Raw genomic sequence first — 144,179 nt, forward strand, 5'->3', positions numbered from 1 at the left:
TGCATTTTTTTTTCGTAATGATTGATTTCGACAGCGGTTGATTGTCAAAGGTGTATTAAATCATTTCTCTATCTTCTCCAGAAGGTATTCGGTGTTCTTTCTAAAGAAGAAGTAGAAGGCATTCTTTCTAAATTTTCGTAGGTAACTATTCGTAACTTTTCCACTATTTTTTATTTAGACCCAAAATGTACATACGTAACTAAATAAAAAGCTTGGTTTATGTCCATTCTTTATCATAGCTAATGTGACAAATGGCAGTAGACTGAAGAACTACATTTGTAGGTAGTTAAATAAAGTTGGTGGGTACATAGGCTTTGTTACTTTACACTTGGCTTAACTCATTTTCCACCTGTACAATAGATCTTGGTTCGCGTAAAGTTTAATGAATGTACTCCATACTTACTGTAGTTGTAAGAAAGTTAGTTTGTCTATCAGTTACGCTTTTTATTACGCCTGAATCAGTGAGCTTAAGCAATTTTAATGAATTTAACAGAACAGAAAGTAAAACTATAGGTACTTAGGTAGAGCTTGGCTATTGTGTACCTACCTATTTATCTACTTGCATTAAGGGGTGTAAATTTTGTTTAGCGATCATCATTTCTTATGTCACAGGTAATAAAGTGTTTGTTTTCGGAAAATGTGCCCGATGAAGACATTCTGTAACAGGCTGAATGGTGGTAAACGCGAGTGAAGTCGGGGACTGAAGCTAGTTCGCTTAACATAAAACAAACAATAAAACGGCCGTAGGAATAATTATTGCGTTTTGCAAGTAATCTCGACATTCTGTTAGTACGCAATAAATTGTGCTAGGAATCCAACCGATGGCTTTGTATTATGGTCGTGGGAAAGAAAGCCGTAAAATCGTGAGATCGGACAATAAAATAGAATCAAATCAAGAAAAACACATAAACGTTTCATTTTACTTGTGTTTTACTACTGGCGTGTCAAATTTATGTACAAACAGCGTGTGCTATAAAATAACGATGAGTAGTTAACCGTAACCATGTGTGTCATATTGTCACAAACCGAAGGAACTAACTCTGTAACCGTTACAGTGTAACGGGAATTAAACGAATTATTAAGTAAATCCACTGCAATCAATATGTGTTGAGATCAGTTGAGATGCGCAGACAATAAATTTATACGTCCTATGTACATTATTTTTGTTTACCGGCAGCCACCCATTACTTTTTTATATTAATTTATTAATATTGAATCCATTTGTTGTCGGTAACGACTAAATTATCCGATAATTTTACTTATTGAAATAAGTTTCAGCCAAATGACGTCCACTGCTAGACAAAGGCCTCCTCCAAGGTTTTCCACAATGCACGGTCCTGCGCTGCCAAGATCCAGCAGTGGACGTCATTTGGCTGAAACGAACGAACGAACGAACGAAATAAGTTTAATCTTGACTGTATTTGTTGACTGTACAATAGTCATAGTCATAGTCATTTATTCCATAAACAATAACGATGATGAGCAATGATCGGAGGACTTGGAGGTTGCGCTTGAGTATGATCTGAGTATGTTATTTCCTAAAAAAAATTGAAAGATTTTTGTGTATACTGCATGTAGCTGTGTAATATAAAATGTTTGTTAACTTTTTATCTTTAATAGACTTAACCGAAATTAATGAAAAGCTAACTAACAGACAAAAGGAAAGTTAATTTCACCATAATAACAAATAAATAAATATCCTTGGACATTTTAAACTACGCCTCTAGTCCCAAACTAACCAAAGTTTGTACTATGCGTATAGTCCAGTTAATAAAGCATAATAGATGGAAATCCATGGAACACAATTTTTGACTTCGGGACTTTATTTAGACTAGTTAGGAGGTGAACATAGCAAAAGTCCCCGCCCTTAGCCCTTGAGCCGGCGTGGAGAGGGGGGTTTAAAGATACCACTTTTCGGTTTTTCGCTTAATCCTCGGAAACTATGTGTCCTAGTGACATGACTACTATGAACCAAAAAAAGCTTATTCAATATGCTACAGGTGAGATAGTCAAGTTTTTCTATATCTTGTATAGTTTTCGCGGCATCTGCTCTAGAAGGTCTGTAATATTGGAAATTTTATTTTAGTCTTACATGTTTCCATCAGGAGAAAATCGACTAAATCAAAATTAAGTAAGGGCGGGGACTTTTGCTATGTTCACCTCCTAACTAGTCTAATAAAGTCCCGAGGTCAAAAATTGTGTTCCAGGGATTTCTCTCTACACCGTCGTTAAAGCATTCATTGACTGGACTAGTACTAGACAATAACGCTTTAATTTTTATAAATATGTAATGTATACCTCTAGTAACATTGCCTTTGCTTCCAATTTATTAGTTTCTCTTTCGTTACATTGTATGGTAACGTCTGGTCTGGTCGTATGTGTGTCATTAGCATTATTAGACGAGGTAGAGTTTCAGCTCAGTAAAGCACAACTCATGCGAATTCGTTACAAGTTTCACACGCCCATTCTATACAATGGCTGGACGAAGACTTTTGTAAACACACAGACTAGTAAAATGTAGAGCAATTTTGTAAATAGGAATGTTTTTAGCAAAAGTTTCAGTTGACATTAGTTTGATCTTTATTAGTAATGTAAAATGAAATTATGATCACATTGTTTTCGTAAGTAAATTATGATGATAGTTAATATTATGTTAATATTGACAATCACTACCTATACATAGGCAAGGCAGGCTGTTAGTTCTCATAGTTCCATGGAATTTTCAGTCTGCATATCAAAGTTTCATTCTCTACAGCGTGACTTTACATTAATTAGCAATTATTACATAATTAATGATCTTCCTGAAATTACAGGGAATTCATACATTAGTATAGGAATACTCAATAGCTTTGCACTTTTGCAGATCTTTGTTTGATCCCAACACAATTTTGTTTACTTTTAAAAAAAAGTATCTTTGAAACATTTTTCTCTGATTAAATGCTCGGCAAATTCTGAATTTGTATGTGGCCAGTGATAAATACAAATAAGCGAGACAGGGGCAATTGGCTGGCGACGAAACCTCCCCAATTAGTTAATTCGATCCACAGCCGCGCAGTCTTGTCGTCAATGCTGTCATATTTCACAGCATTACATACTTTTGTGCCAAAACTTGTTACGAACTTGTTTCAACGAGCCATTTGGCGAGCCAGACATTTCGCATCAATTGTCTGGACCCGATCTGGGGCATTCCTACAAAAGTACAGTCGTGCTGAAAAGTCCTTGATAATTTATTAGGTAGTAGAGTTTACAAAATATGCCATACACGATTCATTTATTTCAGCGCAGCTACAGCGCAGTATTATATTTTTTTTTAAATCTTTAATATATAAGAGGTTCGGTACAAAATCGGAAGATTATGCAATTATTTAGATAATCGTTTATGAGAGCGCAGTACCCGTAAATCAAAATATTATTTTAGAATGAGACCTCAGAATCAATTATGGCAGGGACAAATCATTAGAGGAAGAAATAACATGCTCTAGCCATTTGTTATACGTCTAAGATATTATGCCGTTTGATGTTGCACCGGCGATCTACTAATAACTGTCTCTTAACATTATCGTATGTGTGTCGATTGTATTAAAATTATAACGACGTGTTAAGTATTAAGTACAGTGAGCATTGAGATCATCGCTCGGGAACATTGTGACAGGCGTAAATCAGTCATCCCTCTGGCATCGGTCGTCGCTTCTTAGTATCGATAATTGAATAAACTCGTTCATTATTGGGTCGTAAACCGCGCAGACAACAGTCACGTTGTACGCTTTTACGAGATCGACCAGATGCATAGCTGTGCTATCTTTATTAGATGCATTGCATTGACCTCTGAGAGCTAAATGTGCGATGAACCGTCTCTTTTTCAGGTTGGGGTGCCGGATATTTTCTCAACACTACTAAAAGGACAATCCACTACTCACTTATCAAAAATGTTTTGTGACTTCGCCACATGAGTAAAAAACTTTCTTCGGTTAAGTAGGTACCTACCTATCCCAAATGTGTAGTAGAATGATGATGATGTTTCAGGTCTTCAGCACATTTAAAAATTAGTTTTACAGGAGTAAAACTTCTTGTATAAGACGAGGGCTTATATTGCCGCAGTTCCTTACAGCTAAACCAAAAGTTAGCATTGAACGATTAAAGAATGGTTAAAATCTAACCGAGAGCTAGAATATGTCGGCAATAGTTGGCATTTTGTATGATTCTTAAATTCTTCTATTGAAATCTTGCCAATATAATAGGTCTCATTATTTGAACCATTATCTGCTCAAAAACGATATACAAAGTTTCTGATACCTTTATACTTTGTGGTAATGTTCTATTTATGTGGTCTATGACTGAGAGTTACTAATACTAGTCTCTATTTTTTGCTATTAATATAATTTAAAACAAAATGAATTACAGCCCTGTTTTTTGCATTTTGCGTTTTACAACACTAATTTGAAGACAACATCGCGTTGGCCACCCGCCGAAGTCGTAAAACTGGATAAGTAACAAAGGTATCTTTGCGAAGGACGCCTTAAGATGGAGAGAAGCGCAGCAGTGGTGGGTGAGTGATCGACTTGCAATGCAGCCTTATCTCAAGAATGTCTTCGTGGAGCTTGGGTCGCCACTTAGCGCTACGCCGCAAAGGACATAAACTTTTGTTCGACAAAAATCAATATATCTTATCTGGGGCATTGTGTGCGTAACGGTCGCATCATTGGCGATCTGTGATTCCACAGCCATTTATCTTCCGAAGTGTCACCCAGTTCCGAAAATTTAACAGTGTCGGAATAATTACTTAGGAATGCAGGAGAGATTTGTCATATTTTTCTGGTCTATTACTTCAAAGAAGGACTGGCGCCATCAAAATAATGGCTTACTTAGTGTTTTTTTTTAATATGTAAGTATTTTCGGTTTAATTTGAATTTAGTCGTTCAAACCATCATAGATCCCTTTCCTTTTTAACCGACTTCAACAAAAGGAGGAGGTTTTCAGTTCGGTTGATATTTTTGTGTATCAATAAAGCATGCTGCACTGACAATAATTTTCTTAACAACTTTTCACATAAAAAGTCTATCTCGTGCTAAATACATTTTTTTTTCTGTTATCAGAATCTACAATTACTACGCGGTCGAACAATATCCCATTATCCGGCCAGAGTAAGATTTTAATATGACATCACTGACATCATTAATGCATAAATGCACTAATGATATTCACCGAGGGCAGTGCACTTGATGACAGCAATCGATTAACGCATTACGAAAAAGCCACGGTTGTCTCTTCTGTCCTCCACCTTATCAAATGCACTTTATCGTTAAAGGTCTATGACATTATTTCCATTTAATGAGAGATAGTGTTCATTCATCTCCTGAACACTATCTCTCATTAAATCTTCACGAATTCCTGTGGGTAGGTAAAGTAGTTTATTCGTATTTATTTTGATGAAATCTTTTTTGAAACTGAAAAAATCATTGAAGTGAAGTGGTGACTCTTGGGCTTGGCCTCTGAAGTCTGAATCTTTTTATTTTATACGTTACCACGATATTTATCAAGATCTGAATTCAAAGGTATAATAAGCGTCATCAGCATAACGATGTTTGAGCCAGCTTTCCTCGACCTTTCAGCTGATTGTGCAGTTCAGCATTAAGGTTAGCATATGGTTGGTAGCCACCTGCAGGCACTAGAGTTTTGTTAAGCCGGCAAAGGACTACCGTGTGGTTTGTATCACTGCATAGTCGGCTGGGGAGATAGCGACGTGGGAGTATGTTTTGATGACAATTGCTGTAAGCTAGTTGTTAAAGAAAGGACTGTGTACCTACTATACTGCCTGCTATGACTTAGACAATATTTGCTTAATCAGGGTCTCTACATAACACGTAAGGACATCGGATGTGAGTACAGAGACAACCATTTTAATTTATTAAAGTATCACGTGTAAGTCACAATTAACAAGCTATTTTAATTGCCCACGAAATTGATACTTGACATGAACCTCCAGAAATATATGTTAAAGCTTTGTAACCATAAATGGGTAAGACAACTAAACGAAAGGTCACTATAGTCACAGAACCTGGACATTGAAGATGTTTAAGAGCCATTTTACATTTTCGTGCGAAATTCTAAGATTTTGGAAGCATGAATTACTATCTTAAGCAACACCCAGAGATTATTTAATAACTGCGAAAGATAGGTCAATCCTTGGTGTTGACCATTAATGAAACGGATTTACTAAAATTCTTTTGCTTAATTCACAGTGCCCCATCTCCCACAACCATTTTACGGAAAAATTGCCGCAGACTCATTTTCAAAGTCCTGTATCTATTATTTATGCTCATATAATAAGCTTAAAAATATATAGTAATCATCGGACATATATTCTTGTAGTCCATTAATGAAATAGATTCTTGAATTTCATTACCATTATTGAGTAAAATCTAAAAATAATTTGGCAAATTTGAAGATTAACGTCACATTTTGATCGTGGTTTTTGGTTTAAAAACACAGCAATAACTGCAATAAAAGTATCCCATAATAAAGAATATTCATTGTAGAATTGATTTCTACAGTTATTGTTTAAATATTAGTAACCACTTTGTCAAAATATTGATGTGAATATCAGTATAAATTACAATGCGCAAGCCGACATCGATTAGTATGGCGCGAGCGCCCGTCAAGGCAGGACCTGTGTCATTTTTCCCGCCGTGACGTTTACGTGCGTTCGTGTCGTAAAGCGGTGATTTGTACGGCGACCAAATAAATTTGATACTATGCCGAGAGGCTGTTTCGAGTCGGCCGGCCGAGCAGAAATTGAAATGATGAATTTTAATTTCTTTGACGGATCTGGGTGTAACTATGTATAATAATTATGTAGGTACCATGTATTTAATTTAATAAATAAATTATAAAAAAGTATATCCATTATGCTAGCACCCTTAACACAAGCATATTGGTTGCCTACTTTTGGACTAGATGGCGCTGTGAAATTGTTCAAAGATTTGTTTATATAATTATCCGCTTTGAGTTTTGTTTCGTGAAGAAAAAAAAGAAGCGTTTTGTTTCGAGAGGGAAGCTTTGTTGTTAAGTCTATAGTAATAAAAGAGGAAAGATTTGATTGTTTGTTTGTTTGTTTGGAGGCAATAGCTCCGAAAAAAAATTCTTTCACGATTTAGAATCCTAATTTTTTTTCTATGTAGGCTATAAAATATTTTCAAAAACTATATTATAGTACAAAATCTTTGATAAAATTCGACGTTTAATAAATAAATTAGATAACATATTAATACTTTTTTTCAGTACGATTTTAGTACTTGTTTTTCAGAAATTCTACGATTTAACTAAACTTCTAGTGTTTATATTTTATGCATAATTTATTAACTTCTAAAATATGCATATATCCTATTGATAGATGACGTGCTTCGTATTTTATTAAAATTATTACCTGACTATGTTAAAAAGGTGTCGAATGTTATTTTGGAGATAACTTGGTTCCATAGAAATATAGAGAGATGCTAAGTAATGCGCCGAGTTCGAAACTCAGTGTCGTATTAGAAATTCACACACACAAAGAAATCAAATTATGTGCTCATTATCCACTGCGGTATCAGTATTCAACGTTCGAATAATCTTTAGTACTATGCAAGCAATATAAACTGTTTACATAATGACGTCGCTACTGTCATCATTGCTTTCACAAGCAATATGTTCCAATTTGTCCCTTGTCACATTTCCCTTTAGTTTCTGTGATCTGTGCTTGTTTCTAAGTTGATATCAATGAAATATTCCTTAGTAGGGGAAAGTAGTACGAGTTGATCCCCTGGGGTAAGATGATCTTTCGCGATTGTGCTGAAACCACTAACGTCATTTAGTTTCTTTCACTGGTAAAACATAGCTCTGGACACATCCCCGCCTCAGTCAAATCGTAATGGTGGCGTGAGCGATACATCGAATTTGACGAGAAAAAAGAAAAATTGTGTACTTCTGATCTAAAATAGGCATGACTTTGAGCTTATGTTACTTTTATTGAAACAATGTTAAATGTAATTACTGTTGTCGTTAGGCTTTCTAATAAGTTTAATTTTAATATTTTGGCTATAAAAACGTAGCCGCGTACTTGTAGATTATTTTAGCAAATATTTAACAAAAAGTGGGACTTGGGTCAAGATGATCCCTTCCTATATGTACGAGATGATCCCTGGGAATTAAAACAAAAAAGTCAATGGAGTAGGTAAAGAGAAGTGAAATAAAAGAAAGAGAACTTCATATAACTCACCTGAGTCTGAAGGAGATGATACTGAATGGCTGTACTGAACAGAAAAGTTTTCAAGCGATACCAAGGGTGAAGGATGGATAAAATGTTATGCATGTGGAAAATGGGGCCATAAAGCATGTGCTGGGGTAGAGGGTGATGAACAGCGTTGCCAGACGTCCCGATTTTGGCGGGACGTCCCGATTTTTAAATCAAATTTAAATGTCCCGCGCGGGACAGGCTCGGTCCCGCTTTTCGGAGAGAGACTCTCACTTCACCAGACTATAGCGTAGAATAATTTGGTGGCAGGCCTTTGTTCAAACGATCATTGCAAACGTTGTGATATGGATAGAGACATGTGATTTTTGGTTTTACAAAGGTAATACGATAAATAATAACACAAAGTAATAAAAACCACCTGTTATAGGGGCATTATTTGGAGAAATTTATCAAATAACCAAAAAAACACGAATTTAAAAGCAGATTTTTTTCAAAAAGTAGGTATAATTTTTTATTATTTTTTGGCATTTTCTGAGCATTTTATGTATTTTTTTAGTATTGCCTATTATTTAGCATTATTACTGTTTTTATTTTATCAGGATCTACCTCTTAGTTTAAAATTTATTACGTTTTCTTTACAATAAGTAATTGGAAGAAAAAAGTTCTATGTATAAAATTAAAAAAAAAAACTTAAAAATTTTTTGAGCTCTTTTTTATCGATAAAAATAGGTCTAGTTTCACCTTAATTTATATGGTGCACTTTATCGTGACTCACACTGTGTACGTTTTTTTACTATGTCCCGCTTCTGACGGAAGAATCCCGCTATTTTCACTCAAAAAGTACCAAAGTCCCGACTTGGCGAAAAAAAAAACTGGCAACGCTGGTGATGAAGCAGGTGAATTTATTTGTGATATATTCAACACAGCTCCAGCCAAAAAGCGTTTCAATTATTTAAATGCTTTTTAGCATGCACTAAGAAAGAATCAGTTATTTTCGTTATTTAATTCGTAAATGTTTTTCTTTTCTAACTTTTTAACGATTTGTTCGCATAATTATGTACTCCGAAAGGAATATAACCAAAAAAGAATAGATCATAGAACAGAATCATAGGGATCATCTTACCCCTACCTGGGGGATCATCTTACCCACAGGGGTGTACAAGATGATCACTTTGTAAGGTTTTGCAAAAAATGAAATATTTTAATGAAACCTAAATTATTTCTGGTTTTGAGTATAAGGAAAGTTGGATAGATAAATATACTAGTAGTAATCGTCTTTATTTTTGGTTTACCTTGAAAAATATGTATTTTACAGCGATTCCCGCTTAAGGGGATCATCTCGTACTACTTTCCCCTACTTTTGATTTAATTGTTTTTTTTGACACGTGTTTGAAAAATCAAGGTCAGATTACAATAAAATAACAAGTGAAAACGTAACATTGCATTGCAACTCGCAATTTCGCAATATTGATGAGGAGATCCCATTGGAAAGTCTGTATTCATTCCTAGGATTCCCCTAACACCATCAAATTCAAGAGAATTCAAGAGAGTGCAGTTTCCCATCTCATGCTTAGGGACCACGGTTTAAAATACTGTGGTTGCATAGAGCCTGCAACGGGCAACCGCGTGCGCAGCTGCTCATACTAATTTTCTATAAAAAGCAAGTGTTGGCGCCCTCACGAGTTTTAGCGGAGTTCCATATGGTAGCGGGAGTAGACTTAATGGAAATCTATGCTTCTCCGACGACCAGTTGTATGTGGCATACTCCAGAGTATGCGCACACAATAGCCTGGTGATTTTAGCACCTGAAGGAAAAACAAAAAAACATTGTTTACAAAGAAATCTGCGGCAGGTGTAGTGTTTTAATTTTGTTTTAGAAAGATCTCATAATTTTGTAAGTACTCAAATATTTAAACATAATAATTTGTAGATTTTATATCAAAAAATATAATCATTTATTTTAACAAAATTAATTTTCTTAGAATATTTTAATTCTATTAGAACCATTTTCCACTTCATCGCAGAAGAAGTCGCGGGCAAAAAGCTAGTATGAAATATGTAGTATTGCCCGCGGCTTCACCCGCTTGAAATTTAATTTGTCACAGATCGTCATAAATTATAGCCTAACATTGTTATTCTGGTCGACGCCAGGGATGGATGAGCGTCGCTGTCGCTGGCGACAGGGTCTTCTGGTTCAGAGTTCATGGCGTAGGTCTCAGGCAAAATGAAATCCACTCGTAGAAATTAATAAATTCAGTGTATTCACGAAAATAATTACACACAGCACTAGAGTCGTATTGGAACTGAGTGAACCAAAGGTTTTGCGATAGGAACTTCCGACCCGAGTGATAGTTGAACACAGACTGCCTAGTACTGCTGTACTGTACTGTAAAGTTTCATCAAAATCTGTTCAGTAGTTTTTGCGTGAAAGTGTAACAAACATCCAGACATCCACACAAACTTTCGTATTTATAATATTAGTAAGACTAGTAAGAAGTAAGATAGTAAGATGAATTATTTTAGTTATTTGTTTACTTATAATAATATTTATTTATTTATTTCTTAGCTCTGTCTGATAATGGATCTGGAGGAGATGCAATGGCCACCTCCGTAACAAAACAATAGAACCCTATGGAGTTTGGGCTTGTGTGATTCGCCTTGACGAATATTTCGTATCCAGGGCCCGATGATGGAGCTGTAAAGGGGCAGATTTTTTTTTCACTATGTGACTGTCTTTATTTTGTACTTAAATATATTTTACATATTATACCTATTCGTGTTTCATTATGAATCGAAATATAAAAGACTTATTAAACTCTATTAAAAATTTAAATTAATTTATCAAGTTTGAATACCTCATTCTACCTTAAAATTAATAACTTAAATCAAGTCTTAATACGGTCACGGCTCAAGATTTTTTTGTCCATTTCAGCGTTCTTTTTACTCTTTTGACGTTGCGTTGACAGCTTTTACCTAAATTCGCGCGGAATATTTTTGTGAAATGGCTCTTAACCTATGCAAAAGTGAATGGGAATAATACTTGTTAAGTACACATAAAAATACTTTAAATGCTAACTAGGTACATAGATATTCAGAACGATAAATCAATGCGGTACATGACAGCGTTTATTATTAATTTTAGAAAATTATCATTTAATATTTATAATTTGCGTTTAAATTGCCGTCACTTTGATAAGACCTACCTATTGATGAAGGTGTGGTATCTAAATTATTGAAAATTTGTGTTTTGAGCTTTGAAAGCTGTTAAAAATGTCGTTGGTAAGGTTGTAATGTCGGGCACTGGTTTCACATAAAAGTCAAATGGTACTTAAGTTAGCCTAAAGTAAATCGTCTTACGTCTCTATTAACTGCAGTCGTAAAATTAAGTAACCACAACTACGAATAGACCGAAAGGAAATACGAGCACAAATAAGTTAGCAATAAGTTTGTTTATAGCTCCAATTTATATCGGCAGTACGTTTGATATTCTGATGCATTAGTAATAAATAACTGTAATATAAGTCCTACTTTCGCCCTGCCTCGGAGTGGTGGCAAAGGTCTAGAACTCAGATAAACGAACGTCCGATACTATCCCGCAATTTGCCGGATGTTAGAATGGATGGCTTTGAGTTATCTTCGCAAATATTTAATGAATCTTTTGCAGTATTGATCTTAGGGAGTCAGAGGTGAGTTATATCACAGGAGAGTTGTGACATTGTTGATTTTTTGGAACTTATTAGTAACTACTAACGAGCTCGCACTGAGCGCGTATTTTAGTTCAAGTCTCGAGCTAACAAATGCGCGCTGTTGCGTGCTCGCTAATAGCATAGTAGAATACATAATAGTAGCTAATAGTTAATAGGTTTCTAAGAACATAACCCTCCTTCTGGCACAGTCGGGTAAAAATCGACCATGTCACAACTCTCCTCTGTTACAACTCACCTTGGTCTCCCCTAATTGTCATAATGTTCATATAATTTATGAAACGACGCCGCGACGCCCAAAACTTGATTCAAAAGTAAAGTTCATGATTACTGAAATGAAAACCTATGTTTGTACATAGTTCATTTTACTGAATTATTCGTTAATGTCATCCTAAATGCCGATGACATCATTAAAACAATGTCAGAAGCTTGGTCTTATTATTTTACCTTCAAAAGTGTAAGTTCACTGACCCGAACAACAAATCTGAAAGAAATAAAAATACTTGAATGACATTATCAAGTCTCTAGCTGAATGACAGAAAAGTTCTAGCGATAAGTTTAAAGTTCAAACTGTGATCTTTTTATCTTTATCGGACAGAAAAATTTTGTAGATCACGCGTAACGTTTTTGTTATTGTAGTGGTATTGAACTTTGAATATACCGTATGTCCTAAATAATATGTTTATGAAATTTAATTATTATGTAGGTGTTTGTGGTGCAGTTAGCGGTTTGGTGGCCAAGTTAGGTAACTTAACGTCATGAGGACAATAATAATTCCGCTAATAGGTACTTATTTATGTACTTACTACATTGAAATGTTTATTAGCACCTATTGAATTTTAATTAATTTTATTTACAATTATTTTCTTACCATTCCTGAAAAAGCCTCAACATCCGTGTTTTATCTAAAAAATAGTTTTTAATAAAGGTCACTTTCGTAGTGATGATGACAAATCGTTTTTCCCGTGAATAATTCTGTTGATTTGCGATTAACGGTGATAGGTCTGAAGTGAATGCGTGGGCGCAATCGCAGCTGTATTTAACCCATCGTGCGTCAGTTTGCTTTACTTAATCTCTGGCTGCCGTCATTGGCTCGGGTTAGACCTACCATCCATTTGCTGTGCTAGCCGAATGTCTGAGTAAGCTTGAACACTGCCAGGCGCCACCTTACTAAGAGGTAGTTTGAGTCATTCGGATTTATTAATAAATGTTCCAATAATCAGACTATTAACTCCCTGAACGCAAGCTGAAACACATTGGCTTTCAAAGCTCTTTTCAATTTTTCTTTTTAATACGAGTATGTTTATTCATAGTACTATTAGTAGAGCATTCAAGTACCTTTTATAGCGAATTTTATCAATTTTCTTTAAGTGCAGTTTATTTAAAATTATCTTTCTAATCCTACTCCCGCCTGGATACCTGGTGGTACTGGAACCCACATGCAACCTCAGTTACAGCTGGTGGCCGCAAATCAGCACCCCAAGCGGACGTCATTGAATTTATAACGTTATTTATGCAAAATTATTTTGTCCGTCTATAAATAACTTTTGGTGCATGCTTCTATTGCGAAGTACCTACATTGGTTGCACTCAGTCTACCTTATGAATATTCGAATCAATCTGTCAATCAACGAATTGCGCTTTATGTTTTGAAACTTATCAACAGTTGTTATTATCAAAATTAATGATTAAAATATAATTTAAACTCGTTGCTATTGCAGTGTGTTGCAACAAAAACTAAAAATTTATATTATGCACTTATGTTAACAAATTAAAATAAAACTGACTAGTCATTGAAATAAATTACATTTTTGCAGTGTGTATTGTCATAAGGGTGCAACTACATCTACATTCTTAATTTCTGTATGCATCCAACATTTTTGCATATCGCTAGGGCATGCAATTGTAGTGGATCGGCGCCTTAAAAATGTGACGTCACACACTCCACCATCACAAAGATAAAAGGAATTGCGTACGCATTGTACAAACGTTTGCCATGTTCATTTCTAACAGGCTTTCCTAGTTCGTGTCAACAATTAGCACTCGTGATTACATGAAGTAACAACATTATTTCATACGTCGTATAATATTATAAGTTATCTGAGTCATTAGTAATTCATTGAGCTTTAATTGTTATTTTATTACAGTGTTTACTTAAATAAACTTGTCTTGTACGTTGAACATTATTTATCTTATTGCAAGTCTGTGGTTCTTTCTGTTAAAACGTTATTTTTTTAATTATAATTGTATTTTATCATTTTATTACAGCCAGGTAAAAAAAAATAGTAAGTTGCTTACAAAAAGCACAATCTGAAAGTTTAGTTTGATATTTTACAATTATAATTATAATTAACGAACCAAAGGCTAGTTAAATAAATGCATGGTTATGGTGTTTTATGAGGACAACGAATGCTACGAAATTTTGATTTATTAGTAGCGTTTCTTGACATATCAAGAAACGCTACTAATAAATCAAAATTTCGAAGAATACACAAATTTAATTGCTTATGTTTCTCATTTTCAAAATACAAAGTAAAGTAAAAAGGTGATAAAGATGACCGTAACTTGTATGTAGTAAGTTTATTCATATACCTACATATAACTTTACACAACCAAGTAAACCCGGGTGTGTAGAGTACCTATGTAAACAAACATAAAATAAATGCTATTTATTTATCCAGTTTATTTAATTAGTTTCTTCCTGCATGTAACTTGCGTGGGCAGTAAGTAATGTTGTTGAACGTCTATTGCACCGGAATTATCAAGGATAGTTATTCCATTTGACATTATTTTCCGAATATGACATTCTAGCTATTAAAATTAATGTTAAAACGCGAGTTTTATTGCTTCAGTTTATACGCGATTTGTTTAGAATAAAGACAAAGGTTTATAGTGCTGTAAATAAAATATATTATTACTCAGTTAATAACATTAAATTGGTTTTCTACTGGTGCTCCGGGGTAGGCTATTCTAAATATGGTGAGGTAGCCTTTTTATTACTCCGAGCTAGTCCACGTAAGGTTTGTTTCACATAAAGGGTCACTTGTTCCTAGTATTTATTTTATGCTTGTTTTGGGACTGATCCAATTGAGAGAGAAATCCTGATAAAAGATCAAACCATTTTTTTCATAGAATGAAAAAAGAAATTGATTCGTAGCAATTTACTATCTCTATATTAACAGTTTGCATCTAGTTTCAATAGGTAATGATAACCATCGATGATTAATCTCAGAGTGCTAGAGCTTTTTCAAAAATCGATCTGTAAGAAATAAAAGCCGTATAAAACTATACCCAGAGAAGGACGCCTGTGTATGCTGCTTTCCTGGATCTCTCTAAAGCATTTGACCTGGTTAATTATAAGTTATTGTGGTCGAAACTATCTGACATAGCATTGCCACCTGAACTAATTACTACTTTTCAGTACTGGTATGGTAATCAGATTAACCAGGTCAGATGGTCTGGACTCTGGAGAGCTGTCTGATGAATACACTCTTGAATGTGGGGTGAGACAGGGAGGGCTAACATCTCCTGCGCTTTTAGCCTTTATGTGAACGACCTCATCGTTGAGCTCAGCGACACCAGGGTCGGCTGCTCAGTTGACGGTCTTATGATCAACAGCATTAGTTACGCAGACGACATGGTGTTGCTGTGCCCAACGGCAAATGGTCTGTGCAAATTATTGTCGGTGTGTGAAGAATATGCTTCTAAGCATGGACTTCTTTATAATGTCAAAAAAGTCAATTCATGGTTTTTCGATCAGGTAATAAGAAATCAATTCCAATACCTCCAGTGAAACTTCTCAATGTAGAACTGGAGAGAGTAACTCAATTCAAATACCTTGGACACATTGTCACTGAAAACCTATCGGATGACTGTGACATTGAACGAGAGAGAAGAGCGTTGGCGGTCCGATGCAACATGCTCGCCCGCAGGTTTGCCAGGTGCACAAGAGATGTCAAAATTACCCTCTATAAGGCATTCTGTCATTACAGAGCTGCAAAATGGCAGCAGTCACAACCAATTTGCTGTCAGAATACACAAAAGTCTACACCAAGCCCGTTCATCTGGCCAAACCGTCGAATTCGCGTGGATTAAGGCCCACGCTGGATTCGACGGCAATGAGGAAGCAGATTCGGCAGCTAAGGCCGCTGGAAGACTGCAAAAAACACCTGACTTTCAAGCAGTACCCATCAGCCTCGTAAAACACCAAAACAGGCAAAAATGCAAAGAGTCGGCTGAAACTTTATATATGGACCCGAACACCTGTGTCCATACCCGATCTCTCCTGCCAACTTTTACACCTTGCAGCAGTTCTTAAAGATCATTCGGCCGGACTTTGCCATTACCCAATTGCTAACCAACCATGGTTACCACAAGGCATACCTAAACCGTTTCCATATCGTCGCAGATGACCGCTGTCCCTGCGACGACCAAACCCCGCAAACCTGGGAACACCTACTTACTCAGTGCCCTAGATTCACCACACAAAGATTCGCACATGAAACCACTTCCCGCTTGTTAAGAATAAACCCCTATAATCTCGAAGAAATTACCAGTAAAGAAGACACAACAAAAAGCTTTAAAGTCTACGTATCATACATTGTTAGCAGTCTAAAAGATTTTAACAAAACTTAAACAATCATGCAGTTATAATATCAATCACTGCCTTGCAATTGGAGTACTCCACTAGCTCCAATTGCAAGTGCATTCCAATAGCACTTACTTACAAAAAAAAAAAAAAAAAACATTTTACACCTGCAGTCTGTGGTGTGACTTCACGCAAAAGACCTATAACGCTCTCAGGGTTCAGTACAACAATGCCTTCAGGATGCTGATGGGGCTACCAAGGTTCTGCAGTGCTTCGACTATGTTCGCGGAAGCGCGTGTGGATGACTTCTACGCTATCATCCGTAAACGAACAGCGTCGATGCTTGCGAGGATACGGGAGAGCGCCAACAGCATCCTGTCGGTTATCAAAGATAGGCCATCGTGTCCCATCTTTAAGCACTGGATTAATATACACATGCATGGATCCAGAAACCGGTTTTTTTGACTGATTTATGTTACTACTAACCTAGATTAATTTTAAGTATAATATTGTTACTAACACAACTGTATGGATCATAATGGTCTGAAAATAAACGTATTATTATTATATTATTATTATTATTAAAACTTTTACGATAGGTACATTAAAATGCACTACTCTTCTATATAGCAAATGATGTTTATTTGTGAGCTGTATCAAGCCAAATGATCCCAGACAATTGAAACGTATCAAGGCTTCGTTTCAATTATAGGTTGACAGCAGCTCTTAAGGTTAACAGGGGCAATCAGCCCTTGAGTTTCGTGCGTTGATTAAATGAGTGACATATTCGACTTTGTCTTAATGGTTTCGACGGAAACACATTTCAGTCAATTAATTTGTCATTATTGGCTGATTCTGCACGCTTTGTGGCCTCGTTATGGTGCACACCCGCGGTGGCATGATCGATGTGCGTTCGTAAGTGATATGCCTTTGCTTGTGACGAACATTCTTTACACTGACCATACATTGTATGAGTTTATTAGATTGTAATGAAATTACTATGTAAGTTCTAGTAATTATTATGGGCTAGTAAGTATAAGGCACTATTAGAGCTATTAAGTTTTATTATATTAGTACGGAAATAATTTTCCAAAGACATAACAAATGAAATGTACGATCCTTCAAGGATCAAGTAGTTGGAGAAACGGTCTTTTTTGGTTTAATAGTGTCTTAAATCCTATTGAGATTTTGTTCAGACTCTTCTGAATTTGATTTCGAGGTGTGATATGAATATGTACCTACTTTAAAATCATTTGTAGTTTATTGTTCTAAAAAGTCGTTTACGTATGGATTTAATTAAGTTGATTGCTATTATCTTATGCCTTGTTTTATGTCAGTCGTGTTTCATACATTAACTTAACATGAATACTAAAATGATTTGTAAATGGTGTAACAAAGATAAACGATCGTGTCTATCGTTAATATAATTTAACGTAATCGATCCTAATGATTAAAATATTAATTTATTGCTTGCAGTTCACGTTCTGATCCCTACGACTAACTGAAGTAGTGCTAGTCTGCCATTATATACCTCGGACTAATTACAAACATAATAGCTGTCGTAGGTTTGCTCGGTTTAAAGTGATTTATGGCTGTCAATATCTATACGTCAATCAAATAACGTGGGATAAGCGATACAGCCTCAACAGTACATAAACAATACAGTGGGTCTAGTCAAAATGCCATCCCAAACCAATAGGAAGTTTTCACTAATGTCAGTCGCCGCGTCACCAGTAATTCGATTCGATCGGAAAATGGCAGCCAAAATGCACATTGAACTACCAACGACGCGGCGATATAAAAGTTCATTCAAAATCGAATAAAAGTTAAAAAATGTCTATGACTTTGCGATTGTTTTTACTTTTTTTAGCTTTTTTTTTTTAAATTTGTTTCTTCCTTCTTTCTGTGGGTCTAGTCAAAATGCCATCCCAAACCAATAGGAAGTTTTCACTAATGTCAGTCGCCGCGTCACCAGTTATTCGATTCGATCGGAAAATGGCAGCCAAAATGCACATTGAACCACCAACGACGCGGCGATATAAAAGTTCATTCAAAATCGAATAAAAGTTAAAAAATGTCTATGACTTTGCGATTGTTTTTACTTTTTTTAGCTTTTTTTTTTTAAATTTGTTTCTTCCTTCTTTCTGCTCTCTGTTTACGTCTATGCTTCGCCGTCAAACTAACTGTCAAAACGACATCGCGATACGGATTTGTCAAAACAGCCTTAGGGTGGGTTGCACCATCTTAGTTTAACTTTGACAAACGTCTAAAATCTGTCAAACTCCATACAAAAAACTCCGGTTAACGTCATAGTTACGGTCAAAGTTAGGTGGTGCAACTCACCCTATTGGTTTTCGATTGAATCGAAGCTTATCACCGGGGTTTTAGTAATCGCAATGAAAATGGCGGGTGTTGCGATTCGATTCGATTTTGATTGAGTCTTAAATGCATGTTGGCTAAGCCTTTGTATGGGAAATTTCAATCCAGTCTTTCGATTATCGATAGGTAGGGCTTTGCGATTCGATTTTTTGCCGTTTGACTAAGCCTTTTTTGTTATCGACCTCTTTTGCGATTTGTTTATTTGTTTGCGACTGGTTTGCGATGGGTTTGCGATTTTAAAGTGCGTTTTGACTAGACCCGCTGCTCTCTGTTTACGTCTATGCTTCGCCGTCAAACTAACTGTCAAAACGACATCGCGATACGGATTTGTCAAAACAGCCTTAGGGTGGGTTGCACCATCTTAGTTTAACTTTGAATAACGTCTAAAATCTGTCAAACTCTATACAAAAAACTCCGGTTAACGTCATAGTTACGGTCAAAGTTAGGTGGTGCAACTCACCCTATTGGTTTTCGATTGAATCGAAGCTTCGGGTCTAGTCAAAACGCACTTTAAAATCGCAAACCCATCGCAAACCAGTCGCAAACAAATAAACAAATCGCAAAAGAGGTCGATAACAAAAAAGGCTTAGTCAAACGGCAAAAAATCGAATCGCAAAGCCCTACCTATCGATAATCGAAAGACTGGATTGAAATTTCCCATACAAAGGCTTAGCCAACATGCATTTAAGACTCAATCAAAATCGAATCGAATCGCAACAACCGCCATTTTCATTGCGATTACTAAAACCCCGGTGATAAGCTTCGATTCGATCGAAAACCAATAGGGTGAGTTGCACCACCTAACTTTGACCGTAACTATGACGTTAACCGGTGTTTTTTGTATGGAGTTTGACAGATTTTAGACGTTTGTCAAAGTTAAACTAAGATGGTGCAACCCACCCTAAATCTGTTTTGACAAATCCGTATCGCGATGTCGTTTTGACAGTTAGTTTGACGGCAAAGCATAGACGTAAACAGAGAGCAGAAAGAAGGAAGAAACAAATTAAAAAAAAAAAAGCTATAAAAAGTAAAAACAATCGCAAAGTCATAGACATTTTTTAACTTTTATTCGATTTTGAATGAACTTTTATATCGCCGCGTCGTTGGTGGTTCAATGTGCATTTTGGCTGCCATTTTCCGATCGAATCGAATTACTGGTGACGCGGCGACTGACATTAGTGAAAACTTCCTATTGGTTTGGGATGGCATTTTGACTAGACCCACTTATCACCGGGGTTTTAGTAATCGCAATGAAAATGGCGGGTGTTGCGATTCGATTCGATTTTGATTGAGTCTTAAATGCATGTTGGCTAAGCCTTTGTATGGGAAATTTCAATCCAGTCTTTCGATTATCGATAGGTAGGGCTTTGCGATTCGATTTTTTGCCGTTTGACTAAGCCTTTTTTGTTATCGACCTCTTTTGCGATTTGTTTATTTGTTTGCGACTGGTTTGCGATGGGTTTGCGATTTTAAAGTGCGTTTTGACTAGACCCGCAGGTTGATTTTTAGATAAAGTGAGCCAAATACGAAACAATCAAATAATGCAAAAAGCTTAGATACTATCCTTTATTTATTTATTATAGACGTTATTAGTTTTACTAATCAATTCCTGGAAAGCAATAGAGCAACAAAACAAACAACTAAACACAATAACAGTAAAATCCAAGAATTCAAAATAAGCGTGAATGCACCTCTACTCAGTTTGTACAACGAGTCATTACCGGAAATACTTCGAAGGCAACATTATATTGTAAGCGCATAGATAAGTATACCATAATCGATATAATTTTCATTTCTTTCACATAGTAAGTACGTCACTGACAAAATAATAATACACAGTGTAAAGAATAATTTTACCATCATTTGGGTATAACATAACATTTCATACTGAAGATTCAGGCCACACGCACATCCAAACTCAATCTAGCAAGAGTTATTACAAGCGTGGTGCTGTTGCAACTCAACTTACATGAACCCAAGCCAAGTTTTCAGGGCAACGTCTAACATTCATAAAACGTTTCGCTCTATCATCTTTATTGCATGATTATTTGATATGTGAACAAAAGAAGGGGCATTTCACGCAACATGGAGTCGTTCAGATCATGACTTATGCTCTGAAAGGCTTTTTCCCTTCCGGGGTTTTTGGGCAGCACGCCAGTTTCCTACTTTAGAATACTTGCATGTCGTAAATAAATTAACATCAGTGTCCGGAATACCAACTTTTATTAATAGCGACTGAGATAACTTTCTGATTGATTCAGCTTTTGTGTGGGTGGAGCTTTTTGTAGGCCAAAGTTCATCTTTTTTGTTGATGAATTTTCCGGAAGTATCTTTTGTTCTTACTGTTCATGAGTCTGAATAAAAAACGACGTATGAAATGTCTTTATAATTGTTTTTTAGGATCCATTGTGTAATGGTTACTAATGCAACCACCTCGGCGGTTACCAACTTAAAGCAATAGTCGTATAAAATAAACCTAATTAAATTGTAATACTCTACTATCAGAGTTGGTATTCCAGACCCAGCAGTGCCCAGCACTCAGTGACGTTGTCACAATACAATTTTCATTATATTGCAAAAGAATGTAAGATAAATCACTCGTGGACAGCCGTTGCTCAATAAATTTCACTTTCTTTATAAAACTGGCGTAAGAAGCACAGTAGTAGGAAATTAAACCATTGTTAAGATTTTTTATATGATTTACGTTGACTTATTTATAGGCGATCATATACATTCATTTAGGTTTACGATTGTCTGTTCATATTAAGATAACGTTGAAATTGAAAATGACATAAAAGTATTTATATGTATGAAATACTTATACAAAGAAAGCTCTTCTGAAGGAGCAGGATAGACTTTTCGATCTATACATATTTTCGAAATAGTTGTCTTAGTTTTTTGTAAAACTTATATTGATATTATTAATCTTATCTCTTAAAATATTTGAAACAAAAACTTAATAATTACCGGCGTTCTTTGTGATCCGTTTTTTCTGTCATCTCGAAGTGTCCTAATGGAAATTGGATCGCCTTCATTATCAGTTCTCTGGTTTTTTGGTCATGACGTCGGGCGAGAATTGAAGCTATCGTGAGTACACGATAAGGGTTAAATTGTGCGTGGAGTGTTGGCCGCATAGTCTAGTGTCGGCAAAAACTGTCGACAGACCGTCGCCTCGCCGCCTTCGTGTCGGCGAACGGCGATGCCTCCGTCATTAAGAAAATACACAGCACATTAACTGAATGAAACTGAGGGGCACCCACGCCTGGCACACAATGAGAATAGCCTCTTAAAATGGAGTCGGTGTATACTTTATACCCCATTGTTTCTATATAAGGAGTATCAAGCAAATTTAGCCCGGATTTTATTTCAATGGCTGCACAGTTGTGGAGTGGATTCTCTGTGATGGATAAATAGTAGTAATATGTCGGTAATTAATTAGGATGTTGATTATAAAGCCTTTGATTCTAAAGTTTTTTATGCAGACACTTTAATTTTGTTAACTAAATGTTACCTACTCTTTGAGACCTTACTTACAAAAGCGAAATGAGGTTTTTGTGTGTTTTTTATTATTTTGGTATGTCCGGCTGGCTTACATTTTAATTTCAGTTAGTTTGATTCTCTGCATTGACTAGAAAGAAGGAGTTAAAATAAACTACATTAATGATGACAGTGTTTAGCTTTATATGCCATCGTCCATATACATACATATGTATGTATGTAGGTATCTCTATTTATAAAGTCTCACAGACTTCTGCCAGACTAATCAGTCTGATTGTATGGCTAATTTTGGCGTTCAACTCCACACGGACAAAACTACTCGCAGCTTATTAAAATAAAAATGACCATGTGATGATAGTTCTCACTTTGTATCAAGCTTTAAAGCAAATACTGGAACTCACATTAGTAATTCAGGAGCAGTAGGATTTAATGTCACGAAACTACTCATAATACTGTTTAAATGGTGTAATTAAAGAGTCATTAACGGCAGGGCTGTGTTGACTGCATTTCCTGTCTCTGAATAGATATCGCTAAGATAAGTTTGTTCTCGCAAGAATTACATTTTAATAGAGATATTTCTTTCTAGATAAAGCTCCCTGATAGTATGAAAAAGTACGTATTTAGTTATAATTTATATTCTTATATAGCATTTAGCACTTCCGCCTAGTTACAATTTTAGTTTGTACTTAGATCTTAATTATGCAGTATGTTGTATTTTGTTTTAGGATCAAACCGAAAGACACAATTCAGCCGCATAGCTGCCAATACTATTAGTATTTTAGGTGCTGGATATTGTTATAAGTTAAGTCATACTTTACTCTTGCAAGGCACTGTTTAACTGTTGAGTTAAACCATAATAGTAAAGTACTTATTTCTTTGGCGAGACGAAGGAGCGTAGTGAATTATATTCTCGGTAGAGCTTGAAGAGAGAGCTATCTAAATGGATAGTTTTGGCAAATTAAATAAGGCCTCTTTTCCATTATGAACAACATTAAAACAATGAATAATATGAAAGAATAAGAATTTTACTGTCATAAAAAGAAAATTGTTTTCTAAATTATCATCTTCAATACCTATGTAAGAATATCGTCTATGGAATATGTTATATTTTTACAGTAATTTAGGTTAAAAGCTCGCATCTTTGCTGAGTTGCACCACCTAACTTTAACGGTAACTATGACGATAACTGGTGTATTTTGTATTTAGTTTGACAGATTTTTGACGTTTGTCAAAGCTAAAGTAAGATAGTGCAACCCAGCTTAAGAATAAAAGTTCTATTTGCATTATTTTTTTACATTTTAAACTGCCGGAAAACCAGTGACAATCGAAAATGTATTGTTGGGGGTACAATGAGAAGACAATTATGTTCTCTTATCTGTAAAATAGTAATGACCAAAAATCTGGGAATTCTTGTCGAGTTACGACTGTGTCGGTCGGAAGTCGGAAGTATTTAATATTTATTTAACCTAAATACCTAATCTATCTGTACAAGGAACATTCCAGTCTGAATGTTCACGAATCCGAGTGCTATTAAAAATCGTTCGTTCGTTCGTTCCTTTCAGCCAAATGAGGTCCACTCCAAAAGCGTCTCCCAAGGTTTTCCACAATGAATGGTCTTGCGCCGCCCGCATCCAGGTTCTTCCCGCGACTTTTACCAGATCGTCGGTCCACCTAGTAGGAGGCCTGCCCACGCTACGTCTTCCAGCCCGTGGTCTCCACTCGAGAACTTTTCTGCCCCAACGGCCATCGTCTCTACGAGCTATGTGCCCCGCCCACTGCCAATGCCACTTGATTTTAGCAATTCTGCGAGCTATGTCGGTCACTTTGGTTCTCCTGCGGATCTCCTCATTTCTGATTCAATCACGCAGGGAAACTCCGAGCATAACCCGCTCCATTGCCCTTTGTGTGACCTTGAGCCTTCTTATGAGGCTTATAGTGAGCGACCACGCGTCAAAAATTGATCTGTAGGTATTAGCTGCCATATTTTCGTAATATCCCTAATCACATAATGTAACGTGTTTCCTCGATCTCTTATATGCCTAGATTTGCGTGTATGTGGGCTTACTAAAGCCAATATGATCTTTGGTTGAGGGTTCCGGATGAAGCTCGCTTCATCATCACTTTCCATCAGGTGATGCGTCAAGAGCTTCATCGTTGAGGATTAAAAAAATATGGAGAAGTTGCGGGCAACCGCCAGCTGAAAACAAATAAAAGAAAAGCTTTGGAAAAACAACGTAAGAGCTTTGGAAATTTTTGTGAAAATGTTCTTGTGAAAAGATTATTTTACCTTAAAATGAGTAACGCCCGTATTCACAAACATTACTATGAGGCCTCACAGTGCGCGTGGACACACAGGGTCACACACGAACCAATCACAGAGCTCTATTCAACGCTGTGCGTTCGATTTGCTGCTTCACTTAAGCAAGCATCGTTTGTGAATACGGGCATAAGGCTCTTGAGTATTATTAAGGCTAAAATGTGGTAGCCCTAGGGTTGTCGACACCAATGTCGTATCGACACGTCCAAACCGCACGCCGGCACCAGCTGCGCGAACGCACGGAGACTGGGGTGTGCTCTGAATATCTTAGTGAAAACGCAAAAACACTAATTTACAAATTACGTTAACCATTTATCGAGAATCGATTATTTACATTACATTTAATTTTCATCGATTAAGATGACTGTAATTTGTAGTTTTTGTACTTAGGTATAGTTCTCTTAGATTTTTGTTATTTTTTACCAACTTGACGATTATTTATATTTTTGCTAATTCAATTCAAATTCAAATTGTTTATTTGCCTACTAAGTGTACATTGCTAGTTTTACTAATAGTTTTTTTTTATTTTCCTACATAAAAATGACTGATTTTTAGGTGGCATTTTATGCCCTATGCCTATAAAACTTGGGTTTTATAACTAAATGTCTTGATAAATTGTGGGTTCACATTGCGGTTTGCATTTTCTTTTGCAAGTTCATTTTATGTAGTAGGTACAGTCAATTTGCATGGGCGACGATGACCGCAACATTGCTTCCATACAAAATAAATTCAAGAATAATGTTGGAATTATCTGAGGCATTCGGAATCGGATACTGAGTCACCAAGACAAGTGTTTATTTTAGTCATGAAAATACATCTTTGGCATAGCCAAGTAGGCAACATTTTACCTAAACTTTTCAGACGTCTTTTCTGTCTATTTGTGCCCATTACTAACAAAATTAAGATTTTTCTTATTTAAAAAGAGTCAAACTTTTTATTCTTTTTCCCAGTTACCTTTCGAGTACAAAAAATGTAAATGGGAAGCTATTAAAGCTTTTAAAATATCAGAAGCTTTAATGTGAGAACCCCATAAAAAGCAATTCCCGAAGTACAAAAAGTAGGTTAACCCTAACTTCCTAAGGCTGGGTTGCACCATCTTACTTTAACTTTAACAAACGTCAAAAGTCTGTCAAAATCCATACAAAAACACCGGTTATTGTTATAGTTACGGATAAAGTAAAGTAAAATTAAATCCTTTCTAGGATTACAAACTTGTAAGATTTGGTATAATAAGTAATAATAACTAACTAGTTATTATTACTTATTATACCAAATCTTTATTTCACTAATGCCGGTTTTCAACATCAATCCCTAATTCTTAAGTGAGCCCTTTGGTAACACATAACTGTAATAATATTTTTGATTTCATAAGGGTCACTTAAAAATTAGGGATTGATGATGAAAATGGGCATAAGACTTACTTACCTTTAAATCATCTAGTATGAATTACACTGGTAAACGCGTTTGAAAATAAGACGATGTGGTTATTTGTTATTCTGTTCATCCACGGCATAATGATGCCACCTGGAGCTCAATGGAATCGTAATAACAATAAAATCCATCTTACGAGCGCCTGTTCCGAGATAGACGACTATATGCCATTATTTCACATTCTGTATGTGTGGCACACACTCTATTGCTAAAACTAGCATCTAAAGACTTTGAGGTCTGACTTCATGTACTCGTAAGTATCTAAATCACAATTTATCGTAAGTTCTTGCATCAGATAAACTTTTGACTTTGGACCGCGGCATTTTGAGAAATAATTTTAGGTCTATCTGCTTAACTTGGGAAATTCAAGAATTTTGATACGTGATAAAACTAAAAGTATTTTTCAAGATGCCGGCATACTATGGTAAAGTAAATAAGTACGACTAGCTTGATGAAATCATATTAAAAAAAAGTTAACAGTGATTAGTTAATATTTATTCCAAATGGTTTTTATATGTAGACTAATGTAGAGTCTGTCTGTTTGTAACACTCTGCAACTCCTGCTAATAATAGAATGACCCGGTAAACTTCTAAACTGTAATTTGTACAGTGATAACCCCTAACCTAATTATTTGTTAAACTGTTTTATAATTATTGTTGTTTGCATTAAAATATACAAGTTATTTGTGTTTGATGAATTAATTATTGTATTAATTAGATACAAAATAAGAAAATTAACTGTTTCGGTTAGAAAATAACTGGGTTTTACTAATGATTCTAAGAAAAGGACGGAATGCTGATAATTATGTAAAAGTGTGCAATGTTTGCTGTTCTGTCGTTCTCTACAAAACATTATCTTGCAGCAAAAAGTCATTTCCTGGGAGACGTTCAATTCAACGATGGCCTGTAATACTCGCCAGGTCATTTACTCCTAGACCTGAGCGCCTTTTAAAGAATTTCAAAAGGAAATATTTTCTTAGTTGTGTCGTCATTAAAGATTCCAGTTTGGCTTCGTTCTTCATCCTCAACGTCCACATTCCGACACGTGTCACGCAAAAACCGACGTATGTATCCACAGATTGATTGATACGATAGCTAGAATAGATTTAATAATTTATAAGTTGTTATATAGACGAGAAATGTCGTCCGCGCTGGCTGTTGGTTGTTGATTAGCATAACTCTTTTATGCTACGCCGCCGGCGCTGGCGCCGCGCCGCGTCGCGCCGATCGCATTAGATAGAACACGTCAAATTACATAGCTCTCTGAGATACCGCGAATAAACAACTATTTGCAATATAATTGCACCAGTTTACCTAAACACATTAACACAGTATATTCCTATTTGAAGCAATTATAGCTTATTTTATGAAACTTATGTAACGTGGTAATTGATGGGATTGAAGTCGATCGTTAAGTTGTTGAGTGTTGTTTTGTGTTATGAATAGCAATGGGATGTTTGTTAACCATGGTGGAAAATACGATTACCTATTTAACAAACTAATTTGGTTGCAATAAATGCAATTTTTTTACGATAAAAATATTCTCACCCATAGTCCTGAAAGCTACTGAAAAATTTCGCTCACGGTTCGGTAATTTTATGAGAGAAAATTCAGGCTGCAACAAAACAGTAGATGTAACCGTAAGTACCCATGGGCTTAAATAATCATGGAAAAAAGTTATCAAAAAGTTCAAGTGGCAAAGTCAGCCATGAAAATTTTGAATCGAGGTCTAAATAAATAGTCAAAGTCTATCGAGAAAATGAGTTTTCCATGATTTTGGGACACCTAACGAGTATGAGATAATTTATGTTAGTGTATCATGACAAGATTTGTTTATATGGGTTTTATAAATCTTCTCAAACAATTTTTATAAGTATCATTCATTGGGAAATCTGTCTGCAAACGATTGCGTTAGAAAACGCGCATTTTCTTATAGGTAATTTGTCCGTCTGTGCGGTGACGAGTTTGTCGCGCCAGCGCCAAGTGAAGCCTTAGGTGGCAGTTATGTGTTATTACAGATTGATTTAACTAAGGTAAAGGCCGATTTCACCATTGAAGATAATCGCATTGAGTTAAATCAACGTTTCAAATTAGTTTATGCATTAAAGTGATTTTTAAAAGCCTACTTGCAAAAATAAAATGAGTTTTATGAGTTTTTAAAGAAAGTTTTGAGTGTATTTATTTATTTAAAACGTAAAGTATGTTATGCACAGGCGTACTTAATGTCATTTAGCATTCTCCTCTAGTAAACTTTAGGGCCAAAATGAGAATAGAGTAGGCGGTACAAAATTATTACTAAATTCTAAGAAACAGTCGACTTTCGGCATTTATTTAATGTAAGAGCATTGTTTGCATAGGTTAGGTATTTAATTGATTAACATTAGTTAGCTTTTGAAGAAAGTTAAGAGTATGATTTTTTTAACTCGGCTTTAAATTAAACTCGGCTTTGTGCGAATGGTGAAATCGGCCCCTAGAGTCAAGTAACAGGTAAACGTCAATAGACTGAACAAAGGCAATTTGCGGTGTATGATCTATCTGGCGCATGTCTGGCCGGAGCCGGTTGTTACTGACGCCATTATCACTTTAGTGTAGTTAATCACGCCGATCGATAATGTCAGATAATGATCTGAGACTCACAAGGCGTCAAGTGTGAGTTGCGAAACCGCAACCTAAGTTGGCAGCGTTGTTCGCCCGTCAGCAAGAGTGAGTTCGTATGTCATGTCCCGAGACGCTTTCGCGTTAGTAAATTAAATCATTGGATATTTTTGCAGTGTGTCATTTCGTTCTAAAATTATGCAAGGCTTGTAACATTTTTGTAACAAAGCCGCAGTGTTTAGCTTGATGCTCTGTCAACCTGTATCTATTTAGGTACTCAGTGTGTACAGACAACAGACATATACATACTTATGCACTTTTTTTGTAAACATTCTTATGCTCAGATATTGTTTTGAGTATGCAAAATGTAAGTTTAGGAGATGCTTAATTATTTGAGAAGCCGTCAAATATTTAAATGGCGTTTCAGTGTTCGGCCGTTAGACACAGAAAACATGTTCAACACAAAAAGATATGTTTTTGCACCAACATGTTCATATCGTGCGAAGATCGAACCCGCGACCTTTGGCATAGTATGCGAATCACCAGGCTATGAATCCGTCAATAAGCTTCACTAAGCTAATTTAAAATTTGCTAAGCTTTTTCAGCGATATTTAGATAAATAATACAATTTATCAAAATTAATTACGTACAGCCTGTTAGTATAGGAATCTAAAACAAGCCTACATAATGGTCCCGATCCCGAAGCAGTGATAGAGTGAAGTTATAATGGGAGAATAAGTGCCGCATATAAGACTGCATGCAATCTACATGCAGAGAATGAACGATTTTATTTCGTATTTTTATAAATTTATACGTACTTAGACAAGTATTAATTACATTTTAAGGTTGGTGCCTAAATATCTACAAAAGTTTTACATTTTCAAGTTTCCCAATAGAGAAGCTTCAATGGTCTTAAGGTGCATTTTCTTGTAGCTTTCATGTACGTGTGCCGCCTCTGTGGCCTAGTGGTTAGATCACCTGCTTCAGACGCAGAGGTCCCGGGTTCGATTTTCAGTGGGGGCAGAATTTTCTGTTCGGTTCGGTTGGTGGTAGGGCTTGTTCCAAGTCCGCCTGGCTAGCTACCACCAATACCACCGTCTTTATAAGTCTGTCGCCATAACAACAATGTTAACAGCATTGTTGTGTTCCGGCAGTTAGAGCCAGTTCCTCTGTGGTTGAGGATTCCGGGTGAAGCTCGCTTCCACCTTCGGCCTGATCATCACTTACCATCAGGTGAGACACAGGCCAAGAGCTTCCTCGTTGTGAATAAAAAAAAAGTCAAAAAGTTAGTCCAACCCCATTAAAAAAACGGTTCAGGTTATAATTACGGTTAAAGTAAGGTGGTGCAAATTGCATAAAATATTACTTTTTACCTTTAACTAATGTAAAGCATTTTTACTGAAAGTGATTTTCCTATGTGGAAAATACAGAAAATAGAGGGATAATAAAGAAAAGTCATCCGTTATACAATCATAAGTTTCGGGCTTTTGTCGACTTGACAAAAAGCATTGTTATTTCGGATGAATAAGTAGTATTATTATGGTTGGTTTGTACAAGGGCTTATCTGCTGATTTATATGTTTTCTAAAGTACTTATCTACTAAGTAATCCGCGTTAGGCAAAGCGAATTCGCTCTTATGGAAAGAGTTTTACGTTCGTAAATCGTAGTCAGCATTATTATGCATGCGTATTTTGATAAATTTACAAAGAAGCTGGCTATGATCAAACTAGGAACAGTAATACTCGTATATAAAGTGGGTTTTTTTACGCCTGCAGTGTGTCCCACCTGAGAATCGAACTCGTAATATCTGAGAGTCGAAAAGTTATTTTTCTAATCACAGGTGGTCACACACAGGGGCTTCTGGTGGCCTTTTCAATTTTAATTATTTAATTTGTAGTAAGTACAAGTAGTATTTATTTGTTCGTTCGTTTCAGCCAAATGACGTCCACTGCTGGACAAAGGCCTCCCCCAAGGTTTTCCACAATGAACGGTCCTGCGCTGCCCGCATCCAGGCTCTTCCCGCGACCTTTACCAGATCGTCGGTCCACCTAGTAGGAGGCCTGCCCACGCTACGTCTTCCAGCCCGTGGTCGCCACTCGAGAACTTTCCTGCCCCAACGGCCATCGTCTCTACGAGCTATGTGCCCCGCCCACTGCCACTTGATTTTAGCAATTCTGCGAGCTATGTCGGTTACTTTGGTTCTCCTGCGGATCTCCTCATTTCTGATTCGATCACGCAGGGCAGGCACGCTAATATTTATTTGTAGTAAATACTTATTCTGAATGAGAAAAATATTATTACGATTAGAAAATTTATAGCAAAATATTATTCTGGACTAGAGAAAACTTCTTATTTATTAAAAAAATAACACGCTTTGTCTTTCTAAAACGGATAATTTTCTTAAAATCTCTCACGCAATTCTTTCCAGATAAGATAAACAATGACGTAACATTCCATTGATATGATGATTGTAATGTGATTCATGAATTTCATGATTATATCTTGAATTAATTGAATGTAATTGATAGTAAACGATAATAATATTATGGCATGTTAATAATATTGTGGCACGAAATGTTTCTTTATGTAACCATTAAATTGATAATAAACTGAAATAACATGAAAATGATCATTATTTCGTCATTGCTGAAACGTCATACTTTTGCGCCATATTTTCTCGGAGTTTCACCACATTGTTGCGTTTTGGGTTACTGAAAACTTATGAATATGAGTCATTGGTCATAATAATAGGTATTTGTTATCTGGCACGTTTGATAAGGCTGTCTATGTTCGATTCAGGCCAAGACAGGATGCGACAGGTTGTGGTGATAAGGTGACCTACTAAACGAAATTGGCAGTCAATACAGTGACAGCCCATTTTATTGCTACTAAAAGGCTGAATTGCACCATCTTATTTTAACCGTAACTATAACATTAACCGGTGCTTTTTGTATGGAGTTTGACAGTTTAAAGTAAAATGGTGCAACTCAGTCTTAATATAAATTATTTTTTTAATCCCAAGGATTAATGGATACTAATTTATAGAAGATGCAAAAAGTGAAGTGATGGGTAGCAAAATTTGAAGTGACATTTATTAAAAATAATGTGGCATACGTCATGGATAGAATAAACAACAGGATAAAGCAAGACAAAAGGGGAAACAGGAATAATTAACTCCGCAATAAGGTCACATGTCTATGACATAGAAAAATAAGTAATAAACAGTAACCAGAAGTTATTTTATAATTATATAAATTCCAGGAACATCGAGAATATCTCCAAGTACATTACTATAGTAATACTAAATCTGATTATGGTGCAGCTTAATATTTTTGCACTTTAAGAATGTAAAAAAAGTTTTTTGAAAATTTTCATGTAATGGTAAAGGAATAAATAAGGTCATCATTTACCTAATTTATATTTACAACTACTTAGCTTTTGCCCTCGACTTCGACCACGTAGAAGTCGAAAACGTTCTCATAAGATTTTTAAATGATTTTTAACCATTATTAAAAGTAAAGTTAGTACGAAAATGAAAAGCAATAATAAGTTAGGTGAAAGCTTAGTTTTCCTTGCTATCCACTTATTGCCATCAAAATAAAAAAAATATCAGATAGGGTCGAAAGCTAGAAAGCACCAGGTTCAAAGGTACAATAAGGCTTCAAGTTGTAAGTTAATTAGAAAGTCAGTTTAATAATCTTTTTCCTTGTTAGTATTTCAGTATCACAAAATTCAGGATGCCTTTGAAATCTGTGAAATGCTAAGGAAACCGCTTGCAGTTTCTATTTTGCTGGAACATCGGGAGTTGGCGTTGACAGCATCTAACCAATCTGTCACGCGGGGTCAAGTTATCGGGACTTATTGGTGCTAAAATACTATGTTGATAGGCTGGGGTTGGTGCGTGTGTGGTCTGTATTGTTTACGAGCCGGTGCAGCGCTGCAGGTTGCGGCGCGCGGGAGGCTGCTCGACAGGTCAGGCGCACGCGCGGGGCAGGCCAGCGTCCCGCAGCAGTGCCTCGCCGCCACTCAGTGCACGCGCCGCTCCGACGCCGCGCGCCCATACCAGCGCTTCCGAGCGCGACACCGACAAGTTTCCCGAAAACTTTACCGCCTCACACACGCGAACTTAAGCTCACTCGCTGTGCTTACGCGAGCGAGCTTCTCCAACAGTGCACAGTGAAGTTCATTATTTACCATTTACCCGCTCGGAGGGACGACAATTCGTATTTTAAGGTGAGTTTGATCACTATTTATCTGATACGACCGGTTTATTTTACACATACGTTTCGATTTGAAAATATGTATTTTTTATGTCTATGTTATATTAGAAAGTTACTGGCATAGCAACGAAACAAGTTGAAACTACTCGTACACGTATAAGTGCGCGAGTAGGCACTCGAGTTGATGTAACCTCGTTATGTTGGGGCAAGTTAAATAATGTGCGATTTGACAAATATATTAACATACCTGTCCTTATAGTCGTGTTAAAACACACCGTTAAATTAGCACGATCTTCCTTATTTATCTATAATTACGTGAAACCATTGAGTTTTTTGTAAAATAATCAAGCGACGTACCAATACTAAGAAACGTACGCATACGTTAATGAATATTTAACTGTTCCAAGAATCTGCCTTGAGATTAATTGAAATTGTTAATTAATGCGGTCTTTGTCAACGCACTCCTTGCAGGTTGGAGGAAAGAACCTCGCGAGTACAAGTCAACATGCGCCAAAGCAATTGAATCTAATAATAACTTGCCAGTAAAAATATCTACCCTTGTTAAAGTTATTATTTTTAAACTTAAGTAAGTAATAAGAATTTTAAAATAGGCAAAGGAATAAAAGTATTAAATGAGAATCTAGGTAATACCCTGCATATAAAATTTCAAAAAATTGCATCTTTTTTTTATTTTTAGCCCATTGTTATCGTTATGCCATCTTACACCATCGCACCAGAAGGCTCTATAAAATTATTCGAGGAAGCTAAAATTATCATATTATTTGAGTTTATGTGTAACCTATGAACTAAAATATCAACAAGAAACTTTTGACGACCTTGACCAGTTTTACTGGTATTTGACGTCTCAAATCCGATGCCGTTCGGTATCCACACTTTCCACATACTAATCTTTGAGAGTTTGCTTTATGGGGTTATAAACTTAAAGCTTCTTAATTTTGAATATTTTAAACAAATATACAGAAAATTTTATAGTTTTATCATGTTTTAACATTTTAGTAATTTAAGTTCAAGGTATTTTCTGTATTTTTATAAGTTGACCATTTATAACTTTAGAAAGCCCGTAGTGAAGGTAATTTAAACCTATAAAAACAATGTTAAGTAATTTTTTACATAATTTTAGTAATGCTAAACATTTTTAGGATCAGAAAAACAATTTAACTGACACTCTTATCATTTAAACAGAGTTATATTTTATGTTCCCAAAATAGTTGATCTGTGAGGAAGTTAATTAAGTATAATTAACAATATTTTATAAATATTTACTGTGCCACTAAAACAGCTAACAGCAAAAAATAAGTTTGACGGCGCATCGATTATTTTAGAGCGGGGTAGTCGTCCCGCTCTGACGCAACACCGAGCGCTGGCGCGCGCCCGCAGTCGAGCGCAGCCTTCATAGCGGTTATATCGATTTGCATCGCGCAACTACGCTACGTGTTCGGTGGAGTGTCTGTGATTTTCGATTAATTCTAATATCGGCAATGTAATAGAAGTAATATCTCGGTGATTATTAAAATAGCTTGGACTTAATGGTGAAAGTTCGTTTAATTTTCCTCGCCCGATTACCCACGCCAATCTACCCACTATTTGACACTATTGGCAATGGAGACCCACGATAATGATAGAGGTACTGATCCTTCACATCAGGGTGACGTGCCTTTATCAGAAGTGGGATGCGAAGGGCAAACATCTGAGGAAAATGTCCGTGGCCGAGAGACAACGACACCGAACTTTGTGCTTCATATGGAGACCTTGTTATCAAGATTATTGTCGACGCCGCAACCGGAACGTTCAACCAGTGCCAGTACCCAGCTGATCCAGTTCAACCCTGACGACAGTGAAGCGGATATAGAAGGTTGGTGCAGAGTGACCGAGATAATAATTGACAATAGAAAATTAGAAGGCGCAGAGCTATTGCTGGTACTTACACACGCTTTGAAGGGGCGAGCTGCTTCATGCTTAACAAAGCTACATGCTTCGCAGCTATCATGGCCTCAGATAAAAGAATTGCTGCTAGCCAAATTTGCGAAACCCATGTTGGCTCAAGACTACTTCGATGATATACTTCGATTTCAAGTTGGACCCAAGGAGACAGCGTGTGAAGCAGCTATGCGGCTCTGGAGTCTCATAGAACGCATACCACGTACCGAAATGGCCGAAGACATACAGACTGGGTTTGTAGCCGCTGTACTAAGCCAGAAGGATCCCGCCATTCGAAGAGAGCTGCACTCGCACAATGTATCAACGAGAGCCCAACTTTTTCGTATTCTTAATGGGATTTCACTGAAACGTCGACATGACATCAACGACATGACCCAAGATATCGAAACTAAGAGAGCTCGTTTTATGGAACCACGCTTTACCGGAACGTGTCACCGTTGTGGCGCTCAAGGACATAAGGCGCTAGACTGCCGTAGAAGACGTGATAATATACCGGCAGCGACCAAGACTTCGGACCTATCATCGAAGACACCGGAAACGTCGCGTTCACTCACCTGCTTCGTGTGTGGCCAACCAGGGCACCTCGCATCGACGTGTCCAGACAGAAGAGGAGGAGGAGGAGCGCCAGCGACAACCAAGGAGGTCCACGTCTGCGAGCGCAGAGCATCCAGGAGCACCTTAACTACATCATCTGGTGAGCCCGTCTCCTTTCTTTTTGATAGTGGTTCCGCTTGCTCGTTAGTGACTAGTAGCTTTGCTGAGAAGTTTCCGGGTACTTTGCATAACAATTTGGTTTGTCTAACCGGTATCGGTAAAGAGGATGTGAAATGTGTGTCACAGGTCTTTAGCCCCGTCACTATTCAAGGAATTACGGTACCTTTACTTTTCCATATTGTTCCCGATGGTAGTATAACAGAACCCGTTATTATAGGCAGAGATTTGCTAGAAAACGATGTCCGTGTACAAATCAATAGCGATAAAATAGAGTTTTCCTTGAGCAAGAAAGTTAACTTGACCGATAAATCTGACAGTTTTGACTTTTCCATGATAGACACCGATTTAGAGGGCGACGATAAAACCGCTCTCATCAACGTATTAAAAAAATATAGTGACTTCTTTATCGATGGCATACCTACACGACGTGTGACGACTGGTACTTTGCGCATAGATCCCATTGACCCTAATAAAATTGTTCAGAGGCGCCCCTACAGATTAGCACCTACGGAAAAGGAAATTGTTAAGGACAAAATAGAATCTCTTTTAAAAGCAGGTGTCATCCGCGAGAGTAACTCCCCGTTCGCCAGCCCAATCCTCCTAGTAAAAAAAAAGGACGGAACGGACAGAATGTGCGTGGATTATAGAGAACTTAACGCAAACACGCGTCCAGAACACTTTCCCCTGCCCAGGATTGACGAACAAATAGATCGTCTTCATGGTGCTCATTATTTTTCTTCCCTGGACATGGCATCCGGGTACCACCAAATTTTAGTTGACAGCGATAGCGATAGCATAGCCCGAACAGCCTTCGTGACACCTGAAGGGCAGTATGAGTATCTGGCCATGCCCTTCGGGTTACGTAACTCAGCTTCTGTGTATCAGCGGTGCATAAATAAGGCCCTAGGTCCCCTAAAAGATAAAGTAGCCTTAGCGTATATGGATGACGTGCTCTGCTATTCAAGTGACGTCACCCAGGGCCTAGAACGCCTTGACAAAACACTCTTAGCGTTATCGGAAGCTGGATTTTCTTTCAATATTAAGAAATGTAAATTTATGAAGGGTCAAATCGATTATCTTGGCTATGTTATAAAATCTGGTGAAGTAGCTCCAAACCCTAAGAAGATTCAAGCCTTGGCAAATGCACCGACCCCAAAGACGGCCACACAGGTTAGGCAATTTTTGGGCCTTGCCTCCTATTTTAGGCGGTTTGTACCAAACTATACTCGTGTTGTAGGACCTCTTTACCCGCTGACAAAATTAAAGGGTCCAATAAAATGGACTGAAGCCCATGATGAGATCCATAAGAAAATTGTTAAAATACTGACGTCTGAGCCTGTGCTCACAATATTTGACCGCGATGCTCCTATCGAGCTCCACACAGACGCGAGTTCAGAAGGATACGGGGCAATACTTATACAGCGTAAAGACAATGTACCTCATGTTGTGTCGTATTTCAGCCGTCGAACGACCGACACGGAATCTAGGTATCATTCGTACGAACTAGAAACCCTGGCGGTCGTTCGAGCGGTAGAAAACTTCCGCCACTATTTATATGGACAGCATTTCACAGTCTTTACGGACTGCAATTCTCTTAAAGCGTCCAAGTCCAAAACAGACCTTACCCCGCGTGTCCATCGTTGGTGGGCCTTTCTGCAGGCCTATGACTTTGACATAGTCCACAAACAGGGTACCAGCATGGAACACGCAGACTTTTTGTCTAGAAATCTTCCTCAATCAGAATCTCCACCCGGACAGTCAGAATTAGATAAGACACATGACACGGTAAAGAAAATTAAAGATGTCCATTTCGTTGAGTTGCACCAAGGCTGGTTGGCAGTAGAGCAGAAACGTGATAGTGAAATCCAAGACCTGATTTCAAAGCATACTAATAGGGAACTCCCCGAAGCAGTAGCTCATACATATGACATTAGGCAGGGTATACTATACAGGAAAGTAGAACGCAACAAAAGCACTTTTTGGCTTCCAATTGTCCCCAGGTCTCTTACATGGACTTTGATCAACCACGTGCATACAGAAATCATGCACTTAGGCGCAGAAAAGACCCTAGATAAACTGTACGAACAGTATTGGTTCCCACAAATGGCGAAACAAGTTCGCATGTTTGTAAGTTCATGTATTGTGTGTAAGGCTTCCAAAGGTTGCTCAGGAGCCCAACAGGTCAGGCTGCACCCCATCCCTAAAGCTGCTACGCCTTGGCACACCATCCATATAGATATCACAGGCAAACTAAGTGGAAAAAGCGATAGGAAAGAATACTCTTCTGTTATAATCGATTCCTTCACTAAGTACGTTCTCTTAGAGTATACTTCCTCTCTCGATGCTGCTAGTGCAGTTAAAGCCCTAAAGAAAGCCGTTTGTCTTTTTGGAGCCCCCAAGCGGATAATTGCCGATCAGGGTCGGTGTTACATCAGCGCCGACTTTAAGCAGTTCTGTTCTGACCACAACATCGAACTACATTTTATCGCTACGGGTTCCAGTAGAGCCAATGGTCAAGTGGAGCGAGTGATGCGCACTTTAAAGAGCCTTCTCACTATTATAGAAAATGACCCCAACAAAACATGGCGAGACGAACTTCCTGATGTCCAGCTAGCATTAAACAGTACGCGATCTCGAGTCACAGGTTACACTCCAACAGAATTGATGTTCGGTATACGCGCGCAGTCTTTAGGCATATCCCGTATAGCCCACCAAGTAGAACCAGAACAGCGTATAGATTTAGAGGAAGCTAGAAACATTGCAGCGCAAAACATTAGTAAGGCCGCGTCTTCTGAAATAGAACGATTTAACCGAGGCCGCGCAGTGGTAAAACCATTTTCTACTGGTGAGTACGTTTTCATAAAATCCAGTGAACGCAACCAGACGAAACTGCATAGGAAATTTAGGGGTCCGTTTGTAATTACTCGCGTGCTAGATCATGACCGGTATGAGCTGCGGAATATTGACGGGTCTAATAGAACGTATAAGTATGCACACGAAAATCTACGTGCGGTACCCAGAGGCTACGATGGCTTACTTGAAATAGCTACTTCTCTAACTGACTGTGACGAAGTGGCCGAGACGGCGGGCCAGGGTCAAAATGAGATGGAGAGGGTTTCGTCCGATGATGATAGTGAAACCGTGTCTGTTGATGGCTCGCGTACTTGTTCCGCTACTTCCGGAACCCTCTCTGCCTCTGAATTAGACGAGCCCTAACTTTATGTGAGTGTTATTTTTTCATTGTCCGTGTGTGTAATATTGTGTGTGAGAGACTGGGAGTACCTTTGTCGTAGTAGGTTAAGGGACTGGCTTATGATGGTCGATGTCCTAAAAGCCTGACTACATTGGGATCAAGGGATTGGTTTGGGGACTGGCTTATATTGGTCGATGTTCCTAATCAGTCTGCTGTAGCCTGTGAGAGGCTGGGTTGGCCTGTGAGAGGCTGAGTTGGCCTGTGAGAGGCTGAGTTGGCCTGTGAGAGGCTGAGTTGGCCTGTGAGAGGCGTTATGGAGTTTATGGTTTGGCAAATGGTCGAAGGGACGCTGAGGGGTTGTCCGGTCCATGTCGCCATATCAGATGGAGGCTGGTCGAAGGGACGCTTGCGCTCAGTTGTCCGGTCCATTATGTTGGTGTGTGTGTGTGTGTGTGCTTAATTCACCGTCTTCATAAATTATGTCAGTGATGGACGAGCGTGGGTGGGATTTACCAGTTATTCATTTTGTCCCTGCAGATTAACGGGAGGAGGAGAGTGACTGGCATATGAGATCGCACGAGGACGTGCCAATGTCAGTCTGGCCGTGACGGCGCATCGATTATTTTAGAGCGGGGTAGTCGTCCCGCTCTGACGCAACACCGAGCGCTGGCGCGCGCCCGCAGTCGAGCGCAGCCTTCATAGCGGTTATATCGATTTGCATCGCGCAACTACGCTACGTGTTCGGTGGAGTGTCTGTGATTTTCGATTAATTCTAATATCGGCAATGTAATAGAAGTAATATCTCGGTGATTATTAAAATAGCTTGGACTTAATGGTGAAAGTTCGTTTAATTTTCCTCGCCCGATTACCCACGCCAATCTACCCACTATTTGACACTATTGGCAATGGAGACCCACGATAATGATAGAGGTACTGATCCTTCACATCAGGGTGACGTGCCTTTAAGTTTATATTCTAATTATTATAATAATAGTATACAAAACTAGGTCTAGGTTTTATTAATAATAAGAACAACCAATTATGTTTGGTTGTTTGTCACAGTGACGCTTTGGTTGCATTGATTTAATATTAGGTACACAAATCTTTTATCTGCTGTTGCCGTGGTTTCCCGTTCTTATCAAATCGCCTGAAATAAATTATATTTCAAAATTATGTAAACAATAGTTTAATTTTAATTCAGTCAAGTTAGTAAAATGGCAGGTGAACCTTGAACCAATAGGATACGGCAAATTTCATTTAATAGGCCCATAGGAAATACAGAAAGTAACAGCTCAATAATTCTCATTGAAAACAACAGTTATAAATTATTTGTTATTTATTACTTGACCGATATAATTATTTGGTCAAATGTCACATGTTTTCCTAATAATGTAGGTTGATTAAACAATTGTAAAAAATCAGAACTAACGAAATAATTAATTGATTACACAGGGAAAATCTATTTCATTGTATAGTTAATTAAAACAATAGCTCACAACATCAAATACAGAGGCAACTCATTTTGCGTCACTAATCGCCTTAAAAATTCAATTGATATGCTCGGCATGTCAGATTGTGGGGTTTGCCCGTGCCATATCTCTTTCTTAATGAACTGTGTAATCTGTATTCGTCAGCTGTCACCTATCTTACATTATTGATTAAATTTTATCCACGGTCTGGCAGGATAGTGTAGCGTGACCACCTGTCTGCCCTTTGGTCGACCTGATTACGGTTGCTAGATTGCAACTTTTCAGGAAAATTACACTATGATCAGCACTTCACTATCAGATAGTGCCTAAACTAAAAATAACATAGATAATTAAGTGTGTTAGGAATTATGAGCTTTTGCGTTTGATCAAGTCTGTGAATACGCCTTAATAACACCTAATCAGAAGAGTTTTAGGCTGACACTGTGTAGGTATGTTGTCGACACGAAAAGAAGAAGAAGAAGAAGAAAGAAAAGTTAAGTTTTCTTGGTTCTAAATTCGAGTTCAGGCCGGACACGGTATACTCGTAAAATCACTATGACTTTACTAGATAAACTAGATTGAAGGGAATATGACTTCCGTGCTTCGCAGGGCACTTCAGACGTTTATAGGGGCTTACGAGTATAACTATAGGACGTCAGTTACCTACAAAAAATAAAAAGAAACAAAAATTCAGAATAGCACTCTAGTTTTGATTAAATGAGCGTTTGTAGGTAATTTTTATCCAGATTAACTCATTAAACAGATTAAACACCATAGTAACAATTTAACCAAATGGGATGTGCGTATCTAATTTGGGAATTCCTGCCGTTTGTATGACTCGTCGGGAGACGCGACTATTCGCCTATCCATAAACATAATTTATACCACACGTTGAGTGGTCCCTATGACGATGCCATGCCTCATCGTTTCAGCGAAAGGCAGCCATGACTCACCGATCATTCAGACCGGAGTTTGTATACTCATACTTTCATTGTAGAGATTATTTTCAAGTGAATGTTTTATTTATCTACACCCGGTAATCCGTTTTGTTGTAGCCATTGATAAGCATTAAGCATGCTCCAATTCATGCGGCCGGTTGAAAGATGAAAGATTTGCGTGTATTTTAGATTTTGCGCTAATCCAAACTCGTACTAGGCGATGATTGTTCTGAAGCAGAATAGGAGTTCCGTGAACTTTCAAAATCTTAAATTCTTAATGATTATTTAGGCCTTAGTATTATATTATAACGAAGTGAAACTAGTTATTAAACAGCCTAAATTTTTTTTGTAGATTGAAAACTAGCCTTTCCGCATGCCTGCGCATAGATTTTAATATTTTTTTCGGATTTGTCTAGTCCTGCATTATAAAATATTCTACAACATTATCACATTCTACACGCATTCACATTCTTCATGTCTACGAAATATTTATTTAGATTTAGTACCATTACTTGCCAATGGATACGTTTTCTTACACAAAATAATTTTTTGAACTATAATATTCAAATAATTATAATATTATATGTAAAAGTTTAAATTTTGACCCTTCAATCTCCTCTTTCAACTGTAAATTAAAGTTGTCATTATAGTTCTTTTTCTTAAACCACTTTTAAGTAACAATAAACACTGTAACTTAATTATTTCTGCTGAATACTGCCAAAAATCACAGCGAGCCCAGCAGTCAGAGTAAACAAGTACACAATCACGTGATAAAATAGTAAGCTTTTAATTAATGGTAAATAAGGCTGAGATAACCTTTAAGCTGGGAGATAACGCATTCGAGCCGGGTTCGGTTGAAAGTACGAAGAGAGCATCAGCACGTCTGCTAATTAGTCTGCTTTGTAGTCCAGACAGTCTGGCTGCGATGTAACTATTAAATTGAATACAGTTCACATTTTTACCAAAATTAGCAGGATGCTCTGTAAAAAAAATATCATAGTATTAAATTTTTATTCGAAAAAGATGTAGGCATTACAAAATTCGGATTGTTTCTAATTCGGATTGTTCATAGCGACGAAACGGTGAAGGTATGGGACTGGCCGACTCGTGGAACGCTGGTTCGATCCCCGCTGCCGCTTAACTGGTGAACCCAATTGTAACACATATTTAGCTTACCACGAGGGATAAACGGAATAAAAAAAACTATGAAACAGAAACGTAGTCGTTTGTTTTATTCAAAGCATTTGTAATTATGTCAACCATTTCAGCGATTTAATGACACGTAGATGGTATCTTGTTGACGTGTCTGTCTGTGTATATCTGTAATCTTAGCATTTATCTAAAGAATTTGAAATTATCGGATACTCACACCGATCAGGAAACATTGTTTTCTTCAGTATCTAAATTACTCGTTGATTTATCATTGCATTCCAATATCGTCATACAGTTGAACAATGATGTAATGTACTTTTCAGATAAGGTGTGTACAATTCCGAAAGTCAAGTAGATAAAATGTTGCTTACCTAAAGTTGTAACCTTATGTCCGGTTCACCTGTAAATCATCGGTCTATTCAGTCAGTAATATCGGTTCAGATTTTTTAAATTAATTTCTTAAAATTTGGTTTTTGTATTTTAATTTTTTTCTTCCTTAAAGATTCGACTTAATTAATTGAACAATTCTTTGCTTTCTCTTTTTTAATACGCAGCATAAAAAACGCCTTTTGTTTCCTTTTATGCGTTACTTTTTTATGATAAAAGAAATACACTTTGTATTTGTTTGTGACAATAATGTTGAGCATGTCAAGAATACATCTCGTCTCAATGGACAATAAATGTAATTGAAATGTAACCAATAGGAACCCGTTAATGACAATGTCAATTGTTTTGCATGATTTCTGTATTAGCGGTCAGTGAGTTCAACGGCGGAGAGGAAACTTTTTAATGGATGCAATCATTTATTGGCTAACATAACAATGCGTGTAGACAAAGTAACTTCACTACGGAATTACAGACAGTTTTTCAGTACCTGTTAAGTTTTCTTAAAATATTTCGTAGCACTAGACTGCGCGGGAGTCTATCGCTTTCCGAAAACGTGTAACGTATAGTTATTCCTTACATTTATTTTGTTCACGTATCGTTATCGAATAACGAGCGATTCGCAACATACATCACTAACGGTAATTCATTAAGCAACATAGCAATCACAGTAATTTTAATAATTATCATTATAGGTACAGAAGAATTTATCTCGAACAACTTTATAAACACGGATTGTGTGCCATTCGTGTGACACGACGATAACGGCGGGTCGCGGCTATTCATTCAAGTTTTAATTAAATAAAATGACTGACCGACTCAATCACTATTGTTACTCATTTGCTATTGTGTCGTCTCTTTACAGTGTCAGGTGCTTCTTTTTGTTATTATGAATGTAATTTAAATCAATAGATTTTATTGAATTGATGCAACTTAAAAAAGCTTGTAGCTTGCGTCTAGTATTTTGTGCGTCTAGGGATCGGTTAGGTTAGGGCACTGCTGTAGGATTTTATCATGTCACTAAAGAAAACTTCCGATAGTATTTTTATTTGTATCTTTGGATAGGCGTTTTTTTACAGGATTTGTGAAACCGATGAATTTCCTGGTTAGGATGTTTAAAAAAATTCAAACTGACGAAAACGACACTAAGCTAAGACAAAAGCTTTGAGCTTTTTTTCCTGTTTTGTATAGTTCCGGATTTGGTCAATCCCCACTTAATATTTACTCTTTAGGCAATTTTCACGGTTTGGCCTCTTTTGACGATTTATTTATTTATTAAGAATTCATCTACTGACATACTTAGACGGTTAATGATGAAAATAATTTCTTTAATAAAGTAGGTAACTACATAATTATGATTTTTTTACCTGTTTAGTGTTAGAAAAGACAAAGGGAAAATCAAATACCTAAATGGTAATTCTTAATGGAATTTGTCATACTTGGCTGCAAAATGTGACTATAGGTAAAATCGATTTTCCTCATGTGTCAATTTAGAAGGTAATTATTGTGACACTTTCTTTTGTAGGTGCTGATTGTATGACACACTTTATTTTACGATAGCGATAAACACTTTTGTGTGTTATGAATGAGTTGTAGGTTGTAGGCAGTTAAAATGTTAATTGAAAGTGTAATGAGTAATATACAGTTTTCTAGGACATTGACTTATTTTAAACGAGGTATTTCTTGAAGCGCACTATTGCCACCTTGTTATATTCCTTAAATCTTTGAAATCTTCAGGACCCGAACAATTTTATATATTTTACACAAATTAAGAGTTTAAAGTATGTATAAAATAATATTATGTGTGCCGTCACAAAAAAAACTGTTATTTTAGGATATAAGCCCATTTAAAACAGCTCTTTGACGCTGTCCTACTTTTTGTAAGGAGCTCTAGTATTTAAAAAAAATATTTTAATGAATTCATAAAATATAATATTAGTACGCCATTCTTCCTTGATTTGAAAGTGAGTCACAACATTCATTGCGTGTCAGTAATGACAAATTGCACACATGCAATCGCCTTTGCTACTGCGTAATTTGGTGCAATTTCTACCCCTTTCTAAGAAATCATTGAACGTGTATTAATAGGAAGTATGTTCCGTTTCGTTTCTGATATTAAATCGTTATCTGACAGTTGCTGCACTGCGCTTTATAATTATAATAGATTCGCAGTGGCTGAGACTAACCAGAGACTATAGAGCGAATAGTATAAATCAGGTGCGCGGTTTGCCATGCGGTGTAAATATTTATTTACATTTCGTGCCGGTGTGGCACGACGCGTATCTACTCAAGGGATACCAGGGATTCACGCGCGTGCAAAAGCGTGCCACGTTGTGGTTCTTTCGTGCTGTAGTTGCTGGGGGATAGTGGTCTTTATGGCCTGATATTTGAGTTATAGTGTCGTGTGTGATTGTAAAAAGTGTCGGCTGGCCGTTGGCGACAATCAGGCTGCGTGGGCACTATCGCGCGAGGTCGCGCCGCTCACCCCGCTATCTCGGCCGTGCAGCGGCTCATTAACTCTATTAATAATTATAATTCATCTCATATCTTCTACCCTATTGTTCTTCGGGACGTTTTCCACTCATTAAACGTGTACCTATGTCACCTTCAAACTGTCGTTGTACGGGTCAAATTGCTATCAGTTTGTAATCGCTATTTTTCGGTCGCGAAAATACTCGTACATCCATTAATAACACCTGATAAGCATGTCGGTACATCCACACTTGAGTATTTATTGATTTTGTCTTAAAATGTGAATGATACACTCATTTAGGTATATGATACATTTGGTGTCCATTTGCGTATGTGTTGCTAGCTCAAGTAAAGATGGTAATGAAGGAGTAATTTGTTTCCGATTGCACTATTTTAAATTAAGTACCTACGAAAAGCTTAATTTATTCATTTGCTATGTTTAACCTTTAATTGTTTTGTAATCAATTAATAATTCTGTTGACTTTGAAAAAGCAAGTTACGTAAAACGTGGCCATGCAATAGCGTATTGACAGGTTATAAAAAGTGTCTCAGTTACTGGTGGTGTGAGCCCCAGCAAGTAAAGGTTAGGCGTAGGCGTCGCAGGTGAAAGGGCGTGGCGTAACGCACCCCGCCTCTCCCACCTGCTTTCCGTACCCGCCCGTTTCATGAACAAGCTATATTTTCTTTATTACCTAAAAAAATATCAAACTCATCGCGATGCCTTCTTACTGTCTTATTATATAGTGCCAACAAATGATGCTTAATTATCTGTGCCTAATAATACCTATGCACGACGATCTGGTAAAGGTCGCGGGAGGACCCTGGATGCGGGCAGCGCAGGACCGTTAATTGTGAAAAACTTTGGGGGAGGCCTTTGTCCAGCAGAGGACGTCATTTGGCTGAAACGAACAATATGCACGCACGCATCTTTGAAAGATAAGTTGGTATTTCTGAACGCAATCGATAACTTTTCTAGTCTATTTTACATCATAGTCTATTTTCTTAGGTAGGTATACGACGTACTACGTCAAACGATATCCTAAATTGCGTTAATTAGATTTAGGATGAACTTAAAACGTAATTTAATGGGTTTCCTTAAACAAAACAAATCAAAAGAGAACGGTGATAATTGATTTGTCACTTTGTAAATCGAATTGCAAGACTCCGGTAAAACTTTAAGGAAAAACTGATGTATATTTTAAGTGCTAAGCTCACACTTTTCCTATATTTGCCGACGTCTTAATGGACTTGCTGTGTTTGAGGCTGTTAATTCAATTAGCTAGACCCAGACGGTCGTTCGTCAGTCAACGGTACTCATTGTTTTATTCTACTAGGGGAGACCGAGGAGATTTGTAACAGAGGTGAGTTGTTACAAAGCTAATTTCTGTGCACCTATGACAGGCTGAGTTGCACCGTCTAACTGTAACCGTAACTTTAACGATAACCGGTGTTTTTTGTATGGAGTTTGAGAGATCTTTGACATTTGTTAAAGTTAAAGTAAGATGGTGCAACCCAGCCTTAGTGGGCTGAAAATTTCACGCAAAATCTGGAGTGTCGAAATATCAATCAATGAATACGTGAAGTCGCAAGCTCGATAAACGGTCTTAGGTTCAGAGAAATGGACTTTATCACAACACACCTCTGTTACAACTCTCCTCGGTCTCCCCTGCAAAATCCTTAATGTGTTCGTTTGGCAGTTAGACTCAACTACATTTCTACATTAGTGCTATAGACTACTATATTTCTACACTGTTGCTCGGCCGTGTCGAATTGTATTTAGTCTACGGGTTTTATGATTGTTATGACTACTTTTTAAGCCACGTTTTACCGTGCTTTCTGTCGGTTGTATATCAAAATATACACTGCCATGTACATAATCACGTAGATTAACATTACGCAATCAAGTAAGTAGGATTTTTTGGGTTTTTTCTCGTGGACATGGGTTGTCCACAGATGAAAAGTATTTCTTTCAGCATTTAATTCAGAAAATAAGCCTCACAGTTAACCATTTTTCATTTATACTTTAATTGAAAATGCATTATCTGTTTGTCTGGTGTTTCTAAATTGCGATCTGAGTATCTAAAGGTGACAAGGTTTGCGTGCAATTAGACACCGTGATACCTTATTTGGGTTTGTTCTAAGTTAATTAATGGAAATATCCATTCTCACGCTTGTACGACCCAAATTTATATTAGCATCTCAAACAAAAGATGTAATCATGGAATTACCTTCAATATTTGTTCGAGATAAATGGCGTACATTGGCATAATCCTGGCTCGGAATCGGTAGCTATGTTGTAACTTCTGCCAGTACACAGTCAGCCGGCCGCGGTGCGCTTATTAAGAGAAAACTGTAATTTGACTAAATAACATACAAGGTAACTTGTAAGTACCTATTCATGTACAAGTCTATCAACATTTTTGAAGTGTTAATACCATTGAGAAATCAATCCGTGTTGAGTTTAAGATTACATATGGCTGTAACTTTAAAAATTTTATCTTATAGGAAAATTTACAGTATGAGTAGGATATAAGGACGTATTGTTTAAATTTTCTCGAAATGAGCATATTTTTTTATTAGTAAGCTCGATTTCACAATAAGTAATTGATTTATCCACAGATCTGTGGTTTTATAATTGTATGACTATGTACTTATTTACTTAGTCATCTTGGTACGAAGACTATTTCATTTGATTCCACGTTGTCACCCCATTGGGGTTTTGCCCCTGCCGATCATCGAACTTAAAGAAAAACCTGATCTTGTTTCGATCCGAGTACAGTTAGCCGAGCATTAAGTAATCGGACCCGAGAGCGTCGAGATAATGTTGTGTACGCGTGAAATATATCCGAGCGTTTTTATTGCGGCCGCGTTCTCGCACTGGTATGCGCGCGTTTCTGCGCCGAAGAAATTCTGTCGAAGAGTGGTTTGCCTCTCGGCGACCTTGTCGCGCGCAGCCTCCGAGCGTACGCTGCGCCCGCGCTGCCTTCGTGAAAGTAGGTGACGCCCGCCGCGGCGCTAGGGCTGTCGACCGCTGTAGTAACATGGAATTGCGTTCCCGCAGGCTTGGGCGGTGTGACGTCACTACTACGAAATTTGCTACGAATTCGGTCAGTATGTTTTGAAGTTTTCAGTTGCGATACTGAAGAACATGATTGATAAAATGTGGTTTGTGGCGTCAAAGCGGGCTTACTTCGATTTTGTTTGTCCCTACAGACATAATCTAGTACTTTTTGGGTTGTAATGCGAAGGCAGATCTTAAGACAACGGAGGCTCTACCTGGTGGTCGGAGAAAAGTAGTAATATACTGATTCTTATTATTCTACTTTGCTTACATTTGATTATACCCAAATAAAAGTAATTTCACTGATGTGAAAACCCTACAAACCACCCGTCTTCACTCGCAACTTGCGACTTGCGGGCCCTACGCCCGATTTTAAAAGCTGCTTTCTAAATGTACTCGTGTGCACATGACATTATGTGTGTTGAAACTCTTATGAGACGATCGATAGGCGCAACACGTATCGCAATTAAAATACTTATCTGTGATTGTGATTCCGTTACATATTCAGGGCTGATGGAAAACGTTATATTTTATTACGCGTCATATTTTATAGTTTGGTCGTCACAATAGCATAACTTAATTTTCTAGTTTAATACCACGAGTATTGGACGAACTTTGGAAATATTTTATAATTTGTATCTCACTGTGGACACGTCTCTTATGGTTTTATTAGCTAACAGTAGAGTTTATCAAACAAGTTCAACATCACGTGTTTGAGTCGCTCTAAAAATATACGGCTTTAAATGTAAAGTAAATCACATTAATTTTATGTCTAAATGTCAAATACCTATTTACATCTAATTCCCCAAAAATGTGGACACTAATGAACTCTTTTCCTTATCGGTTAAGGGGCACACAATGCGACAAGTGTCGAGAAAAATAACTAATTAAAGTCCGACTGTTAGTTAAGTTCATGAATTATCCATGTAATTAACCATAAAATAGGTACTGATAGACGCAGAAAAAGGGCGTGTTACAACAAATACACAACAGATTTTAAATTAACACGTACGATTAATTTTTGTGTCCTTAATTGGAAATAAACACTCAAACACAATTTTTTACTGATTCGGGTAAACTTTAGGGAAGTGGACTAAACACAAAACACGGAAAATTCATGAAACTCCTGTAATTTTCTTTAAATTAATTTCAGGACTTCAATTGACAGTTAACTTTTCCCCAGCAGTAATTTAGCCTTCACTAGTTGAGTTTTATTTACGCGATCAAGCTGTAGATCTTGGCTGTTGCCACACAGAGGTTGCGGTGATGGGAATAAGATATAGCAATAGTCCCGTTGTATAAGCTCTGGAATTCAATTGTGAAATTCCTTAGCCAACAGAATTTCTGAGTAACAGAACCGTGTTATTTTTTCCATGTAAGACGAATAATTTTCCTATAGCAAATTCATACTCAGCGCAATTGTTCTTCGAGGAAATTTTTATTTGTTTGTTGGTACATCAATAAGAATTTAAAACAATTAACTGCAACAATGTAGCGATCCAATCTGTAATTTATATTCAATGACTACTTACTAAGTTAATAACATATTTTTTCATCCCAGTAGCTGCATAACGACAGCATAAAGAATGTTATCTCTGGCTTATGCAATTTCTCCGAAGTCCATTGTTAATGTTGGTAATAAATGAAACTAAAGACATTCCGTTGAATGCTTACTCCGGGTTTCCAGGATTGCTCACTGCGCGTCTCATTTGGTTTTTGTTCGATTCATATCGGTTTTGAAGCCAGTCGAATTTTTTCTTCTCGAGAGACTAGTACTCTAGAGTGGTCAGCTAAAGGACTCTACATGCTGGAAAATTCGCAGGTATTTGGAAAATTAATTAAATAATTTATCCTGATAAATGCACTATATTTGTTCAAAATATTTTCAACTGCATAGTTTGCACAGCAATTAATAAGATAAGTTAAAAAAAGTTACAATGGTGTAGGATCAACTCCCAAATTTCCGAAAGCTAAAGTTGTTCCTTCCTTCGATATAGGTAAATGCGAATTTGAGCTTTTTGTGTCTTGATTAAGAATAATAATACTTAAAAATAATAATACCTACTTAAATTAAATACCTACGTTTAATAGGTACTTAAGTGGTTTAAAGGAAGTCATCGAATTGTGAAGCAATGATAAACCTACATGACTCCGCTAAATGTTTTGTTCTCATATCATTTTTTTATTGCTTCTATTGTCCAATTGGTATTTGTCGATTAATAATGAGCCCATTGACGTGTCTGGCAAAAAACGAAACAATACTGGTAGCAAATGAGGCGGCTACCAGCTCTTATCCACAGTTCTGGTGCCACTCCTTCCCTTTGTTTACTTGTACTGAGTAGGCTTCTCGGATATGACTCTATGCTATAAAAATTGGGTAGCTTTTTTGTCTCTACTCATTGTATTTATAGAGTGGACAATTATTTTACTTATCAAAATGCCGGTCAAGTCTGATTTGGCCTTGCACATTGAGGGATCCGCATGTACTTTATCTACTACATTGATTTCACTACGGTATACATAAGTAACTTTTTCTTCTTTTTGTGATAAGTATAGCTTTTTGTAAAATTTCATGATTCTTAATTTTAATTTCAGGGTTGAATTCTTTTTGACATAGATAAAAGCACATTCAAAGACATTGACGTGATCCTTTAACGGTTTTCTTATTGTTTTGAGGTAGTTACAGAGCCGGAAAAACGTTTGATTTATTTTATGGATAAAATACATTTTGTTTTGCGGGAAACGTCACCTTCGTTTAATTATTGTTGCATGTCTCCAAATCGAAAACTCGTTTCACACAGCGTCTTAAGATTATGCATTAAGTATGAGCGATAAAAAGACGAAAAAAATTTTCATAAATTCTTTCGGCGTAATAATATTATAATAACGGCTCAAATGACATCAATCAGTGGCGAAGGACGGATCTCTAGTGTACGATACTAATTTATACCGGTTCATTTTAATTATAATCACTAATAAATTAATTTATTACCTTCCACGAGACTATAATGCTGTGAGCGTTCCAACATGACAGCAAAAAGAATATGTTAAGCGTTTCAATTACGTTTATGTATTTTTTGTGGTGAGTGTGCCTGAACGCATTACCGAGGAGGATCTGAAAGCGGAACTAGCGCTGGTAAACAGTAGGTAATTGTGAATATAGACAGCTCGCAAGTACCGCTCTGTCCTGTAAACGCAGATAATATGAACCACTTTTTGCTCCACGCCACGCTGTTATATGTCCGAGTAGAAGGTCAACGCACTCGCGGTATGCTGTAAAAAATGCGCTAAGGACGTTAGTTCGGTATTCTATTAGAACCGATCGTAGGTAATTATCTGTCGATACCCACTCGCTCCGTTTGTCCTTTTTGCAAGAGTATAAAGTTTAAATTGTAGTATTAAAATAGGGTAGAGTTTGTTCTGCTGACCGTACCGGAATTTTCGGGGTCGTCAATTCGCTGATTAGTTCTTTAAATAATTATTTGTGCCGTGATCCGAGAAACGTGCTTGTTAAAAATTATCCTTATTGATTACAGGATTTTGTTGTTGACGTTTCCTTGTTACGAGTTCCACTACAGTGGAGACCCGCTGATAATGTTACCAGAATTTGTTTATCGTCTGTACGAATAAATTAATTTTAAAATGTATCTACTTTTGTAACGTGGTTTAAAATTAGTATTGCGAATGTGTGAGTTGATTTAATTAGTATTTCAACCTTTGAACTTGATAAATTCTATGGCAATAAAGCTTTATTTACATTTACAATTGACGACTTGAATTCAATTTATAGCTGGAGAAAAACAATAACACATATTTTATTGCATGCCTTTTAGATAGTGAAGATTTATTTTATGAAGCAGATGATTTATTTTTCATTATTCCAGAGATAACATGGCTCCCACTGTAAAGTATAGACCTGTGTATCATTAAATATTTCATGGTGATCTGCAACACTCATTATTTGCTAATGTATTATGTGATAGTGACTATATTACACAGCCGTAAACGCCATGTCGGTAGGTACCGTTGCACTGAGGATATTCGCAATATCTGGGCCAAGTGTAGGGTAAATAGGTTTTCGGAAGATTTAGGACTACAAACAGGATGTAACGAAATGTTATCGCACTAATACTGATCTGCTAAACGAGATAAACTATTATTTTGACAATAACGCATACCAAGGTATTTACTAACACTTTAAAGATTTTATCGTAAATGATGAATAATGTAGTTATTCCGTTTTACATACATCAATGCTTATTCTAATCTTTCAAAATTCAAGTCAAGTGAATTGTTTTTGTCAAATATTTTCGAATTAAAAGTTCCCTAATGTAAGTAGCCAATTAGCTGTTACGTTTCGGTATTTATTTATTAACCTATAGAAAAATTTTACTTATCGGAGCAGAAGGATCTCTCCATAAAACTTTAAATACCCACTTTCAAGCAGCTTTCAGTCTTATTCAACCAAGTTCAAAATGTCCGAAAACTTCAGTGTGGTGTACTACCTCTAGCCAAACGTGATACCCACATGCGGTCATCCAAGGGTCAGCGAGAGCTCCCGAGCCCGTACTCGTAAACCTCGCTTGCATCTGCATCCTGCTTTATCAATCACCAGCACTTGTTTTGTATCGTTACTGCTAAAACAAATGAAACGTCTTTTTTGCGTGTGGTGGACGCGTGGCCTGTAAAACTTATAAGAGATGTCAGTTTGAGTAATTAGAATCTTTATTATTGTGCAAAATAAGGAATCTAATGGCTCAAACTTATATAGCACACATCGTAAGAGTTCGATTTGCATCAAACATATACCTATTTGGGCTCCTGGTGTCACCGTAGTGCTCTGACAGAAGCTTTTTGAAGTAGAGAATATTTTTTAAACTGAAAATTAATTTGAGTTAAGCTTACTATCTTTTAATTGGGAACTTCCCAGGTAATAATAATTACTGTAAACTCTACAATCATCAATCAATTAAACCCGGATATACAAGGTCGAACCAAAACTCTCTCTACCAGTTCACCATAGAGGAAGTCTCGTGAGTGAAGTCGTAAAATTCGCGTACACATCCGGATTGATAACCCCTAATCACTCGTATCACAGAAAACAAATGCAATAAATACCGATTAAGTATTCGGCGATCGTTGACTTCGTTACGTCTCATGACGTCAAATCGACGAGTTTTTTGTTACTATCGAAGTAATTAACGCGTCGGTACCAATTTGAGCGTTATCGACGGCCTTTAAGGGATACGTCTGACGGGTTTCTTTTCCGGCGGGCTCGCACGTGACTAATGTTAGATACATAAACTAAGTAGTAGTAAGTAGTAAGTGTGTAAGATGTTTGCATGAAATAGATAGAGCTTTTTACAACTTTCAGTAAGGTACCTGAAAAACTGAACAAATTCTTACTATAGCGCCGGGTTTAGATGTAGAGCAGCTTAGAAGTTATAACATGAGACCAAGGATATCAGCTTAAATGCTAACTCTCCATGATTGTCGAAATCATCATCATCAATTTACTATACTGAGTTTCATCTTATTGTTTTCTTTCCTAATGAGGAGTATCGTTTTGCGCTCACTAGTTTGCGCCAATCATGACTGAATCTTACTGTGCCTCCTACCACGTTAGCAGTCACCAGTTGGCGCCATTGTCTTAGCCACTAGCGAATGACAAGACCATGATCTACAGTGGCGCTAACTGGCAAGGGCAAATACGATAGCACTCAATGCTGCTGGCTATTTTAGGTATGCTATCGTAGTATTTAACTGTAACTTCTCTTGTTCCAGGTGTTGCGCACGAGTGGCGTGGCGCGAGGGTGTGATGCGAGGGTGGCGGAGCGGCAGGCGCCGGCGCCGCGAGTAGCGACCATGCGGGGGCCGCCACGCACCGCACGCGCCGCCGCCTGCCTACTTGCGCTAGCCGCTGTACTCACCAACGCTGTCGTCGCTGCCTCTGACGTCATTAGTGAGTACACGTCACCGTCTGCTAGATACGGTTCAGCAAGGATAAGATGCGTGCTATGATATTATAATCTTATCAAGGAATATTATAGTCCTGTAAAATCAATATTAGCACAATAAGATTTTTGTAGCACGCACCCTAGCCTGTCCTATGTAAAAAATACTGATAATCAGTATAGATTAAGAGGCTCCTCTGGGATAAACTACACCTTCACTGGTTGGGATTTTAGTGACAGTCAAGCTGTAGATCATGTCCTAATAGCATTTGCAGCAGTGGGAATGAGAGGTGTACAGTCTCTCCTCAAATACATGCCACACAAATCGGGTACATGTCGCGCTGACAATCCTTTTATTTTTTTTCTACCTTGTATTACGTATATCATGATATGTTGTGGAATGTGCCTTATGCTGCGTATGCAAAATCAAACATGGTGACCACAAATGTTAAAGCGACTAACTATGATGAAGTTTATCAAGTGATATCGCGATGACTGTCAATAAACTAGCGCCGTATTTTTGGGTCAGTGATGATTAAGCTCTTTTTTGTTATCAAGACTTAAAATAGTTATTTAGGGCATCTAAGGAAAATGCGTACGAAACTGTAGATTTGAAAGACGGCGCGGGAACTAACATAATAAATTAAACATAACTAGGTATACCCACGGTAAAAGATACTCGAGCTTTTATAAAAGCTATCATTTTTGCTAAGTAATTTAGCCAAATACCTATGTCATAACCTTGACAATAGACAGATGACAATAGGTTTATGACAATTGCAAATAGGTATGACATCGTAACAATATCATCAAGAACGTTAAGTGTGAACTAATGAAACTTGCATATAAAGCAATTTAAAATGCATTAATTAATCTCGTCTACATCTTGTTTCAATATAAACAACGAAACAAAGTCGCTCATCCATAATCGTTTAGATACTCACCGTTTTATAAAGATATGACAGGACGATCAGCTCTTTTAATATAGGTACATAGAATTGTTGTAACATCTTTTACGAGACTCTTAAAACCTATTTTAATACTTATGTGTAGTTACGCATTCTCAGACAGTGATTTTTCTTAGGTATGTTCACTTTTAAAAATGTCTCTCCTTGCATCGACCTATTTGGTTTCAATCTGCTGAAAAATCGAGAATCTGCTGGAAATATTAAGTAAGCATTAAATAGGTACTTAAAACTAACTACATTGGAGTAAAATCAATCAACCCGTGATTTTATATTTATAATTTTGTACCGCCTACGTTATTCTCAGTTTGGTAAGGTTGACTGGAGGAGAATGCCGACTGGCATAAGTCCATCTTTTGTATAGTGTTAAGGGCATGGAAGTTTAAAATAAATAAAATAAATTTCACTCATCCACGGCTGTCACAACGTGGCGTATCGCAAGTGGCGTATTGTCATAATCCTGTAAGTTTCTCGTGCAGTTTGACAATGTGCCCGACAGTTACCGGTTACACAAGTCGTGTTCAGCGACAGTCTTCTGTTGCGAAACGGACGGCCAGTTCCTACATCGCTCGCTGTAGAGACGTTCCTACGACAACGAACGTTTCGTTGACATAAGTACTCATAACTCTGGCATAGGGTTGGCAAGTTGCAGTTGTTTTTCCGATATTAATTTTCAAATGTTTGTAAAAAAGTATGCCAAATTATTATTTTTAACAAAAATAAAGCATAGCACCCTATTTTAATACAATTTCATAATCTATCTTTGGAAAAATATCACTTAAAATCGAATCTAATTTATGGACAACGACACATCAAATCAAGCACAGATAAATGGGACCGGCAGGAAAAACATTAAGTACAGTACCGTCTAATGTGCTGACGATTGCTCTTAAATAAAATTTCACTTCTAATAGACGAGTACTTACCATACATTACACAATTTTCAACCCTATCATTTCTTACATCATCATCAATGTTTAAGTGCATATGTAGCTTGTGTACCGAATAAGAAGTATGGAAATTTCTAAATCACATCTACATATAAGCCACAAGATATGTAGCGGTGAGCATGTCCAATATGTCAGTATTCTAATGTAACGGTCCAATGCATGTTTTTGAGGTTACAACGTCAGTATCTACTGATAGAGTCAGTGCATAGTCGTAAGTAACTGTGTAGGGGAAAGTAGTACGAGTTGATCCCCTGGGGTAAGATGATCTTTCGCGATTGTGCTGAAACCACTAACGTCATTTAGTTTCTTTCACTGGTAAAACATAGCTCTGGACACATCCCCGCCTCAGTCAAATCGTAATGGTGGCGTGAGCGATACATCGAATTTGACGAGAAAAAAGAAAAATTGTGTACTTCTGATCTAAAATAGGCATGACTTTGAGTTTATGTTACTTTAATTCAAACAATGTTAAATGTAATTACTGTTGTCGTTAGGCTTTCTATTATGTTTAATTTTAATATTTTGGCCATAAAAACGTAGCCGCGTACTTGTAGATTATTTTAGCAAATATTTAACAAAAAGTGGGACTTGGGTCAAGATGATCCCTTCCTATATGTACGAGATGATCCCTGGGAATTAAAACAAAAAAGTAAATGGAGTAGGTAAAGGGAAGTGAAATAAAAGAAAGAGAACTTCATATAACTCACCTGAGTCTGAAGGAGATGATACTGAGTGGCTGTACTGAACAGAAAAGTTTTCAAGCGATACCAAGGGTGAAGGATGGATAAAATGTTATGCATGTGGAAAATGGGGCCATAAAGCATGTGCTGGGGTAGAGGGTGATGAAGCAGGTGAATTTATTTGTGATATATTCAACACAGCTCCAGCCAAAAAGCGTTTCAATTATTTAAACGCTTTTTAGCAGGTACTAAGAAAGAATCAGTTATTTTCGTTATTTAATTCGTAAATGTTTTTCTTTTCTAACTTTTTAACGATTTGTTCGCATAATAAGGTACTCCGAAAGGAATATAACCAGAAAAGAATAGATCATAGAACAGAATCATAGGGATCATCTTACCCCTACCTTGGGGATCATCTTACCCACAGGGGTGTACAAGACGATCACTTAGTAAGGTTTTGCAAAAAATGAAATATTTTAATGAAACCACAATTAATTTCTGGTTTTGAGTATAAGGAAAGTTGGATAGATAAATATACTAGTAGTAATCGTCTTTATTTTTGGTTTACCTTGAAAAATGTGTATTTTACAGCGATTCCCGCTTAAGGGGATCATCTCGTACTACTTTCCCCTACTCGTATTACAGAAAAAGCAAAAGGATACTAGCAACATTAATCAGAACTAAAGCAATTTCTCGAAATACGGATCTCGGAAGTTTTGTGGGCGCTCATAAATTCACAAATATGTATGAGAAAGAATCAGATCATAAATATTATAATTCGTGAGGGAAATGAAGACATAAAATTATTTTGTTTGGCAACATTTTATGAGTAGATGCGTAGCCCGGAGGCTGAGATTGAGCATTAATACGGGAGCAACTTTCGAAAAATTATCCTCATCTAGCTGTCATTATCGAAATGACCGATAAATACCGACTTACAACGAGTTTATAGGCATTTCGCGCATGCCTTTAATACATACAGCGCCGCAACCGAACTGCGTGTAAAGTGTTTAAAGTCCCGTATATTTTGTTATTTGCATAATTTCTTGTCACTTGCTGGAATAATATCATTTAGCGTTTAATGGAATATTACTTGGAGGTACACGGATCGTGATGGACGTTAATTTTGAAAATTATGAAGATTGAGTAAGAGCTATGTACTTAGTTGAAATAGTTTGCATAAGTTATTGTTACGCTCGGAATTTTCAATAAGCTCCATCCATGCTAATATTATAAATTCCAAAGTAATTATGTTTCAATGTCTGTTAAGTTTTCATCTCGTAAATAACACTGGCAATTTTAATAAAGGTAATATAAAGAGAAGGACCATGCTACATTATGTAGCCTTAAGAAGTTTTCAGTATAGTTTAGATTTCAAAATACTAAAGAATCGCCATTCTTACAACATCACAACGATGCGTCACCACAACACCATAGAGAACCATAACATGGAATAGTTCTTGTTTTCTGAGTTCCAACGTTCATTCGTACTCCGCATACCTACACATAAGTGGTTACGATGTTATTTTGTTTATTTACATAACAAATTATGACATTTCAATGTGTTGAACGATTGACTATACTACGCCGTCTGAGTCACAAATAATAATGTACAACTATTTATTTTATTATACTCGTATCTACGACACAAATTGCGCGTAGTTTACGATGACACAAATATTTCTAGACAGGTTCACTCAAGTGCTTTTTACAAGTCTTTGTAGTTTGTACAACACATAAACAATCGTATTCCGATAATGCAACAAAAAATGTTTGGATGTCGTAATGAATTTAGTCTCGTCAGTCTCATATAGTAACAAGTAGCTGTGGATTTTTGACACCTCAGTGTCAAATTTCAAGGGTCAAATATTTAAAGGCGTTGACATTGATACAGAAGTAATTGGTTATCTGCAAATCTTTATCTACCGCACTCATCTAGCGCGCCACGAGGCCATACGTGACAAGCATTGGATCACACAAATCATTGTAACTAATAATAATTAGCAATCGACTCGCGGTATAGAATCTTGATTAATTTAATAGGAATATCGTGTTCCTCGAAAGCCATTTTTATTAGTCGAGATAATTTAAATCTCCAACAATATGAATTACCTATCTAATTTGTTCATTTACAATTCAGATAATATTTATAAATTCGTTTGCCTTGAAACCTCACCGGTTGCTATGAGATAGCTATTGTGAAATGTAAATACGCGGCTTATTCTGGTAATCAATATACGCACGTAAAAGTTCATGTTGAGCTTTTAATCAATTACTCAGTTGTTTTACTTTTTTTTCTGATAGATATGTGTATTCGTAAGTTGTAAGACCTTATGAAACAAATTAAAATCTTGAAGCTTAATTATAGAATTTAACGGTGTAGCTTTTACCAAACGCTTCATTTAAATTCAAACAACAAGGTTTTTAGTTTTCCAACGTTCGGTAGATACTACTGAATCATAAATTATGGTAAAATTCAAAAATCACTCTGTAAATTCGCAAAATAAAAAAAAAATACCGAGACCAGTCAAAACATGGACAATCCAAATATTAGTGATTCGGTAGGTAAACACGCACGGAATGTTCTCGTAAAGCATTCCGCTGATGAGCACATTAATTACCAGAATGTTTGCGCAGGAGTGCGACCGGCGATGGCGCCAGATTGTTAGGAATATTAAGAATGCGGATTCGCAGATCTAAATCAAGGTAATAATGCGATCCGCTTGCCGCTTGTCGTACGTCGATGTCATCTATGAACTCAAATATCTCGCAAAAGGGGAAACTCCACAATAAAATGTTGTTTTGTTGTATTCAAATGTCATCGCCTTTATTTACATTCGATACGGATCTAGATAAAAGGAAGTGTATGGTTTCAGGTTGCCAATGTATTTATGGATTCCTACAATACTTTTAGCTGGCGTAGCTTTGGTTACAGTTTAAATAATTATATTAACGCTTTGATGTACAAAACTAAGTATTATTGTGTTAATTTCTACATCCGTGAATAATTTCAAAGGTTCTGCACAGTTAACGTATCAATATCAACATTAATGGAAAGCAAGAAGCGTGTTCCAATTCGCGAGACATAATAAACGCCTTTATGTATTCGATCAATTAATCAGTTGTAACAACAACCGCTTATCGCTGCGTCTCGCCGTGACGTAGCACATAAACGATCATTATCGGTTAGAGGCGATATCTCCAGTGCACCGGCGCGTAATATAGGGCAGAAAGTGTTCCCACGCGTATTGCATAGACCGCAGCCTCCCCCGCAATGCTTGCGTGGCCGGACTCCACCTGGCCGCAAGTGTTAGCGCAAGGTTTATGCATTCTGTGAATTTTGTCTATACCAGTCAAGCTCACTGGCCCGCACAGCTTTTGAAACGGAACCAATAAGAATTAGGTATCTCTTTCCCACCACTATAACACCTGTAACAGTCTGGCAGGAAGGACAAATTGAAACGACTAATTCCACCTCTTCTTCTCACTTCTGTATCAGGATCTACAGTAATTTAGCTTCTAATGAAACAACCAGTGAGAGAGCTTTTGAAAGCGACCTGCCTGGCCTAAGTAGGTACAAATTAAGAAATTATGTTTTAATGTAACTAAGTACTTACAATATGTACGCAGCCCGAGGCAGTTTATACGCAACTAAAATTGGTCAGTGCTATGATCATAATATGACATGATGAGTACTCTTGTAGACACTTAGCAGAGACTCCTAAAGAAAAGTTCCGAGTTTAAAATAAGCTTTACAAAGGAGGAGACTTATTAAGTATAGTAAATACATAAGCACGATATCCTCGCGTATATTTCTCTCCGAATTTTCTCGACATCTTATTTGTGGATATAAATGAAATTTATATCATATGGCTCTTACTGTACATATAATTAAAGGTTACATTATTTTCCAGAGGGCCAGCGAGCACCGTGTTCCAACGAAGGCGAGCCCGTCCGGCTCCAAGACTCGAGACTAGAGCAAGACTTTAGCAGCTGCTTCCGCTGTATCTGTAAGGTACGATTGAGCCACGTTGTGTTAACTATAGTCCGACCAATATAAACTGGCAATTTTATGAATGTTTTTAGGTTGTCTGGAAGAGATCGCTTCATAGCGATAAGACCGCCTAATTGTACCTTATGTGTTCCTTTTCTTTCTGTTCTTTTTAAGTGGTGTGCAGTAAAGAGTGTTTATTATTATTATTATTAATGTTGTTGGATCATAAAAAAGGCATTACTTCTCTATGTGATCAAAGATGGATTTACTTAAATTAACTAGACACGAGTACATCGATGCTTGGTGTCAATGTATCTCAGCTTTATTTGATCCAAAGTTTGCCAGTTTCTATTGGCGCGGACTAGTCTGAATATTTTATACAATGTACAAAATGATAAACATTAACATAATATACTACTGTCTAGTGTTAATATTTCTTCACTATGCATTTAATGATGCTCATAGTTCACTGGATATGATACAGACAGCTCGATGTTAGTGTAATTTGGCTTTTTTTTAATTTTCCTTACAAAAATTCGACTTTATAAGGAAAATTGCCGGTATCGATTGGTGCAGGTTACCTTGTTTCTCCGAACCGCCCCGTACCACAAACAACAAACGGTACTTACATAAAGGTCTTGACGTCATACTAAAAAAATATGATAGTGATATAGCCAAAAGATGTATGCTCTTATTGCGTAAGCTTTAAAATCGTCTTGATGTTTACGTCATTGATAACGTTTTGACTTTATCAAATTTTAATATTCATTTCCGTCTGTCTCTACACGGACGTAAATAACTTTTATGCACACAAATATTGGTAAAATAAATTGCTACAGCTTTAAAGCTTTTTTAGACTTTAACTATCCAGAAATTTAATGAAAATGTTTTGTTTGTGTTATAACATGTATTCTTAAACTATCTATAGGGTGGGAACGATAAGTGATCTCACTCGATTATTTCTAAACTACACAAGATATACCTTCGACCTGATCATCACTTACCATCAGGTGAGATACAGGCCAAGAGCTTCCTCGTTGTGGATAAAAAAATATATCGAAAAACTGGTCACTGATCCTGAAAATACTTCACGAGCTCTATGAGACCCCTTATTGTTTCCACCCTGTACACTTGTTACTATATTTTGTTGATTGCTATGCTCATACAGCTTGCCCAAGCAACTGGTACCTCTTTATATTTTTATAGATTCAAGTGATAAACGCCTCAAGGTGTGAAGTAAATTATATGAGGCAATTTTATTCTATTTTCATTGAACCAAGTTCTAAAAATATTTCGTCATTGCAGAATATTTTATAATACTTAACGTTCCACTTGTCAGTGACAGGTTTAGTGCTAAAAAGACATTTCATCTTTCAGATATTTCTTTAAAAGCAAAAGTATGCATGATAGATTCGTTGTACGAGTATGATTCTATAATATATATATTAATTATAACTTAACTTGCACTTAAGGTTATTACCAAAAATGCATTCGTTATAGGCTCGGTAAATCTATTCTAAACACCTTTAATGGCCGACATAATTTTCGCAGAAGCGTCATAATTAAATTTTGCTAGAGTAAATATTGAATTTTCTGAAACGGCTACTTATATCCCTTTCCTAGACTTGTTAATTTGACTGTAAAATACCTCGTTTTGTGATATTACTGCCGACCTTAACGAGAATGGGTAATTTTAATGCATACGTACACACCATGCGTAGCTCGTGGCGATAAGTGTTAATTGTTAAACACAACTGGCTACTCATGACGTTTCCAACGGGCCATCGCGAGACAAGAAGAACCAGTTATTTCTGCTAACGATTGTAATACTCTGAGTTTCGTGCCTAGTTTTATAATATAAAGCCAATTGTTAGTAATTAATAAGCGAAATTCTTGAAAAATAGAAACTTTCAGGCCTGAAAATTGCCTGAAAACTGTTTTATTATCTGACAATGATTTTACATGATTCAAAGGACACTGATTTTTAAAAATCTATTGTCAGTTTTATGATCGATCATAATGTAGAGGCATGTAGTTGGCAATCGCGCTGTCGCGTCGCAGTGCAACGTTTCGCGATCCATGGCGTGCGCGCGCGCCGGCCGCGGCGCCCGTCGCGCAAAAACTGCCAATGCGGAACCTTCCAGCCGCACAGGAATCCGACGCAACTGTTCTTACATTCATTTATTATTTATCTCCAACATTCTTTCTAACATTTTCCTTTTATAACAACTGATATTATAAGCCACCAATCCAACGCTGCATAGCCCGACACGCCATCAGTGTATGCAAGTGAGTTGTACCGTATATCATGTGGTATTTCCCAGCCGATCTCACCTCGTCGGATGACTTGCGCGGAATTCGAAAGCCCATCGCGAGATTTATCGCTTATTCTGTATTAAAATATACATTTGCTTACCTAATGGGCTTTTTTGTCGCGTGCCACAAAACGACTCTGTGATCCCGTCCCGTTGATGGAATTTTTATGATTTATCAATCTTACTGGACAGCTAAAGCATTGCGAGTAAAGTGGGTTAGATGTGTTGTCAATTTGCATGTGAGTTTAATTTATTAAACGGCCGTAGATGTTCCGGAGGCAGGTGTGGCGTGTTGTGTTGACCCGGGGGTACTATTAGCCTTTTTATAAACGCCAGTAGCCGTCGATAGCATCGCGGCTCCCGCGCACCGCTTACTTTAATGAGCCATGTCATTTATCGACGCGCGGATTACAACTCTCAGACGGCGATATCACTCATTTTCTGTTACGATCTTCGCTCTGTAAAGCTATCCACCTCAATATAATTGAAAACGATTAATAAAACAATTCGACGCTGTTTTATCATTTTGTTGGCACATAGTTTCACGCGGCATTGGAAGACGCTTTCAAACTCCTGGAATGGAAAGGATACGGCATAAACGTTAATGGCGAGTACATCACTCACCTTCGGTTTGCCGACGATATCGTGGTCATGGCAGAATCGCTGGAGGACCTCGGCACCATGCTCGAAGACCTTAATCGAGTTTCCCAACAGGTAGGCCTTCGGATGAACATGGACAAAACGAAGCTTATGTCGAACGTCCATGTTGCGCCCTACCCGGTGTCGGCTGGAAGCTCGATTCTTGAGATTGTTGACAAGTATGTCTACCTCGGACAAACGATCCAGCTAGGTAGGTCCAATTTCGAGAAGGAGGTCAATCGTCGAATCCAACTCGGCTGGGCAGCGTTCGGGAAACTACGCAACATCTTTTCGTCCAAAATACCCCAGTGCCTGAAGACGAAAGTCTACAACCAATGTGTGTTACCTGTGATGACTTATGGCTCGGAAACGTGGCCCCTCACTATAGGCCTTATACAGAAGCTCAAAGTTGCACAGCGTGCTATGGAGAGGGCTATGCTCGGTGTTTCTTTACGAGATCGAATCAGAAATGAGGAGATCCGTAAACGAACTAAAGTCGCTGACATAGCCCGACGGATCAGCAAGCTGAAGTGGCAGTGGGCAGGGCACATAGTACGCAGAACTGACGGCCGATGGGGCAGCAAGGTTCTGGAATGGAGGCCACGTACCGGAAAACGCAGCGTGGGACGTCCACCCACAAGGTGGACCGACGACCTGATAAAGGTAGCGGGAAGGCGCTGGATGCAGGCCGCTACCAACCGTGCGATGTGGAAGTCATTGGGGGAGGCCTATGTTGTTGAAATGATGATGATGTTGAAATGATGGCACATAGTACCTAAGTTATTGGTAGAGTCAGACACGCGATTTAAGTACTTGACTAAAATATGCGATTGAAACCGCAGGAAGTAAGTAAAATCAGATACATTAATCAAATGCTTGATACATATTTAAAAGAATCTCGAGTTAGGTTCGCTACACTGAAAAGCTTTTGAATACAAAGTTATATTTCAAGTTGCCATTGACTCTGCTATGGCTTTATTTGAATAAAAGTTCGTTCAGTAAAACAGTTTAGCGAAACAATAAATTTTCTGGTAGGTAGCATTAAGTGGTGCTTCAGTTTTATTGTTATCGTTTGCATTCATAACATTCTATATTTATTATTATACGAACCATTACTAAAATCTGATATAGTGTATGCATTTTCTTTTGTATTTAGCTTACAGACATAAATATGGAGCAATACGAATAAGTTTTATCTTTGTTTGCTACTTTGAAATCGCTATCGAAACGGATATTTATGGACATATAAATTATCTGTAAATTGAACTTTATGCAACGAATTTTATGTTAATAAATGAACGGTAAAACGCAGTGCAGCGTAATAATAGACCGGGAGTCCCTTCGTGACAATTTAATTGAATCATGCCCAGTAATTTCTAACGTTCGCGACGGAACGCGTCAGTCTCGCTTCGTAATTAAGTAATGCTACACGACTCGCTATTTTTGTCGAGGCCCTGCCGTCTATTAATATCCCATAAATTGTATTTTATATGTAGTTACAAGTAAATTGCTAAGTCAAGTACCTGTAATGATCATATTGCGCCCGGCTCCAGTCGGTTACTGAGAAACAATGTTGGTTAAGTGACGATATTTTAAGAATATTGCTCACAAATTCGCAATTACTGAGTAATATCATACTGATTCATGATTTATTTTAAGCGTGGGGGTTCTAGGAGTATGACTAAGTTTTGGATTATTCTGTAATCTGCAAGTAGGCAGTTTCCGCACTGCAAAGTGCCCACAAAAGCTTATTAGCAAACATGACTGAGAAAGCTTGCAAACCGCGAGCTTAAAACATTCGGGCTCTATGTTACGATACTAGCAGTTTCTTATAAATTATTATTAGAATGACATTGATTTATCTTCTTTTAAATCGTAAAGGAATGTGTTTTAAAGGTAATTTTTGAAATCACGTTAAAAACCCGGATATCTCGAAAAAACGTGTTCGACCACTTTGAGAGAGGTTTGCGATGTTTGCCAGTCGTGTTAGTGGCGTATTTGGTAAGGGGTGGGTTTGAGTTACGCGATAGTGGTGCGGTGGTGTCGGGTGTGCTTGTGAAAGTAGGTGAGAGGAGCGGTAGCGAGAGCGGGAGCGGGCGCGGGCGGCGCGCAGGTGCTGCGAGGCCTTGCCGCGAGCGCGCGCGGTATGCCGTCGCACCGGTTCTTCTAGCACCGCGTATTTTTTATATGCTACACATCATCGACATTGTTATTATGTTTTGCTATGATGCAAAAAAAACAAGTTTAATTCGGATGCACGGAATCTATGAGGACTTTGCTCGCTAGTGGATAATCAGTTGCTTAGGCATGTACGAACATACCTATAGTGTTTGCGCTTATAAACTTTTTTGATAATTTAAACTTAATTGACTAGTGCAGTGTTTATCTATCCAGATAATCGAACAGTAACTTTCAATTGCTTAATTCGAAGTTCGTACGGTACTGAAAAAACCTGCTGTCTCTGCAGGCAAGTTCATTGCACTGTCTCCGCGAGATATGTCGGAGCTAAAGAACTGTTCATTTTGTAGTTAGTAGTAACCAAACCGCATTACCACAATACAAATAGTAGAGCGAGGAGATAACGCGTTCGCACGTGCACAGATATAGACTCAATCCGAAACTGGAAATGTAATTAGCATGGCAAATTTCGGCATAGTATTGGTCTCTAGGTAGTCAAGAGAATAGTTGTACGATATACATACATTTTACTAGGATAATAATGTACATTTTCCTAATTAAGACCTCCGATTTTAATGAATACGCTTCTTTTAATGGAAACCTCTTTTTGTTTTTATTTTCCGTGCCCTAAAAAGAGGTGTTGCGATTCGCCAGAACCTATAATATTACGCGAATAAGGCCAACCAAGTAATTTCAGTGTAAGAAACTGTTATTACCACACTAAAGAGAAGTTAACGGGGAGTAACTTGAACAGTGCCCATTTTCTGAAATTGTTAATCATCTTTTCAACGAAAATCGTTGGCAGATTAGCTGGAAATCTTGGAAATATCTTCCATTTGGCTAGTGCGTAGAAAGTAGAGTAACGTAAACGAAGCTATTCTGGCTAACATAAAGATTCACTATAAGAAGCTTCTAAGTACATGGCTTGCCAATTTAGTTTAAGTGTCTGTTGTCAGAAATGTTTGAAAACACTGTCGATGAAGGGGTATTATAAGTGATTTGTCTCTTTTCGGAGTAGGGTTATGTTTTTGACACCACGTAACAACCTTGATGCATCGTGGGCTTTTATTCGCTTTGTTAAAAAGGATGAGAAAGAAATAATAATAATTCCGTGACTCGATCTGAGGACTAGAATTGGTTCGAATAAACCGCATATTTTTTTTACGTTAACGGCTAATATTCTGACACGAGTGCTGTTTCAATAGAGAACGTTTTAGTAGGGTGGAATTCGAAGATTGTCAAATCTGCTCCAACAGCTGCTCTTTACCACCAGTTTGCTTGTGAACACGATTTTAGCAATAAAGCCGAAACGTCTAAACTGTAACTTTTGCTCTACAAATACGTCAAGCTGTTAGTGCGTCAAATAACGAGTTTGAGCCTCTCTGCTGTCAGTTTATGAGCTATGATATAGGTTCTGAAAAACATCTGCCTATAGCCAGCCCGTTGACCGCGACTGGCGCTGTTACGTTGGGAAGGCGCCGCCGCGACAGGCGGCCCACACGCGTAGGGTTGCCAGCTCGCCAAACCTTAACCGGACAGATCAGCCAGTTGCCGGACATTTGGTTAAAAGGCCGGACACTGTACATGAATGGGGATTATGTGTCTCAGTATTAATAGGTTCGTTCGTTAGTTCGTTTCAGCCAAATTACGTCCACTGCTAGACATTATAGTATTATTAATAATTAATAAGCTATTAGGTAGGTACGACAAAAAAATTCAGTGCAACAACAAGCTTTTTCATTAATACCATAAATCTCACTCGTTTGCCAAATATAAAAAAGCCGGACAAGCCGTTTATTTTGGTCGGACACGCAATCAAAAAGCGTAACTATGTCCGGCTTTATCCGGACGCCTGGCAACGCTACACACGCGGCCTTGCCGCCGCCGCGTGCCCCGGGATCGTTTACTCGAGATACAATTACATCTACGTACTTGCATTAAACGCATATGATTAGCCGACCTCTCTAAACACGGCAAATCTATAAAAAACAAAGGTCACGCCGATCATTAAGAAATTAAATCTTAGATCGATCTAATAGCCAATTTGTAGGTTTACGACGATAATTGTCGTGTTTTGAATGATTAACGAGAAAAAAATATTTTTGAGGTATGAAATTAGACGTAGTAACTCGGATTTATGTAATGATGTTGGTATTAAAAGTTGCCAATTACCTGCATTAAACTGATCAAATGCTTATCCTACATAATCAATGCTTTATTTATTGATACTGAGTGACTATGTTTGTGACTGAGTTTCTTGCGCTGCTTCTTCTCAGCACTGGCCCATTTATTGTCCCGAAGCAGTGGTAGGGTTAATATTGGGAAAAGTGCTTATTAAAAGCCTATTTGCAAAAATAAATGATTTTTATGAGTTTATACGAGTACCTTAAGTAGGCAATATGCCATTTACTCACTTTCAATAATTATATTTTTAAAGTAGCTATGTACGAGTAGGTAGTAAAGGGAGTAGGTAGCTACTGCGCGTATACACACCTATGTATTTACTACGCAAGTTGACCCTACAAATAGGTTCAGCATTTTTAGCCTCATGCATAAGAAGATAATTTCAAGCTTCAAAACTATAAAGTGCCGTTGAATTTATAACCGTCAGATAAGGATTTAATAAAATAAAACCATCCTCGCAGTCCCCGAGCAGTCTGCGTCTCCGGCCGGCCCCACTATGTAAATTAACAAATAAAACATTTCGAACCAAACGTAAACATCCCACGAATACACATCCAGTATTCTGCGAGAAAACTGCGTATATTAAGAAGATTATACAGCTGAATATATTCACATAAAGATTATGCAAATGCGTTTGTTTCAAATGCGCAATGCTTGCAGCTAATTACAATTATTCTGCACTTGCACGATAACATAACATTTCTATTAGCCAACTTAATATTCATGAAATTTAATTACAATCTAGTTGGAATGGGAATCGTGGCTTCGTATCATCTTTATTGAGTGTTGAAGACTTTATTAAGACCTGATTAACATAAGACCTTATGCATTTGTTTTAATTAATAAAGTGATTTAATCCTAAACGAATATTCATATTCATAAGTTTAGCTTTTTATTAGTAACAAATGAATGCGTTAAATACTAATACATATTCTGCTTAGAGAACAGCAAAGATGGAACCACTGGCTCGAACTGTCGTACTAATATTCTGTAGATTAGCTTGTAAAACGTTCGTTTTGGAACAGATGCATTTGAAAACTCAGTTCAATCCATATCTGGAGAGCTAAAGCTTCAGGTATGTGGTTTCGGTTGAATAGAATACCACCACCCCACTCATACCGTAAGTGTCATAAGAGGGAACTAAGCGGGAAATTTGCGAACATTAGGCCTCCCCAACTCGTCTGGCCAGCATGGGGATGCCTTATATTCACAATCGCGTCCTCTCCTTTGCCTCTGGTAAATTAGAGAGGATCGTCCTACTGCAATGAAAAATCTAATGACTGTAGCCCTTAGTTACCATGGCTTTACATTAAAAGTAATCGCTAGCGAGTACTCAAAAAATGGCGCTGTAGAGTCTGTCATATACTGTCTTCATTTTTTACGCAGTCGCTGCAAGATGTAAACTCATTAATCTGATGATTATGAGCTGAAGATTTTTTTCCCCATTGAGCTTGCAAATGGCCGCATTAAGATTACGATACCACTTTTGAAGGTCCCGTGCGCTTGCGCAACCGTCCAGGAAGCGTTGAGGATATTAATTTGCGGTCGGGATTGCTGGCTTATCACGGACGACAGGAAGTCGCGGGCGTGACGGCCACCCGAAAATATGACAACGTGATTGGTACAATAGTAATAGCATAATTTAGGATCCACATTGCTACTATGATGGTAGAATCAATAGCTATCAATTTCGTATACCTAGTCCCTTAATGGAATAAAAGTATTATAAAATGTGGTGTAATAATAGACGGAAAATGTATAAAATGCTGTATAAGTATAAACTAACAGGTGAAATGTAGGTTAAAAGCTTCCCCATTGCAGTAAAAAAGTTTTGATGGGGCTTCATTTTTGTGCACAAGAGAAATATGCGTAGAATTAATTTTATTTCATTTGAAAAATTTGGACTTTTGTTTCTCAGAAAGGCAGATATCATTCGCTTTTCTTATGCTTAGGTTTCATTCAAATTCATCATTATGATCTAAGCAAAATCAGTTGGGTCGTTTGTCATGGTTTTCCAATAAAACATAATTAACAAAACGCCTATTAATTTTCATGAGCCGATCTCATGTCGATAATACATTAGCATGAGTAAAAATAAACGAATTACAAAAAGTGTAACAAACGTTCTAGTACGGAGAAAATGTTTTAGATTTATTATTAGCAGAACTTCCCACAGTAGATAATATTAGAATATGGAGGTGTACAAGCTCCTAGTAGCCCCTACACGCCAGATTCGCAGAACACTCATTATTCTAATGAAGTGAAGCGATACGTGATAGAGATCAGATTTCATTGAACATAGCAATTCGTTTGTAGAGCATTGCAACTTCGGAAAATCTTTCAAATAGCAATCCATGACATGGCATGGTATAATTCAAATTTTTCAAAATCTTATCAAATGGTAAGTGACATAACTATTACTAATGCAAAAACATACAAAAGGATCGGTGAAGCGAGATTTATAGGCTGAAATGAGTAAAACAAAAGATTGCTACGAATGTATACTACAAAGACACTGCTACGAAATTCACAGTCAACAAAGAAAATGTCACAAGCATGACTCATTTCGTAGTCGTCGTAGCATTTCTCTTATTTGATAAATTATCACTGTGACTTTGAGTTTCTTCAACATAAAACAAATAATTTAAATCAACTTACGAATTGCGGTCATTTGATAAGCAAAATTTGAATACTGATAAAAACCTTGCAAAGGCTTTTTAAAAACTGATATTTTTCAGTCAGTTAAACTTTCTGAAATACCAGGCTTTCAATACAGTTTTAAAGTTCGTACGAGTGGAAAGTCATGTGTAGACATGAGATATAAACCTATCTTAAGTAATTAACCTACTCAATATTTCCTCACCGCTTATTAGCTTAACTCATAGATTATGCACATGTCACTCATGTTCATTTAGTTTTTACGCAAATATGTGTGTGATAACGATGCTGGTGGACTTATATCTTCAATTAATCATTTCATATCAGAATAGGTCAGAAGGCGACTAGAAACGGTCTAGTTTTATCGTGTCTCATTACGTTCAGTAGGTCAGTTGTGTGTGGTTAGTGACTTGTTCGTGATTGTTTAGATAATCTCTTGTATAATAGCATCTCACTACTAACCCTACTTTCGTTCAAAATAAACTATCGACGCTTAAAAACCCGAAAATACCAAACACGATTTTTTATTGCGTTATGCTTAACCACAGTGTTATCTGTTAAATTTTATGTTCAGTACACATTACTTACTAATAAGTAATGGGTAGTCGACAGACTTATAGTTATTTTTAACCGATGAGTAGAAAACGTAAATATTTCGCTATCTGAGGGTTACTTCAAAGAGAAGCAGCCGAAATACGAGTGAAGTAGAGAAAAAACAATAAACACCGGTGAGTGGGTGACCTCGGGAAGTACCGACCACATCCAAAGTGAAACGAAAATTATTGGGAAGTCAGTTGTTACACCTGCAGCTTCGATATGTTTCGACGAATTTAATCTTAGAATAATAACTTTCGATCGATTGTTTAGGATTCGTACTAATGTAAATTTTATAAAAACTTTAGCTACTAACAAAATATGGGATTGGATTGGATTTTGTAGAGCTGGTTTTCCGTTCAGACAATGGCAAAAGTGTCTCATGGCTCGGTGGATGTACATGGTGTATTTGATGATTTTGCCTATTAAATGACAAAACAGTCGCAGATCAGTTCTTAAATTCATTACTGCTACTTAAATCATTATTAAATACACCTACGCATAACGCAGCAATTTAGGTAGATGTACCTTATGATATGCATACCTTAGTACCTAATGTAATCTTGATTATTGCCTGGCTATAAACAGACTTTCGCTCTTTAGGTATGCCTACTTTAAAAGCGAATTTTTCATTTTATCTTACATGAAAAGCTAGATTGGAAATATGCGTGGCATGTTTGGTGTTAAAACGTATGATAAATATACAGTTCTATGCAAATATTCTTGACTAATATTGATCGTGTCTGACAGCTAGGATGCTAAAAACTTTGTACTTATGTGTACACACTGGATTCCTGATTTGGTCAAACAATTAAACAATCATTGGATTGCGTAAGGAGTATTTAAAGATCGTTCGAGGCACTAAGTAGGCACATAAATTAAAGCGTGTTAGATGACAATTTATTTGCAGTTTTTTCGAGTAAGTACTTATATCTTTGCAAGATTAATAAGTTGCGACTATTCCCTTTTAAGGATGTGTGTAGGTTATTTTCCTAAACATATTGTTCTCGACCGTAACACAGTATAATGTGTGCTATAAGATTTATTGTCACACTTGTTTGAGCGCTTGTTAAGTGGGTACGTTGACTGCGAAAGTGGGAAATTCCACTATGGGTTAATGATATTTCTAAGGCAATGTTTGAAATTGACCGTAGTTTTTGTCTGCCTGCCTTGAAAGCTTCGTATATTGTTATCAATTATGTGATTGGTGTAAGTGAAAAAAGTAAAATTCAATGTGTCATCACGTGCCGATGTTTTGTAATTATTAAGTCAATTAAGAGACATGTTTTGTAAAAAAGACTCTACTTGATGTTTAAAAAATACGTAAGAGAGTGTTTAATTGGTAATTTGATACCTACTACCTACGATTTCCTTTAAAGGACCTGGTTGAGACCAAACACTGAATAATGACAAGTTGCCAATGAGTTTTACGCGTTTATAAGGCTTTATAGATTAAATCTACAGATGGCGAATGTTCTTATTGCAAAGATTTAAGGTTCATTATTAAGATTTCTGATCAAGTAAACCGTATAGAGAAGTTATTATTAGGGTTGCCAAACTATCAATTAGCTTTGACGGTATCGTAAATATAAATATACTTACCCATACTTCAAAATATGCTAATTCTGTTGATGACTTTGCAATCATGGATATATGGCATTAAAGTGGCGATTCTTGATTAATAATATCCGTACTTAACTCTCAATAGTATTGCTTTCTGTCGAGCTCAGTATCTACAGTAGATCGGTAATAATTTATCGGTACTCGTATTTCTTGGGCTGTTAAAAGGTAAGTCCTGCTGCACAGATCAACCTGATAGTAACGTAATCCTTCAATTGCGTGAAAAATCAATGATATAAATCCAGATCTTTGTAAAAGAAGATGCCGACTCTATGTCTTGCAAATGGTACAAACCGACATGTAAATGTTTTATCTAGATGTTTTTATACATTCCGATAATGCTACAATTTGAATTTGGCAATTAGTTGCTATTGTTTTATGCAAGTTTGTGATGAGTTAAGTACTCTAGGTCTAATTTTGACAAGTTGTGTTAAAAAGTATAGATTTTAAACTTTGTCACACAATAAAAGATTTCCGTAGTAATTTAAGAATGTACCTAACATTTTGGGTTTTTTTTTCGATATGTCGATTGTAAAATATCGATACTCTTTGCTTTTTATGACTGTACTGGCGGCACTAGTATACTGGCGCAGCATATCCCGAGTAATCCAAGTGTTCATGCAAATGCACCAGAACAAAGACCCATTAAGAACACATTAAAATAATTACGAGAATGAGTTTCGATCTTGTTATGGATGAAAATGATTTCGCATTAATAACCGTTGCATTTTATCGTCACAAATGTACGGAATAATCTCAAGAAACTCCTATCTGTGAATGGATGGTTTTATTTGTGGCAGATGCGCTAGTGTGTCACTTGCAATATTGGGTCCACCCACTCGGTTAGTCATGTTTTTATTCCTAAGTCAACTACGTTTTAAGTGTTATGATAAAATTGATATTTTATTTTGAGATGTTAACGTTTATGATGAATGGCGACGCGCCCCAGCTTTAGTTTTTATGTTCTATTTTATTTTGTCATGTTTGTAATTTTATTAGCGGCTTACTGACTTATGACAATTCTGAATTTAGGTTGATTTATGTCTGTGATATTAGTCCAAAGCCAGTCTAACGACGCCGATAAAATTATAAATATGAAATTATTTCCGTCGCAATTACTTGTTGACTCATACATATAGTTTAGGTGTTATTATTAACATAACGATGGAATGATAACGCGGTAAACAAGGCGGTAACCTTTAACGTTAAATTTTAACACCTCGTTATCTATGTAGGTGAGATCTAGTTAATAATTATGTCAGTAAATTGCACAGTAATTGCATCGTATAAAATTTACATTTGAATATTGAACGGATTGTAAAATGCCTAGTTATGGTAATCTAATTAAAATAATTTTCATTATTTGGTCTTTTGTAATTGGATTATTTTGCAACTTGTTTAATTTATGCAATAAAAAGATAAAATTGACTTTAATATTGTTGGCAATAATCAAGCAAAGGTACCTATTATTTCTAAGTAACTGAATGAGATTAGTTTATTATTCCGTTCATAGGAGATCACCGATTAATTACCGATTTTTCGACCAACCGAACTAAGACGATATTCTTGAAAAAACTGAAAACAATTTGGAATTAGAACATTTATTTATATGTATTCGAAGACTAGTCATTTCAGACTCGATTGTCGCGCATGGCTTATTTCTACTTTGAATCATTGATCATACTTTCTCGATTGGAAATCAAGTGAACTGTTCCTGAACTTCCACAATATTCATGGTAGCGCTTATTTGTTGCAGAACGGTTTCGTCGAGTGCCGAAGCGAGGGCGAGGAGTGCGGTCTCATGGACGACTGTGCGGTGGTGATGCCTCGCGAGGGTTGCTGCTCGCGCTGCAAGGGCTGCTGGTACAACGGCACCGAGCACGCCTCCCACACCGAGTGGGGGGAGGAGGGGAGGGTGCTTCGCTGCGAAGCTGGAGTGGTCACAATCTCAAGGCCGGAGTGCTACGCGCCGTGCGACAGGCCGAAGCATCAACGGCACACGCATTACAACTGCCCTGTTTGTGATGGTGAGTTCATACTTCTATTTGCTGGATTCTAGAGGCCTATCATCATCATCATTTCAGCCACAGGATGCCCACTGCTGAACATAGGCCTCCCCCAATGACTTCCACATCGCACGGTTGGTAGCGGCCTGCATCCAGTGCCTTCCTGCTACCTTTATGAGATTGTCGGTCCACCTTGTGGGTGGACGCCCCACGCTGCGTTTTCCGGTACGGTCTCCACTCCAGAACTTTGCTGCCCAATCCCAATAGGCTAGAGGCCTATTAAGCTTGGCAATTAGACATAGATTAACTAGAGCTGCAGGTAACCAAGGCAATGACATTGCTGAAGCAAGTAAATTAGTTCCAAGAACATAATTTGTTTTGGCATCTTTTGATTAAGTTACACTTCAATGCAAAAACTAATCATATCCAATTAGCGTAGTTAACGTTTCTACAGCATTTTTACACAAAGCCAGCTCTCGATGTCTCTATAATCGTGTAGCCGCAGTTTAGTAGATTGCTTGCGATCCATTGAAATGTTTTTTCCACATTAATGACACCGCTACGAGCATTAAGTGCTCATAGCAATCAAAAGGGTTAAATTACCCAGAAGAATTTACTCACCATTTCACGCCACGTTTTCCCATCGTGAGTACCTACGTTTTTCAACGGAGATAATTGTTGAGCGGCGCTGGCGCAGCCGTGTCTCGGCGCGCGCCCACCCAGACGCATGCGCGGCAAAAAAAGAACCACCACGATCCTATACAAAAACAAACACAAGCCGCCACGCGAACTAAATAAAACCAAAACCACGGGCAATTTACCTCCGCTTCCAAACCTTAACAAGTTTATTAATTCCATATCAAATAATAGTAATTTACAAGATGACGACTCGGAATCGCTTTTGTGTGCTGCCGACACATTCCGGAATATCGTTTTATTGGCCGTGTTTATACTTTATTAATTACCCGCCGGTTGCTAGGCGAGATCAAGGGATCTAGTACTGTGTATTGACCATTAAACGTGGATTAGCCATACCCATACAACTTTGATTTACGTTACGATTATATTGAAAATCGATGGATATAAAATTGTACCTATATGCGGTATTGAAGATATTTTATGGGTAATTTGGATACTCTAATAGCCTGTGTACATCTTAAAGTTAATCTAAGTCAACATATTTCAATGTTGAGTAAGGAATCAGCAATGCTTGTAAGTTCCTTTGTTTATGTTAGACTTGTAGGACAAAATATGGAAGTACATTATTCAGTCACAATATGTCATGTGTCAGGAATACCTGGTGGGCAAACGTCGCCCACGCATCGTCACCAACAATGGCATGGTCAGACGAGTTGCGCAGTAGCACTTCAGACAATAGCCCAGCCACTTGCCTTGTGGCTCGACCACCTAACGCCGCCATACCTAATTGCAGATTCCTATTATACAATAACAGTCATTAATCAGTCTGAACAACTCTTGATGTCACATTATGTACCGAAGGTTAAAAACCCTCTTATTGTATATTACCTACATTATTAATAGTTCCGACTGCGTCTTATTTTTTGTTTTTGTTTATCAACAAAACAAAATGGCGCCAAATAGTAATTACTTCTTTGTTTTTATAAACTATAAAACATATGCGAGCGAAGATATAAATATAAAATTGAGAAAGGATTCAATTGTTTGTTGTTGAAGGGAGAGGAAAATGGTAATCGAAAGGTTTTATTTTATTTTTATGTACATTGATAATGCTCGGGCAGGAGGTTTCTGAAATGAGTGTGTAAGATGGACCACCCAGACCGTGTCGTTTCGCGGAGCCGATGAGCGATTCCCTGGCCGTAACCAGGAACAAAGGAATTAAATTCTTCCATAAAGCGAAGTAAGTCTTATTATGTGTTCACAGGGGTTCATTAAAATAATACATTCGTGGTCGGAGTCTCCCACGGCGTTGCGTCTCTATTATTGACCATAAATCAAAAAGTTAACAACCTACTTAAAAGGTAGGGTAAGGTCGGGTGGGTTTTTGTCGGTGGTCAAAGCGGCCGCGGCTCGGCTGCCCGAGGAGTGCCCTGTGTTTGTTTGTTTTAAGATCCCAACGGTGCATTAGGTTTTTTGCTCGGTATACTTGTTATTTTTTCACGATTCTGTCTTATCAGCCTAAGGGTTTTTATTGCTGGTTCCAAAAATGATGACTAACTCCAAGTCTGCAGAGTATAATGTGTGGAAAAATATTAAGATTGTTCTTACATTGTTTCTGGTTTCTTGTAACTTGAAGCAATTATGAAAATGTACACGTACATTATATTAAAAAGCCAAAAACGCTTAATGACACCGATAAATGAGGTAACTTGTAAACAATTTCCGTCGCATATCAAAAAAACCCGAAGCTTTCTTTTGGCATGCTAAAACACTAGCTCATCAAAATTCCTGCGGTGTTTTGAGGTGCGTCGTTATTATTAGGTATGCCTGCGTCGACGACCTGAGAAATTGAAATAATTAGCTTGTGATGTACGCTTGATGCGTGCTATGAATCCTTAAACGAGCTATTACAGACATTACATAATGTTTTATTAAGCTTAGAAGTTTTTTGTTTGTGAGGTAGACATGATAATAAGGTGTAGGCATTCTTTTATTTTTCCCATGTCGACTATTACAGCTTATATTATCGTAAAGTTTTTTTTGCATTAATTTGCTTCGGTTACTTAAAATTTTACACCCACTTTATAAAATATCTCCTGAAAACTCCAGTAATGACTCAAAAATAAAGATTTGCTGTTTCCTAATTCCCACCTGTCACATTTTTGAGAAAATTTTACCATAATGACACAACACCACACTCGAGTTTCACCATATATCGCAACGTTACCATCTACCTGGACGTATCTTAAATGCAAATGTATTAAAATTCGTACTCGTATTTTACATAAATGAATTGAGTTATTATATGGTTCTTGTAATTGAAGTGTTTTCTCCGTTTATTATATGACGTAAAGCTTAATTATTTCCTAAAGGTTTTAAGAATACCAATTTTCAGTCACCTGTTAAAATATCGTTGGGGCTCTTAACCAGTCTTACGTAAACGATTGGGTCTTTGTTAACACAATAAAATAGTAATGCGTTTATCCGAATTTGATAATAATAATATAATAATACTAACTGTAATTTTCCGATAGCGAGGCCTTGTGTCGAGTCAGTTACTCGTAGTTTATGCTCATTCAGTGACAAAGCACATCGCTCATATAAACGGTTTGGACCGACGATGAATACTTAATTGTTTGGCTACAAAAGGACAACCTACTTTGTGTACTCGTCTCTAGTTTTACGACAGACACTCGACGTCTTCATTAGGGTTGACACCACTTCACGGACAAAAATTAAAACATCTAAAATGTAGAGACGGTAAACTTTATGGTGCGCAATTACGCTCCACACATAATCAGATCTTACTCTCGTAATTATAGTGTAAAGTATGTGAACCTTTATAATTATACTAAGGAAATGAAAGCTTTTTAAAAGTTTAATGACTTACTGAAGTCGAAACCCTAGACATCATTGTCACAATTATGCGCAGACGGCGGCGACGCAAGCGCATAGAATTGTTGGGGCTTTCAATGAACGTATTCAACTTACAGATTTTAAACGAGTGTAGACTCTTCACTTGGCGTTCATTGTACTGAAGCATGGAACGCCACTTGGAAACTATGCGTATCACAATAAAATTAACACAATACAATGAATAGCTCGTTAGACCACGTCATTACAAGTAAATGTTTTGCCAGTTTGACATTCCGTAACTGGTCGAATCAGGAAGGAGTTACGGATTCACAGATCAAGTTACTAACGGATTGTTAGTATTGTGTTTCAATCATTAAATCGTGGAGGTGTTAAGTTATTATTATTTAATTGATTACAAAACATTTAACGTATCCGGTAAACCTATAAATAGTATAATATAGGTAGGTGTTTGACGCCAGAATTAGCGCCATACGTAATTTATTGCGTGGCGTTAATTTGAAGTTTTCTATAAAAAACTTTATGATTAACACAAATTGAAGTTTAAATATTTGTATCACCTTAAAAATGCGTTGCTAAGTGGACGTTGATAGCTCCAGTTAAGGTTTCAGCATCGTTAACAATCGTCAAATTAGAGGCTTCGGGTGTGGTCATTTTCTAACTAATACTTAATCATATACTCATGTAAGTGGACTACAGGTGGTCGGGTAGAGGCGGGCCCACCATGTGCGGCCTTTCATTCATTAGGTACCCTGATTGATTCATCGGCCGTCTTCCCCAATTTATAGAGTTCGCGCTTTGTCGCGCCGCTCGCGTCCGCTCGTTCCGATTTGCCAAATAATGGCTCTGCGCTTTTGTTTTATCTTTTGCGAACGTTTTTTTTGCTTGTCATTGATGATACGCTACTTTGCGAACGTGGATTCCATTAAATAAATACTCGTACTTGCATGTTCATTCATTCGCGTAGATTTTGTTTCGTTCCTGAAATATTGATAGGTAGAGTATGGTAGTATTTTAGCGTATTTTTTTTTCAATTAGGTAGATCAATGTATCTGGTGTGCATTCTCGGAACTTCAATGGTAGTATGTGAGGTGATAATTTTCATAATTTTGTTGGCACTCGTAGCTCTTAGATATTTCTTTACAAACTTTTATTAAAGAATCAGAGATCTAATAAATCGTAACCTAGAAGAAAAGCGCTACAGTTTTCGCTTACAAAGATACTCGTATTTGCTATTGTACTTTTCTTAGGAATTTATTTCAGCAGTGTACTCCTACAGTCAGAACAGTCAACTTGCGTTACTTTGCCTTTTTTCAGTAAAACATAATAGAAGAAAGACCCAAAGGATACTTTTGGCTACATGCCAATATTTCAATAACGAGTATTTTTCTTTGTTTCACATCATATCTCTCGTCATCGTAGAGTCCACGCTTTTCTTTGTACTATTTATCGATTCAACTACGGAAAATATCAGAATATTTTGGTACAGCAGAATAGGACCACTTGATATCCTGTTGGATTTTGTAAGTCCCTCAGGGTGGATTCGACCAAACAAGAGTAAATATTCATCTCAGATTAAGTCGTCGTCTTGACATATTTCCCATACTGAAACTGTCAATGTGCCAGTTATACCAGGAGTTATTCTCGGATAAAAGTTTGGTCGAATCGGGCCTTAGTCCTCTAACTAAGGGACAGTATATCAGGCCTCCCTAACTTGTCTAGCCAGTACAGCGTGGGGAGTGTCAGAAACATTTACTGTTAATCGAGAACTTCGTGCTCTTACAGTAGAGACAAAACGACCTAATGATGAAAATAAGAATAATTGCCTGTGGTAAATTAGAGAGGGTTGTGTTGTGCTCCTGCAGCGAAGACCAAACCACCTGATGATCATGAATAAAAATGCGATTTGATTGTTTTCAGAATGCGTGATCAACGGTCAACGCGTGTGGGAAGGCCGTGATGTGAGGATCCCTGAGGAGCCTTGTCTATCGTGTCGCTGTGTGCGTGGCGCCCTCTCCTGTGCCAAGAGGGCATGCCCAGTGCTGCCGTGTCCATTCGCACACCACTATACTCCGGCCGGGGAGTGCTGCCCGAGGTGCTCGCATCCTACGGCTGATAAAATACTGCCAAGTGAGTAAATTCTTTTGCTATAGACCTAGTGCCAAAACGGCGCTCCTAGATTGCGCACAAAACAGAATTGATCTGAGGATCATGTTTTTATACGCTTCCTTCGTGTTCAGCCTTCCTAGAACAATTTACATTCGTTTTAGGGGATGAACTAACTAGGAATAAAAAAAGTTGGAGCAATTTCAGACTAAAATAGAGAAATTAATTACTTTTACGATTGTCATGGATGGCTGGACTGAACTAACACTATCTATTAAAGGTAGCATATAGGTTTACTTGTAGGTTTAAAAATTGAAATGGAAGAAAAAAGAATTGAATACCTTGGTGAAAATAACTTTTATATACTGTTCCTGACATAGTTTCTTGATGAAATCTTAAATCAAATTACATTGAAGAGTAGTAAAAATTTATAAGTAAGTTATTATAATAGCCTCTACGCCTCATAAATGTCTGTTATCATAAAGTAGCACAATTGAGTTTAATATCACAAAATGGCTTTAATTTATAACCTTGTTTGCTCCTTGGTTTACTTTATTGGATCGCCATCGATTATATACTTAATTGTTTGTTTGCTCAAATAGACATGAATCTTTCCAAGTTATCTAAAATCAGATGAATTTATTTCCAGCTTCCTTAAATAAAGTATTTAGTGAGCCAAAATTCCATTCATAGAATTATTTATTAACATAATAAATCGTTTCGGACATAAGTACGCACTTCAGTTTAATTGGTTTGTCCAGCGGATTTATGGAGATAATATTTTATCTTGGTCGTTCATGCGTGCAACTATCAGTTTCAGGAAGTATGGTTGCGAAACCTTGCATAATCGGGAAAGAGTACCACGGTCATCTGAGCGCGTTCCGGGTGGACCCTTGCACGGATTGCACGTGCATGAACGGCACTGCGGTGTGCACGCGGCATACGTGCCCGGTGCTGACGTGCGGTGCGCGCGCACTGCCTCCTCAGCCGGGGAAATGCTGCCCGGAGTGCCCGCAAGTGGAGGAGGCGAAAGCTGCTTGTATCATCGGAGGAAAAGTTTATCAGGTTAGTACCTACCTTCGACTCCACTTAGAACATCGTTGAAAAGCCTATTTCTAATAATACTTACTGACAGTCAATAATATCCAAGATGATCGAATATCGAATTATCTTAGGCTGAATTGTGCTCAAAATTATTGCCTTCTCTTTTTATAAGATCAACATAATTGCCTTGCAAAATGACCCATCTCATTTGCAACACTGTTGTTCCTTTAAACTCTAATTTTAAACGCTGCAAATGTAATTACGTATCTTGTGTACCTACAGAAAGATCAGCGTTTTATAAATTTCTGCCTTAGTCTAAAACGTATTTTTTTCAATTTTCAGGATGGAGAAATCTGGCAACTGGACGCATGCAAGTCATGCGAATGCCACGGAGGTGAACCGCGCTGTGCCATGGAACGGTGTCCGAGCATCACGTGTCGCTCGGACCAGACGCTGCGCCAGCTGCCTGGCCAGTGCTGTCCGAAGTGCATCGATATTGACGGCATCTGCACTGTCTTCGGTGATCCCCACTATAAGACTTTCGACGGAAAGTTCTATAGTTTTCAGGGGTCGTGCAAGTATCAATTGGCTTCTGACTGCGTTAACAATACCTTTTCAATAAGGATATCGAATGACGCCAGGAACACTTTACACTCATCGTGGACCAGAACAGCGACACTACGCATTGGATCCACCAAAATTAACATGGGAAAGAAAATGCGAATAAAAGTGAACGGCAAGAGGGTTACCCTGCCTCATAAGGAGAGAGGTGTCGCCGAGATCACGCGAAGTAATGGTTCAGTGTTGTTGAAAGCGGAGATAGGAGTGCAGATGTTGTGGGACGGTGAGGGTTTCCTAGAAGTGACTGTGTCGAGTGTTTACAAAGGAAAGTTGTGCGGCTTGTGCGGTAATTTCAATTCGGTCGCGAGGGACGATATGAGAACCCGCGATGGAAAGCTGTTGAACGATACGTGGCGCTTCGGGACGTCGTGGCGCGTGGGTGGGAAGCGGGCGTGTACCCGCCAGCAGGAGAGGCCGGGAATGGCGTCTCGGTGTCGGCAGTCGAAGATATTGAAGGCTCGCCGATTGTGTCGGGGCTTTTTGCGATACGATGCGTTTTCGGAGTGTGGTGCGAAAGTGAACCCGCGTAATTATCGGGAGGCTTGTGAGTTGGACGCTTGTGGATGCGCGGGGACAAGGTGTCACTGTGCGGCTTATAGGGCGTATGCTCGGGAGTGTACTAGGGTAGGGGCGGAGCCCGTTGGCTGGGCGCGGGCGGCGTGGTGCGACGGCGTATCGCCGCCGTGGCTGAGCCGGCGCAAGAGCTTCCGCGCCAGCAAACCGAAGGGCACCGACCTCCTGGACTTCAGCTCGATCCCCAAACTGAACAACAGCAGGAGCCGACCACCGCCTCCGATACTACACTGAGCTGTGTAGTTTCACCTTACTAGTCAAATCTGCCAGTGTGGCCATTGTGAGGTGAGTTAGTTAGGAATTAATTTTAGGGTCAGTACATAGGTTCCATTCAATCACTACTGAAATATAAGACATAATTGAGTTACCTTTATGTAAAATACTAGGGCATAGTTATCGACATAGTATAAAATAATTTGTTTCCTTTGTTCCAGAGTATTACAAGGATGCATTAAAACTGGATTGCTGCATCCAGAAAAGAGACCAGTTTTACCCGGAATGAAGATCTAACAAATAAACAGTATTCATAAAACTACTTAGTTAGGAAAAATTACGTAATAATTATAAATAGGACCACCTTATTGCCTCGCGGAATCCAACCGGCGTTTTTATAATCTTTATCGACCTTCTAAAAGTATCCAAAGAATTTTATGCATTCCTACTTATCGATGTGTACTTATGTTACTTTCAGAAGGATTGTACTGTTGCACAAATCATGCCATATTTCTCAGCTGTGTATAAATACTTATAACGTGTCCAATGTCCATTTTGTACCTAACGTATGTTCTCTCTAATAGCTGGTTGTAGCGTATGTCAGGCAAATAGCTTCGAATGATAGAGAAATTAATTTATTTCATTTTTAAGCTAAACGTTTCTGTAAAATGTGATAATTAGCTTTGAATACTATTTCAGACAGGAGAAGGACGTTTGGTAAACATAGTTCAAATTGAGATCTCATCCGTATGTAGTTCTTTACGAAAACTTAGTTAAAGCTAGCTATCCAAGCCAAGATGCTAACGAGAACGTGGAAATTCTGAATGTACATACATGAATACGATGTAGCAGATCAAATTGTTGTAGATGTAATTTTAATTGAAGACTCGTAATGCTTAGTTGTTAAATACGTTACCAATGAATTTTACTTTTGACTTCGAGATATGTTAAAGTAATTATTAGCTAGGAGTTAACTTCCCGCATGGCGTCATGTATTTATTTATTTCGAAACGAGTCGCCATTGTGTGTCATTGCCACTGCAAACGTGCTAAGTGCCATGTAGAAGCGACTTCATTGACAAAATTGTGATATTGTCTATGCTTCTGCTGTGTCAGACAGTGCCTGATTGTATTAATTACATAGTTATTATAAGAATTATCTATTTATTAATATAAGTACCTATCTATCTATATATTTCGATATTCATGTAGCTATCATAATATTGTATATTCAGATTATTAAATATATTAATGTATAAAATATGTATAAGTCCAAGGTGTAAGGGCAATTAGTTGTTTTAGTTAAAAACTGGAACTTCCCCAGTATTTTTCTATTTATTAATAAACCCTATGGTTTCTATAAATTTTTATTTAAATGAATTACAAATTACTCTCTATTTTGGGAAAAACTGATAAACTCATCTCTGTAAGTCATTCTGGTATTAAAGATACAGTAACAGATGACGGTAAATCAAGCTAAAACCTAGCATCTCAGGTAATTAATTTACCTAACTACATTTATAGTACCAACCTGCTCCATACACCTTATTTATTATTAATAAGCTCTATCTGTATAGTTAAGTCAGTTAAGTCTATGACAAAGCTTTAATATATATTATTATAATTATGTGTATAAGTTCCACTTTATTTGCTTCAGTGATTTCAGTTTCACCGAAAGTTAGAGATGCACGTACTACACCATTACGTTTTAAAAATAATTATAAGCTTCTATTCCTATATTTTAATTTAAGAACTACTTATTTTTGTATTATTATACAAGGCCTACGTTTTATGTAGGCTTTTAAGTTATTTGAGAGTTATGTTTGGTATATTGAATAAGTGTTATTAAGTAATGCAAATTATTTCAATAATTTTCAATGTCAATGCAATTAAATATGTCGGTACTGTAAAAAGGTATGGCGCTATCGTTTTCAATTTGAGGGCAAATTGGAATTGGATGAAAAGGAGCCCTTTATACATGACATGACTCGAAGAGTAAATTAGTGTTAAACTTTAGTATAAAGTGCCATACCCAATCCTGATCTAAGTACCAATTTGATTAATTGATTTTAATGTTTTTGAAGAAACAAATGCTATTTACAAATTTTACTTTTTTATTATCAAATGGGTCTCAGTGTTAAAATGTTAAAGTCGAAAATAGAATGTAAGATAAGATTGTTTGTGTATTGCTTTGTGTGCTATGGTAATGTATCGGCCCAAAATATTTCGCATTGCTAAATTACTTGAATATGTGAGATTGTTTTGCAGAACAAAGAATTACATAATAAATGAAAATATTATTCACGACTACTCTCCTTTATCTCATTTGTGTGTATGTATGTGATTCAGAAAAGCAGAATAGCCACTCAAATAGACCCATTACTTTAGCCCTGGCCGGCGGCCAAATTTCCTGAATTTTATGCCATCAAAATTATCTAGGACAATCTGGCGACCGCTTTAAAAACTGGGGATTCATTATATTTATCTTGAAGAGATCTTATGAAATGAAAATTATTTTTCTTAGCGTTATTTTAAGAATTATTTTCACATTATATTTTACGTTAAATTCACTGAAACCCTTGATACAAATTAAACGCTTGTGAAATACGAAAATATCATAGTTATTCAAACATAGATAGTAGAATAAAAGATTTATTAATAAGTAGGTATAAACATTACGCAATCACACACATCAATTAAACAAGAACAAATATTATTTTGTACAATACATACATAATACTTTATTATTGCCAATGAAGTTAGATGTTACACTTTCATTTCATCTTAATGTTACAGTAATCTTGTCCAATGTTCCCAAGACTCGAAAGGTTGAAGTACCGAAATGTAGAGATTCCTTAAATTAGATCATAAAAATAAAAAAAGAATAGAAATAGAAGCTTATTCCCCTGTCATCATCTCCATGAACTCTGCAACAAAGAATGGGATCGTTTAATACTTGTCACTTTTCACACAGTTGTAAACAGACACTTCTAATAGGATTCTTGAAACTAGGGCATTTACGGTTCATTAATAGGAACAGTAACGACGGAGTTAAATGATGAAAAATACATGCATAAAGTTTGCTGAGCAGTTTCAATTTTTAAACAGCTTTTAGAACATTATGTTGATTGTACTGCAGTAGACTACGATGCCACTCATACTTTCATATCCACATTCGATCCATCCATGATCCACATTTTCATGTCCACTCATATTTTCATATCAATCACATTTCATAGAAACAAAACACTAATGATAGGAAACAAGTGTTCCACTGGAAAATGCAATTTGCTTACTTTGGAGCTAAGCTATCATAAACTGTCAAAATTAAATAATATTTACTATTTAAAAGATTTACCCTACTAGAGATAGATTGTCTATTTTAATTTCATGTCCTTCTGTCTATACCTATATAGCAGGGCAATTCTTAGATATGTAGGCGTTATAGAACAAACTTTGATGCAGTAGTCATGTGCAGAAATATGCATTCATCATTGGAATTGAAAACTTATCACAATGGAATAAATAACCACTTCTTACCATCAAAGTCTACCGTGCCGCTGCCGTCAGTGTCGATCTCCTGGATGAGGCCGTCGAGCTCTTCGTCGGTCAGCTGCTCGTCCAGCTCCCGCAGGATCTCGCGCAAGCTCGATGTGGGAATGTAACCGTTGCCTGGAACAAACAAGTGAGTGGTAAGTTTTGGCAAAGATAATTCCTATAGACAACTAAAGTTTCAACCACACCAACGCGTGCAGATCGCCATCGCCAGCGCGATCATAGGCCCTTAGTATCATAGGTCCCGCGACCTGTCATTGGCCTATGATCGAGCCGGCGATGGCGATCTGCACGCGTTGGTGTGGTTGAAGCTTTAAAACTCAAGGGTTTACTGGCATAGAAAGTTTGGCATAGAGTTTTGAATCTTATGTTTTCTCAACTCAATAAAGTTCAAATTTTGATGACATCTATTCAACACTACCAGGCGAAAGTTTAAGGACCAATAGGTACAATTTTAACAGCTACGAGTATAATAAGATCGCACAGCAAAATAAAGAAGGGTTAGGTACACTTAATGATTGTAGTTTTTTTATCTGAAATATTTAGTTACAATTACGAATTAGTTCACTTTTTTACTTTAAATCGTCACGTAGATACCTCCTTTATAGTAACCTCTAATGCCTTGTTGTTATTATGAGATTTAAACAAAACATTTCCATGAATTTATTTAGGCATACGGAATAAAACAACAATTTATGACTCTATTAGTCAAAGGGCTTATCAAAATTTTCATAGAAGCTTTGATCTCTCCAGGAATAGAATGATGGGAATGTTTCTTTTTATTAGTTGCTACATAAAAATACACATAAAAATACCACCACGAGTATGAGTATTCTCGGAACTTTAAATCGTTATTTTTATGTTTTGCATCCCGGATATTGTAAAATCCAGTTTCCCGGAATATCGTATTTTTCCAAACTTATGGGTCATTATATCGTCACATAAATTAAAAGTTACAAAGTATCGTTTCGAAATCTAAATATTCATACAACATTTTCATTCATAAATAATTTCGTATCTATCAAAGTTGTATCCAACCGCTTTTTGCTAGTGGAAAATTTTCCGCGCGAAATGATTGCGCTGAAATACAAATAGGTATTTTGACACCGTTCTCCAACTATTTAAAAAAGACGCTTCCATCTGACCTTAAATTACCTGTAATGATTTTTGGTTGTTTTGTAATTGAAAAAAGTAGTACATATAATTAAAGTGATGTCATTGGAAAATCTATGGGAGAGTCTCGTTTTGATAGTTTTAAGAAGTTACGTCAATTGGTTGGCGGGGAGAATACATACCTTCCTTGTCGTATAATCTAAATGCTTCCCTGAGTTCCTTCTGCATGGCCTCAGCATCCTCCTCAACGATGAATTTGGCGGCGAGGGTAACGAACTCTCCGAACTCAAGGCGGCCGGACTCTGAAACGCGAATTCAGCTATTAATACCCTCATAGATATCGCTTACGCCATTTATATTAGCGTAGTTTAGATTTCCCTAATAAAAATGATATAAAGAGAAGGAGAACTGTCGAAAAATTACTGTGGGTGTCTTTTGGGCAGTTAGTTTGAATGTGATAGAGCTTTTATTAATGACTGACAGATCTTTTAAAGTAATAATACTAGTAGACTAGTTAGGCTATAATGTTGACTTTAGTACAGTATTTTGAATGTGATAGAGCTTTTATTAATGACTGACAGAGCTTTTAAAGTAATAATACTAGTAGACTAGTTAGGCTATAATGTTGACTTTAGTACAGAAATTTCCACCTTTCACAGAAATAAGTTAGCAGGATTTAGTACCTATAAATAGCGAAATATGACAGTAAAATATAATAGAACTCACTGTCAGCGTCAACTTCTTCGATGAGCTCTTCAAGGATCTTCTTGTTGAAGGGCTGCCCCATCATCCTCAAGATGTCAGCGACGAAATCGCAGGGGATACTACCCGAGCGGTTGTGGTCGAAGCCATCGAACGCCTTGCGCAGGACTGCAACAAACCACACGAATCAAACCCTTGTTACACAGCAGAAGGAGGTCACTAAATCTCAAAATAGTACCCTCCATGTTCAGCGGATGCATGGTACCCGAGTTTACAAGACTGCACTCCAGACAGATGTAACGTAAAACGCTGGTCTGTGTTGCGTTGGCAATAAAAAGAGTCGCACTGATCGGCTCGGCGGGATGCGTTATGCGTTTAGATTAGGACAGCAGTTCAATGCACCGAGATGCAGTGCGAATTAGTTGTGCAATGCAGCTATTTCGGGGCACCAGCGTGGTGCAGCGGCGCCCTGCGTCTGCTTCTCGTATATAGGCCAACAATAAATAACAATCAAAACAGAATATTCCAGATATTATGCATATCTCAAGTGTTATGGAGATGAATGCCATTAATGTTAAGTTCACAGCTGCATTGGGTGCACTGATATGCCATTACTTGTAAGAAATATGAGCAACTTCCAGGCAGTTCATTGACTAAATCAACCATCGTAACTTGTATTATAAACACAGCATTAATGTTGTTGTATTGAAATAAGAAAGATCTTCAAGGTAAGGTTAGGTGCCTAGGTATGTACCTAATAGTGGTGGAGTGACGGAGATTCGATGACCTTCTCTTTCTACTAAATTTCCCTAATTTCAATTATTAGGTGATAAGTATAAAGACTGCTGAGGTGATAAGTATACGGATTCTACAAAAATGTACCTATATTTTTTTTCGAGTAATAAAGTATTAAATATCATACATGCCACGCAGCAAATGCATGCATTGGATGCATAATCTGGGAGTCAAAATACGTCTATACGTCTTTTTTTTTGGTAATTTTGGCATTAACTATTGTTGTTGTCTTCGCCTTTGTACGAATGAAAACTAGCGTCATCTTATATTTGATTTGACGCCAAGCTCTGCACGCAAATGCAATTAAGAAAACTACAACAAGATATTACAACATCATTACACTTTTGATTCGAAGACGTTGCTCTACATCTTGTCTGTCGCTTGTCATCTATACATTAGGTAAAAAACTGTATAAGTTTGTTCGTTTGTGGAGGATAATCTTAGGAATCACTGTAATTATTATACAGTTTCAGGGATTTTACATAGATTAACACAGTTGAAACCGCGGGTAGAGCTTGTCGTCTATACAGAGTGTTAGGTAAATGGGTATATGAGCCGACACTAGCCCATGTTAACATGGTCATATAAATGGTATGGTGAAGTCAGAAAATTGATATCTTCATTTTAATTATTTTAATTTTCATACAAATCGGATTTTATAAAATTTATTTTGTATGAAAATTAAAAAAAATAAAATGATGATATCAAATTTCTGACTTCACCATACCATTTATATGACCATGTTAACATGGGCTAGTGTCGGCTCATATACCCATTTACCTAACACCCTGTATACTAATGTTTTCATACGATGTTTGTCTTTTACAGGCGGTGTCATTAATATTATTTCATATTACCAACCTCCACGGTGGGCTGTATTACGACCGTGCGTCATAATTTCACATAAAAATAAAACTTTGTATCTTTGTAGGCAACAGAAATAAACTCTTCTAAACTTTTTAATGACTGGTATGAAATATTAACCGCAAAAACATTTTTGAGTCTTAAAACTTTATTAGTAGTGGCATGAAGCAATTACTTTTCACGTTGGTCACTCCTTAAAAACAGTATGAATAATGCTGTGATATCGCGATTTATAATTTTACAGTCATCCATTCATTAATTCATATTATGAGACAGTTTGCACTAAGCAATAACTTTTCATCAAGGACTTCTAGTCCTTAATTTACACGTAATGTTAGGAAAATGAGTGCTCATTTTCAAGGAAAATTTTGAATTCATTTGCCTTCGATTTTCAGCCAGCGCTACTGGAAAATTTTGGAAAATCGGTACCAAAATTCAGCATGTTTTCTGATTTCCTCTAGTAGAGTCGACAGGCAAGTAACTGTAGGATGCGAAATAAATACTATCACGTGGGTGGAAAATAAACATTAGCTAACGTTTAGTTTATTTAATATTTCTGACGATTTAAAATGAAAGCGAAATGTGGAGTGTAACCTGAGTCGTGTCGTGATGGATTGTAGGACGTTTCACGGCTTTCCGTTTCCGTTATAGTTTACATTAGCTGCGACGGTGACGCATGAGCGCGCTTCCGCTATAATCAGAGTCAAGGATTCAGCGACAATTAAAGTTGATGTGCATCGCAGAGCCACATTTTTAGCCTCTTATCACAAGATAAAGCATCTCAGACGCTCGGGCAGCTGTCCCACAATATTTTGGCAACAAAATAGTTTTAAAAACAAGATTTTTATTTCTGCCGACCGTCGCGTTGTTAATTTTAATCGTCAAGATGTCTTGGCAGTTGTCTCAAAGTCCCATGAGTTTTATTGCTTTTTTTCTGGATTTTAGCTGTTTATTAATTACCCGCCTACGGCTGCGCCCGCGCTTACGAAATGAGCCCAGTCAACGTTAGTTATTGCGGACATAGATTAGCTATGTAAATACAACAATAAATAACTGAACTCCATTTTCTGGGGAATAACTAATGTAATCGGTACCTAAACACCGTTTATCTGACGAAGTATAGCCAATTTAAAGTTCTTATGGGCATTATAAAGGGTGTTTATAAAATACATATCACACGTAGGCATACTTCGTACCTACTTGTTAGTTCTGGGTTAATGGCACAGAAGTATGTTATTCAGCCGTTTAGAAAATAGTTGGTTTCAGACAGAAATACGGCTATTACTTCTGGAAAGATGTATCGAGGCTGCATGCACTTCTCATAGATCCCTGCTGAAATATGTTCTACAACTACCCTCTTATTGCAATGCGTATTTTGTGCATTTGGCTTGTATTCTCAATATGCAGCACTGGACAAGGATGATTTAAGTCGCTTGGCAAATGCCCGTTACATAGAGCAGACTGTTTTGCGCTAAATTTTATTGCATTGAATTTTATTTAAACCCGAGTAGGTGGCACCGTGACAAATAGCGTACAAGTATTAAAGCTGTTAAGAATATTATTTATAATATTTCGCCGGTGTTAAACGTAAGCTTGTAACCCTGGGAATACGTAAACCATATCATGAAATTTTATAATTTATGAAATTTAAATGAAGGCTATGAAAACAAGATCGCACTATCGATGCAGAAAATATCTCGCCCATCTTCAAAGTTATTTCAAATGATAAAATATAATATTATGAAGTAAACATTGCATATTATAATCTTTTGATTTTGATACCTAGTCCATTAAGGATTATCATATTTCAGCACAAAGTTCCTATGCGTTATAGTTAAATCATCACGTATTTAACCTCTTGGCTACAAAAATAATGCAGTTGTTTGTTTATGTTTTCAGAGGTCAACTCGAGAACATGATGAAAACAATAAGTTGAAGTTAGTCATCCGCCCAATTTAGAAGCGGCTACATCAACAGTGGTGTAACGTAAGTACTACAGTGCCCGAGAATTTCCGCTTTATTGTTTCCACAATAATGGATGGCCCATCTGATTTTCATGGTACAGTCAGCTGTAACATCACTAGGTAATTAAAAGACAAGTAGGTAATTAGGGAATTAATTACCTAAGTTTCTATTTTGAATAGGCTGTTTTTAGAAATGTTTTAGTTCAAACTTTAGATGAAAATGCTTATTATATGAATAAAAAGAGTATCTTTTGTATTTTGACCAATTTTGACCTATTTATTATTTACAGCTTAGGTATTTGCGTTCTCTATTTATTATGAAAACCATTCGTCTCGTTCGTTTCGTATAATTAACTTTAATAATCGTTAATTTATTGAGCTATTAAATCGCTCTTATGGTAACATGCATGACTTAAACATTGCTCGTGCTCAAGTTTTGCAGCTGATTGTACGTTGGCCCGCAGCCAACCGTGTGGCTGCGTACGCTCCGACACACAAGATTAGGATTTTTTCTACTAAAAACCCATTTTAATTTTTGCTTGTCAATACATCATTCATCGGTGATTGTCACTTTTTTCTACAGAACCGAGGTCAGTTCATGCTGACAGCATTTAAGGTAACAACCGATTAAAAGTGTTGAATAGATAGGGGAGAAGAGGGGCATGTGAACGTTTAGGTAGAGACAGTAAAAGTGCTTTTTAAAAGCCTATATGCAAAAATAAATGAGTTTTATGAGTTTTTTTTATGAGTCAGTTTTAGGAACAAACTAGAATCTGGTCAGGATTTACGATATAGGTAACCAATCCTTAGTGTAGAGGTAGATGTACTTTTTGATAAAACTATAGGTAGCATCTGTCATGGCGCTTTACAACCCATTGAAGAATAAGTATATTTATTATAATTGATGCATATCCTAAAAACTACTTGACCACTGATCCGTTTCGAAGTTACTGTTTCTAAAACCATTTTAATAAGAGACAATGAAAAATAGTCCGTCAATAAATTAAGAGAACATTAAAAAAAGATGTAACTAATGTGGTTTTCATAAAGTATTTGTCAAAAATTTTCAGACATATCCGGCACATGCTAACTGCTGTCACTCGTGTCATGTCTTCACTTTGAAAACGTCACAACGCAGAAGTTTCCAAGAAAAATATAAGTATTATTTTCCTGACGCTCTACATAGAACAGACACAATGATTAACTAACTTCTAAACACGATATTATCAATTACTAACTGTCAACACCAATACTATATCTCGTTAAAATCTATACAAATATGAAAAAGCTCGTATTATTCTGTCAAACGCTTTGTATAACTGACTTTATCGTACGTTGTGAACTGTCAAATGATTACGATTGCTTTACACAATTCCACCTCTGGATTAAAATTACATTTCCATACTAAATGACAACTTAAGCCAGACTTCATCCTAGGGGTAACTTTTTATTAATAAGACTCATAAACTGTAACTGTATTCTCCAAAACTTGCATATTGACTCGATTATAAAAATTATTTCATTAGAAAGCTGTAGTGTGTGACAAGTGACAAAATTCTTTGTTTCGCCGAAGATAGTTCTTGGTGCCAAGTAACCAACATCTCAGTAAAAACGATTTATAAGTGTGAACAAAATCTCTCGACCTGATTATCACGTAGAGGTAATAGGAAATGATAGGAACATGTTTTTTATTCTCAATGAAAAAACTGAACTCAAAGCTCTACATTATTTACGCTTTCAAAAAGAGTTCAACGACATCATTTTAATTCGAATTGTTTTAGTATTAAAAATAAACGGTATAATATTTCTGTCTAAAAATCTCGTAGATTTCTCACTCAGAGGAGGCTATATTTAGAGCTTTTTTCAGGGGCCACACCCTCTGTAGTTGATTTTGGGTTATTCTCGGCGATTAATTAAGCCCACGCAAAAATAGGGTAAATTAATTTGTACCACATAGCTCTTTTCACAATTCATCTGTTAAATATACTAGGCTCCATTGTGTGGTTGGCGTAGCGCCAGCGTGAGCTTGCGATTTTTCACGACTTTATGTAAACATGCGTTGCATTGTTATTTATTATGGTTGTTAGAACATTTGTGTTGAAATAGAATTATAGGGCATTTCGAAATCACATTGCGTGAGCAGTTCTATATTATTCTGATATTAAATGCTGTGTTTATAGTGCGTTGGCAGAGATAATAATAACATTTAAATGACTCCACATATCTATCTATCAGACGCTACATTAGAGAGTTGTGTTTATAAGCAAATATCAATCTTATTAAACTTACCGGCAATCTGTTCTGGCGGGAGCTCATCAGCCTGAAAGAAAGAGTAAACATTTTATAAATCCAGACTCGTGTTATTTTGAAGTGCTCGTGTATTTATATTTTTATGTACCCTACAGACCACCTAGTTGACCTAGCAGCGATGACGCACGTTTAAACGTACACAAGTTTTATCTAGAGACAATTTATAGGATTTCGTAAATTGCCAAGAATATCCCCTCACTTTCCCACTAGAAGAGACGTAAATAAGCCGGCATAGTTTGTCTTCGTGTACCTACATTTGTTAATGGTTTGGAATTGTGAGTAATTAATATGGATTTATTGGATGTCCAATTGTCCACCAATAATGAATGAATTACTCGACACCACACTAGTACTCAGTAGTGATAAATAAATCTGGTGTAGATTTTGACTGTGTGATCGGAAGTTGTTAAATCTTTGGTGTCTTTGGTTATGACACATAGCGGTAAATATTGTTTGTTGTTGTTGTAATTTAATTTTAACAGACAAGTAGATTTAATAAATATATGTAAGTAACATATTATTTCTGTTATAACAGGAAGTTGCTAAGAACAGTGAACTTGGACTCAAAAACCAGTAAGCCTGTATTTTTCTTAATTTAAATAAAATAATGATTTTACAGCGATTAATTTATTAGAAGCTAAAACATTATAGTATTTTTAAGGATTATGGGTTTAATTTCATAGCAACAGTCTTCTAAAACTTCTATTCATGCTGAAAAAGTGTGTGTGAAAATTATGTGGTTGGTCTGAGTCTTCTTAACTCACTGTTTAAGTTTTTGTCTTATTTTATCTAGGTAAGAGTTAGGTAGGTTATGCCTACATTACATGTTAATTTTGAGTTTCAGGAAAATATTATTTGGCGAGACTCAAAGCCGCACAGAAACTGTTTTCGTAATCATCTCTACAGTAAATTCTTCTTTCAAAATTAATTAAAATAATTTCAATGTTCAAGTTGCAAGTACCAATGAGGGAAAAAATTGCATTTTCTGTTTTCACTACGTAGATAGGTAGGTATTCTAATCAAAGATGATAAAATTGTATTAACAGATGTGTCCTATGTAATATTTAACACAACTAACTAACAACAACTTTAAGCTATTTGCGTGTGTTTGATGATATGTTTATAACGTTTAAAGCTTTTCAGTTTGCACAAAATTATTTAATGTTCATAACAAGTACGCCAAAATAGTCTTACTGAAAGAAGTAAACAAGTAGGTCATACGGTACAGTTTCCCGCACATCGGTGTTAGTGTAATGTAAGTAATAAATTTATTTAATGTGCGATCGGTACCGAAATAGACTGTTATTGGTCTTGAGGTATCGTGTTCAGTATCGTTGGTATACATTAAGATCTGAGATTCAACTAAGTGCTTTATGTGTTCGATTTTAGATATTAATTTAAGTCACAAAATCTAAAATGCCTATGTAGTGGCTACGTATTTGAAAGATTTTAATAAACTTTTTGGAAAAGGAACTTTAAGCTTTCTGTCTAACTCTTTCTCTCTGTCTTTTTAATACACTTTTTAGTGAAATATTTTGTAAGTATGTCACTGTTTAAATCTTTATGATTAAAGACGTGTTAAAGCTGTTAATGTACTTATTGTTTTTAATGAAAAATCTAAAGTTTTCTATAGTGATAAACTGAATGTCTCAAGTTGTTAGATACATAGTTGTATCATTAAACATCTGAATATCAATCTGTTCTCGGCTCTACAAAAGTGTTAACACTAATCCGTTAAGTGTTGTGTTAAAATTTGTTTAAAAAAATATTTTAAGTAGCTAAAAACTGACTGGCATATTAGTTTTTTTTGTCAAATAATTCACGATTTTTGTGGGTGCATATATCAAAGTTAGTAAAAGCTCCGAAAGCTTTCTGTCTCCAAGACAGTCGCTGTCACTCAAGTCTATTAAAACGTTTCATCAACACGTTACTAGCTCGGTGACAGCACCTGTTAGCGTCCACTCGTGCGCACCGCTCACACCATTGCATTTCCTTTGATCTGCCTCAGGTGTGCTTTGACAATATCATTTGCTTTAACCAACACCGACAAGGTTTGGTGATTTGTTATATTTCCAAAACTAAAACTTGAGAAACAGAACGTCGATTATAACCAACGGTCAAGCAGCACCTACCCAGTCTTCTGTGTCCAGAACCATTTTTGATGTCACTTGTTAACACTACGAGACGCACAACACGACTGGCCGCAAGTCTTGTGTTTCCACCGTTCAGGGTTATTTTCTGCTTCCCCACACTAGTGTTGCTTTCGGATACTTTCATATATCGTGCGGAGCGCGGGACGCGGGCCCGCGGCCCCTCTAGTCCTCCCCGGTTCCTGCGCGGGCGCCGACCAATCGCACGAGCCTCAAACGGCAGGATGCTAAAGTATTTTTAGTCGAAAACGTGCTTATGAAAAACGTAAACAAGCAATACGTGAACCGAGGCGTGGCACGGGTGTGGTGCCGCTTCAGTGGTCGCTAAGGAAAAACTAGCTTGATGCATTTTGAGATCAACTCAATGTTAGCTCAGTTCAGATCTGAACTGACGCTATGTACTTAATATGTAGGTACTACAACTATTTCTAGTCAATACTCGATATCGTATACTTATGAATATTGTTTGTGTTTATAAGAAAAACACACTTTACGAACTGATACAAAATGTGCTCAAATGTTTTACTGGTACCTAACGTAGGATTATCTTACCCCGTCATTCTAATTTGTGTATGATGGCAAATCCTCAGTTTTAAAATATTATGGTTTCAGGCAGGCAATACAGACTAAAGCAAGTTATGTAAAAGTGTATTCAACCATTAAATAAATATTATGTGTGTGGGACTTGAACTCACGATCTTTCGTTTTCAGGGCAACTGCTCATCCACGGAGACATAACAAGTAATTTTTACGCTGTTTAAAACTGTGAATGCTAAATTAAAATAGCTTAACTTTTGATAATTAAGTCGAAATATTTTATATTCTCTTTATGCACTTTAAAGTCAAAAGCACTGCATGAGGAAAACGATGTTCACCGCCCGCCCAAAAAGCTATCGCGCGTTACTGTTGTGTTAAACAATGTTACTAACAGTAAGTAAAATAAAACTACTTAGCAATTTATAATAAGCAATAATCAGTATCTTTTTGTAATAATATTACAGCAATTACAACAATAAAAATGTACACGAAAGATAAACCGCCCGCCCAAAGTTACATTTATCTTTAAATTACAGGCTAGCATTTGAATATAATTGGTAACGTCAATTTTTCATTTAAGTAATTTCAGACAATATAAAATTCCACAACGACTGTATTGATTAAACTTAAAAGCTCTGTAAGTTGCTCTGTAAGAATTGCACCCTTAACTGGAAGGGAATAAGGGTCAATTAGTTACGCCCGATATCTCGTTATATGTACCTACAATCACTGTAATAGCGACAGTGTCCCAGGACATTGTTCCAGTTCCATAAATAGTTCGCCTTGGAACCAATAGCACTACATTAGCACGTTAAATCCACAGGATCATTAATAGATTCCTCAGGGATGTTCCTTATGAAGTGGATGATATAATTAAAACGAGGATGGTGAGACGTAAATGAAAATAAATTCCTTACTTTCATTTCACTGAAACCATGAAAAAACTTGAGCATTAAAATATTACAGTAAAATAATCACCTATTATGAGGTAACTGCCGTGCACATTGTCGTAAAACTTTTTTAAATGGGTCATAAAAATGCATTTTTAAATGCATTGGCAAATATAAAATGCTATATTGTCCAACATTTGTCTTTCATTTTGAATACAATCTCCGTAGATTTCTTGGCCGATTGTTTAGGTATTTGCCTGAAAATCAACATAATCGACCTCGGAGTTCGCTTTCATTAGCGACCTGATTCGTCATAAAACCCAAATAACAATGATTTTAGCGACGTTCGGCGGCCATGTATATTTTATGATGCATTTGCCGTAAACTTCCTTTGATCAGGCTTGACGTCATTATCATTAACAGTTAATGGCAAGGGAGAGCTATTTTTAATACCTTTTTGCGTAGTCTAGCTATGAATAAGCGATATCATATTCCACATAGTTAATAAATTAGATAATATTGGGGATAAGGTATAAGCTAAGGGTACATTTTAGATACAGCATTTAACAGTTTGATGCGCGTTTTGATAATATTCAATAATCATTTTAATAATTTATTATACACAGAAAAATGCGTATCGACGTGCACCATTTTCCTAAAATTGAAGATGTTGATTTGGGTAATAATGTCACGGTCAAGCTAAACTTAGAGCCAATATTTTATTGTTTGATGTTTGTGACAATAACAATGTGCATTGTTTACAAACAGAGTGAAAAGGTAAGTGAACTTGGTCCTCTAAGGACGTCATCATACTCTTGTTTGGCTCGACGCATGCCAATTTCTCCGTCGCACCTCGCGCAGTGAAATGTGCTGAGATGATGGATTGATTGCACCGTTTTTCTTTGAAAAACGCCTTTTCGCGATCTCTTTTTTCTTTATACTCGTCCTAAAATAATCTTGACCGTTTATAAAGATGCAAGCTCATTAGATCAGTATAAAATGTACAAAAAATATATTGATTCTTTTTTGAAAATCCTTCGAGTCGTACAGTGCTCTACCAAACTGTAAATGTCCTATCAAATGTAACCGGGTCACTTCTTCTTGTTTGAAAGAGTTCCTTGGAATAACCCACCAATAAGACAAGGGAGGCAATAAGTACGCAACTTAAATAGGACCAATTTTTTCAGTCGCAATTTTATAGTGGTACTCAGACTGACCTACTCTTCAAGATGACGAGGAGTTTGAATAAATTATGATAAGTGCAGACTATTAAAATATATGGCTCCTTATCTAGACAAGTTACAAAATCATCTCCTATTTATCATTATTAAAAAAAAGTCTATGTTATTATTAACGGTTAAATGTCTCTATTCATTAAGTACTGGATTGTAAAATCAGTCCACATGAGTTTGAAATGCAATAAGTCTGGCTGGCGTTGTACAGTCTACCGTGATTCCTTTGATCTAATAAAACAGATCATTCGTACATTGTTTGCGAGGAATTGATTGCGGCTTGGCACGGCCGCAGACAGTTTTAAATCATCATCAAATTAAGTATTATTATTGTTAAGATTTTTGTTACAATTAAAATTCTATTAGAATCAGTAAATAATAAGTACTAACAATGCATTTTTTTACTTAACTGATTAAGTTTCTGCCATATTTGGCACCTAAAGATCGATACTGAATATAGGTACTGAAAAAGTTTCAGTTTTAAATTCTTTAAATTGGGAAAAAATACGAAACGTCTTATAATTTGCTGAAAAGTAGCTACGCTTTAAATATTTAGGACTCAAAATGTTATGTATTTTAATTCCTATTTACATCGGGACAACTTCTGTCATAACAATGATGCCAAATTATTAAAAAAAAGGCCATAACTGCTCAGTGCTTTTGATTTATAGCCTGACCAGGAACATAAAAACCCTCGCCATGTTGCGGAAATCTAATGGTACTAATTTCTTTTAATGGCAACAATAACTAAAAACTTCATTGACATGTCACCTTGCATGTCAGTCTATTGCTGTCAAAGTGTAAACAAACTTTATTTTAAATGTGCGCAATTGATTTTGTGCATGAAATTGCTAAAATATTTTTATAGTCGTGAAAGAAAAGTGGTTCACAATGTGTTAAAGTATTTGTCGAAGAGAAATACCAAGGGTTCGGACAATATTTTCATTGAATAATGTTTCCAACAAAGGTTGTCAAATTGACTGACATGTTTATCGTATAGTACAGTCCACTATGAAAATTAGCTGTGGTTTGTTTCAACTACCTATTTTAAAGTTTTTTGTCACTTTCTAAGTGTTGAATTTTATGGAATTGGGAAAGAAGTACCGAGTTTGAAGCGTTCATGAGCAGACATTGCAGTTGAATATTCAAGTTCTGAATTTGATTATTGATGAATAATAAAATAAATCCTACTAGCTCGATTGATGGTTTCATTTAATTTATTTAAACCAGGTTACCTAGATAATAATATGTTTTCGTTAATTTATGAAAATATTAAATTAGCCCGTAATCCTGAATCCTGATACATAAAGTTAGCCTATTCATTTAACACAGGTACGACTGTACTCAGTGTTGCACTATCAAATGCAATTGATGCGCCTCTATGCCAGGGTTTTTATGTTCCTGGTCAGGCTATACATGCTTTCATGCGAGCAAAATAAAAATATGACAGGCAGGTATTACGAGCCTGGTCTAATAAAAGAAAAGTTTATGGCAAAATTTAAAGCCACAGCTGTTTTATATTAGATGTAGAGTCGGGCGAGCGACAAAATAGTCGCTAAATATATACGCATAGGATACATTAGGGAAACACTCAAGAAGCACTTTTATATTTTTATTCATGATAGACTTGTTATTTCACTGTAATGTACCGCTCGGGTGCCAATACAAATGTACAGAATATAAATCAATCGAATTTTTACGAGCACTGGAAGCTCGACACTGGCTATTTTCAGCATCGGTTATGAACTCAACAGTTCGTAAAACAACTTGAATTCAGGACGCGTAATAAAGTTAATAGCTTGATTTCACAAGAATTCCCAACTCAACATGGAATCTTTTTTTTGTTACTTTAAATTTTCGTAATGAGCACTCTGAAATGACTAACCTTTTCCATTAAGTACTTCATACTTGCTTCCAAAAATATGAAGTTAATTTTGAATTAATAATCACAATATAACCATTCTCTGTAATACCTACATACCTACTCGTATGTCTTGCCTGCTTGTACTTGCCTTTCTTTCAAATAAAAAGTTATCTGTTCTATTCTATTCTCATGCACAAGTTAAGAGCCATTTCACAAAAATATTCCGCGCGAATTTAGGTAAAAGCTGTCAACGCAACGTCAAAAGAGTAAAAAGAACGCTGAAATGGACAAAAAAATCTTGAGCCGTGACCGTATTAAGACTTGATTTAAGTTATTAATTTTAAGGTAGAATGAGGTATTCAAACTTGATAAATTAATTTAAATGTTTAATAGAGTTTATTAAGTCTTTTATATTTCGATTCATAATGAAACACGAATAGGTATAATATGTAAAATATATATTAAGTACAAAATAAAGATAGTCACATAGTGAAAAAAAAATCTGCCCCCTTACAGCTCCATCATCGGACCCTGGATACGAAATATTCGTCAAGGCGAATCACACAAGCCCAAACTCCATAGGGTTCTATTGTTTTGTTACGGAGGTGGCCATTGCATCTCCTCCAGATCCATTATCAGACAGAGCTAAGAAATAAATAAATAAATATTATGTAAACAAATAACTAAAATAATGCATCTTACTATCTTACTTCTTACTAGTCTTACTAATATTATAAATACGAAAGTTTGTGTGGATGTCTGGATGTTTGTTACACTTTCACGCAAAAACTACTAAACAGATTTTGATGAAACTTTACAGTACAGTACAGCAGTACTAGGCAGTCTGTGTTCAACTATCACTGGGGTCGGACGTTCCTATCGCAAGACCTTTGGTTCACTCAGTTCCGATACGACTCTAGTGCTGTGTGTAATTATTTTCGTGAATACACTGAGTTTATTAATTTCTACGAGTGGATTTCATTTTGCCTGAGACCTACGCCATGAACCCTGAACCAGAAGACCCTGTCGCCAGCGACAGCGACGCTCATCCATCCCTCGCGTCGACAAGAATAACAATGTATAGGCTATAATTTATGACGATCTGTGACAAACTAAATTTCAAGCGGGTGAAGCCGCGGGCAATCCCAACTAATATTATAAATGCGAAAGTAACTTTGTCTGTCTGTCTGTCTGTTACGCTTTCCCGCTTAAACCTCACAACCGATTTTGATGAAATTTGGCATAGAGATAGTTTGAGTCCCGGGAAAGAACATAGGATAGTTTTTATCCCGGTTTTTGAAACAGGGACGCGCGCGATAAAGTTTTTCTGTGACAGACAAAATTCCACGCGGGCGAAGCCGCGGGCGGAAAGCTAGTACTACATATTTCATACTAGCTTTTTGCCCGCGACTTCTTCTGCGATGAAGTGGAAAATGGTTCTAATAGAATTAAAATATTCTAAGAAAATTAATTTTGTTAAATGATTATATTTTTTGATATAAAATCTACAAATTATTATGTTTAAATATTTTAATTCTTACAAAATTATGAGATCTTTCTAAAACAAAATTAAAACACTACACCTGCCGCAGATTTCTTTGTAAACAATGTATTTTTGTTTTTCCTTCAGGTGCTAAAATCACCAGGCTATTGTGTGCGCATACTCTGGAGTATTCCACATACAACTGGTCGTCGGAGAAGCATAGATTTCCATTAAGTCTACTCCGCTAAAATTCGTGAGGGCGCCAACACTTGCTTTTGTATCGAAAATTAGTATGAGCAGCTGCGCACGCGGTTGCCCGTTGCAGGCTCTATGCAACCACACTATTTTAAACCGTGGTCCCTAAGCATGAGATGGGAAACTGCACTCTCTTGAATTTGATGGTGTTAGGGGAATCCTAGGAATGAACTTTCCAATGGAATCTCCTCATCAATATTGCGAAATTGCGAGTTGCAATGCAATGTTACGTTTTCACTTGTTATTTTATTGTAATCTGACCTTGATTTTTCAAACACGTGTCAAAATAAAAAAAAATTAAATCAAAAGTACTAAGGAATATTTCATTGATATCAACTTAGAAACAAGCACAGATCACAGAAACTAAAGAGAAATGTGACAAGGGACAAATTGGAACATATTGCTTGTGAAAGCAATGATGACAGTAGCGACGTCATTATGTAAACAGTATATTGCTTGCATAGTACTAAAGATTATTCGAACGTTGAATACTGATACCGCAGTGGATAATGAGCACATAATTTGATTTCTTTGTGTGTGAATTTCTAATACGACACTGAGTTTCGAACTCAGCGCATTACTTAGCATCTCTCTATATTTCTATGGAACCAAGTTATCTCCAAAATAACATTCCACACCTTTTTAACCTAGTCAGGTAATAATTTTAATAAAATACGAAGCACGTCATCTATCAATAGGATATATGTATATTTTAGAAGTTACTAAATTATGCATAAAATATAAACACTTTAGAAGTTTAGTCAAATCGTAGAATTTCTGAAAAACAAGTACTAAAATCGTACTGAAAAAAAAAGTGTTAATAATATGTTATCTAATTTATTTATTAAACGTCGAATTTTATCAAAGATTTTGGACTAAAGTTTTTAAAAATATTTTATAGCCTACATAGAAAAAAATTACGATTCTAAATCGTGAAAGAATTTTTTTCGGAGCCTATTGCCTCCAATCAAACAAACAAACAATTAAATCTTTCCTCTTTCATTAGTATAGATTTAACAACAAAGCTTCCCTCTCGAAACAAAACGCTTCTTTTCCTTCTTCACGAAACAAAACTCAAAGCGGATAAATAAATAAACAAATCTTTGGACAATTTCACAGCGCCATCTAGTCCAAAAGTAGGCAACCAATATGATTGTGTTAAGGGTGCTAGCATAATGGATATACTTTTTTATAATTTATTTATTAAATTAAATACATGGTACCTACATTTATTTATTTATTTATTTTATAGAAACCAACAGCGATACATTGAAAAATTATACATTGTTACACCCAGATCCGTCAAAAAAATTAAAATTCATCATTTCAATTTCTGCTCGGCCGGCCGACTCGAAACAGCCTCTCGGCATAGTATCAAATGTATTTGGTCGCCGTACAAATCACCGCTTCACGACACGAACGCACGTAAACGTCACGGCGGGAAAAATGACACAGGTCCTGCCTTGACGGGCGCTCGCGCCATACTAATCGATGTCGGCTTGCGCATTGTAATTTATACTGATATTCACATCAATATTTTGACAAAGTGGTTACTAATATTTAAACAATAACTGTAGAAATCAATTCTACAATGAATATTCTTTATTTTGGGATACTTTTATTGCAGTTATTGCTGTGTTTTTAAACCAAAAACCACGATCAAAATGTGACGTTAATCTTCAAATTTGCCAAATTATTTTTAGATTTTACTCAATAATGGTAATGAAATTCAAGAATCTATTTCATTAATGGACTACAAGAATATATGTCCGATGATTACTATATATTTTTAAGCTTATTATATGAGCATAAATAATAGATACAGGACTTTGAAAATGAGTCTGCGGCAATTTTTCCGTAAAATGGTTGTGGGAGATGGGGCACTGTGAATTAAGCAAAAGAGTTTTAGTAAATCCGTTTCATTAATGGTCAACACCAAGGATTGACCTATCTTTCGCAGTTATTAAATAATCTCTGGGTGTTGCTTAAGGTAGTAATTCATGCTTCCAAAATCTTAGAAATTCGCCCGAAAATGTAAAATGGCTCTTAACGGTGATCAATAACGAATTCCGTGGTGGATCACAAAAACTCTACCATTTAGAAATAAATCAACAATAAACTATTGTAATTTTCAGATAGCAATATTCTGTACATCATAATGATTGAATCGGTTTCAAATGAAAGTAAATAATTTGCAAAATCATTATTATGAATATAGTATTTCTTGTAGGTGTACCTACCAACGGTACGTGATTCAATGTCACTTTCCTCGACAAAACAAATGCTACGTGGGTGGGCATAGCAAGAGAAATTTGAAGGTCTAACTCTATTCTCTAGCCAAATATTTTTCTAATTAAGATCATGGCATCGCTACGAAGATCCGTTATTGCCGAAAGGTTAATTTATTTCATTTGTTTTCCAACAGCCAGTGAAACTTTACTGACGATTTAGCTTACTAAAAGCTATCTGGCTAAAAAATGAGCAAGTTACTTAAATCCCTAACGTACACAACGCCCACGTTCTGTCTCGTTTGTTTACAGTATTGTGCACGGCTGCGGAATAATATGTTTCAAAGTGAAATAACGCGCCCGCCGAAACTGCGGCCCAGTTGGTCTGTGTTTTATTGTGTGTAAGCGAGATATCGTACAGTTGGTTGCCGAGTAATCGAGTATAAATAGCGAATAGACAACAAAGAATCAACAATCTCGGATGCCGCTGTCGAATTTCGAGATTAATCTTTCCCTGAGTGTTGAAAACATTGCGGCGAGCGATCTAGAATAGATTTTACATGCATGCCTATTGTTGTTATAGCTCTGCCCGTACTCAAATCTTAATTTACCGACGAAATTTCTAGTTACATTCGCGCATTTAAATATTTGAGTTGCTAGTTAGTACCTACCTACTTAGTTGATTAGTCTATAAAGTAGCTGTGTGCATTTCGTAGTAAAACTTATCCAGTATCTTCCTAATAATACTTACGTATTCCTTCCATAACTAAAGAAATCAGCTTATTCAAGGTACCTAGGCCCTTTGGTTAACTGTGTCCAGTGAATAAGTTAAAAAGAAAGCAAATTAAGTAAATACCCAAAATTACCTTACGCCTTTAGTAAGTTAATTAAGTAAATACTCAAAATTACCGTAACCTTTGAAAACTTTGTAACGTTATTAATTTAGCAGTTCAAATAAAAAAGCGCGCGATGTAGGTTACGAGATGTTTGCAGTTCGCAGCACAGTATAAATCAGGCAAAACGGTCTATCTCTAAGACCTAGGTAATTAGTAGGTAATTAGGTAATTATTTATAATACGAGTAGGTATTTTGAATTTTCCCAGTCACCTGGGTAAAATCTACTTAAGATCAGAATCTATTCAATTCAATATGGTACCTACTTCACTTATTTGCTCAGAGGAATTGATTTCCTTTGCATAATCTGGATTTTACCTTATAAAAGGAGCACTTGAAATGAAAGTAAGTATTGTTGTTTTAAGTTTAGCCTTGGCAGGGGTGGCCAACTTGATTAGACATAAGATCTACTGTTTACTAACGAAACCCTGGGTGATCTAACACTTACATACTTCTTGAAATCTTATATGAAACAGCATAGTTTAGTACAAAATCATCATTTTTTGCCTTGCCACGATCGACTGGACTAATAGTCGCGATCGACCGGTTGGCCACCCCTGATCTATGGGTTCGGCCAATCCAACGCGTGCAGCCTTCGTGTGCGATGGCGATCCTACTGATTTCTACAGATCGCCATTTCCATCGCGCATATAGGCTGCTGCATGCGTTGGTTTGGCCCTCAGATGATGATCTTCTGAGGTTTGGCCGAACCCATATTTAGGTAGTCAATCTATCTTTCAATCAAATCTTTTGCCTACTGAGTTTAGCATTGTTTGGTTGCTTATAATAAAGAAAGGCGCTCTTATTTTTAAGAGTTATTATAATATGATTAAAGTGTGAGTTGTGAGACTTATGAGTAAATTATTGTTTTTAGTCTTTGAAAATAATAAAAATGAAAACAAAACAAAGGAAATTAAAACAGTGAAGAGAAGGTATGGACTAGATCACTTTGCCGGCCCAAAGTGGGGGTTAATTAAAAAAAAAGATGACGGTGACAGCTTATGTCACTTTGACGTTTGACGATAAAAAAAAACAAATCTTGTTGCATGTTGCACGGCTTTGTTTGTTGTTGTGTTTTTATTTCTATTCGCCGTGTTTTTGAGATAATTAAATTAATAATGTAATATTTGTATCTAAGTAGTGCATTTGAAAGCGCCAATATCTCGGTTCACTGAATATATTTCCTGTAAAATGGAGAGCTACGATGTTATATCTTTCGTTGGTGAAGGATCGTTCGGTCGAGTTTTTAAAGCAAAACATAAAGAAACTGACGATGTTGTGGCATTAAAAGTTATAAGAAAGGTTCGTAGAGATCACGAATGATGGTCTAACTATTACCATGGCTTTTGTCTGACATAGTATTGCAATTTTACAGAAAGGCCGCTCTTCTAAGGATTTGAAGAATTTGAGGCAAGAATGTGACATTCAGAGGCAGCTTAAACACCCCAATATAATTCGTATGATATACAGCTTTGACACGGAGTCAGAGTTGGTAGTGGTTACTGAGTATGCTGAAAAGGAGCTACATAGCATATTGGCTAAAGAAGGTTGTCTTAATGAAGAGCAAGTGAAGAAAATCACATGGGACTTGGTGTCTGCATTGTATTATTTGCACTCTCATAGAGTTTTGCACAGGTATGTGTACATAATGTGTAAACTAATCACATGCAGTAGGGGTTTGAGGCATTTTGAAGCATTGTATTGAAGGTCATGCCCATATTCGGTCCTAGCAGATAGCATAATATACATTACAATTAATCTACAATATAAGTGTATCAATAAGTAATAATAATAACTTTTGGTACTTATTGTCACCTTGAATTTGATGATTTACCTATGATAATCCTCCATTTGGTACAGTTATCTGTTATTTTTTGCTGGAATACAAATTTTAGCTGTCTTTGCAATATTCATATTGTTTTTGTTTTGATTTCAGGGACCTAAAACCTCAAAATGTGCTATTAGATAGTACAGGTCGGGCGAAGCTGTGTGACTTTGGATTAGCAAGACTAATGACCAACACTACACATATTTTAACATCCATCAAAGGTACTCCTCTATACATGGCACCTGAATTAATTGAAGAGAAGCCTTATGACCACCAGGTAAAGCAAGCATGAAACAGTGAAGACATGGCAACATAATAATATTTTTGTTATAAATATTTTTTCAGTAAGATAGGCCTAATGAAATATTGATTTAAATGGATGCGGCCAGATTCTACACATGAAACAACTTGTAGCCATCCTAATTACTATTTTAATTATAATTATTTTCTTATTTCAGGCAGACCTATGGTCTCTAGGATGTATAGTATACGAACTGATGGCAGGCCAACCCCCATTCTGTACTATGTCCATACTGCAGCTAGTGCATATGATAAAACATAAACCGGTACAATGGCCAAGTTTTATCAGCATGAAAGCTCGGTCCTTTTTACAGGTAATTCAAGTTTTAATACATTCTTACGAATTTACATTAAAGAAATAGCTAGCAGTGCAGTGGAATTTGCTAATTTCACTTATAACTTTCTGACAGCATTACATCATTTCCCATCTTTAAAATTCAGAATCCATTCTTTGGATTGAATGTACTTTCTCCTTAATTTAAAGAATGAATATTTCATAAAGATCTGGTTTTTTGGCAGGGCTTACTTCATAAAGATCCTATGAAGAGAATGAGTTGGCCAGAAATTTTAGAGCACCAGTTTGTAGCTGGCCATGTGCTTATTCTACCAGAAGATGTCCAGAGTGAATCTCCATTCACCAAACCCCTAACTCATAGTCAGCAGGAAGCTAAACAACTCCAAAGGGATAAAATAAATACTAATGCAAGGTAACATCTCTTTTAAATTTTTATATTGCGAAAATACAATCAAATTAACTATAATGTGATGTCTAGATTATGGTCAATATGTGGGTGATGCCTTTTGATTCTTGCCATGGAAATTGTATAATTATTTGTTGCCAGTTGTAAAAATATTTTGTAAATTATATTGACTTCAGGTTAATGAAGATGGAAGGAGAATCAATTAAAACTGAAAGAAGGGAACATGATCTTCGTAACATCCGCGTAATGCAGGCAATGGAGTGTGTGCCGATGTCAGACGACGATAGTGTCAGAGCAACCAGTGCGTTCAGTGTCCGAGACAGTCTCAAAACTGATGACGAAGACCAATCGCAACCCATCACTGCTGCCAACGCAAAGTTGCTAAGACACGAATACAATGTAATGAACAACTCGAATCTCGTAGTTTGCAACTTAGAAAAAAACATGGCTCAATTAATGCGTGCCAACAAAAAACAAAATGATGCAAATTTGAATAAAATGGATAAAATTGTTGAAGAAAAACAGAATGTAGAGAAAATTGCTGATGAATCAAAGACTGAAAGTGCCAACGACAAACCAGTAGCTGATGTAAAACAAAAGGTGAATTCGGTTGACACTGCTTCCCATAGCTTGGAGAACCCCAAAAGTTCAACGAAATGCAGTAGCGATATTAGTTCGGGCTTGAGTAAAAGTGTCCCACCGTCTTATAAACAGAAGCTGTTGCAATTTTCAAGAGATAAATTGCGGTTTGGTAGTGGGGGAAACAGACTGACCAGAAGTATTAAACGATCATTCCATTTTAGCAGAAGTTGGGATAAAAACAAGCATGATACTCAAAGACACACATCCGAGCCTAATGTGGAGATTCCGAGTTTGATTGATACAGATAAAGAAAAATGTTCTAAAGAGGAAAAGGATGAGGACAGTGAAAAATGTGATGTCATTGAAGAGACATCAGATGATAAAGAGATTGCTAATAATGATCGAATGATTAAGCCTGAAGAAAAACGTGAAGGTAAATATCTTATTTAACACATTTTACTTTTCTCATTGTAATTATAGTGTGGATTTAATGTAATGATACCTAATATTTTACTTTCAGCTAAAGAGCCATCTTCAATAGAATTGGAAGAGTGGGAAGCATTCTTAAACTCTAATATTACTGAGGTTATGGATGGCGATGTGGAGTCTCTCACGCAACTTAATATGGTATGACGTCATAGTAAATATTTGTTAATCAGTAAGGGTCAGTTTTTAGTCCGTAGTAAAAACGACCACTCAGCGAAACTGATACCACTTCCAATGTGGATAGAGTTAGCGATGTCTCGTATCATCAGTCCGATGTCGAAACTATCAGCATATCACTCTTTGTTGCCACCATATAAGATGCCACAGCATTCAGCTTGATATTCCGTCGTCCGTACCAAGAGCCTATCCTACTTCCTACTATCCTACTAATATTATAAATGCGAAAGTTTGGATGTCATGATGTCTGGATGTTTGTTACTCTTTCACGCAAAAACTACTGAACGGATTTTGATGAAACTTTACAGCATTATTGTTTAACCCAGAATGAGGTATAGGCTATAATAATTTATGACAACGAAATTTGACGCGGGTGAAACCGCGGGCAAAAGCTAGTTTTTCATATTATGGTGCAGTCATGACCCTAATGTACTTCGTAATTAATTCCGCTCGCGCTGTAATTACCTACTTACATAAGGTTTAAATTCGAATGAAAATGTGACTACATTTTTCTAGGTGAGCATGGTGATAGGCGTGGTAGGCAGCGCCGCTAAAGGGACGAAGGGGGCTCGCGTGTGCGGCGCCGTGGCCGCGCTATTGGCGCTACCCGCGCTAGTCCACACCCTGCCTAGGCATACGCTTTTGAACATTCAGGATGTAAGTATTACCAGGCCTGTTCATCTCCGCGAGTTTACATCGAAAACAAAACACGCACGATGGCCCACCTACAGGATACTATTAGACAAGGCCTCACATACGAGCGAACATTGACTCACGCACGCGTATTCGCGTGTATGATGGAAAAAATAAAGAAAATGGCGTACTAAATACTGTGTAGTATTTAACTGCCTAAATAATAATAAAAACACAGAATGTCCTTTTTTAAGTTGCCTGAAGACACTGAGAGGTAAATAAGTAGTTAATATTATTCATGATAATTCATGCTAAATCATGTATTTCCTCCGCCATTTTCTGCAATTTGGCACCTCACGTCACACCATTTTACCGAAGTCAGTCCTATAGCTTCGGCGCAGTACCGATCACTGACGTTTGTCAACAAAATGGTGCTTGACTCTTGAGACAAGCTAAATTACACCATATTGTTAATGACATTGAGCATACATTTTTTTAAATACCTTCGCGAAGTAAAACTTCTGTACGTAGTACTTATTATTATTCTGTGGTATTACGTCTAGGAATTTAAAGCCTGCAATACACGTTGGCCTAGCGTCGCCGAGTGAATGCCAGTACCAAGGTGTAGACAGTAAATTTGCATTGTCTTGCCGTCGCTCGGTGTCGCTCGCCTAGTTGGCCGAGGTAAGTCAACCGCCAACGTGTACAGAACTCATTTGGCGTAGCTTGTTACAACTAGCGATCACTCGCGACCACTTGCCGCACTTCGGAACGTTGTCAGTTTTTCAGCACAAATCAAAGGCGCTCACGCGCACTCGGCCAATAGTGTTCACATGTTTGACCGCGTATTTTGCATTGGTTTTCGACAAACTTGCCAAACGTCGAGGCAATACGACTTGCCTTGTATTAATTTGACTACGCTCGCGTTGTCCTAAGCTCGGCCAACGTGTATTGCCGGCTTAAAATATTACTCACCCTTATATTTATGTACAACCTGGTCGAGTTAATTGCACACCTGGCTTCCGTGGCGTCACATAAACGTTCTGGAATGGACGGGGCAAATGGGGGAGGTTAGCGGGTAAGTAAGTATGCGGGAGTCGTATTCCATACAGCGAGGTGCGCAGTTAGCTCGATCGGGTTGTAGTATAAATACTATTGTTTAAAAACTATCCTATTGTTTTTTACAGGTGTATCTAGAAGCGAAAGTGGTGTATAATTTTGTGGCAGCAATTAACACTTTGATGAGGAATAACAAAGATTCTGACGACGGCTCTGAAGAAAAGTAAGTGTTATTTGATGTATGTGAATTGATTGCTGGTGTCAACTCCCGTATTCGTTCAATATCATCTTTCATATTTTGACTTTTGGTGGGAGGGACTTACGAGACTCGAACGAGCGCGCTACGAGCGTTTGACTCGTGCTCGATTATGCTCCGCCTATAATCGGTTTTTGACGAATATGTAAGGATTTGCATCGCGCTCTACTATGTTAGAGGAGAGTGATTATTGTAGGTACGTCCACACTTTCTTTTTATCCACAACGAGGAAGCTTTTGGCCTGTATCTCACCTGATGGTAAGTGACGATCTGCAGGCCGAAGGTGGAAGCGAGCTTTACCCGGAATCCTCAACCACGGAGGAACTGGCTATCTTACCTCTAACTGCCGGAACACAATAATGCTGTTAACATTGTTGTTATGGCGACAGACTTAGGTAAGATGGTGGTAGCTAGCCAGGCGGACTTAGAACAAGCCCTACCACCAACCAAACCGAACAGAAAAATCTGCCCCACTGGGAATCGAACCCGGGACCTTCACTTGTCACCGCGAGTAAGCGGGTCGGGTTGCGCTCAGCTCGTGTTCGGCTCTCATGTGTGTAGCATACCTCTATTTTTTCTTTTAATAAATTATTTTATGTTTCAAATCTACATTATTCTGTTCGCAGGCTGCAAGGCGTCGGGCGCATGCTAGAAGTGTGTTCGTGGCTGTGCGTGCGTTCGTGCCGCGGCGTGCGCCAGTTCGCGCTCGCGCTCGCCACCTACAACGCGCATCCTGTGATCACCGCGCTGCTGATGCAGTGTGAGTTACAATCTGCGAGTTGTTATGAGCCCTAATGCTAGCCCTAATGGCACATTTTTGACTGACAACTCGGTCATCCGACGATCAAAGGATAATCTTTGTCTTAAAATAACTATAAAATTAAACGCACGCATCGCGCATTCCGTGCTCAACGCGCTGCTGATGCAATGTGAGTTACAAAACTTAACCCCGATAGACGGATGGAATTTGGATATTCCCTCTCGTTCCCACCGCTGAAAGTTCTGTGTCAGGATCTACAGTTTGACCGCCAATAAAAATCCAACCTGTGAAGGTCAAGTTTGTCCCGGGGGAAATTTAAACTGTTATTGGCCCGCAATGGAAAATACATAGATATAGTTGGATGGATATAAAAGTAAAATGGTTATAGCGCTCACCAGGGTGTGCCACTATAGAGTAATATCCTGTCACTTGTTAGTGGCTCAGACAGTGGCGCCATCTGATGTTTGTTGAAGTTTGAAAACAAAACCTTGTTTACAGATTCCAAGATCCCCCGGATCGTGCTAAACATCATCGGCATCCTCATAACCGTACTCCAGGACTTACCAGAACATGCTGATGTCGTCGAGAAAGTTCTATTCGACAGCGAGAACTTCAACTTCTTAACCCTTCTAGAAGAATCTAGCGACGCCCTCCGAATGCGAGTCTGCATACTCATAAGTCTTCTGTGTACATTTTCCTGTACCGCTTTCTCTGTAGCCATGGAATCTAAGTGGAGTAAGAAAGAAAGTGACAATCTGGAGGCTTTGCATAGCCATTGCAATGTCACACTGAACAGGGCAGCTAGGCTGGCCACTAAAGAGCTAAGTAACATGCCCTTTTATGTGTGCTAAGTATTAAAATGGATCTTCTAATGTAGAGAGTAAGACTTACTTTTATTTTTGATGACTTGCTGATATGATTTTACATTGTATTTATTTAGACAATGTATGTCAATAGTATCACGTAATGTATGTTTTTTTACACGAGCAAGCGATATAATGAAGTATTTCATTATAATAATTTTATGAATCGTAAGACTTATTTTATATTATTCATTTATGAATATTTAGCATAGACTGATCAATAAAAATGGTTTATTTGGTGCTGTCTCATATTGTGATGATTCTCTTTTTGGATAAAATTTATATGAACTTCGAAAATTATTTTAAATGTCGACTAATTTGAAGAAATTAAAAGAAACTATTTAACCTACTCAAGCATTTTTTTTGTAAATATTTAAAACTGATAATCTGAAACATGTCAAAATGTTTTGTTAATAAAAATCTATACATTCCTGTATGCCATGAGTGAGTAACCTACTTTAAACGCTACCCTTATGTGTCCTGAGGATAGATTTTTTGAGAAAATGTTATTTTAAAGGTTAAGAGTAGGCGCACACCGTTGATTTTTCGTCGGCCGATAGTTTAGTCGGGCAGTTGATCAGTATGGGCATGTATGGGAGTGCGCACACTACGCCTATTCGATTTGGCCGATTCTTCATACAAATTAAAATCGGCCAGCTAAAAATCAACGGTGTGCGCCTACACTAAGGCGACACTCGAATCAACCATCACGGAAACGTTGAGCTATTGTTTGTTTTATTTAATTTAATGACTGGAACTGTTGAATCTGTAATAAAACACTTCAAACAAAATGATAAAGTATATCGACATTTATAACAATGTATTGTTTCATAAACTTTAATAAGTAATTGATATTAGAATAGGGCACTTGATAGGTTTACTGCCCCTTGAGTGGAACGATTATGCAAATGAAGTGTTTGCTTCTGATGGAGCACGTTTGAATGTTGACAGCGGGCGGGCCAACGAACGCCTTAAGGTCAAGCCTTAGAGCGTTTTGCCTATGAAAATGCGTGAGTGCATGGTGGACTATGTGGACAGAATGTATGAGAGCTGGTCCAGATGACGTTTTTCCTCGTGCGAGCGGCAAAACGCGTGACTGCATCTGGACAGAACGTATGAACCTCTAATCTAGTACTAACTTCACGATCACGATCACATCTGGACTTGCTTTTAGTCTAGGCACACGGGTTCCTATGATCTACCATACCCGATATAATACCATGACACCAACATTGGTAATGAACATTTTGGTTTGGTGGCTTGTCTTCACTGGTACTTAATAGGTTGTTTTTTATTCTTTTATTTTAACTCCAAACTTTGCATAGGTTTTAAGTGCGTAGATTGGTATTAAAAGAGGTTCCTAAAGTAATTTTTATATTAGAGAAAAATAAGAGAAATCGTTCTTTTGAAAACAATAACTATTTTGCCTTACCAACACACCTTTGCGCCTGAGACTTTTAATGCTTCGCAGGAAAACATCATTGCTCATCTCATAATGTTAGGAACTGTGAATTTTGTAAAACTCCCACAAATCATGCATGTTGTCTTCCTAGTAAAAAAAAAACTGTTGTTAGTATTTGTATTACATTTTAAGTAATTTAGTTAATATTTTATGACATGTTTAATCACAATAATCTTAATCTTAAGTTTTGTAATAAGCCTGCGAGTTATTTTGTTGCACTTCATATCTTACTTATCTATTTTAATACAATTTGCTTGCATCATCTCGCGAATGGATTATTAACTTAGTTTTTATTCGAGGAATAACCAATGATTAAATTACATAATTTCAAACATCGATCAAGATAATTAAAGGAAAATATTTGGATGTGATGTTACGGCAATCGATTGATTGTAATAACGATAAATAATTTTAATCGAATTTTATAATTTATTTGTACACTTATGTAAGTTTGTCACATTTTATAAGAATAATATTATGTTACCTATAGTTTAATATAGGTACCTATAATAAAAATTGTGAATATGGAGATTTTACTTTTTTTAAACTTCTTTTTATTATAGACTAGCTTTTGCCCGCGGCTTCACCCGTGTGAAATTTCGTTTGTCACAGATCGTCATAAATTATAGCCTGTATGTTATTATGGGTTATAAACAATAATACTGTAAAGTTTCATCAAAATCCGTTCAGTAGTTTTTGCGTGAAAGAGTAACAAACATCCAGACATACAAACTTTCACATTTATAATATTAGTAGGACTAAGATAACTTAAATACTACGTACGCACAAGAAAAGACTATAGTATTAATGTAGGTAATAGATATTAATTAATGATTTGAAAAATTCTGATTTGTCGTAGCTAGTATCTTTATTTACTAATAGAACATTAAACACATAGATGATTCACTCCTTTGTTGTAACATAACATCTAATTAGGTACATTTGCAGGTCTCTAGGTGTAAATCGTAACTTCCTTGCTGATTAGCAGTCAAAGCAAGCATTGAAGGGACAGATAGATGCACTATTGTACAGTCGGCCTTCTACAGCTTGTTGACATCTATTTCTATGCTGTAACTGTGTACACTCAGGTTAGCACGATCAACACAATACAGGGTGGGGCGATTTAATTATGTAATTAGATAAAGACATAACGGGACTATTCCCACCTCTCTTCCTCACCACTGCAACTCCTGTGTAGCCAGGATCTACAGCTTGACCGCCAATAAAAACCCAACCAGTGAAGGTCAAGTTTGTCCCGGGGGAAAGTTAAACTGTCATTGGACCCGCAACGAAATTTATCAGAAGAACATAGGAGGAGTTCGAAGTTAGGTAAAGAAGACATATGTTGATAATCTTATTTTAGTCATTCTGTATAGATTTTAGCTTTCAGGCGATAAATTATACCTACCCATTTAATTTTCAGCATCAAAAGTACAAAAGTCGAACTGTTCTATTCTGGCATGCCATACCTATAAGTTTTAAACAATATTTATAAATGTTATTGGTAAGTGATCAAGTTCGAAATTTATTGTCCATTGAACATATCTCACGATGGCCATAAACCCATAGTTGAATCGCCATTGCAAATTTTATTGTGCATACAATTTACTATCTATTGACGAAAGTCAAGGCTATTGTTACGTAAATCTGTTATTTTTTGTAAAATATTTCTTCAGTGTTATATCACTTTATTGTTTCAGTAAGTAGGTAAATAAATATGATTTATAACGAAATACCGTCGGTGTGGAAATTTGTGGAGATTTGTGGGGACACAGAATAATAATAAGTACCTACTAGGTATGTACTAGGATTATTTTTCTATCTGAACATTTTAATTTCAATCAATTATTTATTTGCATAAGTAAATAAATAATACTAAGCGTAGGTAGGTCCTACCTGTACTACCTAATTAGTAGTACCTACTACACAGTAAATTAATGATCGTGTGATAAATTAATTATTTAATAAAATTACAATTTGTTCCGAGTATTTAAGTATTAATAAGTATGACCTACCTAGTGCTTACAGACTTATACCTATTCTATGTACCTGCAACAACAAGCTTTATGTATACCTACTTAGGTATCTTATGTTTTTTTGTTAAATAAACACGTGTCATCATCATCAATTGTACAGATCGAATTAATTGCACCTATTAATCGTTATTATTTATTGTCATTTTATCTGTAAACGGAACTTTTATTCTGAAACGATAGATAATAACGTTAAGTGTGTTCGTAATCAAAACATAAAATTAATAATTTTATATGTTCTTTTTTAGTATATCGCTAACATTTGCGGGTTCCTTATAAACATTACAAACTTTTAACCCTTCAAATGTTTTGTTAAACCTATGTTATGTAATATTATTATGTTACCTTAGTAGCAAACATTTTTATAAAGGGTTAAAGAAGAACATTCTTCTGCTATCAGTAGGTAGGCCTACTATTTAGTAGTTATCTATGTAGGTAAGTACTAGGTAAACTACTTCTTCTTCTTCTTCTTTTCAGCCAAATGACGTCCACTGCTGGACAAAGGCCTCCCCCAAGGTTTTCCACAATGAACGGTCCTGCGCTGCCCGCATCCAGGCTCTTCCCGCGACCTTTACCAGATCGTCGGTCCACCTAGTAGGAGGCCTGCCCACGCTACGTCTTCCAGCCCGTGGAACCCCTACTAGGTAAACTACACCACACTCATAAATTAGTTTACCGGTTTATTTGTGAAAACCTGACCAAAAACAGACATTTATATTAGACAATATAGTTAGTACTTAGTTTGTAAGTAAGTACAGTCAGTGTCAATTAGTTTGTGATACCTAAAGTGGCCAAAAAGACAACCTTATTCCAAATTGTAACAATAAAAACGTGTTGCGAACTTATTTGCTACTTTGGGTGTCACGAACTATTTGACCCTGACTGTACCTACCTACCTACTCTTATATTTTTGTGATAATCTAAAATGTTCGATCAGTCAGTGAAATCGAACATTTGGTGCCAAAAATAAAATAAAATTAATAATTCCTACTGATCTCTTTTATTTATTACTTTTGCTACTTATGTGATATCTTGTCGTTAATTTGCGCAATAAAATTTGAAAAAACTTAATTAACTGCTGTGTTTACATCCGACTGACAATTAAGATCTTACCTGCGAGTCAACGAACTCTTGAGATAGATTATTGTATTAATGTGTTGTAAACAAGATCAAAGGTTGTGTATCTTGCCTCAATTGAAATAGATAGTAAATGGTACGTATCCCTGAATTAAGGTACCCTTTTTACTTGATAGGTACTTAGTTACCTATTCATAAAGAAATTTACGGCCGTGCTTCGTATTTTGACCAAGGTGTAAGTAGAGTTTGTTCAGTATGGCTTGTAGAGTTAGGGCGTGTAGAGTTAGAAACTTGAGTAAGATCTATTATGGTTTCATTTTCTTGGCATTACCTATTTCGGTGAAGATGGATAGGTACCTAACCTAGATCTTAAACCTATTATCACATCTTAACTTTAATTTGAAATTAAGCTTAGTACTTACTGTCATTAGGTATATTAAAGAAACTTAGATATAAATCTATTTCTAGAAGATAGATAATTTATAACATGAATCTAACTAGCTGAACATGGGGAACACTGGCTCATTGGGTTAAAATGAGCCAGTTCAGTCAGCGTTTCAGTAACTTTTTATCATTTATAACGTATTTTTAAAACAACATTTATTTTCACCGACTAACCTTACGACCTGAACCCTAACCCAGCTATTTTGCATGAAATTAGGGGCCAATTTGTACCGCATCGTGTAAGGCGTGTCGCGAGCGGTGCCCCTAAGTAGGTATTTGCAATTTGTTTTGAGTGCGGTTATTGCACTTTGTTAGTGCATTACATAACCCGTAGAAGGGTGATCGGCCGGCCTCGCGCCGGTCGCTGCGAGCGTTCACCGAACATGCACATTCAAAACTAATAGACCAAGAGCTAGTGAACGCCAGACCTACGTCATTGTATAAAAGCTGAAAGTTTGTCAGCGTATGCTCTTAATATAGGATAGAATGTTGGTGAATCATGAAGTTTGGGTCATCATGGCTTTGGCAGCTATCCTAAAAAACTGTCTGGCAAGGAGTTGGGAGTGTTGGGACTGTAAAACTGTCTGGCTGATGAGGAAAATACTTCTAATTATTGCCCTAATATTTTATTTAAAAATCAGCTTTTATGGTATAACGTAAGCCAAACTTTTACGGTGGCTTTTTCTGTATAATCAATAGACTGTAATTCTACTTACGTTATACCATAAAATCAGGTATTTATGTATAATATTTGGGCAATGAATAGAAGTTGTTTCCACATCAGCCAGACAGTTTTGACAGTTCCAACTCCTTGCCAGACAGTTTTTTTAGGATAGCTGCCAAAGCCACGATGACCCAAACTTCATGATTCACCAACATTCTATCCTATATTGGGAACATACGCTGACAAACTTTCAGCTTTTATAAACTGACGTAGGTCTGGCGTTCACCAGCTCTTAGTCTATAATATGCATTTATGCCTTATTTTGGCGAACACTATCTTAAACATATCTGCATCGGCGCCAATATATCAGTGCTAAATGCCGAAGTCCGCAGATAACCTTTATTAATCTTGCGTTTTGCGAGTTAATGTATGGATATTTATACGACAAGGATCAAATAGATATCTGGAGATATTTTAATTGCAATAAATTGTATTAATTTCATGCTTGTAAGCTCTACGTTTCCTATGCACATCTCGTAGTAGGTGCAGAAGCAATTATCCTTACCCATTCAGTTAGCAAGACGATGTTATTATAGTAAGGAAGGAAAAGAGGACCTAATAAATCTAAAATAATTTAAACAAACTTAAATAAAATGTACTGACTTATGTTTTCTATTAGGTAAATAATACACTTAATAGATCTTATCTATCTTAGACTTATTCATCACAAAAAACACAACTGAACATAGGTATAGGTACCTTAGCGGAATGTAATCTCCTTTTTTACTGAATAAAAAATTAAATGTAGAGTATGAAGTAGTCGCTAACTTATTACATGGCAACACCAATTTTTGTTTCGTTTTTATTGTAACTGTTAAGGTACTAAATAAATAACGTACTTTATCGTTCTTACATTTGGAATTGCTCTACATCTCAGAAATAAAACACAATCTTGCTTTTATTCCTTATGAATTCATTTATTACTTAGTGTATTAATTTAAACAACATACATTGCACCTGCACTTATTGGATCCGAAAGCGATTGACAATCAAAGTCAACAATGATCTATGCATCGACCTACTAAAAAAGGTGAAAACTGTTTATCGTTATCGAGAGATTTGTATTTTCGGTACACAAACTGCGTATCTATATTATGCTATCCGCATCGGTGGGTAGAAAGTTATCTTGGTGACACACCTGTGGGGTCGTTGAACTCGCATCAAATTCCGCTGCACCAAGTTTGACGTCACGGTGTCATTAAATCTGTTATTCTAATTACCCGCATCAACGTAACTTATATCCTGGTCTCTGCAAATTGTCGCATTATCAGCTGCCTTTGGAAATGTAAGGATGTACTGGCATGCATGGAAAATACGCACATGGGAATTTTCCTTGTCATCCAAGTGATTTACTAGTGGAAAAACGTGTAAGCACTTACATTTCGTGTGTCAGTGTTCTGATATGATAATAAAATGAAATGTAGAGCATGACGTACCTATGTTACATAAATTAAATTCTATAATTTTTTCTCAGTTAAAGTTTATTAATAAAATACTATCTAACATCAAACCTTTAAAACGTTGTATTTGGTTAATAAATAGAATGACCAATATTTGTGTGACAAAAACACTTATCTTCGGTTGAAGGAAGAGGTATTAATACTTAAAGTTCTGTTCTACCTAAAGAATGAGGATTTTTCCACTACGTGTTTTAATTTTATCACTTTAGCTTGCTTCATTTGTTGGTGTTCGTAGTTCTTATGTAGAATTCCTCACTTTTGATTCGATTCCGCATAGTAACATTATATTAAACGGTTTTAGTAATTTTTTTGAATATTTCTATGTTGTCTAAACACAATAGTAGAGATTCTGATTAGTTTTGGGTCTAAATAACTGGTATGGTGGCTGTAAAAATAAATAATATACCTACATACTCGTAAAGTGTACCTAGCGTACACCTGTGCACGTGTTTTTTCGTAGTCGACTACGGCGTAGAAGCTCTTCAATTTAACCTATCAACTTCAGCAAGTATCGCGATATTTTCAAGGCAGTTCAATAACCCTGCAAGCATTAAACTGGTAGGTATTCTTGATCTTTATCGATCTTCAATGATCCACTTTGCTTGTTTACGTGTATCTTAACTAGAGTGTGTTAAAGTGATTGGCACTTTACGCTAAGTATAGGTAAACGATTTTAATATTGTTTATCGGAATTTACATTTAATTAATTTCATAAGTATTGAACGCTAAATCATTGTAGGTATCAATCGGCATGGATGCGATGTAGACCGAACTTTAGATCGATAGTCAGGCAAAGTTTTTACTAACAGTTATTTCTATCCAATACTCTTACGAGCCTCTAATAACTAGTGCTTTTCTTTTTGTTTCATTATTTCAAGGCACTCAAAAATCTTTACCAAGGACTTGTATTATCATTTGTATATTAATAGATGTGGTGCGGTACCTTTACAGGACCTATGTTAATCTAAATCGAAAAAACTTCAGAGAGTCAATTTATAAAAGACGTAGTTAATTACGACAGACATCTCTGTCAGCGTTATTTACATATATAAAACATGGCTGTAATGTTAATCGACCAGTTGGATTTCGCAGGACCACGAAATAGTTTCGAAACTCTGAGGAGCAAAATATTAACAACGCAAATCCGACAAAACGGAATATCGACGAGCGTTTTATTAAAGCCTACATTAGCATTCTGAAACCTTCTTCAAGCTTATTAATTTTTCAGTAGGTGCACTTTGCATGCACGTTCGATAGCCGTTGTTATAACCACCCGTGTTTTCCCATCTTTGTCATAACAAATTCGATCGATTCTTTCTAGGAAAACCACACTCCATAGGTGGCTCAAATCACGCAATGGTTTTCGTGTTCTACGCAACATTTTTGTTACATAATCTGATCTAAACGCACTTATTTCTATAAGCGTTACAATCATGATATGTGTCCGTTTCCGATTATTATTTCCCGAGGCGATTTGGTACCTAAGTCAACTGATAGTATTTGTATCGTATCATTTCGGCCGAATAATCGCATCACGTATGTACCTACTTGCTTAAATGCGGGTTCGTTGAACTCGCGTATTCACTGTACCATTGGGTCATGAGTATTTTGACAACGAAGTGCGGAAATTATCTAACCGGCACGCGGCGAGGACACCAGGTCAACGACTCCGGGCAGTTGCTGCCGTATTGGCTTGGCTCGACGAAAGTGAAATGTGAAATGAATGTGGGAGTAACGTACTGCCAATGTTTATGGTCGAATTTGTCAGCTGGGCGTCCTGCTGGTCGGAGCGGAGCCTGTTACGCGCCGCAATCAGCTGATCAAGCTTTTCTTTCGGTTAGCGCTGACTGGCCATGCGCAAAGCGTAACATTCATACAGTGGCACGAAGTTTTCATTGCGGTCTATCCTTGAAAGGTCGCTTCAGCATCAATTCAAAATAATTCCCAGAAAACACTTGACATGAGTGCCTCAATCAGAAAACTGAGCTAGATGAACAGAGCTATCTACTATTTTCAGATGGTTTAAAAAATGTAGAGTCATACCTACCTATAGTTTACTATAGTCTACCTAGATGGCTCTCGATTTCCAACTTTGGCACTACAATAATATTCTATTCAAATTCTTTAAATTAAACCAATAGAATATGGTAAACAAATAGTCACCTTTCAAATCCATATTTTGAAAGGTTGAAAGTATTGAAAATAACATGCTGAAATTCACTATTCACTAACCCGTAGTCTAGCAGATTTGCCGCATTTACGCTAGGTACAAAGTTTAATCAATTGTTTTGATTTGTGTAGAAGCGTGTGAACCTCAAAATGTAGGCAGGCATCTATCTAAGTAAGACGGTCAACGACCCTTGGGTGATTAATCAGCAGATTATGATTGTTATATACCATCACAATGGCTTTGTGAGCATTTGTAACCTACATAATAATAACGAGCTAGAAATTCTGTTTAAGTGAACACAATTTCATTTACAAATGACCGAGTTTCATCCATTGTTATTGTACAGAGAAAAAGTCGGTTTATTCGAAGTTGTCTCTACTTCTCAAGAATATAGGTAAAATCTTGTGTCATTATGTACTTTTATTGGAGTTTCTTGAGTGAAATATTTTGACACGAATAAAAATGGTTTTTGTAACAATTTTCTCATAACATTTAATATTAAGTACTTACTCTAATCTTATCTGCTTGTCTTGTTTGTGACTCTACCTCCTGAATTCGATTCCCAAACTCTGTCACATAAATGGGAAATATTAAATTTGCAATTTTGTTAAGTGGCATTTATTTTCAGACAAATTGATATTTTTTACTCTAAAGCTATACATACATATATACAACAAAATGGTAACAAATAACTACTAAACTAAACTATAACTAAATAAAAAAAGGGTAAAAATTAAAATTATGTATATACAAGCTTTATAAATAAAAAAATTCATCTAAATCGCTACCTTGGGGGAAGGTGCCCAAAAGGCTGGCCACATTGCCACGCTGGATGGCAAGGCTGATGCGTTGGCCAAGGTAAAGGCCAGCCTTTGTATCGTAAGATGTCTCAACTAAGCGCTGAGATATCTTACGAAACAGTTTGTGGGCGCTTGGTCCCCACGGGCCCAGAGTTTCAACTCCAATTTGCAATTTTTAAGAGTATTTACGAGTTACATAATATGAAACATTCTTCGTAAGTCCGACTAAATAAAAAAATGAGTACCTACCTGAAAAATGGCTTCACTGTTGTAGCACCTGAAAATTTATGCACTGTAATAATTTAACAGAAATTCACTTATGAAGATGAGAAAGTTTAATTTCAGAAACTTAAATGTTTCTTAGCAGTATCCTACCTTAACATTACAAACTACTCACCAATCTTATGGTAGTATTCTTTGTATTATTTACTACGCAGTAAGAACACATTTTTGTACACACTAGAGTACCTCTTGGACCCTGAGGCAGAGGTCAATAGTAATTATCATACCCGGAAAAATTTGAAGGGACGCTTAAACTTGATTGAAGTGTTTATCAGAATGGTGATTTACATAATGGGTCCCAGTCACGTTTTCTAACATGACACACGTCATTATGTACAAAACTACAAAAATGTATACAAGTAGATACGTAAGTAAATAAATCATTTTTAAGTTATCCTAAGTGTTTTTTAACGGGGCAATTCTTATTTTTATTACAAAAAGCTCTAGAAGCTTCTAATCCAACTTCATAAAGTTATGGTGCCACTATTTGACGTGTTGGTAACGACTAACGATGGATTAATAAATCTTAGATGAGTTTCGTAATAAGAAGTTGTACCTACTAATGGCTAGTACCATATTATTGGTTCACAAATTTCACATCGCAAAGCAAAGGTTTGCCCGCAACGCAAAAGAATGTTGATCTTTTAAGAAACACCAAGGAATTACGTAAGTAAATGACACAACAAAGTCGTTGACACCGAGATTTCCTCAGAGAGCGGTCATCGACCCATAGTTTTTTAATTACCGAGGCCATGCAATTAAAAAAACACCAATCTACTATTCATTTTTCGGACGCTGACTCTATAGATAGGTGCGGTATCTAAATTATTGCTATACGAGTACAATGCTACATGGTGCCAGGATCGCAGGATGCTATGTCTCTACAATTGTTATTTATGAAAAAGGTAACAGGTGAAATTGTAGAAAACAGGCTTGTTATTTAGCTTACATAAATTTCATTAGTCATGTGCTTAATCGGCGGAATTATAATCTTAGCAGACAGAAGTAGATGACTAACATTGATTAATGAACATGCGTAGAAACATTTATTGCAACAATTAATCTTAATACTTAGCTTAAGCGAGATTGACATCTTCAAGTTTCTATTTTTATATTTTTTGATTTAGCTAACCAAATCCTGTCACATAAAAAAAATATTTATTTGGCAATAAATGTGTGGCGCTGTGTGGCGCTATTTGCAGCGAACTCATGCAGCATCGACGCAGTCGTAAACCGTGAAAATCCGATATGAGTTCTAGCTACTGCATTCTTGCTGCATGAAGGTAGTTTAGAGAAGACATCAGACTCTATTTTATACAGTAGTAGCCTAAGAAAGAAGACGGAGAGACAAGTTTTAGAAAATTTGTAATTTGATAATTTCAGTCTTGTGACTGCTTAATTTTAAAATGTGTTTGTCAGCTTAGGCATTTTTTTCAGGTTGATGCTTAGGCTGGTTTGCACCATTTTACTTTAACCATAACAAACGTCAAAAGTCTGTCAAACTCCATACAAAACACCACTTATTATTATTGTTACGGTTAAAGTTATAGTGGTGCAACTGAGCCTTGGTGTCAGTTTTAGTCAATCAAACCAAAAAAATTAAATAAAATAAATAGATACCTAACGAAACACCGTTTGATAGGCACTGACTACTTATTATGTAGGTATTTCAGATTTTTCCTAACGGCGTTTACTTTTTATGAAGACAAGTAAAGATGTTCTTTTCGGGTTTATTGCGTCGACCTTTAACATTTACGAGCATATAGCTTAAGAACGTTTCATATGAATACTTACTTACTTACCTTACACGGTACAATAGTCGAAGGAGACTGTAAGTTATATCGTTAAGTATATCCTTCTCTTCCTAGTATGATCCAGTCAACTAACATCCTCGAGAAATAATCAATACCATAGGTAAGTAATTTTGGTTAAATTGTTGCAAGTGTATATGACAGTGTTAAAAAGGTGCGGTGCCACTAAAAAATTATGGCTAAAAGGCATAAAGCTCATGTTGCCCCGATCTCTAATCGCGATAGCAAAACGTAGACATTTAAAATGTTAGCTCCACTTCGCTCTACTAATTGTGCCGTCATTGTCTGTGTATGGGAGCACCTTTTATCCTTGTGTGAAGTGGTAATGGTTTTACACGTGACGATAATGATAATAATCTTATGGTGGTCATCACGTGGCAATCAAGATCATCAGCATGGCTTGAATATCCTTGCTAAGTCAACAAACCCGGAACACTAGTGGGGTCAATATACTACAGCAAACTGATTGTATAACTAAGTGTTTTTATGTTGTTCTGACCTTCATATAGACACGACCTTCGAGTTCAACGTCCTTAATAATGATCCTCTTCATCTAATTATCTTTTTTTTAATGCAAGACAAGGCAGGTATTTGACCGCAATCGCACCTGGTGTTAAGTGAGATGCAGTCTAGGATGGTTCATATTATCCGCCCTGTAAGTGCCTATTCACTCTCACCTTGAAAAGGTCCGGATTATAGTGTCCAGGAAAGACAATTTCGATCAATTGCTTTTAGGAAATCAATTCTTCTTGCTCTGTCATGTGGATTACTAACTCTAGTCACCCTTAATGACCCATCACAAGCCTGGCATCAATCAATCTGACTAACTACTCAACTCCCAAACAAGTAATCGAACACAGAACCTACGAGTCGTAAGAGTCCCACTCTCTTTGTGACCGTATAAACCGCAGTGAAGCTTATGACATTAACCCATACTTAAGAAATTAATTACATAATAGGTAGGTAGATACTTACTTTAATAAGTCATTAGGGCAAAAAATTGGTTTTTAACTTTGGCCTAAGTAGTAAATTGTATGTTTCGGAAACAATGCAGAAACAAATAATAATATGAATATCCATAAAATAGTCTACGGGTTCAAGTGGTGTAAATACTTTTGATAAAATGTTATTTTCGTAGTCAAGTAGAGTTACGAAACTAATTGCGGAATTCTTAAACTTCTATTCGAACTGTAGGTATAATATACAACACCAACTTCGTTCCAGCAATTGCCACGGGAGGAATTCGCCCCATTTGTTAATATTCCAAGCGAGTTCCTGGCAGAGGATTTTATGAAATTTTAATATGCACGCTCAGGGAATAGAAATTATTTTGCGTCAAGACACCGTAAAAAACTAAATCTTTTGGAACGAGGTGTTTACAGGCTTCAGAATTTCCTTTTGGTTGATAAAATTCTTTAGAGAGAAAAATGTTTCATCTTTAAAAAAGTGAGACAGTAAAAAAGTAAAAGCACAGGTTGGCATAAAAAACATAACGATGAAAAGAAAGGATATAAACGCTTTTTTTATTTGTATTTTTTGGCCTCCAAAGAAACATTTGGCAAGTGCTGAAGAGAAAACGCCGGAAACTTTTTTTTTCGAGGGTTTGGCAAAAACAACGATAAAGTGCTAAATCAGAAGCACATTTCTTTTCTTAGTATTTTTGAAGAAATAGTTTTCAAAAACTCACACGTTTTTATAACTTTAACTTTAAACCCTTGGCTTGTGACGTGAATAAGTATTTAAAACATACCTGTTTATGACTCTATTCATCCGGTCATAATGGGACAAATTCTTTTGAAACACGTAATCTGTATTATTACGAATTTGATTTACAATTTATGAAAGGCGAGTAGTATAAAAACGTTGACCCTTTAATAAATTGGCCTTGGGATTTTTTTAGGAATTCAAAAGATCGGAAGGGAGAGGTGATTCGGATCGTTTTTAATCGGTCTTTTTGACCTCACAATGCAGGTTCAAGGATTTAAGCGGTAGTTCCAATAAAAGTTTTATTGCGTAACTTTTAATTAAATCCTTGGTGCCCGTGACTTATTACGTCCAGCGTAATAGCTTTAGGTAGCTTACCGTAGGTAAAGTTTTAACAACTTGCGTTAGAAATAAAATGGCTATATCAAAGTACCTATCGTACTATAGGTAACTAATAAGTACAAAATAATTAGAGCGTGCGACACTAGCCTTCATGTACATATTTTGTAAACACTTACAGCTAAAAATGGATACATTATAAACCTACTGTTTCTTTGTCATTTCTGTTTTAAAAAAATCTTCTAATATTCTTTACTACAGCTACTTAATTGACTTATTCGGATTCCGACTTCAGATCGATATTCACGGAGTTCTTTCAGTTCTGGTTGCTCCTACGAAGCTCTAGAAAAAAGGAACTTATTGAAAGTATCAAAGCCTTCTTAGACTCGTAAGTTCGTTCTTCGATTGATTGAACTGCTCATGGTACAGGTGATGAAACTGCCCTTTACGCTCCACGTGTAAAGTCATCTGAATCGAGTGGCCAAGGCCAAAGGGATGAATGCGACAGGGAGCTCTGCGCCCGCGCACGATCGAGCTATTCACGCTGACCCCGATATTTCGGCTATCACTAAGCGAGCACAGTATTGAGGGGACAATGTGCCGCTCCCCATGCATAGATCTTTGAACGGGGTATTCAAAATTCAAATTTATTTTATTGCAAACGTTAATAGATCCTCATAGAGCCTTTTTTGTTAGGCCATCTGGCAGAGACAGCTGTGAGATGAATAGTCTATATTTCAGTTATTGTACGATCTGGATCAATAGAATTTGGTTATCTTGCGTGAATCAGACGTGATAAAAATTTAATGAAATAGATTGAATACATATTATAATAGAAGCGTCGCGTATTCGTGTCGAGCTGTTTGTTGCTGAAAATTCGAGTTAGTTGACTTAATTATATTTATGACCTACTGAAGATTTGTATGTCAATTTAGATGCGTATTATTATTTGAAATAAATCTCATGCCAAGTATTTATCTTATGCGAGAAGCTTCAAATTATCAGGACTTCTAACCCAGTTTCATTTTACAGTTTGTATTTATGAATTACATTATTATTTGATCCATTTACGTTAAAAATAAAAAATAAATTGCTAGAGCTTGTGACGTCACAGTTATTTTGTTATTAAGCTAAAATGGTGCTAGTTTTATCGACAGAGAGACAAACACGTACTAGACCGTTTATCTACAGACGAAAATAATTCCCAAGACCGGGATGAGAAAAGTTTGTCTTTATGTGCTTTTCCTCAAACCTTGTAAATAATTTTCCTCATCCTAACTTATCTCCCAGATTATTGACTTTATCGTTTTGTTTGGTTGTTTCGTTAATTTCATTACTAAAGTCACCCAAGATTATCTTATTCTAACGATCTTATCGATCTACGTAAAAGGTCGAACCGTCACTCGTGTATTTGTATCAAAGTTATCCTACATCATGGTCATAATAGTACATAAGTTCATGAATACGTAGGTATGTAGTTTTGTTTGTTGCGATTAAATCGTATTAACAATCTTAAGATACCAATTCAAACAAAAAAAATGTAAATCCCATCAAAAATATTTATGTTGAATAACATTTCAGGCAGTAAAACTAAACTACGTAAGTAAGTCCGACTAGTTTGTTCAATGAATGAAAAAGTTAACCTTATGAAGTGGTTAAATCATTCAGCATTGTTAAGTCAAATAACGATCTTTAAAAAGAGATAAGTAGGATCATTAACTAAAGAAGTTAACAAATGAATTATATTGAATGAGTCCGATTATACTAAATTAGTTTGTAGGGCTGTCAAAATGGGTTAGAAAAATGGTATTTAGTAAAACATTTTCTTTTAAACCTTTGCACCATTTTAGTAAGCTTATCAAATACTTACACCACATTACACGCTGGTTTTAAAAATATTTTTGGTTTTACCAAAGGGCAAATAATTTTGAGAAGTATATTTTTCCATGTAATTTTTATGAGATTAATCTCTACATTTATTTATTTTTAAAGAATAATATACTGAAGAGTAATACGTGCTTAAGTTTTTTTATAGTTTATCAAACAGAAAGGTTGATAATTGATTCTACTACTCAAATACAACTAGGTACTTTTCCTACAGGACCAATGAAATTGTCTAGTAATTTCAAAAAGTAATAAATAAAAGTATATGTACAGAAGGAGCTTCCATTTTAAAGACTCAAATAATTTTTAGTAATAAGACATAGAATCGATATTTTTACTATCAGCCCTACAAAAGATATGCATCGATGTAGCTGCCAGTAGAAAACAGTTCCTTATCTATGCATTTAGCGGCTCAATGCCGGGGTCGTCCTGTGATGTTTTATGATAGTGTATAAATAGCATTGAAACACAATAATATGACCGCTATTTCCTTCCATTTTCCTCCTTTTATTACATTGGAAAAACGTGATCTCTTCAGTGCACATTATGTATTATGTTAATTACATGTTTATCAATGTCAATGCTTGAAGTTCATACATAGCTCTTTCTTTTTTTGCAAAGTATCGTATTATTTTCAATTAAACCATTTTAATGGTTAATGTTCAAGGATAGTTTATTTTCTCATAAATACACAATTCATGTACTGAATGCTATACATTTTACATAATATTAAATTGTATGAGCGACGTAAGCTTCGCCTTAAACTTTTTCTACTGAAGCTGTTGGCAAACTTACCTTTTCCTTTGCTCCTTCTTCGTCATTTTATGTATCAACCTATAATAATGTTTCGACACGCTCTAAAAAGCCATTACGCTTCACAAAGGTTGTAACATACGATCATAAATTACTATTTCTGATTCGTATCAGCGTTGTATTTGTAAATAATCCAGCACGTACCGACTCCCGATTCGAATACGAAACTGTCGTAAGTAAAAAACCAACGAATTACAATTAGACGAGGACTTTAGATCAATTGGGCAATTCTCTTGCGTCACTGTTGCCATGCGTAAGGTCAGTATCGTCATTTAATTTTGCACGCTTTCGTAACAAAAATTTGACTTATACGGCAAAAAACTCTCAAGCCATTATAGACTTTACTCCAAGGAGAGCCTGCCTAAAGTAGCGTACGTAATTTTTACAGATGATATAACTATCCTCGGAGCGACAGCGAAGACGATTGCAGAATTAAGTTAAAATGTATCAGGTATTCTCCTTGATCTGAATACTTTACGCGTATACCTACGCCTAAGGTTCATTTTTATGTACAAAAGGAAATTCTTTGGATTTTACGTTCACTTGCACCTTCAAAATGAAGTAAATACATATTATAAATTAATACCACGTATTTTATAAGCACAAAATTATTAAGGTATCTCTACATTCATTTTAGGCTCCTTTGTAGGTGTGTATTTACATGATGTTTTGGACAATGGCATTGGAAAAGCGGGGCAAGGTGAAGCCCAATTTATTAACACTTTTTGACAATGAAAGGATAATACGAGTTCAGCAAGTAATACTCGTATGTTAGTTGAAACGGTCGTTTTGAACGGTTTAGATTATTTTTTACATGGCCCCAACTCAAACAGAATATGCATAAACATAAAACGCCCAAAATACTCATAAAATGAATATATTGAAAGCTTTCTATGAAATGTGCCTGTTTCTTAAAAGATCATTATATCCCGTGCTTTATCTTCGATCTTGTTAGCTACAAGTATGACGCAAAAGAACAATATAAATAATGATATCATACCTTTATTATTAAAAGATAAATAAAGTAAATATTCTGCAGAAGTTGATAAATATCTCTCAGTTATTTTTAAACAAAATTAAAGTTGTCATCTTACGAAAAAATTGACCAAATTTGAAATGTCTCTTGTGTAAATTCCAAGAAACGAGCATTTTCTTCCCAAAAACGAGCATTTATGTCGACTATTAGAGGTATCTCTCTTTTATCGTAAATCATGAAGGGCTAATAAATAAAGTGTTAATCAACGTTATGTATAATTCGGATATAGTATTTCTGGCCTTATTCTCTACCAACTGTCTGAAAATTATTTATGGGCTGTTTTTTAAATATCAAATGAGTTAATTAAAACCTGCCACTTGCTTAAATTAAATTATGTGGCAAAAAGTCTAAACGTATTCACAGGAATCCACTCTATAGGAATCCATGATTATAATTCTGACGTAAAAATACTTATACCTACTTATTTTGCTAAAATCAAATTCTAGCACTAATAAAACTAGTCCTAGAATTTGATTTGACAGGATTGAGTTTAAAATTTAGATTCACAAAAATGTGTGCCTTATTCTTCACAAAAGTTATTCTCAAAGACGGACTTTTGCGTACAAAGAAGAGAGAAACGATGTCAAATAAACAAAAAATCGAATTCACGTGAATGCCCCAATTTCGCTTGTTACGTAAAGGTCATGAAATCGCAAAAAAGCTGCAAAGTGTGGCATTCAATTAGGTTAATGGTGTTCCGCATACTTTGCGTTTTCACTTGTGTTCGTGTTATTTCAGGTGAAACTATTTCTCTGAAATAGGCAGGCAAAATAGCACGTGGTATTTTTAAGTGTGTTTGTATTTTAGTTTTTTTCTTTCTTTTGCTTCTATTTTTAGCATTGTTAATTTAATTTAAATGCTTGAAAAGAAATCAATAAGACTTTTTAAAGCAGTTTTCAGATGGGGTTAATGAAATCTACTTAACTTAATAATAAAATTAATAATTTACTTATGTAGGTACTTTATTTTATTTTATTTCTTTTAATTCAATAAGAAGATTCTCATAAAATATTTATAATTTCTAAGTTCCTTTGCTTCAATAGCCGGAATTACAAAATATTTTTTATTTTAAAACGTAAACATGCTTTTATTAATTGGAAATTTTCAGAATGCCTCCAGAATAGTGAAGTTTCTTCATGTGACATAAAATACTTCATACGTCAAAATTATACCGGCGGATCCCCAAAACTTTCGAATCACGCGACTGGCTGCCCTTAAGCAGATAACAGCTGTACGTTACACATGTACCAGAATGAGGTCAATGCCGTACTTATCGTCGCGATGCGTTCGCCCCGTTTCAGGGTTTGCATCTCTCTTATCAGTATACGTGATAACGGGACACGTGACTAAGCATACTGGGCCCGTACTGCATCTTATGATAGATGCGCTAAGGTTGTTTAGATAAAAACCTATGATTTTTTCATGAGGGGTGTGTCTGATATACAAATGTATTTAGGTACTGTAGATTGCGAGTTCAAGAAATGTGCAATGTTATTGTAGATAAACAAACATTTTGCGTAAACATATTAATATTATGTGTACGATGTTACGTCAGGTTAGGAGTGATACCAGTAGGTACGGGACTATTTCAATCTCTCGTTCCCACCGCTGCAACTCCTGTGTAGCCAGGATCTACAGCTTGACCGGCAAGTATACTAGTATAGGTTTGCGAGAGAAGCTTTTATTTTAATTTGAGTTAAATAAATAACCAATTGAAGAACAAATAAAGGACAGACCATTGAATGTCAGTAATAGAATAATTATTATATGTGATAAATTATCATAGCTGGGCACCGTTAATCAAATAGTTAACTTCGTTAATCGTTAAACCGTTAATAAAAAAATTAACTTCGTTAAACGTTAAAACGTTACATTTCACAAGATTTAACGCAAGTTAACGTTAATCGTTAATCCGTTAACACATGATAATAAAACGAAAAAAAATAATTATATGCAAGGTTCAAATAATTTCGAAAGCTTGTATCACGCATGGAATTTATTCCTCTTTTTTAGGGTTCCGTAGTCCTGACAAGGAACCCTCATAGTTTCGATTTGTCTGTCTGTCTGTCTGTCCGAGGTTTTGCTTGGAAATTATTGGCACTAGGGAGCTGTAATTTTGTAGAGATAATTATGTATATTAATCACGCCGACCAAACGGTTGAGTAAAATTGTGAAAAAAAAATTAAATGTAAAGTTGGGATGAATTTTTTTTCATCTTCGACCCCATCGTGTGGGGTATCGTTGGATAGGTCTTTTAAAATGGCTTAGGGGTTCCTAAGACTTTTTTTCCATTTAGGGATTTGTTTGCAAATTATTCAAGTTTAAAGTGCCAATTTTTGTTTGAGTAGGGCGCCCCCACTGTTGGCTTGAAAAATCTGGAAAAATTCGTGATAATACTGCTATTCATGAACTTTCAAGGAAAACTATAGCGGTTAAGATACATCAATTAGTTTGAGAGTAATAGTCATTTAACTCATGTATTGCAAAATTTGTTAACTAGTGAAAATTTCATAGAAGAAAATATAAAAAATGACTGTAGATGAAGTAATTGCTTGCTTCTGAAATATACTGTGGTAACGACGGACCACTACGGAACCCTACACTGCGCGTGGCACGACACGCACTTGGCCAATTTTTTTTGCTTGCGCTACAAGCTTTCGAAATTATTTGAACCTTGCATAAGTACAATTATTTTTTTTCGTTTTAGTACAACTGCATTTCAGAATAAAAACTTGTTTTTAAAAAAGCTATAATTTTATTTTACACTTTTTAGTAGTATCTCAATCTCAGAGCCTTGGTTTAGTTATATTATACAGGGTGTTACTTTGCATTCTTGCCATATTTACAGAGGTTACTATATTACTGATACTGAACACAAATCCGTAAAAAAATAATGCCCGTAAATTTTTTTTTTTAATCTTGAGTATTTTAATTTATCGACAATCTGTTAAACACACCACTAATTATCGTAACGCATGCACATCACTTGTTGGCGATGGCGATGGCGATGGAGACTTTTTTACTTTTTATTGTATTTTTAAATATCTATTGCAATCTATTGTCTTTAAAATGTCTTTTTGACACTTGTTTAAAACTGAGAAATCCATCAAACACAAATCACGTTATAAATAATACAAAAATGACTGAAGTGTATTCAAACAACGAATAATTTAATCAAAATGGTGCTTGGAGTGTCTGCAAGACGTCTTAGACGAAATGCTTGATGACGTACCCTTAGCGTTACACCAAATGCTCTACTACCAGCAGGATGGTGCTCCCCCACAATAAGGACGTCAAGTGCGCGAATAATACGTTTGGTGAACAGTGGATTGGACGAGGGGTCCAGTAGCTTGGCCACCACGATCCTCGGACCTGACACCAATGGATTTTTGGAGTGACTTGAAACGACTGGTATGCGCAGAAGAGATAAACAGTGTAAACGCGTTACATGAAAGGATTGTTTTAGTGAAACTGTGATACAAAATGTTTATGTGTTGCGAAAACTTAAGCGAAAAATCTACGCTTCGCCGTGCTAGACTGTGCCTTCATCAGAACGGAGGACACTTTGAACACTTGCTTCGCAGTACGTAAACTTTGTAAGTAGGAACTTATCAATAAATAATTAATTGTGAATAAGGTGATTTCATTTCATACTTAATTTATTAATTTGTAAAAATAGGGTACAATGTTGTAAATTAATTTAAACCCTATTAATTATTACGTATTTTTGACGGTCCTAAGCCCGTAAAGTAGAAAGGAAAATCTGAAATCAACTGAAGAGTATTTTAAAATAGTTATTATGACTGGATAAAAAGGCTGGTACCCAAAGCCTTAAAATTAAGAACTAGGCCACGCCCACTAGGTTTATTCCACTTGCACCTGTAGAACGTGCGAGACAAAATTGGTTTATTCCAATTTGTACTGAAAAACCAAATTTACTAAAATCTTAGTGTACTTTCTTTATGGGAGTCTCTTGTTTATCTTAAATAATAGGTATTGTTACCTACTTTTATCTCTGTGAATATGGCAAGAATGCAAAGTAACACGGTGTATTACAATTTAGCACCAAAGTGCTCGAAAAGACAAATCCAGCAAACCCAAACTCGATAAGTTTCCACCGTTTCGTTTAGGAATTCCTATGGCCACCTCCCGACTCCATCATCAGGACCCTGGACATCATCTAGTACTAAAGTGCTCGAAAAGACAAATCCAACGAACCCAAATTCGATGCGATGACGCCGTTTCATTTAGGAGTTCCTATGGCCACCTCATGACTCCATCGTCAGACCAGCTCAATGGTACCATAACATTGCATTGTCATCGTACTTACATAAGTATACCAAATTTCAGCTCAATCGATAGAGGAAAACTGGTCTTAAATTCAGTTGCAAGAGTTGTCCCACACATACTAACAAGTGTCGTTAGTGATCTGGTTACAAAAACTGTTGTTTTCGGTTCTGGAAGTTCTGAAAGCCCGAACATACTTGTCAGAACGCGTTTTTCAGCGTGCTTTTGGTAAATAGTAGGTACTGGATTAACGATTAACGGACTTAGGATAATTTAACGGAAGTTAACGAGTCCGTTAACATTTTTTAAAGTTAACTTAAAAGTTAATCCGTTAATGGAAATGTTAACTTCGTTAATTAACGATTAACGGATTAACGAGTTAATGCCCAGCTATGTAAATTATCAGTATGCTCAGTCTCATTTGGTTGCTAAATGAGATTCTTCTGCCCAGATGGAGAATTGTCGGTTTTTTTCCTCAACAGTCATGCACATAGAATCATCAGTCATGTCTTAACAAGGATACTAAAATAATAATATATGCATTCATTTATTTTTAAATATACCCCAAAAATACTCAACTGCATCATCTTTATTAATTCTGCATCTAATTGATTAAACATCAAAAACTGATCGTTAAATTATATATTTTTATTGGATTGGAGTTCACCTTCACCTTCAATTGAGGTTAGGAAGGATGCCGTCTCCGAGGCACTAAATATCAAAACTGATTCCCTAAATGCATTTAAGTATATTACACAATCAAGCCAGAAAACCAGAACGAAAGTGGTTATGGTGTAGGTATTTTATTAAAAAAACATTATTGACTGGACTTAATTATTAATGTCAGGAATCTGAAAAACTTTCCCATCGGGAAAAAGGTACCGTACCGTATTTGTTCGTGAAGGTAAGCCATATCCTTCATATGCTTATATCATATTGATAATGCGTGTCAAGTTAAATAACCTTAGCTTGCAGCATGTTATAAAATGGCAAGCGAATATCAATAGAGGATTAGACCTTCCACCTGGAGAATCTCATTTCTAGGTAACCGATTTAACTGGGGTTGACTAACTTTACCTGCCTGAGTAAACATCTGTCTCTATTATGTCTATCAGTTAAGATATAATGTACTAAGGCTGAGTTGCACCATCTAACTTTAACCGTGACTATAACGTTGTGTTTTGTATAGAGTTTAACAGACTTTTTACGTTTGTTAAAGTTAAAGTTAGATGGTGCAATCCAACCTAAATGTGGACGACATGTACCTATGATCATTATCTAAGACAAGTTAGTAACATGATACGTTTGCAAATAAAAACCCTAAAGCTAAGTTGCACCACCTAGTTTTGACCGTATCTATAGCGATAACCGGTGTTTTTTATATGCATTTTGACAGATTTTTGACGTTTGTTAAAGTTGAACTAAGATGGTGCAACCCAGTCTAAGATTCCGTCTACTAACCGTCAGTTTATAGCCAAGCGAATGTAACACCGCTCTACCACAGGCTCTACCCCTCGCTCCTACATGTCACTTTCCTCATCTTGGTTAATAAAATCATGATTTACAATATTTCGTAACATTACGATTGGTAACATTATCCAAGGTATGTAGGATCCGGTTGACTTCAGACTCAACTTTCAACTTCAGAAGAATTACACTGGTCAACAAAAAAAAATAAAATTGTTTGTTTCCTGTGATTTTTTTTCTGTTTCTATCTCAAATTGACGCATATTTTTTAAATATGGCAACAGTTTTTCTCTAACAGCTTTTGTTTTTAAGTTATAGCTATTTATTTATTTAAAACTTATATGTGTTACGGCTAAAGATAGGTGTGAACATAAACTTAAGATTAGCCGGCTAAACTTAAGTTTATCTTCGACGAGGTGTTAATGTTAGTTTCTTCTATCTTTAGCCGGCTAAACTTAAGTGTAACCGCAGGCCCTTGGCTAAAAATGTAGAAGGAAATGGAAAAGGAAACAATGTAATAATGTTTATTATTTTGACACGAAAACTTTATTAACACGTTCCGACGCTGTACTCCAGTCCACTATGACACTAACAATCTTCACATAAATGTTTCATACACCTATACCCGTACTGTTGTTCACAATATTTTGCAACAACAAGTCTGCTCTCTATGAAACTCTAATGTAAAATCGACGGTTGTTGCCGTAGTGATTTTTAGATTGATTTTCGTGAAAACGGCGAGACCCGTACTGCCATAATATTAATGAATTCCACCTTTACTGTATGTGCCGTTACCGCGGCGGAACGTGTTAAAAAATAATCACTTTCATTACACATAATTTTTTGTACCTATGTAGGTATTCAAAATTACAATTATTACAATAACAAAATATTAATCACTTAAAACAATATCTACCTAATCATTAAAATAAAATAATATGGAACCATTTGGTCGTTACAATTGAATCTTCTGTAGGTACCTATTTAAAATTACAAAATAAAACAAAATAAAACTGCGCGCACGTTGTCCCCCCACCGCCCCCTCAAGCCCTCCGCCGGCCTGGCGCGCCCATCGAATACATTTTTAGCCGTTTCGTTTTGGCTAATGTGCACATTAGCCGGCTAAGGCCCAGTTTCACCATACTCTGTTAGTTATTCTCTAAATGGGACATTACTTAACCAGTCATTAAAGTTAACAGGGGTGCTAACAGCACTGTTAAATTTTCGTGTCCCATGGTATTATTTTAACAGACCATTACGAAATCATACATTAAGTGAATGGAGTCTCAAATCATTCACTCACTTTCTAAACCGACCAAAACAAAATGTCATTGTATGTAATAGAATTGCTTCGAAAACGAGCACTATTCTCTTCAGTCGTATAATATTTTTGTGACATGTAAGGCGACTGATTTAAATACCACGTATTTTGTAGAATTCATCAGAAATCGGGTTGCATTTCATTTTGCTGGTTGAATAAATGTCAAACATTTGTTTTTTGTGTGACTGTGTCGGTGAGTTTGAGCAAGATTGTCTTCAATGGATTCCAACACATCCAAAACAGATTCTTTCGAAAGTCGAAATCTTGTGCGACATATTCTTCGAATAATGACGCCGTGCTTTTAAATATTTTGGGTCGTCGTACTATACAGTGTGTTTGGGATACATAAAAATTGTTTGTATTTCCTATGTGCCCGTCTTACAGATAAATAAAAATTTGCATTTGTAAACCAATATACCAATAATAATTATGTGTCATTAAAAATGAAAAAACTTAAAAAAAATTATGAATTTTAGTTTTTGTCAAAAAATTCAGTTTTGACGGGCACATAAGAAATAAATAACATTTTTGTGTAGTCACATAAAAATAAATTTCAAAAATTAAGCCCTTCCCCCATTCCAAGAGGAGGGGGGTAGGCCTACATATTATAGGAGCATTTTTGTCGATAAAATTTACATAATAACATCGCCCTAAATTATCGCTAGCCCTATCCCAAACACACTGTATAGACCAAATTGTCTAAAACTTCCAAAGGATCCTCGTTTTCGAAAATAAAATTGTACGCCATTGCGATCCTGTTCCTGTGTGACAGTAAACTAACAGCCTGTTACCCATCTAACGGACCTAATGAGCAGCAATTAAGTTTAACAACGGATTACGGATATTAAACATTCGTTAAAACATGGTGGGACATTCAATAACCTTAACAGTCTGTTAAATGATTTAACAGGGGTGTTAATTAGTTAACATTGTATGGTGAAATTGGGTCTAAAGATGGAATATCACGACGCAAACTAACATGCTATCGAACTTTAGCTGCTTCTCGAAGATAAACTTAAGTTTAGCCGGCTAATCTTAAGTTTATGTTCACAACTATCTTTAGCCGTAACATATGCACATAGAACGGTGTACATAAGGCGGACTTAATGCCTTTCGGCATTTTCTGCCATTCAACCTTAGGGCCAAACTGAGAATAAAGTAGGCGGTATAGAATTAATACGAATTTAGAAAAAAAAAATTACATAAATAACATATGAATACATACATAGACACATACATATATAATAATAGGATGGATGACAAAGGGAGAAAAAAAAAGAGAAGGAAAAAAAAAGGGGAAAAAAGGAGGTTGAACAGAAATCATGAAGATGAAACACTATCGAGAAAATGTTTGCGCACATGAAATTTAAAGGTGGACTTGCTGGGAGCCTGCCTGACGTTTTCAGGGAGAACCGTTCCAAAGACGAATGGAATGTAGAAGAAAAGAGTTGGAAAGAAAACCAGTACGATGAGAAGGAGTGGAAAGAAGAAGCGTATTAGAGGAACGTAGTTGACGAGAGTGAGTTGAACTGAGGAGCGTATATTGGGATTTTAGGTAAGAAGGAGAATTTGGATTGTTTAAGATTGAAAAAAGTGTTAAAAGGATTCTGACTTTTCGTCGAAAAGGTATAGGTAACCATTGAAGCTTAGACCGGAATGAGGAAATGTGGTCATATTTGCGCAAGCAGAATATAAACCGGATACAGTTGTTGAGGAGCCGGTCTAGCTTATTGACATGAATTTGGTTTAGGTCAGGATAACATACATCAGCATAATCTATGACCGGAAGAATAAGGGTATGGACAAGGGAGATTTTGGTCTTAATTGGAAGGAAGTATTTCAGTCTGCAAAGGGAACGCAATCTGGCGATGACCCTCCGACTTATCTCAGATACGTGAGTTAGTGAGCTATCTACCCTCATTTAATATTTTTACTTAGATTTTTGATTTAATTGGACAAAAAAAATATTTTGTGGGTTTTTTCGATATTGCTTCGTTATGAAGATGTGTGCTTAATCCAGATGGCTTCTGCTATGTTTGTGGTAAATATAATATTTGAAAAACATCGAAAACCTCTGTCGGACTGGATGAAAACTGCGTAACATCGATACTTTAATTTAATATTTGAAATTAAGTAATCAAGACCACAAATGGGTCATTTGTGTTCTGAGAATAGGTAACATCTTTTAGGCCAACAAGGGGGCTACACAAAATTCCCGTTCCATGTGTCTCTGGAATAGTCGTAACAAACAATAGCATTGGTTACAAAAAAATTGAAAAGTCGGCTTCCCGCACACACAACTTTTAGCTCTTCAGCTAAAGTTGATACAAACAATTTTATAAACGTGCCTTTAGTTAGCCAAGACCGTATCACCGTACTTCCACCACTTTATATTAAGCTCAGCATCTTGAAACAGTTTGTGAAGGCGCTTGACAAAAGTGACGAATGTTTTAATTTTCTTTCACGCAATTTTTCAGGAATAAGCACAGAAAACTTAAAAGCTGGTAATTTTTGATGGGACTCACATTAGACAACTGGTGAATGATCGTTATTTTAAGAAATCAATGAGTAAAGTCCAGTCCTAAGCTTAAAATGATTTTTTTTTGGTTATAAGTAATTTCCTAAGCAAAAAGAGATTTTTGAGAGCATGCTATCCAACTTGCAAGAGCTAGGGTGCAACATGGGCATAAAAATACACTTCATGTACTCGCATTAACATCGATTTCCACAAAATGTGGATGATTTTAGTGAGGAGCAGGATAAAAGTTTTCATTGGAATTTTCTGTCAATGGAAGAAGGTTATCAGGGGCGTGGTGTTCATATATGAATGGCAGACCATTGCTGGAGTTTGCAACGATATCTACTCAAACTTGCCTATTCAAGGAAATCATATAAAAGATCATTTGCTAGTGTTCAATAGAAGTTTTATTAGCACAATGTATAATTTTTCTTTTTTTTGTCAAAATAATAAAACTCTATATTTTAAAAAGTAAAGCTGTTGGCGATCTCCCAGTATTTTTTTCATAATCAGGGCAATAGAAATACCCAATAACAGAAAAAAAATTTAAGGAAAAAAAACATGTGTTGACCAGTGTTACCCATCGTCTCCAAATTGTATATTATGAAGAGAACCAAACGACATAGGCGTGGTCCCAACAAAATTGGACAATGTATGACTACTTTAACACTTAATTATGACGCAAAAGAACTTATGAAACCTTCTAAACTTTTTTCCTACGAGTATTTTGTAACAAATTGAAATAAATCAATTTATTATCCACTGGTTGAGTCTCTACAAATAAATGAAACTTTGTCTTCTTATCGTGTGGGCAGTAATCGATCTATTAAATGAAACTTTATTGGTATGTCTTGGCTAGTTGCCCAGATAAATGTATCAATGGAAGGAACAGTTAATATTTGCTTGGAGGAACTCGTTATTGAAGCTTTATTGGATCTAGAGTCAATAAGAGCAAAGAGGATTATCAAACATTTGATCAAGAATGGGTAAAGTATTCTACAATTCCATTGCATTTTATGTTATTATATTGAAAGAATAGTGGATTCCACTTGGATATTTTTTTTATTAAATATAGTAGCAGTAGTAGAAGAAACTCCATTCGTGTTGCTGTGCGGACTGCAAATATTTTTAGTTGTTTTTCGCAAGAACTTTCAAAATCAGATTAGATAAAACCAGTAGCTTTCAGTAGTTTATTATAATTACTAACTAACTAATAATATTACCACGTCTGTCTGTATTGTATAAAACGTTAGTACAGATGAATATTATCTTAGCTGACTCGACCCATACGTTCTGCAGATATTGAAGTGTTAACGTATGTCAAGATATCAAATCTCTTACTGTGGTAACAAGTAATTATTGGGTGATTTATTGTTATTATCTGTAAAGTTTGCGTTATCATACCTTTATTAAGTAATAAAAAAATGATTTATTAATCGAGTCACCTTTATTTAATCTTGACTGTATTCACTCGTATTTATTAATTTGTTTCATTGATGAGTGCTTTCACATTTAGGCGATTTAGCAGCGCGACATACGCGCGACAGACGCGCTGCCGAAAATTTCATACTATGTGACAGCGGATGCATGCCTTCACATTACAAAAACGCCGCTGCCGCGCTGCTGTCGCGCTTCTAACGCCCTAATGTGAAAGCGCTCTAAGTATGTATAACAAACTTCAAATAGCTTTCGTTTGTACGCTCAGTTTCGCAGTCGCAGATGTGTTCTCAGCCTAAGCTTGTTTTCCAGTCTGGTGTGCATTGTGCATCGTGTTGCGCAAGCGGTGACGTCACAAGGATAATAGTGCTCGCCTTGACCTTAGGCTAACGCGCGCGAGCGGCGTCTGCGCTTACATAACGCTTGCACAGGAAACGGAGCGTATGCACGATGCACTAGAGCATAGAAGCGTTTTATTCACGTTCAGTATGATCGTTTAGGAAGTTTAGAAGCGTTATTAAGAAGTGAAGCATTTTTGTAGATTTGTTGGCGCGTTTTATTATACGTAGTCGTAGTAGGTTCAGATCTTTTGAAGTTGAAGTTTTCTATTTTATAGTTTTGCCTGTCATTATTCTTTAGCAATTTTCTCAATTACCTGATTTTGCGCGCAGATGGAGATTAAACGGCTTAGAGAGTAGTCAGATTTAAGGCTATTTATTATAACTACACAAATGAAAATGTTTCCTCTTTAGAATAAAATTACAATAAAGATTAAGATCAGATTATTGTTATTCATGAAGGACAACCTTTGGACAGACAGTCATGACAAAAAGGTAAAGAATAATGCAGGTAGAGCATATTCATTTCTGGATTTGCAGTAGGTATTTAAATTCTTACCCCTTGTTGATCACTGTTTTAAAATGATATTTTCATACTAAACATCACTTTAAAACACTGTTCAACGAGCGTGTAAGTTTTAGTAAGGGGGTTAAAATTTTGGTAATGAAGATCTACCTATACCTATCCAAGACTAAGCAGCCACTTTCGCGTGCTAGGAAAAGGTAGTTAGTAAAGTGGCTGATCTTTTAGAGCTATCTGATCAATCTGATTATTGTCATATAGAGCTGTCATCGTGCGGGAGCCGGCTCTATAGGCCAGGGTTGAAGCCAACAACACCGAACCACGTGCTGGTTAGCCTTCTCAGATAATCACAAACACGAGCAAGTTTGATGACCTTACGGAAGTTTCTCATGTCATTAAAGGCAGCAATGTCAATTACCTTGAATATTTAAATATGGCAACAATAACAAATACCATTATAAATTATTTATACGGCGTGTGATACCCACACACTAATTGTTCGGCATATGTCAACCATGTGGTAATCAGTGAAGGAAGTGCATAGATTGTTGGCGACCTCTGATTGGCATTACCTTGATTTCTAACATGTTTATTTTATTTATATTTAGACAAACCCAAAACATCTGATCTCGCTATAAGTAGGTCCACATACAATATGG

The 144,179-nt window shown here is 36.5% G+C and overlaps 3 protein-coding genes and 1 pseudogene across 5 annotated transcripts; 3 read left to right on the forward strand and 1 right to left on the reverse strand.

Moving 5' to 3' along the window:
* The first annotated feature begins 15,361 nt into the window (after positions 1-15,361).
* LOC135072126 (uncharacterized) lies at positions 15,362-16,989 on the forward strand (annotated as a pseudogene).
* A 15,687-nt stretch (positions 16,990-32,676) lies between these two features.
* LOC135071775 (BMP-binding endothelial regulator protein) lies at positions 32,677-85,419 on the forward strand. Its single transcript, XM_063965582.1, has 8 exons — positions 32,677-32,974; positions 54,088-54,265; positions 60,767-60,867; positions 74,791-75,061; positions 80,474-80,683; positions 81,474-81,724; positions 82,046-83,182; positions 83,332-85,419. Exons 2-7 carry the CDS (start codon positions 54,169-54,171, stop codon positions 83,129-83,131), a joined length of 2,016 nt encoding a protein of 671 aa, XP_063821652.1. The 5' UTR covers positions 32,677-32,974; positions 54,088-54,168; the 3' UTR covers positions 83,132-83,182; positions 83,332-85,419.
* Positions 85,420-85,747: 328 nt separating this feature from the next.
* LOC135071788 (troponin C-like) lies at positions 85,748-96,685 on the reverse strand. Of its 2 annotated transcripts, XM_063965614.1 has the most exons (6): positions 96,545-96,685; positions 94,392-94,422; positions 88,504-88,647; positions 87,960-88,079; positions 86,650-86,781; positions 85,748-86,036 (listed from the first exon to the last, which is right to left on the reverse strand). In XM_063965614.1, the coding sequence occupies exons 1-6, from the start codon at positions 96,566-96,568 to the stop codon at positions 86,008-86,010; spliced, it is 480 nt and encodes a 159-aa protein (XP_063821684.1). In that variant the 5' UTR covers positions 96,569-96,685; the 3' UTR covers positions 85,748-86,007. The 2 variants fall into 2 exon arrangements, with proteins under 2 accessions (XP_063821684.1, XP_063821685.1); XM_063965615.1 differs by lacking the exons at positions 94,392-94,422; positions 96,545-96,685 and adding an exon at positions 88,718-88,827.
* Positions 96,686-106,992: 10,307 nt separating this feature from the next.
* Positions 106,993-118,038, forward strand: LOC135071774 (serine/threonine-protein kinase fused). 2 transcript variants are annotated; one of them, XR_010257321.1, is made up of 12 exons: positions 106,993-107,247; positions 107,321-107,580; positions 107,882-108,050; positions 108,232-108,387; positions 108,593-108,780; positions 108,951-109,789; positions 109,877-109,983; positions 110,536-110,676; positions 111,840-111,934; positions 112,594-112,727; positions 113,226-117,531; positions 117,730-118,038. XR_010257321.1 is itself a non-coding variant. In XM_063965581.1 (11 exons), the coding sequence occupies exons 1-11, from the start codon at positions 107,137-107,139 to the stop codon at positions 113,576-113,578; spliced, it is 2,553 nt and encodes an 850-aa protein (XP_063821651.1). In that variant the 5' UTR covers positions 106,993-107,136; the 3' UTR covers positions 113,579-118,038. The 2 variants fall into 2 exon arrangements, 1 of the variants encoding a protein (XP_063821651.1); XM_063965581.1 differs by having other exon boundaries at positions 113,226-118,038.
* The last annotated feature ends 26,141 nt before the right edge of the window (positions 118,039-144,179 follow it).

This window comes from Ostrinia nubilalis, chromosome 5 (genome assembly GCF_963855985.1).
Source record: "Ostrinia nubilalis chromosome 5, ilOstNubi1.1, whole genome shotgun sequence".
NCBI lineage: Eukaryota > Metazoa > Arthropoda > Insecta > Lepidoptera > Crambidae > Ostrinia > Ostrinia nubilalis.

Coding starts and splice junctions, on each gene's coding strand:
- LOC135071775 (XM_063965582.1), top strand. CDS start 54,169: ATGCGGGGGCCGCCACGCACCGCACGCGCCGCCGCCTGCCTACTTGCG. Junction 60,868..74,790: donor GCTTCCGCTGTATCTGTAAG/GTACGATTGAGC, acceptor TATTTGTTGCAG/AACGGTTTCGTCGAGTGCCG. Junction 81,725..82,045: donor TCGGAGGAAAAGTTTATCAG/GTTAGTACCTAC, acceptor TTCAATTTTCAG/GATGGAGAAATCTGGCAACT.
- LOC135071788 (XM_063965614.1), bottom strand. CDS start 96,568: ATGGTTCTGGACACAGAAGACTGG. Junction 94,423..96,544: donor TTCTGGACACAGAAGACTGG/GTAGGTGCTGCT, acceptor TCTTTCTTTCAG/GCTGATGAGCTCCCGCCAGA. Junction 88,648..94,391: donor CCCGCCAGAACAGATTGCCG/GTAAGTTTAATA, acceptor GGTTTGTTGCAG/TCCTGCGCAAGGCGTTCGAT.
- LOC135071774 (XM_063965581.1), top strand. CDS start 107,137: ATGGAGAGCTACGATGTTATATCTTTCGTTGGTGAAGGATCGTTCGGT. Junction 108,051..108,231: donor AGAAGCCTTATGACCACCAG/GTAAAGCAAGCA, acceptor TTCTTATTTCAG/GCAGACCTATGGTCTCTAGG. Junction 109,984..110,535: donor CTCTCACGCAACTTAATATG/GTATGACGTCAT, acceptor ACATTTTTCTAG/GTGAGCATGGTGATAGGCGT.